This window comes from Aulonocara sp. 'chitande type north' Nkhata Bay, linkage group LG18, assembly GCF_057382095.1.
Source record: "Aulonocara sp. 'chitande type north' Nkhata Bay isolate Kocher_YH1m ecotype deep benthic linkage group LG18, A_spYH_male_GT1.1, whole genome shotgun sequence".
Taxonomy (NCBI): Eukaryota; Metazoa; Chordata; class Actinopteri; order Cichliformes; family Cichlidae; genus Aulonocara; species Aulonocara sp. 'chitande type north' Nkhata Bay.
In genome coordinates this window covers 23179573-23320836 of record NC_141361.1, presented here as the reverse complement: position 1 = coordinate 23320836, position 141264 = coordinate 23179573, and the positions used below count along the sequence as shown (strand labels likewise).

Sequence of the window (141264 nt, the reverse complement as noted above, 5' to 3'; positions counted from 1 at the left end):
CTTTCTCACTGGTTGTTTGCAGATATCCCAGAGGATGAAGCACGGTACTGGGCCAAAAAACTGGAGCAGCTCAATGCCATGAGGGACCAAGATGTAAGCTGTTACCCAGTTTGATTTAATATCCCTACGGCACATCCGTACTTTTTAGGAACAAGCCAACATGATTAATTGGGGGAATATTTTTCAGTTTACGAGATGAAATCCAACATTTTCTCCACTTCTGTTTCATTATTTTTCAATTATCCTCACGGTCTCGGCTCCAGTATTCATACCAGGAGGAACAGGAACGCCCTCTGCGTGTGCCAGGAACCCAGTGCTGTAAGTAACCCGTCGCTGTTTTTACAAATCAGTTTGTGCTTAACAGGAGAATTATGTGTCTAGCTTCAGAGATGTAATTAGTTTAAGATCAGCATGTGCATGGTGCATATAACCACACGAGGGTTGTTGAGCATAAGATGGGGAAAAGGGCCCGGATATCTGCACTGTAAAGAGATCGATAGCGTTAGATATCCAGAGGCGAGCTCCTCCAGAATCCTCTGTGTTTCGACCATTAACTCCGTCTGCAAGGCTTGCTGAGCCAGCTGTCTGGAAAGGCTTTCCATTCACCACCTCCATCTTGGAAATTTGAAGTGTTTAATGGCACGGAATCATGTTTACGTTTTAACACCGGTATAATTCATAATCAATACTGACATCCTCCTGTTTCCCTGCAGGTAACTGGAGTCTGTGGGGAGACCAACAAAGTAAGTGTACATACACTCACACTTTCTAAATTGCTTTGACTCTGCAATCCATCATTAGATTTGAAATCAAGCAATATGATCAATGGAGCGCTGACTTTGAGCTTCAATTTGAGGTCGTTTTCGTGTAGTTGTATATCGGGTGAACTGTGTTGGAGTGATTGTGATTTCAGCCACCTCTGAAAGCTGTGAGGCTATATTAAATTCCATATGTGGTAGTCACAGCAGTACAAACAAATATCTACTTCCAGTAGCAGTGTTACTTGTTACTGCAGGTAATAAACAGACCTTTGTTTACTGCCATGCTGGTAAACAAAAATGACTTCAATGACAAAGTTTACATATTATTTCAAGTAATTTCGATGAACTAAACTTTTAACATTAGTTACTGTTTTATTTATTTATTTTATACAGTGATTGAAAGAAAAAAAAATCAGCATCTCATTGTCCGGACATTCAAATCTACACAAAAAGTCTCCTTTGTCTCGCTTCCTTCCTGACTATCGCTTTCTCTCTCACTGTGATTAGCAGATGGTGTTATATAAGTGCCTTTCAGACTCACCCACACAACTGCAGCGATTCATCTCTCTTCACTCAGATTTTAAAAAAAGGAAAAAGCAGGGAGTGGGGTGTGATGATGGATGCTGAGCTGATGGAGAGGGGAGAAACAGGCAAAGAGAGAGAGAGACGGGGGGCACACGTGGGGGACATGAAGTTTGATGCCTTTAATTAGTGTTTTTACATGCCCAGGCGGATGAAGATGAAGGTGCGAGCGGTGCAGCGGCTGCCTCCATCAGTGGCTTTCAGAGTGCAAAAGATGATGGATAATGATGAATGATTAATAGATAGCTGGTTTCTCTTTCGACTGCTTCAGCACTGTTCAAGTCGGTCATCACTTCCCTCTGGGATTTTTAATCTAATCCAATCTATGGACACCACAGAAAAGTAAAGCGTCCCCTCAGCAAGCGGCATAGATTTACATTCGGCTATGACGGGAGGGTGAGAGGGAACATGCTGATATTCGTCGTGTGCTTCATGTTTCACTTCACTTTGAATGGCCTGCAGTTTATGGGTGTAGCTGGGGTTCAGCGGCTCATCTTTATTATCTGTAATTACCATAGTGTAAAAAATTGGTTTAGTGCCAGTGTCATTATTTTCATGGTAAATTATTCTGAATTTCTTCTTCCGGCTATAGCAAATTGTGAAGTTTTTTTTTTCTTGCTATGAATGTGTGTGCTCCTCTGTAGATGAAGACCCAGATAGTGCTGTGGACGACAGAGACAGCGACTACCGCAGTGAAACCAGTAACAGCATCCCCCCTCCCTACTACAGCACATCCCAACCCAACGCCTCTGTCCACCAGTATCCTATCAGCCACCAGCACCGCAACTCCAGAAGCTTCTCTTACCCTCGCTCTGGCAACAGCCATGACCTCGACTACCACCATCAGAGGACTGTCAGGTGTGTTTCTGCTTTGGTGTAGGCGTGTCTGTCCCAACAGTACCATGGCTGGCAGATTAGATGTGATGTTTAGTTCAGCTATAACCAATTTTGTCGCAGACGTTTTGATCTTCTATAGTAAGAAAAGACACAGGGGATATTAAAAAAAAAAGTATTTTTCCAGGTGCCTCAATAAGCCACGACAATATGATAATGGCCTGCATGAACAATACCTGGCACCTAAGTGGAAATCAGCCATGAATCATTCATGAATCATTCATTAATTCATGTCCGCCTGTGTTTTTCCTGCTGTGACAAGTCAGAAAGTCCTGTTAATGACTCAGTACAGTTAATGAAAATGTTCAGTGTCTTTGGTGCACATGCAAGCCTTTCATTGGTTTTTTCAGACAAAAAGCTGCATCTGTTTCAGAGTTGTTTACAACACTGTTAGACCTCTCAACATTTACATATCTTCCACAGAGTTAGAATGAAAATATACATTCATCCACACTCTGCTTTATGAATTATTCAGGTGGCAATCTCATGGTCAATACTGCACATAAGATTAGCTGTCTCTGTGAGTGTATTGGACAGGGCAACCTCCTCACATCCCCGCACATCCTTCTTCATCTCTTCCTCTCAGCTCTCTGCACTCGCTCCCTCTCTGCACTTTTGTTTTGTCACCGTGCTCACCATCCCTCCTCTCTTCACCGTCTGCCTCTCCCTCATTCATCCTTTTTCTTCTCTGTGCCTCTATTTTGTTTTTAATAACCCCATTCATCAAATAGCATGAATAAGTTTTCCCCATTTGTTGCATTTCTTGATGCTTTTTTCATTTTTCCTTGGTCAGCTTTCTCGGGGCCTCATACCTTTCTGTTCTGCTCTATTTCTTGCTACTTGTCTGGTACTCTTGTATCCCTGGTGCTTTTCATTGATTAGCCATCAGCATTATTTCAGGCGGCCTCAAGACATGTAGAAAAGGTATTTTGTTGAGCTGTCTAGCAGTGTATCAGCCATAAAGGGCTCTAATATAGTGCTCTATAAGCATTTTTAAGATAATAGTTCATAGAGGGATGGTAAACCATTTATTCTACATATGCCTAGATACTCACTAATATACATGTAATAATAGCATAAATTATAGTGTATGTATGTTTATTATAAAACTGTCAACCTTTTCTTAGTACCTTGGGTACTCTCCAGGCAATGCTGTCTTGCATTTTTATATTTTTCTCTTCTCTTCTCTTCTCTTCTCTTCTCTTCTCTTCTCTTCTCTTCTCTTCTCTTCTCTTCTCTTCTCTTCTCTTCTCTTCTCTTCTCTTCTCTTCTCTTCTCTTCTCCTCCCTCCAGTCCCACTGGGAGCTATGCATCATCTGCAGAGCTCAGCCGGTGCAGCAGTCAGCTGAGCGAGGAAGACTACGGTGGTGAGTACGGGGAGAGGGACCTTTACGATGAGAATGACTCCTACCATTCCTGTCACTCCTCCGTTAGCTATAGTAAAGGCTCTCCAGACTGGGACCCTGATGAGACTCAGGGGGCGTACAGCGATGAAGGTGGCTACAGCAAAGATGGAGGAGAAGAGGCTGCTCTGTATGAGGAGGATGACGGAGGACTGTTATATGAAGGAGAAGAGGAAGGCCTCTATGAGGATGAGGAGATGATGTATGATGATGAGGATTTGTACAATTTGGATGGGACCCTCAGTGAGGACATGGAACCTCCCTTCACTCCCACTCCAACCTCAACTGCCCCTCCAGCACTTGATGTACCCAACTCCAGGCCCCCTCTAGAGAAGCAAAACTCCCTGCACCAACAGCAGCCTCCTGCTCAACCCTCTAACCAGTCCAACCAGGCTCATTCTGCTGGTATGGCACCAACAACACAGTCCCCTTCTGGTCAACAAACAGCCCAACCGCCCAAACAACCCCAGACCCAAACACAACCCCAGCCGCAGCCAGCTCCTTCTGCCACGTCCTTCTTCTCCATGGCCAAACCTCTAACAGCTGCTGTCACAGGATTGGCTTCCAGTTTCCTGTCTTCTGTCCCCACAGCCCAGCCAGCTCAGTCTCACCCTTCACCTTCAGCTGTATCTCAGCAAAACCATTCTGCTGCAGCTAACTCTGTCCCTCCATCTCACCCAGCCACTTTGGCTAACTCAGCCCCTGCTGCATCCCAGCCCCCTTCCAAAGCAATGGGCCCTTCATCTGAGCAAACCCCATCTAATCTCAATGATCTGGCGACCCAGTCAATGTCATTTGAAGACCAGGCTCCCATGGTTGAGGAGGAACCATGGCTAGAGCAGGAAACAATGCTGGAGAAGGAGGCCAGAACCCCTCCCGCACAGAATGAAGAGATGATTCCCATTGAGCAGAAAGAGGAGAATTTTGAAGAAAGCAGACCCGTGACCCCAGATGAGGAAAAAGAGATGCCACCTGAGAGGTAGGATTGAAGGTTGAATGGAAATAAGATCAATTCACTGAATCAACAAAAAAAAATCAGAGCTGAAAAGTTGTTTTCACAAAGATCTTTTCAGCTGAAAACAACTTTTCTTCAGCTGAAAAAAGTCAAAAAATGTTGTTGTTTTTTCTTTTAGTCCTCCAGTAACAGAGGAGCCCAAAGAGCCAGTTGATCCAGCAGTTAGAGCCAAAGAGAACTGGCACAGACTCTACAACAAGGTCTTAGAACAACTCCGGGAGGTAAGTGCACCATTTACTCCCAGTCTCAGCTCTGACCGAGCCACACCCTTCCAGCCTCACTGCAACAGTCCACTCATCTGAGCTGTGTGCCTGATTCAGCTCCACCCAGTGATATCAAAAATACACCTCAGTTCCAGGGACTCTAAAGTGTCTACCAGGTCTCTGAAATATGTATGCGCTATCCATTATTTATGTGCAGAGGCAGGGTACATACACTAACTTCTTGAGTTCTGTTTTGATAGTGTTTTATGCAGACTTAATGTGTTTCATATTCTATAATTGATACCTTTTTGGCTTCCTTAAAAATAAAAATACTTGGCAGGGAGCAAACTTCATATTTTAGCCTGGGTGCAGCTCCACACCACTGCTTGACAAGAACTGCATGGCCTAGCCAGATACATTAAGTTTTGCTTGGTCGGTTTTCACTTGCATATTTTATTTATATATTATGTTGCTGTTCATTGCGTTTGAATTCAGTTGTGCAGAGAAACAATCACTTGCTTCAATGTTTATTTTGATGTGTGTTGCATTATGTTTTTGTACATTTGGCTTCCTTCCCCTCTCTTTATTTTGATTTTTTTTGTTTGTTTGTGCCAACCCGCTTTGTTTTCTTTCCAGTTTCATGTCATTGCCATAGTGACACTCACATGCACTTTGCTCGGCCATCATTGGAGCATGCTGACAGGTAGGTACAGCCTGAACGTGTTGCTTGAAAGACAGAAGGAAATGCGTCCTGCTGCATATCTATATAAACAGACACCTTCGCTTCGTTCATTCATTTTTCACAACAATTTGACCTTTTTTAGTTGTATCTTTCAAGAGCTGAGCAGTTTGCATATGTGACATAAATTAATTGGCTTTCCAGAAACACCTTTGAATTGAACGTTTACATAAATAAGAGTACTTTGCATAGCTCCATAATCCATAGTAATTTACTGACTAAGTGGTTCTTTTGGTTCTAAATTCTGCTGCCTATAGAGTAAATGCCTTTGTAAACGCCATTATCTTTGTTTCACAGCTGTACAAAGAGCACACTAACTCTGTAATTTCTCTGACCCGCCCTCCTTCAAACAGTGATACAATAATTCAAAATGGGATGGGGTTTAAATGTGAAGAGTTTAATTGAGCACTTTCATAATCAGATAACTTTCATTATGGTGATGCAGCTGTATTCATGCAGCATATTAAAGGAAAAGAAAACCCTGTAGGGACAAACTTCAGATGTCTTTTTTCTTCTTTGACATTCCTCCTCTTTCTCTCTCAGGCTCGAGGAGAGACGTCCAACTCGCTGTGGTTTGGTAAAGGAGGGTGAGTCGTTTATGTTCTCTTACATGACATTACATCAGACAGTGTTTCAGTTAGGTCAAATAATATATCAGCAATTTTACAAAGTACATGAGAAATTTGAAATATTATATAACTTTTTACAGGTAATAACTGTTTCCTTTGAAATACCTAGACATTAAAGTGAAGCCACTCCATAACATTAACACTGTCTGAACCCTGAAATGTACAGTACATTGGCAAATATTGTTTATTTTTCCACAAAATTACCAAAAATTTATGCAGTAATAAAAATTACTAACAGAATAATTTATCTCTTTTCCTGTAAATTTTCTTACACACTACTTAAATGTACTCACAATATAATTGTTTCTTTGTTTCCTGATGTGTTAGCCCTGTTATTCTAGTAAATTTACCCTTTAAGTATTTGTAGGTAATTATTTTGTCATTTCAAGTAAAGTACATTAAAATTCCATTTAATTACTTGGGAAGTATGCACCTCAAGTACAATTAAAGTTATCCTCAGTTCATTGGTGAAAGAATCCTTTAGTGTTTTAGCTTGACAATCCTTTTTTTTTAGCCCAGAAATGTTTCGTTCTGTTTTATCGAGGCTCGTTCAGCTTGTGGCATTAAGCCAGTCAGCACTGAACAGCTCTGGGGTGCCCCGACTTGGCTGGCAGGTCGTTTGTAGATGAGGGAGACGTCAGAGCTCAACTGAAGCTTCATGCTGAAGAAATGCTACGTTAGCCAAATAGAAACCCAGCAGTTAATGCTAGGTGTGTGGAGTGTCATGCCCACTATTTTATACAAAGCAGCCGCTGTAATTAAACTCCCCAATCAAGTCCTTGAGAAGTCCTTGACTGAGCATTAAAAAGGACTGAGATAAATCCATCACCCTCTTTGTTCCAAATCTCAAGTTTATAGTAAAGCATTTTGATTATAAAAATATAAATACTGATGAGTATATGCATAAATATTTTACTGTTTATTGTTCAACTTACAGAATGGGAGGTGCACTATACAGTATTGACAGCATGCCCGACCTTCGCAAGAGAAAAGCCATTCCTCTAGTCAGAGATCTGGTGAGAACATTAACACACACACGTGCACAAACACGCGGACACACACATGTAATAAACCCCACACTAAGAATCCTTTTTGTGTAGACACAATTGATTTCTGTCTACGATCTTTCCTCTGTCATTGATTTACTGTCTTTTATTTTGCGTTGTAGTTAGTTTTTCTTCCTCTTACCTTATGCATGATTGAACTTCTACTTTTCTAGTTCACCTGTTTTTATAATCAAAAGTAAATTTACTCCACCTGTAGCCAGTTTGATTGCTGTGCTTTGTTTGCTGATAAATGCTGCATAGCAGTAAATAAGAGTTCAGGAAACATACTTGTACACACACAGATCATTTAGATTCTGATAGCTCACTGTTTTAATATCCCTAACTTTGCTCACATCTGTTTTTGTCTCCTTCCACTCTGCTCCTGTGTTTAATCATTGCCTGATATCTTTAGGCGATGGTAAGTGTATTTTATTCATCAAAGAAATCAAATATTAGGATCTATGCAGTTGCTCCACACTTGAAAACATTTTTTTTGTTTGCCGTCTCCTCCTCAGTCTCTGGTGCAGAATTCACGTAAAGCTGGAATCACCTCAGCCATGGCCTCCACTACTCTCGGCAATGAGGAGCTGGTGGGTTTTCCTCCACATGTTTCTTTGTCAGTTTTTTTTTCAGGACCTTCAGAATTTAATAAATAGCTGGACTTAAACATATGTTTCTTTTCTGTGTGGCACTTGCAGAAGATTCATGTTTATAAAAAGACCCTGCAGGCTCTGATCTACCCCATCTCCTCCACTACACCACACAACTTTGAGGTGTGGACAGCCACCACTCCCACCTATTGCTATGAATGTGAGGGACTACTCTGGGGCATCGCACGTCAAGGCATGCGCTGCTCAGAGTGCGGTGTCAAATGCCACGAAAAGTGCCAGGATCTGCTGAATGCCGACTGTCTGCAGAGTAAGGCCACACAGATTTTGGCACTCGTGCGGACAGGCATAAAACATACACATCTTTCTATTGCGCATCTGCACACACCCAAACTGTTTTAGCTCCTCCTGTGTATCCTTCTGCCCGATTGACATCCCATTATTCTTGTCCTCTGTCCACTCTCACATTCTCCTCCCTCTTCCTTTCCAATTTATCTCCTGAGTAATGTGCTGTCATACCCCTGCCCTTTTTCGCTCTCCCTTCTCCCCATAGGCTTTGCATCCATACTGCTTTGTCTAATTTAGTTTCACAAAGAGTGACTTATCCAGTTCCCATCCTCATCTTAGAGTCAGTCTAGGCGATGCATAATTCATTTCTTCTGAGTCCAAAGATTCTTATAAGATCTTGATCCTGGAAACATTTGTTGATCTTTTTACAGTTACTTGACTATCTTGTTTTTCCCGAGTAGATCAATGGTTAAGTGGAGTCAGTCTCTGTCATTGTTTGAGGGAATTTAGGGGTTTGACTCCTGGCCAAGAAATGTCTTTCTAAATTGATCTGATGCTATCTTAACTTGGTGCCCAGTTTTAAGGAAATATATTGCAGTGACTCAGATATATTCCCTTCCCAACATATTCCCACTATCAGCTATTCGTTGTGCATCCCTTCATTCATTTTTTTTCCTGTCTATTCAGGAGCTGCAGAGAAGAGCTCCAAGCATGGCGCAGAGGACCGGACCCAGAACATCATCATGGTCCTAAAGGATCGCATGAAGATCAGAGAGAGGAATAAGCCAGAGATCTTTGAGCTAATCCAGGAAGTGTTTGCCCTCGACAAAGCAACGCATGGCATGCAAATGAAACAGATCAAGCAAAGTGTGCTTGATGGGACCTCCAAATGGTCAGCTAAAATCAGCATCACAGGTACAATTGAATATACATTTATATATTTACCTGAAATAATTGTTGAAGGATACATGTTTGGAGATGTAAAGCCCATAGATGCAAGTTTGATTTTTATTTTCAGAAGCTGTTTTCTCTTTTTCTTTCTTTTGTAAGAGAGTTGAAAAGATGTTTTTATACATTTACCTTTGTCTCTCGCCTCTTGCTCAGTGGCGTGTGCCCAGGGCCTTCAGGCTAAAGACAAAACAGGCTCCAGCGACCCTTATGTAACTGTTCAAGTTGGAAAAACCAAGAAGAGGACAAAGACCATCTATGGTAACCTCAACCCTGTGTGGGAAGAGAGCTTCCACTTGTGAGTTCACTAGAAAGCCTATCATAAAAGTTTCAAATGCAAATGATATCTTATTAAAAGTTGTTGAAAATTAAATTTTTATGGTTTGTTTTTATGTCTAAGGCCCACGCAGTAGTTGTAGTTTATTTGGACTAATTTCCCCCACCCTTTCTGTATTACAGTTGTCAACTTTTTATGTTTTCCACCCGTTTGTCCCCCTTCTTCATCCAGTGAATGCCACAACTCATCTGACCGCATCAAGGTCCGTGTGTGGGATGAAGACGATGACATCAAGTCTCGTGTGAAACAGAGGTTCAAACGTGAGAGCGATGACTTCCTGGGTCAAACCATCATCGAAGTCCGCACTCTGAGCGGGGAGATGGACGTCTGGTACAACCTAGGTGAGTTTTTGTGGGACAGGAGAAGAGGCTGAAAAGGGGATAGTGTGTTAGAGATGAATGAGAAGATCAACAAGTCAGTAAGAAATAACAGATAATTGAAGTGCTTGTCTGTTGTAGATAGGAGAAATTTTAGCCAACTAAGGGGACATTTCTTGCTTTCTCGTGACAGACAAGAGAACAGATAAGTCTGCTGTGTCTGGAGCAATTCGGATGCACATAAGTGTGGAGATCAAAGGAGAGGAGACGGTGGCTCCTTACCATGTCCAGTACACCTGTCTGCATGAGGTCAGTCTGCACAAACATGTGGTGGAAATCCTTTAACCTCCTAGGACCTGGCGTCCACATATGCAGACATCACATTTTGGGTTATTTAGACCAAAATACTCAATTTTGCTCTACAAGGGCCTGATATCCACTTACGAGGACATTATACTGCTACTGTTCTATCAAAATTTTAAACGAATATCCTCATATGTGGCTCTTATTTTTCTTAAAAACAAAAATAAGGTTAAAAAAAAAATCTGGTAATTCTTTGTTTTTACATTCATTGGGCCCCAATATGACCAAATATCAAAGAGAAATTAAAAATGCATGCCGTGGAAGAGTTCAGGTCTTAGGAGGTCTTTTTGGAATATTTTAATTATTTATTATATCAGATCCAGTCAGTTTACACAGACATAAATGGGCACATTTAGGTCTAATACTATCATTTTATCCTGCTAATTGCTATTTAACTGCCAGTGATAATGTAAACATTTTTATAGCTTAGTACATAAAATCGCCCTTACTTCCTCTTTGTATGTGTTCAGCATTTGTTCCAGTACACAACTGAGGAGCAAAACGGCGGTGTGGTAAAGATTCCTGACGCCAAAGGAGATGATGCCTGGAAGGTGTACTTTGATGAAACGGCTCAGGAGATCGTTGATGAGTTTGCCATGAGATACGGAGTGGAGTCCATCTACCAGGCCATGACGTTAGTATCCCAAACAGATCCACGAGAGCCAAATGTAAATGTTTGAAACGTGAAGTGCTGACGTGCTAATAAATGGTTTCATGAAGCACACAGTGCATCTAAATCTTGACCACACAGTGTATTTTCTTACCGTGCAATGCAGGAATATGAGATGAGAAGTAAATGTACTAAATCTTTGCCTTTTTGCCACATCCACCCCACAGCCACTTTGCCTGCTTGTCATCGAAGTACATGTGCCCAGGAGTGCCAGCCGTGATGAGCACACTACTTGCCAACATCAATGCTTACTACGCCCACACTACCCAGTCCTCCAACAATGTTTCAGCCTCAGACAGATTTGCTGCATCAAACTTTGGAGTGAGTCCCTGAAAGAGTTTGTCCTTTCTTATATGTGACTATACGCACATGGGACAATTTATTAGGTACACCTTGCTAGCACCAGTTTTGATATCGTTCTGCCTTCGGAACTGCTTTAATTTGTCATGGCACAAATTCAGCAGTGTACTGGCAACATTCCTCAGAGATTTTGGTCCATACATAATAATGATGCTATCTGTTGACTGTGGAAGCCATCTGAGTGCAGAGAACTCATTATCATGTTAAGAAACCAGTTTGAGATGATCTGAGCTTTGCGACACGGTGCGCAGTTAGAAAAGGATAGTTATGCTGAGCAACAGTACTTGGATAGGCTGTGGTGTTTAAATGAAATTCAGTTGGCAGGAGGACGCCAGAGTGTACCAAGAGAATGTCACCCACACCATTACACCTCCACCAACAGCCCGAACCGTTGATAAAGGCAGGTTGGATCCATGCTTTCATGTTGTTTACACCAAATTCTGACACTACCATCTGAATGTTGCAGCAGAAATAAGGTCTCATCAGACCAGACAGTGTTTTTTCAGCCTCTGATTGTCCAATTTTGGTGAGTTTGTGTGAACTGTAGTTTCAGTTTCCTGTTCGTAGCTGACAGGAGAGCCACCCGATGTGATCTTCTGCTGCCGCAGCCCATCTGCTTCGAGGCTCAACATGTTGTGTTTTCAGACATGCTTTTCTGTGGAACATTTGTTTATTTGAGTCACTGTGGCCTTCCTATCAACTCAAAGCGGGCTGCTCATTCCCCTCCAACTTCTGGGATCAGTAAGGTGTTTTCATCCGGAAAACTGCTTTTATACCATTCTCTGTACACCCTGGAGATGGTTGTGTGGGAAAATCCCAGTAGTATTGGCTGATTAGATATTTGGGTTAACAGGCAATTGAACAGGTGTACCTAACAAAGTGGCCAGTGAGTGTATAGTGTAAGAGGAATTATATGATAATTTTAAAATCCTATGAGAAATAAGATAGCATCTCGCTTAAACACCCTAAAAAAGGACGTTAAATGTGTCGCTGCCTACTTTGTTAAACTTGTAATGAGCTGAATGTCATCAGATCCATCTTAACTTTGTTTAGTCAAATGGTTGCAAATAATCCTCCAGTCGTGTTACGTTCTTTCATTTTTTTTCTGCATCTTTTCCTTTGTAGAAGGAGAGGTTTGTCAAACTGCTGGATCAGCTGCACAACTCCCTGAGAATTGACTTGTCCATGTATCGGGTAATTACTTCTCTTATTTCTTTTAGAAAATGTGCTAAACAATTTCATTCTTAATTACACGCAGCTTACATAGTATCACAAGTGTCCCTGTTTGTCAGTCTCTTGCTCCTGATTTTCTGAGTGCATGCATCGTTTAAATAAGAAATAGCATGCTTTTAAGCTACTTCGACATAATATTATATATAACATTATATAAGTTATATTTTTTAATTAGTTCTGTTTGCGTTTTCAGAATAACTTCCCTGCCAGCAGTCCCGAAAGACTGCAAGACCTCAAGTCTACTGTTGACCTTTTGACTAGTATCACTTTTTTTAGGATGAAGGTAAGAATTTTCTTTTCTTTTCTTTCTTCTTTTCTCTTTTTTTCCTTCTAAACACATTAGAAAAATGTCAGTACTTTCTAGAAGCAGCCTGTGGCACAAACTGAGAATCAGCTATTAGCATGAAGCACTGTAATATGTGTGCGTGTGATCATTTTTGTGTGGCTGCTACTGTACACGGGTGCCATTTATGCAGCTCAGTGAGTTTACGGTTAAATTCCCAGTGAGAAAACCCTCCTGATGACGCTGTGTGTGCCTGGTAAATGCTTTGAGGTCTTTTCAGTTCAGCAATATGCTCTTTAATATTTGTTTTCAGGTCCAGGAGCTGCAGAGTCCCCCAAGGGCAAGTCAGGTGGTTAAGGATTGTGTAAAAGCCTGTCTCAACTCCACCTACGAATACATTTTCAACAACTGCCATGACCTCTACAACAGGGAATATCAGACAGACCCTGTGAGTGTGCCTCTGTTTTTGTGTACAGATGCTGCTGTTGCAGTTTTAGGGCCTTTACAGTGAAAGAAACCTTTCTCATTTCAGTCAAAAGCTGTCCCTCCAGATGAGCAGGGTCCCAGCGTCAAAAACCTGGACTTCTGGTCGAAACTCATCACCCTTATTGTGTCCATCATAGAGGAGGACAAAAACTCGTACACTCCTTGCCTTAATCAGTGAGTGTGTGCTTATAAGATTTGTCTGACTCTACGTAGTTATTATACACAGGCAATGCTGAAATATCAAGGCTAGTCTATGAAAGGCAGTCTACACGATGCATAATTCTTTTCGTCTGAGTCCAAAGATTCTTGTAAGGACTGACTAGTCTATGAAAGGCTTTATTATTTAATGGGTGGTGGGTGTGATGGAACAAAAAAGGAACAAAAAGGGAAACAGAAGTTGTTATGAGACACAAATAGCATCCTTTCAGCACAAAATCCAAAGAGGGCACAATGTCTAGGAAATCAAACAGTATCAACTGTATTATGTAACTGTGCTTGCAGCAGTCCCTTAGTTTATGTTCATAAAATAACTCCTGCAGCTTTGCTGGTTGTGTATTTTTAATATTTTAGTACAAATTTAAATAAACTCATAGCTTTTTTTGGAGGAAGAAAACTGAGAATAATAGTATCTTGATAATTTCATATTCTCTCTGTGGTGGATTTCTCTCTGCTGGCAGCTGAAAACATGCTGTGAAAGCACTGATGGAGTTACACAAGAAAGAGCCTGGGCTGTCTTGTTAAATAATACAGCACCATTACTGAATATGGAGCTGGATTTAGTCCTGAGCACTGTGATGTCTCCTTCAGGTTTCCCCAGGAACTCAATGTGGGCAAGATCAGCGCTGAAGTCATGTGGAACATGTTTGCACAAGATATGAAGTACGCTATGGAGGGTAAGTGTTCAGGGTGATGAGATGGGAGTGATGGGCTTTTTTTATTTTGGAATTTTTGCGTGTAATTTTCCTCACCTGTTCTTCCACTTTGATATTCAGAGCATGAGAAGCAACGCCTGTGCAAAAGTGCAGATTATATGAATTTGCACTTCAAGGTGAAGTGGCTCTATAATGAGTACTGCAAAGAACTTACCACTTTCCAGAAGCACGTACCTGAATATCCAGCGTGAGTATTTTTCTATAGCACCGCATGCTTTTCCTGAAACATTTACCACCGTGGCATAAAGATTTATGTTGCCCTTTGTCATTCTGTGTTGTGCAGCTGGTTTGAGCCATTTGTCATCATGTGGTTGGACGAGAATGAGGAAGTGTCCAGAGATTTTCTCCACGGGGCCCTCGAGAGGGACAAAAAAGATGGGGTAACTGTTTTCAGACATGATCTTAGGTTATGTATTATCAGATTTTCAGGTGTTGCTGTAGTTAAATCCTCATATGTATCTGTTTTAAATACTGACATATGCATAAAACTTCATAAGATTACACCCACAATGTCAAACATTATGAGATGCAGTTTTATGCTTGCCTTATTTCGCATTTTAAGGAATAGTTAAACTTTTTTGGAACTACAAAATTATGGAGGAAAATGTTGAACAATCACATTCTGTTGAGACAGCAGCTGAAGTGAAAACTTAAATGAGGCCCATCACCTGAAGGCAAATTCCCCCGAAAAATGTATTCATGCAATTTTCATGCAAATTCTGGAATTTCTCATCATCTCTCCGACTCAGTGCATCCCAAACTAAGACGAAAGGGTTGAATGCCTCAAGGGAGTCAATAATGGCTCGATACTGACTCAATACCAAAGTGAAAAAATGCCTCACTGCACCAGTTAGTGCACACACACACACACACACACACACACACACACACACACACACAAGTACCATGAAGCATCTCACACTCTCAGTCTGGCTCACACCAAAAAGTCGATACAAAGCAGCTGAAGAGTCTCCCAGCTCATATGTCGGGGATCTTTTGGGTCCAATTACTGTCACCAGAGGCGGCTTCTGCTTTCCTGTGTCAGCAAAAAAAACGATCCCCAGGCTCCGGCGCTTACCATAACATTATTCACTTCTTGGCTAATGGCCGGGCTGTTAATGAGGGACTTGTTTCCCATCATGGCCCTCTGATCGCCTTGATCACCCTGATCCAAAAGATTTTAGAAGAACTTTTTTAAAATGCTGTCACAGGAAGCTGACCTCAGGGTCAGCTCCATTGTTCCAGATGTGAATTTCTCCCGTTGGTGGCCATCAGGGGATTCGAGCCCTGTCTGTGTTAATGTCAGTGCTCAGGTCAATGTGATGTACCGCTTGCTTCTAATACTTCTCCTGCTCTTTCTTGTTGATCAACAGTTCCAGGTAACGTCAGAGCACGCTCTGTTCTCCTGCTCAGTGGTGGACGTGTTCTCTCAGCTCAATCAGAGCTTTGAAATCATCCGTAAACTGGAGTGTCCTGACCCTCAGATCGTTGGAAACTACATGAAGAGATTTGCCAAGGTGACTTTCACCGACTAAATCTCTCACAGAGTGTTTCCCCGCTGTCATATATGTCTAACTATTACTATTTTATTTTTTAGACGATTGGCAATGTCCTGCTGTCTTATGCTGACATCATAGCAAAGGACTTTCCAAATCATGTCAAGAAAGAGAAAGTGGTAAGCGTGGAAAAACTGTGGAGCTCGAACTGCATTTTATGTTCTACACTGATTGGTGTAAATGGTCAAGTTGATTAATTTGAACATAATAAACTGTTCCTCAGTGTAATAGCTGTGCCCAGGTTGCAGCTCTCAAAGTGAATTAGAACTGTGTAATTAGCTGAATGTGATATAAGGTTGGGGAAACGTGGGCTGCACTCCCAGAGAGACTAGGAGGCCCCAGAGGTGCACTAATTACTGAAAACTCTTGCTTCTGCTACCCTGCATCAAAAGAGTGCTTTCACAGACAAGGCAATAAAAAGGTTGAGGCCTAACCTTGATTGATCACAATAAAAAGCCAGGAGCAGACAGAGGATGGGGATGGAGAGAGGGGGGTGAAAGAGACAAAAGTGTGTGTAATGATTTTTCTCCTTCTCCCGTCAGCCATGTATCATAATCAATAACATCCAGCAGCTCAGAGTTCAGCTGGAGAAGATGTTTGAGGCCATGGGAGGCAAAGATGTGAGTTTCCAAACGGGCTGTTTTCATTTTGGTTGTTCTCATGTGACCCGGCTGTTGCACTCAACACATCTGTCTTCTTCCAGCTCAATGTGGAGGCCAGCGACTTCCTGAAGGAGCTGCAGAACAAACTGAATAGCGTCATGGATGACCTCAGCCGCATCTTTGCTGTCAGGTGTGTGCGTCTGTTTGTCACCCTGAAACCACAGTAGCTTTAACACACACTTAGAAAAATATTTGTGGCCCAAAAAAGCTGATTTTAAGTAATTCAATTACATTTAAATCTTTCATGTAATCTTGTTACATAAGTACAAAATGTTAAATTTTATGGAAAATAGTCAAATCAACTGTACTTGGCTGGTATACACTCGGTTTATACCAAGTATATTTTCCTTAATGATTAATAATCTGAATAAATAATCTTTTGATTTTCTTTTTTTCAGTTAGATTTTATTCAAAATTATTCTATCATGTTCGTGGGGGCAAAGAATAATTTTTTGAGTCCATTTCATTTGAATATTTCCACACGATGATATAGTTTCCAGCCGCAGATCGAGGATAACGTGAGGCAAATGGGGGACATCCTAGCCCAGGTCAAAGGTCAGACTGTCCCAGCAAACGGCAGTGTAGTGCAGGAAGCTGACAATGTCCTGCAACCCATCATGGACTTCCTGGACAGCAAGTAAGTGTCTCTCCATGGACCATCAATAAAGTTTAAAAAAACAACTTAAATTTGTCTCAAGAGTTGGGATCAAATGTTGAGATTTCTTGACCTTACCTAGAAAAACGGGAAAAAAATGCTTTTTATTGATTTTTTTTTTTTTTTTAAATGGCCACATTTTCAGTTGCTGCTTTTGCTATGAAAAATTCCAATATTTTGCACAATAAGCATTTTATAGAAAAAAAAGGATTGCCATGAAACCAAATAAAGTTTTGCTCCCAGTCCAACAATGCCACCGCTAACAAAAAAACCAAATAGATACTTTTATTTTGAAAAGCCCTAGCCAAAAGCCTCAAACAAGGGTCATGTCTATTTTTTCCCTGTGGCTGTATCTGATGATCAAAATGAATAAAAAAAATTACACCCATGACTGAAATCATGTTTTAAGCTGTTATAGTGTGTGTTAAGAGATTCTGTGTTCTTTGTGTTTTAGCTTATCACTGTTTGCTAAGATCTGTGAGAAAACGGTCCTGAAGAGAGTGCTAAAGGAGCTGTGGAAGCTGGTGATGAACACGATGGAAAAAACAATCGTGCTTCCGACCCTTACTGACCAGACGGTACGTGTTTAAAAAACAAGACAGCCGCCCCCCGGATATTTTCACCCTTTTCCTCTTTAGTGTTTTGGTTTGCTGCGTTACCCTGGATTTGTACATTAACACATCTATCCTGCCATTTTTCTTGTTCATCCTTTCATAGGTGATTGTAAGTATATGTGCAGCCTTTTTAAGCATGAAGAAACACTCTTCTTTTTTAAACAGGGATCTTAACTTCACTCTTCATAGCCTTTGTCACTTTTTTCTATGTGGATACAGTGCATCAGTTCAAAAACTCAGTTCAGATGGCAGCACAGTGCACCAGAGGCAGCGTTACGTGACAATGAGTCCCTGCAGTACTGCTGACTGCACACTTAAGCACTTAAACTATAATCCTCCTTGCTGTTGAGAACTTTCCAAAGACGTAACCTTTTTGCTTTGTTTGTTTAGAAGGTAATTTTCACTCAAATCAACGTTACTAAAGTGCATAAACCAGCATAAAACTTGGAGTTTGCTCACCTGTCACCTTGCAAATCTTCCTCACTGGCACATCTCAGAAAACTCCACTTGTTTCTTTTATCCACTCACTCTGCGCCACCTGGTCTTTGTGTCTCTCCTCGACAGGGAACTCAGATGATCTTCAATGCTGCAAAGGAGTTGGGACAGCTTTCAAAGCTGAAGGTGATTAAAAATAGATGAGTGGAACAAGAACATGTCTAAAAAATTGCGTTTATTGAATGTCAGCAGTACAGAATGACTCCTCTCTCCCTGTCCTGCAGGAACACATGGGCCGAGAGGAGGCCAAGGCTCTGACTCCTAAGCAGTGTGCAGTAATAGAGCTAGCGCTGGACACCATTAAGGTATGAGGAGGTGATCACATGTTTTTTAGGCAGCACATATTATAGAATCTCCCTACTTACTATGGACACTGTGATCATACATGAGACTTCTCTTTAAATCAATAGAAAAAAGAAGTATTCTCCATTCTTAATCAACCCACCTTAAATGTGACTCTTAATCACTGTTGCATCTGCCAGGTTTGGCGCACATTTAGAGATCTTTAAATTACTTCTTCATTGCTTGCATACTGACAGCCCTGATGCACGCTACAAGGCAGTTTAGTCGCACTCGCTCACATTACACGCTCTGCTTAGAGCTCGCTGTGTCTGCCGTCTATCTGCCATTCGGTTATCCTCAATAAGCGTGTCATGTCACATCTGTTACACAGCAATACTTCCACGCCGGCGGTGTGGGCCTGAAGAAAACGTTTCTGGAAAAGAGTCCGGATCTGCAGTCTCTGCGCTACGCCCTGTCTCTGTACACGCAGGCCACAGATAAACTCATCAGGAAGTTTGTCCTCTCGCAGAACGCTCAGGGTACGACTTCAATCTGAGTCACACACACACACGGTCACAAGGTAGCTTCAAACAATTTCACACAAATAAGCTTTCAGATGTTCTCAAAGCGCTCAGCTGCTTATTCTTTGTTACTGTGGTTTATGGAATTAAACAGGATTATGGGATTAAAAAGAATGACTTGCTTACAGTACAGAAAATGCTTAATTCACTGGTTGAGTGAGTTATGGTAGGAAAACTGCAAAATACTCTTTGCCTTTGCTTGTTTTAGATACAAAGTATATAAGTTTAAAAGCCTGAAGATGGTTTGTAGGTCAGAGACATGTTTCTGGACACCTTGCTGAGGGATACCTAATCCTTTAGGTGTCAGACACATCAGCCAGAACCACTTCTATAAACTGTTGGGTTGGAAAATGATATTCATGTGCAGATGTACTAGTGTGAGCTTGTTCTTTTAATACTAACTTCCTTTCATTTCCCCTCAGTCCATGGAGGAAAAGGGATCAGGTACACAGCGAACGAAGACACACCACCAGAAAAAGGTACAAGTCTGCAGTGTTATGTAACGTCTGCATGTCCCCCAGGGCAAACCTGCAGCACTCAAGCTTCTGCTCAGATACATTTGTGATCAAACTGTCAGGAACCCAAGATAACCTGACTGCGAGCAGTGTTCGCTTTGGGCACAGCTCAGATCTCACTCTGCTCCCTCTTCTTTTTTTTTGCTCTTTAATTGATTAAAGTACATGCCCAGTTATGAAAGATGTAGCCTGCTACATAACAGTATGCATACCCTGCCTGCTGCATGAGACACAGAAACATGATATTTAAGACAGCAGTGGTAGTTAACTAAAAGCAGTGTTTGTCCAGTCTGTTTTAGTTTCCTTTCATATTAATCTACTTTTTTCTTTTCAGTTCAGAGTTTGTAGTCTCTTTAACAAATTAAGATTTCTCACTGCATTAGAGTTTGCCATTTTCTTTGCATTACAGCTCGCACAAAAGCCGCTTTACCCGGCCACCAGATTATCTCAGAGAACTCCTGCCTGCATGCGCACGTTTGTGTGTAACATCTGCATGTTTAAATATAGTTCACAGTCTGCTGATACATTACAATTCTTGAAGTCATACATCTCAACTGTGCTACATCAGGGTCTGCAGAAAACACAAGTTCACAGCCATGGAAAGATAAAGTAGGGGCACAGTTGCCTGTCATCCACTAACAGAGCGTGTCTTTGCAGCGTCTGGAGTGGATGCAGTCGGTGAGGGGGTCATGAATGTGGACATTTTACCCCAGCCTAATGGAGAACACAAGATCAGTGTGAAAGGTAAAAATAACAGAGCAGCTTTTGCGGTTGTGTCTTCTGTCACCTTCTTTTATTTTTTCACTTAAAGCTGTTCAGTCGGCAGAAATGTGAAGAAGGCCGAAAAACAAACAGCCCCTCCCACCAGACTAGTACAGCCATCTGCATCATGGCAGAATTCAAACCCTGCTCTTTCAGGTGGAAGCTGCTCAAAGAAGGGTGTCAAACATAAGGTCTAGGGGCCAGAATCGGCCAGGCAAAGACTCCAGTGTGACTCACTGGATAGCTTTGGAAAATATGGAGGCCATACATTTGGAACTTTTAACTGTATTTTCACAATTTGTACAGATTTGGGTACTGATCAAGTAAAGTAAATAAGTAATAGATAAACAATTAAATGGCTTAAAAGTACCTGGTTTTTTTTACTACCTGCTACAGACAGTAAGTGTTTGAAAATAAAGGGCAAATCTTTCTGCTTAATTGGGCAGTTTTACACATCTGTTTTTTACAAATTTAGCCTGAAGAGTCATGCTGATAGATGCATGCTTTCATTCATTACAGCAACATTTCTGTGTCATGTAGAAAAAAGAAACACATAGAACTCTTGAAACTGTACTTCTTTTTCTTAAATCAAGATGTCTCAGGGCTGTGTGGTTAAACTTGTTTACACTAACACAAAGGGGAACCGGCCCATTTACCATCAAAGTGGCCTGTATGTGGCCCACAGCGTAAAATGCACTGCTGTATACAAAACAAAGCAAAAGCCAAATGTGATTTTATTCTACTCAGTCTCGCCTCTCATGCTCTCACCACTTCCACAGAATGCACATTACAGTCAACAGTCTGACCCTATGGGACGAATTCTCAGTGCAAAAGCCGATGAGTTAAAAAACAAACAAACAAAGCAAAAAAAAAAAACAAGCATGCTCCTGACGTGTCGCCTTCAGATTTAGACAGAGTGGACTTTGAAGTCTGCTGTTTGGTCCCAGGGTCCTAGCCAGAGAATCGGCTCTCATCACTGTGATGATCATTGACACAGAAGCTGATGTTTCCTCTCACTGAGGTCCACAGCAAACAGAGTGTAAACAGAATTTGTATAATAGCAATATGAGAATAATGGCTGCTCTATAAGCAGTCCAGAGGTGCACGAGGAGAGGTCCTTAGAAAGGACTAAAGTCACTGGACTCTTTGGTTGTATTTTCCACTGCTGATCTGGTCTTCTGTATTTTATAAAGTCTGAAAGCAGACCCACAGGAGCCTTAAATTCCTCTCAGACCAATTTAATCATGCTGAAAGTTTGTTATGGATTTATTACTCATGTTACCTACCCTGGCTTTCTGTGTCCAGTGATCGCTGCTAATGACCTGAAATGGAAAGCACAGGGCTTCAGGCCTTTCGTCGAAGTCTACATCATCGGCCCTCACCTGAGTGACAAGAAGAGGAAATTTGCCACCAAGTCCAAGAACAACAGCTGGTCGCCAAAGTTCAATGAGAGCTTCCAGTAGTGAGTGTCCACTCAGTCTGATTTGCAGCACCAGCTGATCCAGAAGAGACAAGCTGACCTTTATCGTGTGTTTTCTGTCTCATTCCAGCTCACTGGGCACTGAGGTCGGGCCGGAGAGCTACGAGCTGCAAGTGTGCGTGAAGGACTACTGCTTCGCCAGGGAGGACCGCACCGTGGGCATGGCTGTGCTGCAGGTGAAGGACATAGCCAACAAGGGCAGCGTCACCTGCTGGATGCCGCTGGGCAGACGCGTCCACATGGACGAGACGGGCCTGACGGTGTTGCGCATCCTCTCTCAGCGCAACAACGACGACGTGGCGAAAGAATTCGTCAAACTCAAGTCAGACCAGCGTTCGGCCGAAGAGGGCCGCAGCTGAGGGGAGGGAGAGGAGAGCGAGAGAGCACGTGTGCACAGAGACGTACCTGACCGGCAAAGTGTTACGCACACATACTACTCACACCTGCATAGTTAGACAACCACGTGCAATACACAAGCACACACATAAAAATGCTCAGTTGTACATATCTCGCTTACATTATGCAACATTTACATCGCAATGTTATCAATGCAAACAAGCAGGAATATGTTTATATGAATCTCATTAGTCATTTCCCCCAAAAACTCTCCACTGAAGCCTCACATCCCCATCCCTCACTCACTCGTTCCTGCCACACTACGCCTTTTATACGCCGCGCATTTAGATGTGAGATAACGCTCACTGCATCCACAACAAGTCCATGTGAATAGGTTGAGAATGACCACTTTGCACTTTGCTCCTCGCCATAGCTATGCTCCGTCAGCCTGTCCGTCCGTCTGCTTGCCTGCCTGACTGTGTGTCGTTCTTCCAGTCCGTCTCCCCGACCCTCGTTGTTTTGCTCTTTGTAGGCTTCCCACGATGTAACATATTGTGTAATTTGGAGTTCAGACACAGATCTAAGATCAGCCCTCCTTCCCCTCAAAAACAGACAAACAAACAAACAAAAAACACAACACTGACCCTGGATCATCTGACATCCAAGGTCAACATCACTGCTAGTCCTGTAATGTAATCTCCTGCATGTTGACCCCCAGGAACACTGTGATTATACCGTTCCCACTCCCGTGTTAAAGATGGGGGCCTCCGATATGTTGTCTGTGTGAGCATGGTGCATTTAACCCCGGTACAGTAAGGTTTTTATAAAATGTGACATGAAGACACACCACCAGTGGATCCATGACGTGCCGTGACGTGTGACGTGCCGTTAGGGGCAAAAGCCGCGGCCACACACAATGTGCAGTTTTTAAAATGTTTCTTGTTGCTTCACGTCACGACAAAACGGAGCAATGCCCCGACGTCTTACCTTCCCCTCCCCCCTGAAGAGTGCACATTAATTTAAAAAAAAAAGGGCTACAGGATGGGTGGACTGGGATGTCACTTCATGCACTAACTCATGCTGTCCGTGCTTCTGTTGCCCGCCTGCTTGTTCTGCCATTTAAACCTTGAAGTGTCACCGTGGAGGAACTCGAAACAAATAAAAAGGACACGTGGTGCCGAACAACCGCTCGGTGGAACACTTTCCTCCCGATCGCCTGCACACGCATCTGAACACATCTGTTCAAGGCAATAGTGGTTTGTTTCACCAACAAAGCTGGTGAATACGCTTTTTGTTAATGTATGCGTGAAGGGGTGTGTGTTTGTGAGAGTGTGTGTGTGTGTGTGTGTGTGTGTGTGTGTGTGTGTGTGTGCCTGTGTGGGCTGATAGTCACACCTGCAAAATGGGCTGTGAGATTGTGAGCAATACATTGTACCTACACACCCAAAACGTATGCGCTGTCAATAACTAACAGAAGCACCAACTGCACACTCTGCATGAAAGGAATGGGAAAGTTATGATCACGTGGTTTTTGTAACTCACTGAAATATTTTATTTGTGGACTCATAAAGTTCCCATTCCTGTTGGAAGTGTGTAATCTCTTTCTCACACGTTTTGGATAAGAAAGAAGGAACGTGTTTTGCTTTTGAATTACTGCTTTGCCTTCAGTAGGACCAAATTTGCACGAAGCAGAGCTCATGTTTTTCTTTTTTCTTTTTTTTTTATTCAAAGAATGAAGCCATCAGAGTCACCGCCAAGCATTTATGGTGTACAAGTGTCACTTTTAGTCATGTGAAAAGGTGAGCAAGCGTTCGCGGTCGCCATCCGGCTCGTCTTGTAGTCTCTGTGTAAAACTGAGTGATGTCAGTGACGCCGGGTAGGTTTCTGTTTTAACCCGGGCGTCACTGCTGGCCCTGTCACATGTTGTCTTCGCTTAACTGTTCAAAAGCTACCAAAAACTAATCGTCTGAATGTTATTCACTCTCAGCAGAGCCTTCTTTCTCCGATCGTCGGGATAGTTCAACCCTAAAAGCACGTCTTTCTTGGGGAGACCAAATCATGCCTCTGATTTAGGCCATTAAATTGCACTTGATCGTGCTTGATTTTGCTGTTGTTGCCCAACATTAAAAGGGGAACTCCACTGATTTTTACTGTTGCACAGGATTTGAGCGTTTGCTTATTTAAAAAGAGGGAGGGGTGGGAGAGTCAGTCCTGCTTAGTCCTGTCTGCTTGTGGCTTAAAGCTCTGCAGAGGGGGGAGATAACTGAAAAACAAATAACTAACCCAGACTGGATCGTGGGTAATGCAGTCCCCGAGGAAGAAGAATATATGGACAACATCTCCAAGCACTACCTTTTTCCCCTCTCTTTTGTTTGTTTTTACCTGCACACAAATCAGCGGAGTGCTCCTTTAAACACAGTTAAACTTTTTTGGGGGGTTGCCGTTGGTAACCCCAGAGCTCAAGACAAAAACTTGACATGTCAGGTTGTAGCTGAAAAAAAAAGCAACAATAAATAAGTGATGACCCGGCTCGAGGCTCATTGGCTGCCTGGTTCACGTCTGTATGTGTGTACACGTATACAGACACCACCACACATATGCACTGATGACACACACACACACACACAGACCTCTGCTCAAGCACAAAAGGGCACATGTAAGATGACACACATGCATGCATGCACGCTGACACACCTCCGCGGAGACCAACAATGGCGCCCTGTGAATAGAATCAACTCCAGTTGCATGATGGGAAACTTTATTGTGCCAGCACGTGTCTCTTTGATGTTACTTGCTGTTTTGTTTTGGGGGTTTTTTCTCCTCCTTCCCTGTTTTTACTTTCAAAGCTATGTAACGACAGCTCATCTGTGTTATCTGTTGTTTCCAAAAGGCTTGTGAATACGTCATCTGTAACCAATACGAATGTAGTGAACACAGAACTCGCATGAGAGAATTATTTTCTACCGAGGATGTTTCTAATTTGTTTCTTATCATTATCGATTGTTCTTTAATGAGGATGAAGTGGAACTGGAATGCAGCCTGATTGTGATCTGCTTCCTATTAAAAGGACATTTGTGTCACAACCCAACCGTCTCTCTGAGAATCGCATCACTGCCTCTGAGTCGAAGCAGAAACAGTCATTTTTATTCTTACTTTGGGATGCAAGTGAGACCTAATCCAAGTTTCTAGTGTGAGTCTTTGAACACATCAACTGGCTTCTCTGTTCTGTGTGTGACCTCTGACCTCTATATGGAGCAAAAGAGGGGATCAAGTTTCAGCTGCCTCTCCGCTGTGAAGAGTGAGGAAAGACAGGTGATCATTTCAGTCTTAGGCTTTATACATGTTGTACTCTAAGCCCAGAGATTAGTATATTGTGGGCAGCACAGTTGTTAGCACTGTCACCTCATAGCGACAAGGTCCAAGAGTTTGCATGTTCTTCTTGTGTCTGCACGGCTACTCCTCTTCCTCCCACAGTCCAAGGACATGCATGTTTAGAGTGACTGGTGATTTAAGTTGGCCAACCAGAAAATTCAATTCAATTTTATTTTATTTATACAGCGCCAAATCACAACAACAGTTGCCTCAAGGCGCTTTATATTGTAAGGTAGACCCTACAATAATGCATATAGAGGAAAAAACCCAACAATCATATGACCCCCTATGAGCAAACACTTCAGCAACAGTGGGAAGGAAAAACTCCCTTTTCTCCCAGGAAGAAACCTCCGGCAGAACAAGGCTCAGGGAGGGGCGGGGCCATCTGCTGCGACCGGTTGGGGTGAGAGAAGGAAGACAGGATAAAGACATGCTGTGGAAGAGAGAGAGATTAATAACAAGTGTGATTCAGCAGAGAGGTATTCACAGCACTTCATTTGTTCCACATTTCGTTGCATTGCAGCTTTATTCCAGTATGGATTAGGTTTATTTTCACCTCAAAATTCTGCACATAATACTCCACAATGACAAATTTAAAAACAAAACAAAAACAAAGCGCTAGCTTGAAATAATTGCAAATTTATTAAAAATCAAAACAAAAACATAAGGTGCTTCCTGTTTCCACTGATCATCTGTCAGCCCTAAACCAAATAAGTGGTCAGGAAGAAATAACTGTGGTGTTTTATCCCAAAGTTAACAAGGGTTGTAACAGATGAGTATTTTCATTTATGTTATATTTAACAGGGATGATATCAAATAATAAGATATTTGCTCTATAAAATGTGTGCTTTAACAGTCCATTGACCCCAGTGTGAGACAAGTTTCCATATCTGAGAATCTGGAAGGTTTAGTTGTCATACATTAGGATATTTGCAATTTAACCTTCTGTTAAATATAAAAGTGTTCATGTGACTTGATGCCATACTGCTGTTATTGGTTTTCTGAGTCTATAATTCAGATATTTAATGTCCAAGGCTGCCTTTTTGTTAAACAGCCTCAACACTTCCTGTTACAATTTTGCCAAATGTTTAAACAGATTTCCAGAAACAGCGTCTCAGAAATCTAAACACAAACTGAAGGGAATTAAAACCGCACCTTTAAAAACAAACATCTTCTGAAAAATGAAAGCCGGCACTCAAAACCGTGCCCTCTCTTCTGTTTACCTCCACCACAACAACCCCGCACAGCTGTTATCAGCCTGTGTCTTGCAAAGCATCAAATAAACACTTATGTGATCAGTTCAAAACAAAACCATTTGAAGAGTCTGCGCATGTTCAGGCTTCAGATTTAAATGCATGGGTTTCCCTTTCGGTGAAGTGCACGCTTTTTGGTCCTGAAACAGCATTTATATCACATGTCAGCCTACATACATTCAGAGGCCACTCTATTATGTACGCCTGTTCAACTGCTCTTTAATGCAACTATCCACTCAAACAGTCACAGGTCAGTAATTCAAAGCATTGAGGCATGCAGATGTGCACGCTGAAGTTCAAACTGAGCATCAGGAAGAAAGGTGAGTGAAAGCTGCATGGTTGTTGGTCTGAGTATTTCACAAACTGCTGATCTCCTGGGATTTTCCCACACAGCCATCTCCAGGGTTTACAGGGAATGGTCTGAAATGACAAAATTCTCTGGTTCTCTGGGTGAAAATACCTTGATGATGTCAGAGGAGAATGGTCAGACTACTCTGAGCTGATATGACGGCAGCAGTGACTCAAATAACCAAGGTATGCAGAAGAGCATTTCTGAAAGCAGATTATGGCAGCAAAAGACCACAGTGGTGGCCACTCCTGTAAGCTAAAAACAAGTAACTGCAGCTACATTTTGCACAGACTGCACACAGATGTCCTCCACATTCACCAAATCTCAGAGCAGCAGGGCATCCTTGGATGAGCAGTTGTGACACAAGACGGAAAGTATGTACTTCTGTTTTTTGCAAGTAAATCTCTGACAGTGTATTTTTCTATTTGCTCCTTCATACATATTTGAAAAAGGTAATTTGATTGAAAACACTGATGCAGTGCTGGACAGTATTCAGGAAAGTGAGTGATCATCACTCTTCAGTTGTGACTGACAGAAGTAAAAATGGTTTTGATGGAATTCGGGTGAGAGGAGCATTAAAAAACAAGTCCCGAGTCTTCTTTGTCTTATTTTTCATTTCATGTGCCAAATGTTGGTGAACAGTCTGGGCTGGTGCGGGTCAGTTCATCATGTGAACGCTTCTGCTGTGAAGCACGCATGTTAGCATCGTCTCAGTGAAAGATTCAAGAGCCGGAAAGACATCATCTGGACGAAGCATATGCTCTTCTATTACTTATATATACACCGTTCAGCCTTTCCAAATGTGCAACTCCACAGGCACCGATGCACCTTATTACCATCATAGATGCAGACTTGTAAACCAAGTGGATGGTCTCTCTCCTCTTTATCCTGCAGGAACTTTGAATGATCTGACCACAGAGCAGTTTCTCACTTTTTCTCTGGTTATTTTTGGCTCAGAGAAAACAGCAGCGTTTCTGGTGGATGGAAGTGTTCCTGTACCCACCCCCTTGCCCCCCAAGGTGCATTGACGTCCATGACGGAATCACGCCTGTTTTTAATGCAGTGACTAGTGATGGGATTTCCGGCTCTTTTTAGAGATCCGGCTCTTTCGGTTCGACTCACTAAAAAGAGCCGGCTCTTTCGGCTCCGAACCGGCTCTTCAGGTTGTTTTGTTGCTTTAATTAATTTATTATTAACAATAATATAAAATTATGCACAAAAGGAATTACTAACGTAAAAACAAGTGGTTTTATTTATATATGTTTATATATAAATATATGCGGTGGCCCCTAGAGACAAAACACGTACAAACTCCAAAACACATTTCTAGCATGAACTGAACTTCCAAAGCAGAGCTACTAGATCACTTAAATTACACAATTGAAAGCATGTGTGTATTGTTTGTATATTTATACACAGGCACTCATATATATATTCAAATAATTTAAAAAAAAGTTCATTTACCTGTTATTACCACACACCAAATCCGGTCGTTGGTACTTGCTGGCTTGTGTAGTGAAGAAAATATAATCTGATCAAACATTATTCAGCTTTAAATATTGTTCAGCTTTAAAGTTACTGTGCAACTGTGTAATAAAAATGTGCTCACGACTTTGGCCTTGAGAGCGATAAGAAGCGATCGCCTCATCCTGCAGGTGTAAGATATCTGCAAGCGAAGAGACTAGAACACCCAAGGCCGATTTCCTTTTATGGAGTTGTTTTTTCTGCTAATGCAGCACTTTTCTCACAACCCCCTCCTGTAAGTTTTAGAGAATATCTACCCATCCTCACAGCAAATATTAGGAATCTCTTGATGTGAGCTGTGTTGAGAGGTTGTCTCTGTCTCAATAAAAGTTCACTGATTCCCCATCTGCAGCAGGTGTCCAGTTGTCTTCATTCTCCGCCAGCCTGGTTAAGTCAATTCCTCCTTAACATCTAAAAGAACCTATTTAATGAAGGAAGACGGGTTCACTTTGTGTTTAATATTATTCTATTGCTGTTGTTGTTTTTTTTATATCCTTCAATTGGCGTCACGAACAGGATCCGCTCCAGGTCAACTGGACCGGATGGGAGGACATCGGCAGTGGTCTGAGTGAACGGAGTTTGGACAAAAGCTGTGTGCACACAAAAACAAGGTAAGCAGACCTTTTATTTCTGCTATATTGAACACTATAAAAATACTTAGTGTCCAAACTCCTAGTAATTCATAACCAAAATTGTCTGGCTTACTTAAGGCTTGTTGAGAATCAGACAAGTGAATAAGAGATAAGTGAATAAGAAATAAGTGAATAAGTGAATAAAGATAAGAGTGAACTGAGGTCTGACCACGGTTGCAGCCGACGGGTTGCTCTCCGGTGTCGGATAAATACCTCAGTGCAGGTCTGGGACCTTGAAAGGGTTTATTAGTAACGCCTTTCTAAACAAATTAAAAGGTTAAAGGCCTTGAGAATATTTTTTAGTAATATTCTCTAAACTACAGAAGGGTTAGGAAGGCCCAGAGGACTTTATTAGAAAAGATCCTCTAAAACTTAAAAAGGAGAAGTACTGGTTGGAGTCCAAAGGAGGGGTCCCTTTGATCAATAGGAGAAAACGGATCTCTTCTTAAAACCCCGATGATTTTAGTGTTTTAAATGTTTTGATGTTCTGTTTGATATTGGACACACATAAATACACGCTGAATGCTTGCTGTGGAACACTGGGCAGGACAGTTTGGTTCTCCGTTGTTCACAGATTACACAATTAAAGGAACTAGGTTCCTCTTTTGGTTAAAATAATACACCACACATAGAATTTTTTTTTTTTACACATTTATTACATACATAAGGAGGGTAATGAGTGACTGCAGGTAATGTATGAAGTGTGAATGAGACGTGTGAACAAGGTGACAACCAACTAGCACCCCTATCAGGAAGCTCTAGGCAAGGTTACCCGCCAGACTCCGGTTTGGTAGAAGCTTGGTAACACCTGAAGGGATATTTCAGTGCTGACTCACCTTTAAAGCAGCGCCCCAGCTGTTAGTGCCTAACAGAGGCAGAAACCCAGCTGGCCCAAATTCTCCTTTAAAATCAATAAAAGAACACTCCTCCATTGACAGTAAAATGGATGGAGAATTAGATCGACAAACTAATGATGATGGTTGGGGTCCCGGTGTTATTCTTAGCACATTGGGAGAACAATTAACATGTGTTGAGACAGTCATCAACTCCACACACCAGCCTAAAGAAGCAAAAAAGCAGAAAGAGTCATTGAGGAAAACAGCTGAAAGGTTAATGAAAGAAAAGGGAAAGGACGAGGGGAGTAGTGGTAACTGGGGAATAATTTGGCAGAATAAGGCTATGCAGGCAAAAGAGAAAGAGGAAGAAGCCAACTCAGCAGCAGCAGGTGCAGGTGTGATAAGCGGGGTGAGACACAGAAAGGAAGCAGATAAGCACGCAGGCCGCAAAGCTAAATTTAATCACTGGGTGTGTTTATGGGAAACTGCAAAACCACACATGAAGAAAAATAGGTCTCAGCCACCTCCCTATTCTGCCTCAACTCCTCCCTCAGCAGGCATATATCCGGTACTTAATATCTCTGGTGGAATAATGACTATTGGAGAAGAACCGCCCGTAGCTCCAACTCCCATAGATACCAAGCATTTTTGCCCAGGAAGCTCCTCTCTGTCGGCGACATCCTCAGCTAGGAGTAGAGCCCCCTCTTCTATGTCCCATTGTTTTGGAACCGGATCTGAGGGCCTAACTGACCCATTTGCGAGCGCACCATTTGCGGTTCGAATGAACAGACAGGAACCCACTGAACAACAATTAACTGATCTAGAAGCAGCATTACGCAGCTGCTTAAACGAACATAGGTCAGCGGTCCAGGTGAATAATCGTGTTGCGTCAGCCCCTGTTTCTCGGTCCAACCCCTTTGCCAGCACTCCTGTCGCTGTTAAAGGAGATCTGACCACTACTGCAAAAACTGAGCCTGGCACTTCACCAAATGTCACAGTTACCATGTCTTTGGTGGGCCGTCAGGATCCGGAAACACAGATGAGTTTAGCCCACGCTTTTGCTGACACTGCTACCCCACCAGGCGGGGAAGAAACTGAGGATACTGATGATGAACTCAGTGACCTTAACAATACACCCCCCTCTACCCCTCACAGTTTAGGATATCAGACTAGATCTAAGGGCCCTGTGCCTCAGCCTCCAGGCATGTTTCCCCTGGTCCAGACTAAAGCGCAACGTAGACCAGTGTATCAACCTTATTCATTCGGAGATGTCCAGGCCCTAGTGGACAAACTCCCTGACATAATGGAGGGAGGGAATGCCTGGTTGGCTGGTTTGGATAAATACACAGCTGGACAGGACCTCGCACTGGGAGATTTTAGAGCTATTATAACTAGGTGCACATCCCGATCTCAGGCAGCGGACCTGGAACAAAATGCGGGTACTACCACGCATGAGAACGAGGTGCCACTAATGCAGGCCTTGAGGTTTATTGGACCGGCCCTGCGCAAACAATTCCCACCCAAAAATCAAGGCACCTTACAGAAATTTAAATGGGAGGGAAAGCAAAATCCCACCCATTATCTAAATCAGGCTGTTGAAGACTGGGTGAACCATACAGGTCATCACCCCAGTAGGACTTGTTCACAGAGCATGTGGTTTAGAAGGGCGGTGCTGAGGGGCATTCCGGAGTCAGTAAGCCAGAAAATGGAGGATAATCCTGATTTGCAGGACTGTGACTTTGCAATCTGGAAGAAACATTTGATTTTTAATCTTAACAAAGTGCAGATTAAGTCTGATGATAAAGCGGAGAGCGTCGAAGATTTACAGTTGCAACTGTTGAAGGTTCAGCTGCAGAAAGCTAAAAACGACCTGGGTGGAAAAGGTGACAAGCCTAAAAAGCAGCTTGTGGCCGCTGCGGCTCCCCCTCCTGGTCCAGTTGCCCCTGATTTGTATCCGAACCCATGGCCAACTGATCCACAGCCCCCCCAGTATGGTGCTTATCACTCCCCGGCCCCTTATGGGCAGAGAGGTTCCCCATTTGGAGGAAACAGAGGTGGTTTCAGGGGAAGGGGTCAGATGGGAGGTGGTAGGGGAGGCCAGATGTATGTTTGTTTCCGGTGTGGACAACCTGGACACTGGGCTAAAGCGTGCCCTTTGAACCCGGCTGCTGGAAGAGGCAGGGGAGCCCGTGGTGGGCCCTATCAGCATCCTGGCCACAGAGGTGGACCTCGTGGTGCTTTAGTTGAAGTGCCCCCGGCCCCACAGATGCCTGTGATGGGGTGGGAGTACTACGAGGGTGGTCCCCAGCTATAGGACACCCCACAGACTGCCCAGGACGGTGAAGGGACAACGGCAGACCCTATGCTGTCCATAACTGTAGATAGAAGAAGAAGCAGCTTTTTAGTGGACACTGGAGCTACGTACTCCACCATTAAGGAGGTTGCTCGTGAAAGACTTACTGACAGAGTGATTACAGTGGTGGGCATATCTGGGGAACCTAAAACTCTGCCTTACACCGTGCCCCTCCCCACAACGGTTGGAGATCAGACTTTGTTACACAGCTATGTTTGTTCAAAACAGGCGCCTGTGAATTTACTGGGAAGAGACTTGTTGATTAAATTAGGAGCCACAATACTCTGCTCTTCACAAGGCCTAACTGTGACTCTCCCTACTGGCGTTGTAATTCCCTGCTCTGATGGGCCAGAGGGAGGTGGTCAGTTTCTGCTACAACCCTCCTCCTGTTTGGCGGACTCTGCTGACATCTACTGGGCATTATTGGAAGTTGAAACACCTGCTGAACCAGGAGTTTGGACTGCTTTTCAGCAATGGCGGCCGTGGCTCTCACTCCTACATCCTTATGTCCCTCCCCCTGACCCACCTCATGTTACACTGTTTTATGACAGGCATGACACCACCTGGTACCAGCACATGTTCCAAGAGCAGTGTGAGGGGCGGGCTTGGTCTTTGAACATGTCGTGCATTTTTGCGGCACCGGAGGGAGTGGCAGCAGCGGTTACTTTAACAACAGATCAATTACAGTGGTACATGATGTCTGATGAGGCAGCTCCCCATGTGTCACTGGCCTTACATCCTGGACACCAGGCTAAGGAGCTGGGTGGAATGGTTAAACGTTCCCTTGCGGCCACTGACTGGACACCTACAAAACTCCCACAGGTTCTGTTTTCTCCATCTACCAAGACATACCAAATTTTAAATGATTGCTTTAATTCCTCAACACTGCAACATGGAGTGGTCAGCGGGTCACATGGCAGAGAACACACAGACCACTGTGATGCTGCGCCTTTACTCGACTCTCTTCCAGATTGTTTGTGGTCCCTTGGACCCACAGATGTAGGTTTAGTTGATGTGGAGCCAGTCTCTTTTCAACTGTCATCTGCTACCCCTTTGTGGCAGCCTCAGTACCCACACAAACCGGAGGCTGAGGCTGGGATTGCAGAAACAATTTCTGGTTTGGTCACTGCCGGTGTCTTGGAGCCCTCCTGCTCTAACTGGAACACGCCCATCCTACCCATTGAGAAAAAAGGCACGGGGAAGTTCAGAATGGCACATGATTTGAGAAGGATTAATGCCTTACTTGGCACTCCTACTTTGCCTGTGCCTAATCCTTATGTTGCCTTGACCAACCTCCCACCATCTCATGCCTGGTTCACCTGCATTGACTTGGCTAATGCCTTTTTCTGCCTCCCACTTCGTGAGTCACTGCGTGACATTTTCTCATTTACATTTAGAGGCCGACAATGGCGTTACACTCGCTTACCACAGGGATTTGCCCTATCCCCAGGACTGTTTAATCAGTGTTTGAAAGAACTTTTACAAACCAGCCCACTACCATCTGACTGTATGTTAATACAATATGTGGATGACCTTTTGCTGTCTGCCCCCACGGCTGACATCTGTTTGGAGGCCACCAGAGTGGTACTTCAACACCTGGCCAACACAGGTTTTAAAGTGAGCAAAAACAAACTACAGATTGCAAGAAAACAGGTTTCTTTTCTAGGCCGCATGGTCTCACAGTCCGGTATTTCCTTGTCCCCAGAACACAGGAACTCCATTTTGCACCATCCAAAACCTCTAACTGTAAAAGACATGTTGTCATTTTTGGGCCTGACTGGTTACAGCAGGACCTATGTCCCAGACTATGTTGGCCTTACTTCCCCTTTGCGCGTTTTGGTAAATGAACAAGGCATGAGAAACCTCTCTGCTCGCCTCTCATGGACTACAGAAACAGAACAGGCGTTTATAAAGTTAAAACAACAGCTTTCTGTCGCCTCTGACCTTGCTGTGCCAGATTATGCTTTGCCTTTTCATCTTGATGTTTCTGGAACTGGAACCCATATCAATGGTATCCTGTTCCAGAAAAAAGGGGGAGAGAGAAAAGTGTTGACATATGTAAGCGTAATGCTTGACAACACTGAAAAACGCCACCCACCGTGCACACAACACGTTTCTGGACTTGCAAAAATCATTCAGAAAACAGCACACATAGTGATGAACCACCCACTAAAAATTTTGACATCACACAGTGTGGTGGCCTACGTCTCCTCACAGGCCTTCACACTCACTTCACTCAGGCAGAGACGCCTCAGTACCATTTTGGAAGCACCACACATCACCTACTCACATGAAGGCATAAACATGGCTGATCACATGGGATCAGGGGAACCACATATGTGTGAAGAGGTTGTGCAGGTACAGGAGAAAATCAGGCCAGATTTGCAGGCAGAACCTCTAATGGATGCAGAAAAAGATTGGTTCACAGATGGATGTTGTTTCAGAACTGAAAGTGGAATGTTGAAGGCTGCATGGGCAATAGTGGAACAGACAGACATGAGATGGAAAACAGTGAAAGCAGAGCAGTTGACAGGACAACAGTCTGCACAGAGAGCTGAACTGAGAGCGGTGATTGAAGCCTTAAGGATGGGAAAGGGACAGAAAGTGAATATATACAGTGATTCAGCTTATGCTGTGGGAGCAGTGCATGTGGAGCTCAAGCAGTGGCTAAGAGCTGGTTTTTTGACAGCCAGCGGAAAGCCCATTAAACATGAGATAGAAATGAGGGAATTAGCGGAAGCACTGTTGTTACCTGTTAAGGTGGCAGTGGTAAAATGCAAAGGTCACAGTGCCGGATTGGATTTAGTGGCATTAGGTAACAAACAGGCCGACTTAGTAGCGAAGCAGACAGCTGGTTACTTACCCTCCCTGATTATGGTAATGGACCCAGAAGCCACACCCCCTCCAGAAAGACCACCCATACAACTAGGCCTAGCCACAATCAGAGAGTTACAGGACAAAGCCAGCCCCCAGGAAAAATCATTATGGGTAACAAGAGGGGCCACAAACACAGATGTCTGGCGTGGCCCAGATGGAAGGCCCATTCTACCGCCAGGGGTCAGACAGACAGCAATGGAAGAGGCACATGGAGTGGGGCATGTGGGACCTGCACAAATGATGAGGAACTTAGCCGCCTGGTGGCACCCTTATCTAAAAGACATGACAAAATACATGGTTAAAACCTGTAAGGAGTGCAACCAATTTGGAATCAAGCCCGCCTTCAAGCCAATAGCAGGGTACTTCCCCATCCCACTTTGCCCAGGGAAAGAAATAATCATTGATTACACAGACATGGTGGACAGAGTAGGTAGTTACAGGTACCTGCTGGTGGCTGTGGATGCATTTTCAGGTTGGCCAGAAGCCTGGCCGACAGCAAGTGAAAACAGTAGAACTGTGGTGAAGTGTCTGATTAATCATTATATACCACAGCATGGGTTTCCCGAGGTCATAAGGTCGGACAATGGTTCACATTTCAGGAACCACGATCTGCAGAGGGTTGAAGCCGCATTAGGTTTGAAACATAAGTTTGGCTCAGTTTACCACCCCCAATCCCAAGGGAAGGTGGAAAGGATGAATCAAACTCTAAAAACTAAATTGGCTAAAATCTGTGCACAGACCAAATTAGATTGGGTTAAGGCATTGCCTCTTGCATTAATGTCCATAAGATGCTCAGTAAATCAAACCTCTGGTTACACTCCATTTGAGTTGGAGCATGGCAGGCCTTTTCCTGGCCCCTCCTCTCGCCTGTTAATGTCGGATGAAGCTGATTCAGACCTCGATCCGAGGACATATTATAACATGCTCCGCAGTTTTGTTGCCCAGTATTCCTCACAGGTCGCTGAAAGAAACCAGCAAGAGCGGAAAGAGGCGGCTACACCTGGAACGGACTACGTCCTCCTGAAAGTCACAAAGAGAAAGTGGGCTGAGCCTCGCTGGACAGGCCCTTACCGCATAACAGAGCGGACCTCCCACGCTGTCAGGCTCGAAGGGAAAGGTGACACCTGGTTTCATTACACACAGTGCGCTGCTGCCACCGAACCAGGAAGAACCTTGAGAGAGGTGCAGAAGGACCTGTCAGAAGGAGCTGCAACAGCATCACCAACCACTTGAGGGAGCCAAAACTCAACCTACAAGCCGGCTGGTTACAAAAGGGGGTGTTCTTCATACTGAACTAAACATTTTTTTATTTTTAACATCTTTTATGACTTTGCTTTTATATTGGCTTGAGTTTTTAAGATTTACATTTTACATTGCAATAGTTTTAACCGCTGAAAGCTCATTTAAAGTTGTGTCACTGATACTTTTTGTTGCTCTTTAACTCCTAGAACACGCCCTTGGCGAGGTGGGGGGAACTGGACCACCTTTCTCTGCCCCATCATCCTCTATTAGAAGACATTCAAGCTAAGTAAACATGTCTTGGCCCTTTCCCCCTGAAATGACAGGCAGGCAAAGATGTTGCGTCTTTGTTTGCTTCCTGGCCCTGGGTCTCATTCCCATTGGCATAATCCTGATCTGTGAAGGGCCCCCGACACTTCTGACACCTTCAAGTTCAAAAGCTTCGCCCCCTTCTGACAGTCCCAATCTGACGAATGTAGCCCCTAGGGTCTTGCCCACCACTTCCTCTCCAGTTTTGCCCACGCCCGATCCATTTAGAAAGAAACGAGACACGGTTACCTCCTCGCCAACGGATGATGAAAACTCTGATCGTGAGGGTGACGAACATTATCGTCTTTCTCTTGTTTAAATGCTTCTAGAATGGTTATTTCTCTGTGGTGTTTTGTATTAGGCTTGTTATTAATTGTTTCCCTCACCCACTTCCTCTTGAAGGATATATCTGGTTGAACTGTGTCTGGTCGGGTTGTGAGGGTTAAGCGATGTTCTCAGGGTCTCCGGACTTAAGCCTGAGCGAATGTGTACTCCCACCACTGGATATAAATTGTTTTATTCCACACCCCTTCCTCACTTTTTAACATATTCACTTTTGAATGTCCTTAGCAGTTACCGTTCTGGGTTTATTTTACGGTTGATTTATTCTTTCACATTTTCACGTTTATATCTCTCATTATTATAGTATACTCTATACTCTCCACATTTTTATCATTACTTATGCTTTTTGGTTGCTGACTTACAGGAACTGTTAATTTTGTGTCACTACCCTGGTTGCACTAACTCGTTGTATCCTTGGTTGCAGGACAGCTGTTACTGCTTTCGTCGGGAACCGAGACTGCTTGCAGCCGACCCCTGGGCAGGGTGGTGCCTGGACTCTTTTCTCCTCATCTGCAATGACAGATAAAGACAAATGATAAGACCCGAGGAGTTTTTCGAGCCAGGCTTCGACACGTCTCTGTGTTCCTTTGAATGTTACTTATTTTTGTGTGTTGACCCATTTAAGATGGGTCAAAAGGGGGATTTGAAGAAAATATAATCTGATCAAACATTATTCAGCTTTAAATATTGTTCAGCTTTAAAGTTACTGTGCAACTGTGTAATAAAAATGTGCTCACGACTTTGGCCTTGAGAGCGATAAGAAGCGATCGCCTCATCCTGCAGGTGTAAGATATCTGCAAGCGAAGAGACTAGAACACCCAAGGCCGATTTCCTTTTATGGAGTTGTTTTTTCTGCTAATGCAGCACTTTTCTCACAACCCCCTCCTGTAAGTTTTAGAGAATATCTACCCATCCTCACAGCAAATATTAGGAATCTCTTGATGTGAGCTGTGTTGAGAGGTTGTCTCTGTCTCAATAAAAGTTCACTGATTCCCCATCTGCAGCAGGTGTCCAGTTGTCTTCATTCTCCGCCAGCCTGGTTAAGTCAATTCCTCCTTAACATCTAAAAGAACCTATTTAATGAAGGAAGACGGGTTCACTTTGTGTTTAATATTATTCTATTGCTGTTGTTGTTTTTTTTATATCCTTCAGTAGCCACAAGATAACAAAGGCTCAACACTGCGCCCAGCATCCTGGAGCACTTCTGTTGTCTTTTGTACGTGTTTTGAGTTTTTATGTGCTTCTGAGTTTTTATATGCTTCTGAGTTTTTACGTGCTTCGGAGTTTGTACGTGTTTTTACGTGTTTTTGGAGTTTTTACGTGTTTTGGAGTTTGTACGTGTTTTTACGTGTTTTGGAGTTTGTACATGCTTCAGAGTTCGTACGTGATTTGAAGTTTGTATGTGCTTTGTCTCTAGGGGCCACCGTAAATATACTTTTATTTATTCACTCCACATAAAATGTAAGAAATAAATCATATAATACAAAAATCAACTATTCACATTTCAAGTTTTAACTATTTAAATTTTCAGCTTTTTCCTTTCACAAATTTAAAGTGAAAAGAACACAAAACACTGCAAACCACAACACAATTAAATATAAATTATAATATGAAAACTAAAAGAACATGCATATTCTCTGTCATATGGACCTGCATGAATAAACTTTCTCAATCCTTTATCATCTGCAACCGAAAATAGTTGTGGATGATTACTATACCTTTCTAATGTTGTTGTCCCTGCCTCTCTTTCTCTCTCTCTGGCTCTGTTCCTGTGCTACTGAGTGTAACTACCGCCCCTCCCCCCTCTGCCCAGCGTAAAGCACAAGGCTCGCGTGCAGAGTGAAGCGGCAAAAAAAGTGCGAGAGAGGCGCTGAGAGAAAAAAAACAAAAAAAAAAAACACGTGACGGCTCGCGATAAGGAGCCGGCTCGCGTCGTTCACGTCAAAGAGTCGGCTCTAAGAGCCATTTCGTTCGCGAACGACCCATCACTAGCAGTGACGCGTCAGGACCGGAAGATCACGGACATCCAGTATCAATTTTCAGGCGAGCGCACAGATTCTCTGAATCTTTTGTACTGCAGATGATGACAGAAGTATTCACAATTCTACTTTCAAGAACATTACTTTAAAATTATTCCACATTTTTAAAACTCTGCCGCCGTTTTTATACTCAGCCATTTTACCGCCCTGCTGTAATTAAATGTTCATTAAATGTTTCTTCAGCTGTCGCTTTTTAGTTCCCAACTTCTTCTTGAGACGTCTAGCTTCCATCGAATCACGTTTTTCTCAGAGTTGTACATTTTGACATAAAACTGAAGCAGCAAAAAAAAGCAAACTGCCTCCTCTTATCCTACTCACTCCTCCCAACAGCTGTATAAGTCCTTGATATCTCTTAACGCTCAGACTGAGTGACGTTTGAGTGAAAACAGTGGGACTGTATTTAAAGTTGAGCAGTTTGGATTCATACTGTTGACACACAATCTTCAAGTTCACAGTACATGCTGGAAAAACCTGTTCCTAAATGAATAACTTCGTCTTGTTGTCACATTTACAAGCAAACACTCCCGAGCTACACTTTTCACGTCATTATGGTTTACTCCTCTGCAGGTGCACCTCTACTGCCACCATGTGGTCGGAAGATGCGGCTGCTGCAATCTTGTGCACATTTCCACTGACAATAAAGACACAGCACACAGACAAGTTCTTATTTTCCAGTAAAAAAATGAAACAAAAATAAAACAAAAACAAAACAAGACTTTATTAAAGAAGCATAAAAAATAAAACTCTTGATACATTTCTCATAACCGTCAAGTCAGCTCAAATTATACGATTATACAATTTTTCCCGGCTCACGGTTAAAAGGTCCATAAACTTTCAAATAAAATATATTTCAATTTTAAAATTTCTTCAATAATTTTCTCATTTTGTTATAAATCGCCTATATGTAGTACACAGGAAATAAGGAAAATGAAAAAAAAAGAAAACAAAATGGAAAACAAAAATAAATTTGAAGTAATAAAAGGGTCACATTATTGTCTGGGATATTTAGGTAAGCAAATAAATTGTAAAAAATAAAATGTGTAAAAAGTTTTTTGTTTTTTTGTATTTTTGTTTTTTTTGTATCTTAAAAATTATTAGCTAATGCCAGAAGGCTCGAAGACATGCAGATGGTTAACTTACAAATAATAACACATGTTTTTTTAGAAACTACGTTCATCTTCAATTAAGTTGTTTTGCTTTGAAAAACAAGATCCCGATGATTGTATCCAGGGTATATACATACACACAGGTTAGGCCTGAAACCTAGTTTGCTGACGTTTTACATTTTGGTTCTGCATACAAAAAGAATTAAAGCAAAAATAGAGGAGAGCAGAGGTTCGAGGGGAGTCTGGCACCCCGTACTGGCGTGGCTCTCTTTGCATTCCCCCCACCTCTAATCACAAAAAAGGTCAGAGGTCACTGGCTAGCATGCCTCAGGAAACCCTGTTTTCAAACCTTTAGGAAGGAAGTGGGGGAAGGGGGAGACGTCTTGTTAAGAAAAAAAAAAAAAAAGAAAAAAAAAAGTACCTTTTAACAATTAAACTACTGTACATCAACCCTAACATTCTCTCGACGGCCACAAACATCCTGGTGCAACAGCAGGATCTACGCTGAACCCATCTGGAAATCACAACACATTTTATTGTTTAACGCGTCACCTCAGACAGTTGAAAGTAAGAGCTTTAAGTTGGGCCTCAGACTCGCATCAGTCATCACAGAATGGCTCATATAGACGCGCTCGCAGCCCCGTGTTTGCTCTGAGGAACACGCTCCAGCCCCACGGGGCCGGGTGGGCATTTAGAGGGGGAGGGGTGAGGGCGAGAATGAGAACAGGGTCATTGGGTCTACAGTGCATTGGAGAAGTTGATCTGAGAACAAAACGGCCTCCCTTTACCCACTTATTTCTCCTGCGTTTGTGCAGGGAGTTGCACTAGAAGCACCACGAGCTCATCTGCGCACCAATTGGTGCGCTGCTGCTGCTCAACCAGGACAGCCTCGTCACGCGCGTAGGAAACAGACAAAAATAAGTTAAACATCATCATCATCCAGGCTACAGCACCAAAGCACAGCAAAATCAGCCCACATATTTACTCAAGAGTTACCTTTAATTCCTTGACATTTAAACCCTGCAACTCGTCCTGATCTGTGAGACACCCTGATGCAGCGCCATACACACCAACAGGATCTGCATGTGATGACTGTGTAGGGCAATTACACACACACACCCCGACACACAAAAGACCCCCCCCCCTCCCAAAAAAAGAAAGAAAGAAAGAAAAAAGCAACAAACAGAATAACTAAAAAGAAGCACAACATTCTGCAGCTGCTGGGATTTGAACACGACGAGTGTCTGGAAGCCCTGGATGACCTAGCTACTAGCTGCCATAAAGGATAAGTTGATTCTTCCTACCGTGTGAGCCTGAAAATGTGATCGTGTGTCTGTGCGTTCAGAGGAAGCCCTTGTAAATTAGGTACGTCTTTTTCTTTTTCTTCTTTTCTTTAAAATTCAGCTGTCATGGCTTTGTCTCGTTCTACGAGCTGAATCCACACGTGTCAGGGAGAAGAGAGAGGGAAAAACAAAACAAAAAACCTGCAACCGTGTAACGTCACACAGACGTTGGAAAAAAAAAAAAAATCATACACATAGTATAAAGACTACAGGAGGCAGTTACTGCAAACTCAATGAAATCAAAACACTAACAGAAAAAAAAAAACCCAACTTAAAAACAGGATGTACCCGCCTCACTGGAGTTACTCAGTAATGCTATGAAACACATGACAGACCCCAATCAACCAGCCACATAGTGCACTACATTTTGCCAGGAGTACAGCGCTGTATGGGGACAACAGTGACGTCAGAGAGTGCCGTACAGCTTCGCTGTGAGAGACAGGTGGAAGACCTAACAAAAACAGTAAGAGCTGTTTCTTTTTCGCTTTTAGTTTAGAGGGGCCGGGCCTTACAGTGCATGAAGAAAAGGTTCAATGGAGGCCCCTTGTAATTGTTTAGTGTAGGAGGAGCAGCAGGAGGCCTCTCTCCTTAACCTTAACTGGACAACACATTCTTGTGTGACATCAGAAAAGCCCCATCTTATCCTAGTGTTCAAAATATTGTCTGTCAGCCACACACTTGACAGTCAAGAGTCAAAAACTAGTAGAAAACACCAGAAACAGGCGGCTCTGGGCGTAACAGACGTGGGAGGACAACTACAGTAGTGTGGATGGATCACAGCGTCGCTTTCCTTCAAGACCAAGTGTGCAGCAAAGAAGAACGGGACAGGGAGCAGACCTACTCTCGGTGGTGCGACGAACAGCATGAGTGGGCGTTGTTCTCTCGCACACACACTCATACTCGCATATCGCAGAGACAGAGGGGTGTAAAGGGATTGTCAGGCTGCCCAAACACAGAGACCTGACCTCAAACACATTACTTCACGTATGGTACGTTTCTCACCTATTAAAGGAAAATTAATGTGAATCAATGCGACAGCCACATTTGAAATGTGGGGCAGACTCATCCAACATGAATTCACTCAAGAGATGTCTATTAATAACATTCATTTGGCTTACTTACTGATGGCTATTCTTTTGTGGCAAAGAGAAACTGGAATTGATCATTAAGAGGTCCCTTGGGTTTATTGTTCTTCTAGGTGCCTGACAACACAGCGATCTTTAAAATAAAAACAGAGAGAAAAGTCCCAAACTTACAGAAAAAAAAGAGGAACTTTGCCACTTCGTGCCACAACAGCATGAGTGAGAGCAAAGGACAAAGGGATTTGTTGGAAACGGGCGGTGCCCTGTTGAGAACAGTAAAATTAGGGAGTAGAAAAGTGCAGGCCTCGTCGACAGCTTCATTGAAAAATATCTGTTAAGTATAAAAGTGTCAAAAAGAAAGGCTGTGAGACAGATAGAGAGCGAGAGAGAGAGAGCAGGCAGAGATCTGAAGAAGAAGCCAGAATGAAGAAATGTTGAGACAGACCAGCAGGCAGCCGCAAGGGCCGCTCTGGGTCAAAAAGAAGGCCTGAAGAGAGATAAGACACTAGTTTCCTTCCGTTAAGTTCAACACCAAGAGACTGGCTGAGCTCCAACTGTCTACAGACCAGTTTCAATTAACTTCACTCTGAAAATAAGTCACTATTAATTATTATCATCATCATTTATCGACAGTTACCAGCAATAAATCAGCATCCTTATAGTATCGTCATCTCTATTAATGCATTTATTATGGTCCATCATGTGTGTGAAGGTTATTATTGTGACTCCTTCCATTGTCTCTGCCGCAGCTGGTGCCCCACTTGGGACCGTTCCCCTCCCATCCCACATTTTACCCCACCACCCCTCCCTTTGCCCAGGACATTACGAGAAGATGCGGATGCACTGTGTGGTAGGAGTGTGACAGACGGGGCATTCTGGCTCTGTTGATTGGCAGATCTGCCCAGCGCACTCCATGCAGAACAAGTTGTGGCCGCAGGGCACCAGGGCTGCCGTCACCTCGCTCTCGAAACACACGAAGCAGTCCCTGTTGACCCCGGGGCTGACTCCAACCAGAGCCGCAACCCCAGAGCCAGAGCTGCCTTTCAGTCGGCTCAAAATCCCAGAGGTGAGACCCACGCCGCTGCCGCCTCCCTCTGAGTCGGTAGGCGACCCACCGGGGAGGGAGGAGGCCGAGCAGGAGGAGTAACCGGTCGATGAGCCGCCGGAGCTGGAGCTCGATGCTCCGGAGAAGGAGCCGCCGCCTGCGTTGCCAGACTGCAGCCAGGAGAGAGTGCTGAGGGGGTCGCTTTGAGCACGACGGGCAAGTGGGTGATCCAGAGGGGGGACCACGCCTGTGTCCTGAGGCAGAGTCGGGGACAATCGTGGAGTGATGGCGCCGGCGCTGACGCCGCTGCTATTGCGACGCAGAGGCTGCTGCTGAGAGGAGCTGCCCGTCTTATTGCCCGATCCGCTGTTGACGAAAGGCGCCCAGATGTTGGAAGCACTGAACTCGAAGCCCAGCTCGTCTGACGAAGGCAGTCCTGGGGTGGAATCGCCCCCAAAAGTGAATCCCCCAGCGCTGCTGGAGCCTGTGCTAAAAGGGCTAGTGGGACTGCCTCCCTCAGTGGCCTTCCGGGCGGTGCTGAAGCTGTCTGCGCTCATCCCGCCATTGTGCGTGTGATAGGGAACCGATGAGGACATCTTCCTGCCGGACGAGTGGTGTACGGACATGGAAAGAGCAGAAGGTGGGGATGTTGGAGGAGGAGGGGGGGCAGAATGGTGGCTAGTTGCCCTGGACCACAAAGTCGCTCCCAGTCCCCCACTCAGGGAACCAAGGCCTTCAAGACTGACATCAGTGCCATTAGTGTGGAAGTCATTGTCTCCCTGGAGGTCTACAAAGGTTCCAGTTCTCAGGGTGATGTGAGTCTCGATCTCCTCTCTCGCTCTGTCCACGTTCTCTGGCATCCCAGTCACCTCGAACACGGGGTCTTTTTCTCGACTCGGTGTCACGATGTAGGTGTGAGTCTGCTGCTGGATGCGCTTGATTGTTGCCCCTTTTGGTCCAACAACTAAACCGACTACTCTGTACGGCACTCTAACCTGGATCAGGGATAAAATAAAAGGATATTTTAGCTGATTTTCAAGCAAAACAAGACAAAAAGCAAAAACATGACCCCAGCACCACAGCAGGGCTACTGCACCTGTATAGTGGTCTGTCCAGGTAGGTTTGGTGGTCCGGGAAGGGAGCCGCCTCCTCCACCCCCTCCAGCTTTGCAGCGGGACGCCCTGATCATAGAGAAGTGCTCTGCTGCAGACACAATTTCACGCTTGGCCATCTCCACATCCTCCCTGCGTCCCGTCACGATGAACACAGGGTCCTCGCCTCGCACCGGAGTCTTTATGTAGGTGTTTGTTTTGGCACGCAGGGCCTTGATCTTACAACCTGGAAGATTCAGAAGCACACAATCAACTGCAATGTTTTTTTTTGTTTGTTTTATTAGTTGATCTGATTTTGCTGACAATTATGAATGCTTCACTTTGTAAAGTTTCAAAAATTCAGTTGCTCTCACTAATATGAATGGGCTATATTAGGCAGAGCACAAATTTTAGCCTAAATTTCAAAGCCTGACATCAAAAATATTTTTGTAACATACGCCTGGCACTTTGGTGTAGTAATTTACACATTTGCCATAAAATATCCATCTATCCATTCTTTTCCGCTTATCCTTATTGGGTCGTGGAGGGACTGGAGCTTGTCCCAGCTACCACAGGGTGAGAGGCAGGGTACAACCTGGACAGATTGCCAGTCTGTCGCAAGGATAAATAAAGTAATTTCCTCTGTTCGGTCCCAGGAGGAGACACAAATCCTTTTGAAGTTGTGTCAGGAAGGGTAAACTGTGTAAAGGTCTACCACATCAAATATGCATATCTGCCCGCTGTGGTGACCCTTTGTGAAAAAGGAAGGAGCTGAAAGTAGCATTTCTACAACATGATTATATTAGTATAAATTCAGACTTACTCTGGCATCAGAAGCCAAAAAACACACTTCAGTAAAAATGAGAAGCATTTTCCTGACATAATCCACACCCCACAACAGTGGTGTATGCTCCACAGTCAGAGAGCCACCAAACTACACAAAGTGCACCTAATTTACCAACAACTACAGCACAAATGAAAAATAATCAGCCATTCCTTTATCATCAGCTCAAACTGAGGTAGTGCTGATCATTTTATGAAACAGGCAGTAAAGCCAGCAGGTCTTCATGAAGCTCTCCACATTAAATCAGTGCTGCACTGCATGCCTCCTCCCAGCAGCAGCATCCACACTGCGCTCTGTGTCTTTAAATGCGGACGCTTCATTCTCGGCGGCCAATAGGACGCACGGAGCGTGATGTCATTCTGGGAAGCAGAAAGCATGGCTTTTTCAAACAAAGAGAACAATGCTGTAACGTTAGCGCGAGCGCAACGGGAAAAACAAACCCACGGCTTGACTAAATTTAAAGTGTAGGACACATCCGAATAGAAATCATAATTAAAGAAATCATCTCGAGTATAAACGTAGCGGCAAGCAGCAGCAGCGGCAGACTGAGCTGGGTGCAGGGCGTAACACCGCCCAGTCCCGTGTTTGTGCGTCTGCTGCTGCCCCGTTTCAGCCTCACATCTGCTCTGAGGAGCAAATATAACAAACGCATGTATGAGGTGAAGGTGTGAGTTCAGTGCCGCCTGTGATCTGCGGTACGAAGAAAATCTACACATTTCGCGATATTTCCTTTGTTTGGTGCAGGCTGCTAGACATGTCCAGACTCCCGACAATCTGCCGCTTTGTCTGACCCTCTCCCTCCCCTCCCCCTCCCTTCCCACTCAGCCACGCTCACTCCCTCACCCTCTGTCAGAGCATTGTCTAATTGCTGATTTAAAAAAACAAAACAAACAAAAATCACAAATACTACAGCGGCATTTCATTTCAGTGGAGTATCCGCATTATGCTGCCACTGAAGAGCAGGAGAGGGAAGTGCAGCCCGACCACAACATCAAGCTCAGACAGCTGAAGTTCACAGACCCAGCTCACCAGGCAGTCACCCAAACAAAGAACAAGCTGCTCAACGGCACAGCCTTACCTTGTCTGCCCACTATCTCAGCCACATGCTCGGAGCTGGGGACGGGAACACACTCGGTCATGTTGACACTTCTTTTCCTGCTGCAGAGGACGGAGTTTGGTTCCCCGTGGAGCATGGCATGGGAGCCGGCCATGTGGTACCCCCCTGAGCCATAGTACTCCGGGGATGGAGAGCAGGACGTCGGAGAGTCCCGAGACCCGCTGGGATGGTCCAGCATTTGTAGATCCACGAATCCCCCTCCACTCACACCGTTGCAATTCTCGGGTCCCGGACCCTGGGTCCCATCCAGGCTGTCCACAAGCCCGCTGCTTCCGCCGCCCCCACAGTCCACCTTCTCCATGGCCATCAGTGACAGCTGGTCCAGGGCGAAGCGGAGCGCCTCTTGGTGGTCCTCCTCCCGGGACTCCTGATCCGTCTCCCTGGACAGACCGACCCCGTTGTGTTGGCTGCTGATCACCACGTCGTGGTCCATAATCTCGGGGTGAAATAAAGGGCTAGGCATAGTCTCTCCGTGGATCTCACATCAGATCACGGATGCCTGTTTTGTTGGGAGTCCGCTCACCCTCTACTGAAATTCAAAGAAAACAACAATAAAAATAAAAGGTTTTTCCATGTCTTCTATTAAAACACACAAAATACGAGTGTAACAGAGCACCGTGGAGCCTCAGATCACCCAACAATAACAACGCGCATTAACAGTATTGATTTGAGCGCCTTTGCTTTGTCTGTTGTTGCTGTTTGTCTGACAACTGAGCTCATCCAGGAGGTTGACTGTTTTGCCCGTCCTCACAACCACACACAGTATATTCCCGAGCCTTTTCGGTGCCGACTCCAGCCGGTCCGGTGTGTGCTGTCCGAATTTAAACGTAAATTTAAAAACAATAAACAGATAAATGAGCTGTTGTTAGCTCCAAGAATCAAAAGCTAGCAGGCTAGCTCCACACAGTCGGCACTCAGTCACGTTGTCGACCTCTTTGTTTGAGAGCGCCGCGGTTAGCTGCTTTAGCTCTGTTCTGACAGTCGAACTTGTGTTCACATTCACAGACTGCCGTGTTATTTTTTAAAATTAAATACGTGCGGAAACCACGAGAACTTACCTTATCTACGTTTTGTCGATGAAGTCCTCTCTTCACTCGTAGCCCAGTTCTTTAGGGAAAGACGTGGAGCAGACCGAAGGAGGAGACCTGTGCTGTGCAGCGCTAGGAGCTAGCGGTTCGGCTAACTAGCAAACCGAAAGGGGGGCGTTTGAGGAGAAGAAGAAAAAAACGTTTAAAACCGAAAAGAGGGCACTGTTGTTTTTCCTCCTCCAGGAGATTTCCACAGGAGTGTCACTGCCTCTTCATTTCTCCCAGCGTCAGGGAGAGCTCAACTGAAGTCCAAGGTTAGCGGTTATCTTTTAGTTAAAAAAAAAAAAAAAAACAGTGATTCTCGGCTTTCTGTTGCTGCTCTTGCCTGCCTGACCCCGGTCGGTCCGCCGCCTTTGTCTCGCCAGGCGCACGCCGCTCCGTCTCCCGCACACGGCACTGACGTCACCCGCGACACAACAATGAGTTCAAAGGCCACATGAAGCAAGGGGAGAGCATCAACGCACAGCAGTCTGGGCTACTGTCACCCCCGCCGGGTCTGTCAGAGCACTATTTCACTCTCCTCTTCCGTGGAGGTTTTTGTAGCCTAACTATTAAGGCACTGATATACGTTTAGAAAAATGTGACCACGGTTGGGTGTGTTCATCATGGCTACCAATGAGGTGTTTGGGGTGGTCCAACAGCATCACTGAGCGATGCTCATGCACTAGTAGTTACTTTCTAAGATATTTGTTTAAAAAAATAACCAAACTCATAAACGCGCCACAGGGTTGTTCTAGGGGTTTCGATTGAAGTTATTTTTATATAAGCGCATACATGTTTAAAAAAAAACCCACATCGGCATGCTTCCTTGTATACCTTTAGTCAGAGGCACAAAGATGAAATTTATTACTAATGCTGACTGATTTATCTTATTTAAGAATGAAGGGTTACATGGGTGTAGAGATCCCTCCACTGCCAACACAGACAAAAGGAATATACTAATTTATTACCCCCCTCCCTTTCTTCATCGATATAAAGAAACTATTTCCGAATGTTAGGCTGTCTTTTGGTTCATGGTCTATCTGAAAGGTTATACAGGAAGGACAGAGTAGAGCCAGCTGAGGTGGTTAGCATTTGACCAGCATGCCTCCTAGGTGAGGTGGGAGAAGGATATATGCTAGAGGGATTGTATCCCCTGGATGGCTTGCTATCCCCTCTGAAGAGCTGGAGGAGGTGGCTGGGGATGGGTGGTGTGGGTGTCTTTGCTTACACTGCTCTCCTATGACCTGGATGGATACGGTTTAATAAAATTTGTCCTGTGGGGACATTAAAGTTCGTTTTTTGTAGGTATCACTTTAACAGACACTAATTACAAACAAACATACAAAAGGACACATAAGAAAAATGCCTTTATTTGACAGAAAACAGTACATCAGCAGTGTGTTTGTATGATCCGAGGGAACGCACCTTTTACTGAAATGCAATAGTAGTTGTTCAAAGAATAGTGAAAATACAAATACCATGGCTTCATGTTCAAAGCTATGTAAACTCAAATTATTGTGACCAAAAAAAAAAAGAAGTTTGAACCGTGAAACTGTAATCATCACCATCCAGAGGCATGTAAAAATACTGCTGCATTTCTATGATTTCAAACATGACATGCTAACTTACAGTGTCAGTAAAACATAAAAAGCAATAGCAGGAAATAAAAACACTTCTTAAAACCAATTAAAATGTAACACACACACAGATCAGTCGTGTACATAAAGGTTTGCGTTTTCAACACTGAGCTTAAACAGCTGTTAACTAAACATAACACTGCATTGTGTAGAGCACCATAACCAGCTGCCGGACTTTAGTAGAGGTAAAAATGAAAACTCAGAGCACCCTTACAGGATTATAAGGTCATATGTTTAAAAAACAAAAAAATTAAAGACCACAGTCTTTGTTTAGGTTAGGAAAAAAAATCTGCAGAATGTCTGCATATAAAGTCTGCTTCAGTTTAACTGCATACAAACCTTCATGGAGCCGTTAATTCGAGCATTGAAAAGACTTTACCAGCAAATGTCTCAAACAAGTCTGTGGGAGAGATAGAGGAGAGTTACTTGTTTAGGAATATACTGTAGGTCATATTAAATGCAATTAACCATGAGAAATTCAGCCATACTGTAGTGATTACTGCCTTTCTGTGTACCTTGGCTATAACTCCTCCTTCTCCACCTGCTCACCCTTCACCTCTGCTTCTACATCTGCAGCGGTGTCTTTTATATGAGCCAGCATATCAGCCATAAGGGCTTCTTCGAGCCGCCTCCTCACATTCTGCACCAGGTCCTCCTGCTTCCTGAGGGGCACAGACAAGAACACATAATTACATTAATGACATAACGTCTTTCACGACTTGAAAAAAGTTTCAGGGAAGGAAAAGTGCAAATCATTTGATGTCCACCAAAGAGCCGCACACTACACCTCAGCCCACCACGTGACCTTAGAGGGAGGCTGATTTTTATTTATTTATTTTTGCTCACTCCAGAAAATCATTTCATTTTCAGACCCAAAATAAGCAATAAAAAATAAATACATTCAATTCCCAGAGACATGAAGCTTGATAACTGTAGATGATACATCCAACACATGAACACAGAAGAAATGTGCATCTCCTCTGTGGAGATTGAGTCTGTTTTTATGACTTATACATGGAAACGTGTGCTCTAAATTTTAATATGAGCACTTCAGTCTAGAAAACTTGGCACATCATTACAATAACTAAAAATGCTAACATGTTTTGGGAAATTAATGTCACTGGTGAAGGAGGATTGTATGTATGTATGTATGCACACTCAATAACAGGGCAAATCTTTGATACGATCTCAGAAACACATTTATGTCTGAACACAGCAGCTTCAGAGCCGTGCTCTTCAAACCGTATGCGATTGAGGGGCAGCCAATCAGCAGACAGGTGGCATAAAGTGAGGGTGGCCTTCAGGGAAGAAGAGGTAAAACAGCTGACTCATGCACTCAAGTTATGCAAATCTATTTTAGCAGAGTCCAAGAATAAAAGTCAGAATAACAGGTTCCCATTAAATATACAAAGAAATAGCCCTGTTCTCTATTCTTGTTTCTCACCTGAGGTCATACACACATCACTCGAGACCAAGGACAGGGAGCTTTCTGCCTGCTGGCTGAGTAACACACATTTTCTCCTAGTGACAAGTGGTTGCCAGGTGGTCACAGACTGGTCTCAAGGCCTGTGTGACTGGGTCCTTAGTCACTTGATCATACACTGTGACCATGATTGTCACACTTCCAAAATGATAGATAAGTTAACGTCACATGGTTAGTGGTCACGTTTCCAAAAAAAAAGAAAAAGAAAAACCACATATCTGCATTTTATCTTGCTTTTCGCTAAATGGACTGAGGCTGATTTGCTGTTCTCACCAGTGACCCATAAAAAGACACCATAGTTCAATTTGGTATAAGAGTATAAATGCAAAGTATGACTCATTACAAAGCCATAAAAGAGAAGCAGAACACAAAGTAAATCTCAAGATTGAACTTTTGAACACAGTGAATTTAGTTTGCTTTTCTAACATTTATATAATAATGTGCCTGAACTGAAGGTCAAATAGCAAAATAATAATGGTGACTTGTGATACAACTGTCCCAAGTTTTCAGTGTGTAACACTTGTTTCTCAGTATGAAATGTCCTTGGTTCAGAACGCTCCGAGAGTCAAACATCTACTTTCCTGCAATAAAAATAAAGTGCGCTGGTTTTGGCAGTGCACAAGTTTTTTATCATCAGCTATAGCATACTAGCTGGAGCTTCAGTAAATAGGTACAAAGTGCTGATTCACTATATGTTGAGCCTGAATTTAAAGCTGTATTCTTGTGTCACTGGAATAGAAAACGTCTGCGCTCACAGGTCAAGTGACCGGCTACCAGCTTATACTAAATGTGAATACCAAGACCAGTTGCATTTGTCCGTTGACAGCTCTGACAAAGCTTTTTCAGACAAGATATTGATGTCCTCAGTGACATTACTATGCAATTTTAAAGCCTATTTAATGGTTTTACTATTGGAGTCCAGTGTGTGAACCCAGCAAGGGCCCCTTGTATGGAGTTTTTCCCTCCAAGAGCTCAGCTCCCCGGGTTAATGATGCGTTCTTCACAGAAACAAGAGATTCTTAATCTGAAGTTTCACTTCCTGATTAAATAATAATAATGATAATGTTGTCTGAGGCTTTAAGGCCCTTTTTCATTTTATTTCTTACTTTAAACTGGTCACAAGCCTTTGCCTTTTGACAATATACACCTTAAAGCCATCTCCACACAGGAAGTGATTTGTAACGACCACAGAAAGTCTGGGACATTCAGCAAACAACTACAAGCAGTAGTCAAAAAAGATGACAAACAAAAGAAACCCCCTGTAGTGACGCAAACTGGGCGGGTTGCAGGATAAACTTCTCTAAATTTCGAGGTGAGTGATGGATGCAACAACCTATGAGTGTGAAGAGTACTGTGCATTTGTCAATACATGGTGGTCAGTTTTGGTTTCTAGACCGCTCCAAGAATAAATTGATTACATGATTTTACCCTAAACAGAGTGCCTCAGCAACCCCAACATTAGAGGGTTACCTGGGCAACCGGAGCCTTAGCATTAGGAGTTTTTCCTTTAAAAGAAAAATCCAAATGATTCCAAAACTGAAGCTCATCATGTAGAGTTTTGTGAGAACCTGTCACTGTGGTGGCGTACGCTACATGAGAACAGAAAACAGTCACTGACAGTCAAGCCATTGATTGTTGAAAACAGCAGCATGTGCCCAACAAGAAAAAAGAAACACCACCTCACTGCTTGGTAGTGGTGGAACATGTTGAAATGCACTTTTAGAGTGCACTTGATTTACATTTGACACCCTTCACAGAAGAAGCCACCAGCAGCAGACTCAAGCCTTCATCAGTTTCCTATGCATGAATAATATCACTTAGTATTACAGTTAGAAAATCAGAGCTCCTTTGTGTTAAATATGAAAGTATCTCACCTAATATCATCATCAGTCACTACAAAGGCTTTGCAGAGAGGCTGCGCAGTGTTGAGCCAGACTCCTGGATTTTTCTCCACCGCAGCAGTGAGCTGTCCCGTGATGGGCGCCGGGCTGGTGTGCAGGGCGCTGGCGATCGCAGAGAGCAGCGTTTTGTCTGAACATGCAGGCCCCACCCCTAAGAAGAGAAAATCAGGTGGTATGGGTCAACCTGGTAGAATTATTTCTGTTTGAATTATATGTGACGGATAAGTTTTAAAGGTTAACCTCACCCTGCAAGCCTTTGGGGAGATCCATCGTTTTGACCAGCTCTTCTGCTATATCGAATGCATTTAATCCGCTCAACTTCCTCTCCCAGAACAGCTAAAGAGTGAAGCAAAAAGGAAGATACCTTTTGTGTATTTTAGGCACAGTGTTTCCAAAACTGAACATCTCAGTCAGTCAGTCACTCACACACACACACACACACACACACACAAAAAATTAAATTAACATTAGAAAACAAACAAACACTTGACACACCTTTTCTGCTTCTGACTTACTTGTTTTGGTTGTTCCACAGCCTTCTGGGGGTCCGTCTTCACCTTGTTGTTGGGGTGATTTGTTACTTTGGTCACTGGCTGTTTGAAGATGGAAGCTGTCTGTCGAACTGGCAGCGTTGTGTTTAAATCAGGCTTAGCCTTTAAGAGAGAACTGTAAGTTAGTTTTCTACTATATGAACAGATTTGTTTTTTAATGACACTTAAAAAGAGCCACTTTTAAAGCCAACAGTTATCCTACTGCTTTATTTTTACTGCTGTCAGTCTTGTATAGCAGTGGCTGCTGCATCCCGTATTTAATTGTGAAGAGGCTATAAAAACATTACAAGGCAATGGAATGACTACTATGACACAATGTGGCATGAAAACAAAAATGCAGTAAATAGCTACAAGGAAAACACCTATCCTTCAGCTTAACAGCAGACATAAAAGGCTGTAATGATGTTAATTTTACAACATTTACCACTTGTAGGGTCAACGGTCAATCATAAAACCTCATCTCTGGGGGAGGTTTACTGGTGAAGGACACAATGCACTCTATAGCAACTATGAAATAACGACAGGTTTCAAATGTCAAGAGGTAATAATCTACCATCCAAAAATCATGTGCAAATTGGATATTTCAGGTTAGGAATTCACGAGAGAAAAACTTCCTTACGTAGGTTAAAGCGAACAAGTGAGCACGTCAGACTCAAGTCTGTTTTTACTGCAATTCATCTGTGATGGCTTCATGACAGAGAGGTTCCTGTGACGGTCATGAAATTTTAACCACAGTTTGCTAAAAGGCCTCAGGCAGACAGTGTGATCAGTGTACAGCCTGATGAGCTGTGCTTTTGGTTATGATGTTTATGACAAACACTCAAATGAAGTGGCAAAAATCAGACTTGGAGCTAATAATTCAGGACTGAAATTACTCTTATTTTAGCCACAAAGAATAAAAATTCTAGCTTTGATTATAAAAAATTCTCAACACAAATTTGTTACTTCGATACTTCTTTTAATGCATGACTATGTCACTATGGAAACATGAGCGTTTCACCCACATTTGCGACTAAACAGTCCTGCAATAGAAACGTACTCAGCAGCAGCGTATGAATAAAAAGTTTGACAACATTAGACACCGACCCCAGTTTTTAAACGTAAGCACTGATAAAACAACAGCAGCAGTGATGATGATGCTGGCACACTTTAACGAGGAGTCGGAGTCTGTTTAAACAACGTGGAGAGCGAAGAAGCCAAGCTGTTACGGAGACGGTGAGCTCAGGTTGACTGAAAGAAAACATGTTTCCAGCGTTCAAAAGAGGAGCGCTGTTCCTGTAATCACCATTAAACCTTTAGTGGGAAAAAGCTAGCGGGAGTCCTTCATCAAAGAACCTGATCAACAAACTTGATGTGAAGAAAAGCGAAGTTTGTAGCTGCTCCATCCTCCACCGTTATTATATACAGCAAAAAATCTGCAGTAAGCCTCCAGAAGTTTTATTAAAATATGCAGCTGAACTGATACCAAACTGGTTAAACTATACAACTTGCTGATGCCTTACAGCCTCCTATTAACGTCAGAAAGCCTTCAAGGAAGACAGAGTAATAGTAAATTTTTATTTAGTTTAGCTTAATATATTTTTTTCTTATTTATTTATTTAAAAAGGGACAATGCAGTTTAACATGATTCCAACAGCATGAAACTGATGTGCTGCATACGCATCTTATTTTATTTGACTGTACTTGAGATTATTTATATATTTTTGCATTTAAGAAAACTTTTTCTTCCAAAAAATGACATTTTTATATGGCATATGCAAATAGAATCAAAGGGTTTAGTTGTTGTTCTGTTTTTTGGACAGATGTATGCAGTTAAACTAAATATGAAGAAGCACAACTTAAACTTACAGGTATACATTTTTAAGCCTCATAAACACCAGAGACCAAACTGTCTTACCCTTATTTGATGGCTGATGTCATAGAGATGGTTGTGCCTGCTGCGCTGCCCCTTGATCAGGAGTGACTGTTCGCCCCGGGAGTGGCCAGCATTCACATCAGTGTGAGGGCTGCCGCGGAATATCTGCGGCTTGTTGAGAATACGCTTAACAGGTAGACTAGAAAGAAAAACAGAAAAACCATCAAAACAAGCATCCACCAGGGATCAACAGTATTTCAGATACATCAGTTCTGCTTATAGCAGGTACAATTCTTTAAGATAAAACAACAAGTACTTGAATATTTATCCCACAAGCTCAGAAAGTCCTGTGTGAGAGCAGCCCAAACATTAAACCCAACATATAACAAAACAGCTTAAATAAAGTAAAATAGTTAGATAAATAAAACATGTCAAAATTAAAGTCGGTGTAAAAAAATAAAAAAATAAATCCACAAAAGCAGCTCAATTAAATAGGAAATAATATTAATAAGTCAGATAAAAAACACTCAATGAATTCTACTGTATCCATAATACAATAAAGACTTCATTATATACAAGAATAAAAACAGGCGCTTGCCCATTACTAACTGATTCCTGATCAAAGGAAAAAAAGTCTGAATACACAGTTCTTCTGCATCAACACAGCTGTTTTTATAATCACATTTGAACACTGTGTAGAAACAAAGTTAGAACAAAAAATTGCATTTAACTCAGGCGGGTCATTGGGTTCATTCCACTATTTTTAACTGGGATGTCCAAGAGTTTAGTACTCCACAGACACTCTCAGTTACTTTTTTGAATAAACTTTTTGACAGAGCCACGCTTCGAAATGGTATCTGGGGCCACCCCAGTAGATGTGTTTTGTTTTTTTGTTAGCATGAAAATTGTGAAGGTGGGCATAAACGCAGCTGTGCATTTAGCTTCATTTGACTTACTACATTGGCACTGTTAAACTTGCACTTATTTTTCTGAAGACAACTGTGTAATCATGACCGGAGTACAAATGAATGATTTGTTAAATGTGCATTTACACTCCTTTACACTAAAAGAAAGTGAAACGATTTGTCAGATATTAGTGACCATCTGTCAAAAATTGACTACTGATATTTAAACTGTTCTAAATTCCTCATGAAATCTCTCATGAATGACATCGAGCCATTTTGATCCAGAAAGTACTTAAGGGTTTTGTACAACCTTCTCAAGAGGCCTGGCCAAAAGGGAATCAAAAGGGAATCAGAAATTGCAACACATCTAACAAAACAGATGTGTTGCAATTTAAATTAAGTAAACACTGAGTAGGCACAATAACGTAGACTCATATAGCCTATAACTCCAAATACACAATGACATAAAAAGATATTTTCAAAGAAATATTATAAAATAACTTGTCGAGCACGGGACCCCAACAGGTGTGCTGACAACAAGTCGAGAGACGTCATTCAGGCACCTCTGTAGCCCACCCTGTGGTTAAAAGCGGTCTGACCAGCAGTAGCTGATAATATCCACGTGGTTGTTTTTGTTTGACCGTCTCTAACTGAAGCGTGTCTGAAGCGTACTCATGGTGAGCCCCACGTGAAGTTTGGAGCGCTCGTGCTGCTGTAGCTGTGACGGGCCTGCGCACTGCAAGTCAAGCGTGTGTAAACAATGAAACTTAGCTAGCTAATCAAGCTAGCAGCACCGGGACGTCAAAGTCGTAGCAAATAGCGTGTCAATTGTTGCTTGAAGCTGCAGTATTTTAAACCAAACGAACTCCACCCGCTTTAAAGCCAACTTTTAGCTACAAAAGTAATGCTGCAAATAAATTAATTAAACCTCCCCAGATCGATTCATTTACTGATGAGCGTTTCTAAAGTGCCCCACGGATGTATGCAGGCGTGCGTGCATTTCCTCGTTATTACAATAACTCACTCGGTTAAACATGACAAAGTCCTACCTTTTTCTTTCCATGGTCCCGGCTGTCTCAATATTTCTGCCCCTAATTTTTGCTAATAAACGACAAAAACTTCACTACCTTATTAATATTACCACAGGCATGAATTTTGTCTGCTAGCTGTCCGTCTCAGCTCGAGATCTTGCAGATCTCGAGTACAGATCACTCCGCCGTATTAGTAACTTATGCGTCACACGCTGTAAAGTAGTCCGAAAGTAAAGCTCGCGCAGGTCTCACGTGGGCTGTGTCATAGGCGGAAAGTAACTATGACAGAGTTTTGACACTGTAACGTTTTCATCGTGTTCATAATTGTACTCAAAACTGCATTTATGGGAAAATATGTTACTTAATTGTAAAATGATATTTGTTTTTAGTTATTGTGAACTGGATATTTCTGGATAAACGGTCTGTATTTAAAGTCTAATGACACAATACAATAATGCAATTGCACTAGTTTGATGCTGTAACAGGTAGGCCAGCTAGATTAAAATCCAAGTTTAACGGACTTTATTTATTTTGTTTAATTGTTAAACTGTTACCTACACATTAATACATTTTCTATTCACTTTGTATAGAATTGAAAATGTATTAATGTGTAGGACCAGTATTTTCTACTACACCACGTTTTGTAAAAGGAGATGGAAAAAGTTTAAAAAAAAAAAAAAAAGCTTTCTAAAAATTACCCAGCTGTTAATAAAAATATTAAGTGCCTTGATATTTTATAGCTTTTTAACAAAAGAGTGAAACTGTCAGTACTTTTCATTGTGACCAGTTATGAGGATGAGTAAGAGAGGCTGTTTTTAAATTTGCTTCATGCACATTTACCTTCAGCAGGAACACAAGCAAATTAAATAAATCCATAAACAGCCATAATATAGGAGAAATCACAGATACTTTACTTCTCACAAAAATCAAGAATCAAATTTGACCCACAGACCACAGATGATTACAATAAATACACGTCCTTAATCTGAACAGGGAAAGAAACCAAATGCACGTTTAAATCGTTACTGTTTTCCTCTTCGTCTGTTCATATTTTTACTGGCAGAAGAACGCTGAAAAGCCAAACCCAAGGATCATTTCATTGGACGTTGGTAGTCAACAGTTCAATGCTGAATTAGCTGGAGGGTGAGAATGATGGTCTCTGGTGGCCTGCCATGCAGTGGAAGGTCCTGGCTGCAGCAGTGTGTGGTCTCTCTGTAGGTCCTTGTGTAAAAAGAAAAAACAGCGCTGACCTGAGGAGGAGGAAGGTACATGTGTTATAATGTGTTCAAGAAATTATCAAAGCTGGATGCTGAGGGCAAGCGGAAAAGAAAAACTTAATGGAATATTAAAGCATTTTTGTTTATTAACTGTAATTTTTTTCTCGTTTGAAACCATCATTCAAAATTGAATCAACATCAACTGAATGAACCAATTCAAAGTTAATGCCTATGAGTTTTAAATTTCCAGTGGTCACAGTCTTTTCATTAGAAGCTGCCTAATACAGTCTCAAACAGGCCACTTTCCTTAATTCTGGTCTTGTGTCCTCTCTGAACTGTCCAGTTTCATTTAAGTTATTAATTTATTTATCCCAAACATCTGCAGATTACTATGTTAAAGCAACCAAACCTTTAAGGACAACAAGATACAATATGACAAAAACAAAAATCACATACAAAAACAAACTGGAAAGAAAAATAAAATATATCAATGAGTATGTCGCCACAATTGTCAATACTTTCTTTTAGCAAGCTGATGAAATGTGCCCCTGTTTTTCCAGGGCACAATTCATGCTAAAGCCCTTTAATTTGATCAGACCAGAAAGTCTTTTTATGACTAGGGTTTTCCAGTGACTGACCATAATGAGCTCCTGAATTTGTTCATTGCCTTTCTGAATGTCTGCTTTGTAACTGAGAAATAAATGAAACCAAAAGATCGCCTGGCAGCTTTGTGTCAGATGACATCTCACATTTAGTAATCACATTTTCAATCTTCACATTATTACGACAAGCACTTACAGAGCTCATCACGACAAACCGCTTCATTGTTTCCTTCCCATCAGTTGAAGACTTTTCAATCTCAGCTCCGACTCCGGACATTTGTTTCGGAAATCACAGTATGTCTGCTTGTTTGTTTTTGATATTAATGTAGTGTCCCATCCTGTTCGGTTGAGTCATGCGGTTCAGGCAATACTTAATAAAGAATCTATTTGGGAAACGGGGGGCTAATACTCCACCCAGTGATGCTTTTACCTCTGGATTGAGGCATGACTGTTACCATTATATAGACAGCCTGTGTGCTGGGTCAGTAAACAGGAAAAACATATATATCTATGCCCAACAAACATGTAATATTGTAGGTTTTTCTTGGCTCACAATTTGATTTTGGGGAGTGAGTACTCATGATTGGTCTGTATGCATTGGAAGAAATGAGTCTGTGTTTCACTTGACTCAAAATTGTTCGCTTGAAGACCTAAGTATGCTGAAAGACTCGACTTTTGGCCCCAACAAATCCGTGACTGTGGTACTGGGACTTGTTTTCTTTAAAGTCACATACATCCCTCTGTAGACTGGACATCCACAATGTCAAGAAAATTTACTGAAAACCAAAGCTAGACTTGAGCAGTTTGAATTATCCCAAAAGATGTTAAGAATAATTATTAAAAAACAAAATATTTCTGAATGTGTTTGTTTTGAGCATCACGCACGTGTGCTGTTAGAGATAGCTGAAAACATTTAGTGTTACACAATGCCACACATGAGAAATGTGATTCTTGCCTGTTCAAACAAGTTTAAAGTCAACATAAAAGTAAAACTGGTACTGAGTAGCCTGATCAGTTATTTTTGCAACAAGCTGCATATTACGTTGCAGAATTAGACAGAACTTCTCTGAATTTCAGGAGTGGGTCAACCCCCCCCACACACCCACACCCTTTATGTTCTATCACTTTATATGCTTCATGATAAGCTGTTTGTTCTCATTTTCATGCAGCTATGTCAACTTCACATAAAGGACTCCCCGTTGGTTTATGGGCCACTGGTCATCGCTAACAAACCAATTATATATTCACTACAATTTGTAAAGTCTTTGGAACTATCATCACTGACTCGGGGGATGCCTGGTCCTCACTGAAGTCTCAAGCCTAGATCTACCTTTACGCCACCTGTTATTCTGTTAAGCACTGTCAGTCCAACTTAGGATGTGGTTCCTGCTTGTTAAATGATTATTTATTATTCAACGGTGCATGATAATCTCCCGAATGACTGTTTCACGCTGCCATTCTTTGGACTAACCTGACACATGTTAGTCATCGTTCTTGAATTTGCCGTTGATATAGGGGACATAATCCAAAACCAAACGCCAGTCTGTGACGTACACTAGGGCTACACCTCCAGTTGTTCCCCATACTGCCATAGTTGGGAGCCTGTGGAGAGAAGACAGTGAAAATTTGTCCGTTGTGTTTCTATTAATTTCAGCATCGATTGATGAAACTGAAGAGAGAAATACATTTTTATTGGGTAAAACCAAATATTCATTTTAGTGGTTTCGGTTATTAGAAGAAGACAAAAGGGTTGATGCCTTTTTATCTGCTGAAGCTATAAACATGCTGGAAAATGATGTAAGTAACTAACCCCCCCCAAATAAATCTGTTGCACCTGCTTCTGTTTGGTAAAATATGCCAGAGCATTTTACTTTTATCTGTTTAGGAGAGGGGATCCTGTACCTTAATCCAGTTGGGATAAAGTTTAATGCAGCCTTTGCGGCAGATTTATTAAGAACATTAAAAACCTTCGCCCGAGATCACATGGTTTAATTTGTTAGCTCGATGTATTTAAAAAAGCGATTCCCAATCTCCTCTGTGAACAGGCAGAGTTAATAACGAAAAGATAGCTCACACTCGCTTTAATACATAAAAATCATAACATCTTCAACAGACAGTCTAAAGTCAGTATGTCCCTACGACTATGACCTCAGTTGTGTTAACGGCTAATGCTAGCTAAGGACACATCGAGGTTCTTTTAAGCACAGGTCCGATTTCTTTCCGCTTTTTCTCACAGGCGCGACGTAAAAACTTCTTACCATGACTTGGCAATGGCCACATATTTCTGACCGATTACTTTACCGATCATTTTGGCTGAATTTTGTGATCCTTACGCAGGACGTGCGACTTTAAAAGATTGGAAGCACTTCCCAGTTTCTCGGCAGCCTAGTGCGCAAGCGCAAGAGGTACTTCCGCTTACTTAAGAAATAAAAGCCTTTAATAATTAAAGACAGACATTTTTTGACGCGCTTGTAAGCACCTAAAAAAATAGTAACGATTTTATGTGGCAAATCTATAAAACATCGTAATGTTTCATGAAATGAGTCCCGTTTCGATTACAAAATCATTTTTGACTTTTTTATATGGCGCTTGCAGCGAAAAGTGTTGTTTTTTATTTGTTTTGTTTTTTTAAATCGTGCATTGTACCAAGTTGCACAGAAAAAATCAGGGGCAAGGCAGCAATCCAGCATAGCACCTGTATTGTTTTTCTTGACTTCTGTCACAAGTTGCCGTGTAATTTTTGAGAGGACAGTGGCGGATTTTATGGACACAGCTGACAGCGCATGTCTGCACCGTAGTGGACTGAGAAAAAAGTACTGCATCTGGTTTCAGGTGTTACTGTGCTTTTAAATGTTTTCAAATTTTCAAACTCCTTGGCGGCCGCTTATCGGGGCCTGGAGCCTGGGGCTCGCTCGGGCCACTTCGGAGGTGGGGTGCCCCCGGCCTCTCGGCCTGGGGCTCGGTCACTCAGGCACGGCTGGCTGCCGGCGGAGCTCACGGGCGCGTCACTGCAACTCCCCCTGGCTTCTGCTCCGCGGCTGCTGAGTGAGCCCTCATCTGGGACTCTCCTCAGTTCTTTCTAGGACAGTGGCGCGGCTGCCCCTCTGTTGGTCTTCCTTGGTCTCCTGTGTTCTGGGGGCCTCTGGATGTCTGGAGTTTTGATCTCCTCCATACCTGCTTCATGCCCTGGAGGACGGGGGCTGTGACCCCCCCACACCCTCTAGCAGATCATTACATGAAGGAACCAGTGGCGTGTCTAGAAAATTTTTGTTGGGGGGGCCAGGTAGGGGCACAGATTTGGAGAAGGGTGGCAGATGTAATTGGCAGATAATGTTTAAAAAAAATTTCTACCAACCGTTAACCATAATTCAATAACCCTGTAAACCTAATAACTGAATGCGCTTTTAACTCTTATTAGAATGAGATTTTAACCACTATGGTGCAAAGTTTTTAGATACTGCGTTGATAAAGTACAAGAGATACAATCAGTGCTTTGTCAGTGTTTACTCAGCATTCAAGGAGAGCAATATTTGCATAGTATTTTTACTGACATATAGTGCACATATGTTTTGGGCAAAAACATTTTTGAATATTAAAATACGAACATTTGTAACAAACAATTGAAATTTAGCCAATGCCAATGCAAAACTTTGTGCCTATTAAAAAAAGAAGATAATCTTCTCACAAACTGGTGATTTTGAAACAGGAAAAAAGTGGGGAAACAACTGAAAAGACTAACATTTGAATAAAACCTGAAAGCAAGTAAATACTTTCTATGCTGCCTTATGGTAAACTTTGGTAATATTGATCAAGAACAACACTGGCTGATGATGAAATCCAGTCAGCTGGCATGGTGACACTGCCAGTATTAACCTGCAGGGCTGGACTGGGACAGAAAATCGGGCATTTTGACTAGAGACCGGCCCACCAGGTATTAAAGCCATAAAGACTGAATGAAAACAAACCCTGTTGTGACAGTGATGTACAGTCTTGTTGGTATATGTATGATTTCTATACATTTTACATCAGATAAAAACTTTGGTTGTAAGATTTAGATAATTATTTAATAAAAGCTAGATATTTTAAATGAGAGTAAGAAAGAAAAGTATTTCTTTGTGCCCATCTCCTGGTTTCATCTTCATGTTTCCCTCTCACCACATATCCAAACCGACATCATGACCAGCAGCTTTACAGCTGTGGCTCCAGCAAACATCAGCTGATAGTAGAAATTAATATTAAATAAATTCTAAGAACAGCTGATCAAGCTTAAACGTGCTGCTGTTGTTTAGCGCGACATCTGCTGGTTTCCTCTTTCTGGCGCAAAGTGGGCGATAAACAAACGAGAGAAAAGCCGATCAGCTGATCATTGATCAGTTTCATGATTGAAGTAGCAACAGGAGAGGCAGGGGAGAGAATGAGAGAAGAGGCAGCTGTGCAGCGTAACGACAGAATAACTCCAGCTTTGTGTCTTTTTTTCATTATAGCGAAAGTACGGGACAAACTGCGTCTCTTCTCAGCTCAATACGAAACGTGTAATATTTTCTCTGAATGAGGGACCATTCCATTTTTTAAGGAGCCGTTGGCAACTCTACTAACTAACCTTATGAATAAAATAAAGTTCACTATCTGTAACATCAGCACGGTGGCACAGTGGTTAGCACTGTTGCCGCGCAGCAAGAAGGTCCTGAGTTCAATTCCACCATCAGGCCGGGGTCTTTCTGTGTGGAGTTTGCATGTTCTCCCCGTGTTTGCGTGGGTTCTCTCGGGTACTCCGGCTTCCTCCCACCGTCCAAAGACATGCAACTTGTGGGGATAGGTTAATTGAATAATCCAAATTGTCACTAGGTGTAAATGTGAGTGTGAATGGTTGTCTGTCCCTATGTGTTGGCTCTGTGACAGACTGGCGACCTGTCCAGGGTGTACCCCGCCTTTCGCCCTATGACAGCTGGGATAGGCTCCAGCGCCCCCCGCGACCCTGAAAAGGATAAGCGGAAGCGAATGGATGGATCAGTAACATCATAGCACCCACCCAGTATAAAAACTCTGTCAAGCTGGCTAGAACGCAGTACGAGTTATTGCAACTGAGGGTAAAAAGTCAGCACAACGAAAATAAACTGCACCTAAACTTGGTTTATATCTGACCCAGATAGACTGCAGGTCATAACTTCTTACATGAAGTTCAGTTCACCTGACACTCGGACTGGCGGCTGCCTCGGGTCTCTGCTCCTGCCTCCCCTTCCCTCATCCACCTGCTGGCCTCTGTGGAAGCCCCACCATAGCCACCACCAAACAACTGAGTTATTTTTACACATCGACCTGCATCTGGCCAATCCACCACCTCATGCCATTACAAAAAAATAAATAAATAAGTCACCGGGCATATGCCCGATGGCCAGTCCAGCTATGTTAACCTGCAACCAAATCTGCAGCTCCATACAGCAATGTTACGACTTAGATTATATCTTATAACTCATAACTCTTATGTTAGCTGCCCTCAGTAGCATACTGTCTGATATATTCGACGGCTGCAATAATTCTTTAAGTGTTATTTTTTCTTTGGTATTCTAATTTCACCGAAGTTTACTAAACTCAACAAACTTAATATTACTTACCGGGACATTTATTCTGTCCTCATTTTCTTTCACCGAAAAATTGTTTCCTGCAGTGCCATCTTTCGCGCTTGGCTCTCCTACCTTTGCTAACGTGATGCACATAGTGCAGAAGCCGATGCTGCATTCACTTACACTCGGATATCTGAGCTTCACCGTGAAAACATAATCGGATATTTGATTGAATTTTATTGTTTTGCCTTTGGGGTGGCACCTGGGGTGGCCAGTCTGGTTGGGGGGGGGGGGGGGGGGGGCAGGCCACCCTGCTGGACACGCCACTGGAAGGAACCTTTTGAAAAAAACAAGCGCGTCCATGCTCACAGGTGTACACACGGGTGATCACACCCACAAACTACACCCTTTTTGGCTCCTACCTCAAAGCACACTGTGTTCTGTTGATCTTATGTGCTGCACAATAATGTTTAATATTTAGTATTTACTGTCATATTCCCATATATCATTGTGATGTTGTTTATTCTATTACTCTTGTTCTCTTCTGCTTGTTTTCTTTTTTCTTTCTCAGCAGGTGATCCAGGTGATTGATATAGGCCTATGCATTTTTTTCTCTCTGCTCATTCTGTTGGTTTTTGTTTTTTGCCCTTCTCCCCCGTCCCTCTTCTCAGCTGTTTCTCTTTCCCTCTCTCTTTCTCCCCTTCTTTCCCCCAGTCAAGTCTGTCCCGTATTCAGCAAGTGAAAATAAAATAAACAATAAAAGGTGAATCAAATGGACCATTACGGCAAGGCTGGGATGGTCAATTTGGTAAAGTAAATCCGTTGGGCATCTTTCTTCGCCTTTAGACAACAATTCTGATGGCAAAAAGAGCCAAACGGGACAGGCCAAAAAAAAAAAAAAAAAAAAAAAAAAAAAAAAAATGTTTTCAAATTTCACAGATGAGAAGCGTGTGTATATAAGATTTTTTTGAATTCATTAGTTTAAGGTGTAAGGTTTTTAGTGAAGTATGGGGGTATTACTTGCAAATGTGAAGCACATATGGAGACTTACCTGGCTCTGTGTGGGGGCCAAAGAAAACAAAACGTGTGTGCTCAGATCTGGTTCTCAGACTGGTTTGATTTTTCCAGTTCAAAAATAAAATGTACGCTGTATTCAGTTAGGGCCATACTTTGTTGAACAGACAATTTTTTTTGCCACCACAGTATATTTTAAATAAAAAAAAATCAATATAATAATCAATAAATCAATATAAAGTTTAAGAATTACAGCCATTTGTATACAAAGTCCCCATTTACAGAGGTTAAAAAGTAATGGGGAAATTGGCTGATGAGCAGTTTCATGGGTGGGTGAGGCCTGTTCCCTTATTTCACAACAAACGATGCAGATGTGATATCGGAAACCGATTCTAAGTGTTGAATTTGCATAATCTGCATTATTTAAATTTGCATTCAATAGATTTTCACTGTCGTTTTAAACACGAGGGCCACAGACATGTCAGTGGAAGTGAAGGAGGCCATCATTAGACTGAAAGAACAAAATAAATCTAACAGGAGACGTAAAATCAGCAATTAGGTTCTTTAAAAGAAGAAATGCACTGGGTCAGTTCAGCAACACTAAAAAACCCTGCAAGACCACAGAAGACAACTGAAGATGAAACCAAGTTTAACGTGTACCACACGATCTGTCCCAAATGGTGGAGGCACCATCATGGCATCTATGGTTGCCAGTGATACTGGGTCACTGGTGTTTACTGATGATGTGACTGCTGATAGAAGCAGCAGGATGAATTATAAAGTGTACTCACTGTAAAGATTGCTGCAAAACTAATTGGGCAGTGCAAACAGATAATGACCCAAAAGGAAACTACAAAAGCAATGGCCAAGTCAGTCACTTGACCTCAACCCAACAGTGCATCCGTTTCAGTTACTGAGGACTAAACAGAAGTCAGAGTCCAACAAACAAGTACTAACAGTGTCTGGAGGAATGGAGGAAACAGCATTTGGTGAAGCCTATTTGTACTCGACTTCAGGCAGATATTCACTAACTCCAAGCATTAAAAACCTGACAACTTACATTACGAGTTTTGTGTTGTCCAGTTAATATGGAGGCTCTTAAAATTGGGCACTCCAACTCCTAAACAATTAATGCAAATGTTTTATTAAAGCCCTTCAGCCCAGCTGAAAATCAGGACTTGAGCTATCATTGCATTTAAAATTAAATATTATATTAAATATTTTGGTGCACAGAAGCAAAACTGCAAAAAATTTTCTTTATCCAACAAATTCTGGACCCAACTGTACACATACACGCCTGCACTGCAGAGACATTAAGAATGAAGGTTCGTGTGGACGTCTCAGGCAGTCACAGATTCAGGATTTGTAATGACAGAAAATGTGCTGATTTTAAAACTGTGTGAGCAGATAAACTGAATGTTAAAGTGCAGAAATGATAGCTGACATAACAGATTTTTATAAAGATGTATAAAAATGCAGCAGATAATTTTTTTTTTACATCTTTAAACATGGCTGGAAAACATTTGAGTAGATCAAACAGATCCTGATTCACCCAGGTAATGCAGTATATTCAAAAACCAAGACACTAAAAAGGGGAAGGTTTTGTTAATAAAAATGGCACATTTATTGCTACATTACTGTTATATACACAACAGTTCTCAATATCTACTTTATATATAAAAAATAGGAAACTGGAGGCACTTTGAGGACATAGCCTACATAGATGTTGTCCTCAAACATGAGTGAAGACAGATCTATAGCAGGTCAGCTGTTGTGGTGGGCAGAAAGGGTCAGGTGCATGTGTTTGATACAGATTTACTGCATCTTTCATGTAAAGAAATCAAAGTGTTCAGTAGCAATAAACCACATCACAAACACACACACACACACACGTTATTGTGGAGGGAAAAAGACCAGAGTGAGTGGCAAAGAAAATGATATTTGGGGGTTTCTCCACAGGCCAACTTTGTGAAATAATGACAAATACTGTTACAAATCAGTATCAGCTTGCAATGATAAAGCTGATAAGGACATATCATACAGCTGTACATATGTATCAATGCACATGCCAGTTCAGAACAAAATCATAAGTAAAATTCTGAACACAAAAGACAAGAAGTACAGTTTTCAGCATCAAAGTTGTAGACCACATAAGTCATCTTACATCTCATGAGACATACACACACACACACAGAAGCTGGTCACAGAGAGTGACTCTTCATTTAGGTGTTTGAGACACTGACCGGTTTTGCTGAAGTGCATATGCTTTTATACATCTCTATTATTTAAGGGGGGGAAAAAAGGTATAACCTACAAATCCTTAAATGCAACATTATCCACCGTGTAGCAGAGACATATTCAGGCACTGGTGAGAAACCAATATCAAAACTCCCATGGTAAGGAAAATGACCAGGGCCACCCTTTTTTATTTTTTTATGCTTCATATTAATATGAAACAGCAAATTTTGTTGCAGATTGTGCAGACCTCCGCTTCTGCACCTTCCTCAGAAACTAATCAACAGGCTCATCAAAGAGTCTGACATCAGGGGAAGCAGAAGAAGGGGGTAAGCTAAAGAAAAAACCCATTAAATTTCATTTTAAGAGAAACTGTCAAACAGCAGAACAATCAAACTACAAATGGCCTGACAGGTTTTTGTGTTCAAAGAGTTAAAAAAAATAAATAAATAAAAAATTAGAGTCACAACATGTGATGTTGCAGCCATTTCTAATATTTTTTTTACCCCCCACATCTGGCACTAAAGCAAACACCTCACTTTGTTCCTGGAATCTAAACGGGGTCATCTTACACTCAAAACAATTTAAACAAACAAAAACATTTTAAATGATACAAACAAAACTCTTACAACTATCATACAGAGTAAAAAAACAACAATGACAAATCAGTTCTACAAAAGGAAGATCCTTATAACAGGCTCTGCAATTGTTCAGAAGGAGAGGGGGAAAAAACAAAACACCAAACACCGAGCAACCAAAACAAGTCAGTCAGTGGCAATAAATTCTCCAAAAGGTGGCAGTAACACTCATGATCCCTTTAAATACTCAGTTATTTCTGTCTTCTAGCAAAATGTAATATACCACAACACAAACTGTTCTGAGACTTGTGTTAAGTAAGGTTTACGTGCTGTAACAGCATCTTTATATACGATTGGATGCTGGCAGGCTGATGCGGCTGAAACTGAGAAGGATGCTCAAGTCCTCACGGGCGGACAGGGGTTGGCGTGTCGGTGTGCATGTTTGATTCAACAGCACTGTGGGTTCTGCACAGTCATGTGTTTGTCTCTTCTCGTCTTTCCATTCCACTTGCATGGCAGTGACAGTAACAGATGTGTAGGACTTTCAGGTCGGCTCCACACTTAAAGAGCAAACATGAACCCAGTGCGAGTGTGCGACGCCTTCTCAGCCGCTTTAATAAATGTAGGAAATACAGCCCGGATTACCAGCATGGCAAAAAGAGCAGTCAGCTTCCACTGGCAGGTGTAAGCTGCCTCTTCAATTCAGTCAAGAGAATATTTATTATTTTCATCAACACTATGCATAAAGCCCACTTCTGGTGTAATTAAACAGATAAATCCACCCTTTTTTCTTGTGAAGAATGTAAGACCTCCTTTTTTCTGATGGGAATGGCGATAATGATCCATCAATACAAATCCTAACTTTGCTCTCATGAGCAATTGATCCAAACGCTTCATTTGATCCAAACAAGTTTTGCTCCCAAAGCATAAAGAAATTTTTTAAATGTCTTACAAAACTACGATGATCATAAGAATGTCCTTATGTCCAGTTTCCACTCTCTTTAAACCAGTGCCCTCAGTTCAACGCGTTTCTGTGTGGAGATCAATAAATCTTTCTTCTTCGCTTTTTGTATCAGTGTGCTTGTTATTCTTGGATTCATCGTCAGGAATGTGGCCACCTGCTTCGTCAGTAATGAGGTGTGTGCGTGTGTTTTCCAACAGTCGATTAACACGCTGAGATCCATGACTATGAAATATTAAGGCTTCTTGTTCTTAGGGCTGTACAATCGACAGGAACTAGAAGGAAAAAGAAGAAAAAAAAATTGCTTCTTCTACAAATTGAAATAAGCACCGAAAACAAACAACACATAAGACGGAAGAACAAGATGTTCTCACTGTAGGTCAGGGGTGTCAAACATAAGGTTTGGGGGACAAAATGAGCCTGGTAAAGACTCCAAACTGGCCCACTGGATGGCTTTGGATATTTATAAAGAAAGCCATAGATGTTTGGACTTAAAAATGTATTTTTACAAGTTTTACATCTTTTCCTGTGGATAAAGACCTCCACCATGGCCATTCATACCATATCAAAGTAATTAAGTAACAGATACACAACTAAATAACAAAGAAGTTCCTTTTTTCCCCAATTCTGTGAATTTACAAAGATTCTGCTTTATATGTCTTGATGCATTCTCAATCATCCAGGAAAGTAAATCTCCAAAAGTTGAATCTGTTCATCTGGACGTAGCGTTTTCTTCTTCAGTCTCCTGAAGAAGTCACTTGGATGAGCGACCAAACGTTTCTCCCACAAAACGCTACGTCCAGATGAACAGATTCAACTTTTGGAGATTCTGTATTATAATTATAGGACACGTTAAGCAAGTGAGCCACACATTTCTACACATGTCCCTCTTATAATTTATGCCCAAACAGTCATGCTGACAGATTATTCTTATGTTAAGACATCTCAGGGATTGAATGTGTAGTTAAACTTCTTTCCACTAACAGAAAGTGGAGTTTTGTCGGTCCAGTCCACATCAAATAAGTCAGCTGTATGTGGGCCACAGTGTAAAATGAGTTTGACATCCACGTAGTCTGCAAACTCACCTAAGAGTTACATATGGCTCACAGAGTTGTGTCCATCTCCTCCTACAGCTGGGTGACCCCCACTAAGCTGCATCTGGGGGTCCACACAGGACACTTTCTCCTCCTCCCTCCTCTTGAGGCAGGCAGCCTTTGGGTTCAAATTACGCTCTTGAACAAAAATTTAAAAAAGATGTATTCATTAAAAACACACAAAACTGGACTTGTTAAGCTTAGAGAAATCCTTACAGATCATACACAGCAGAGTTATGAACATACAAATGGTTTATTACAGAAGAGGGATATAAAAGAGAAAAGCAAGACGTGAGAATGGAAAGTATGGCAGAAGCTGCAGGTGTCTGGCAGAAAAGCAGGGATTTACTTCCTCAGATGCTCTCCCTTTCTCCCCCCCCACTTTAAAACAAAAACAAAAAACAACACGCATGCGATAAAGGCAAAGAGAAAACTGCAATTTACACTTTCAGCAGGAACAGAAGAGAATGTCTTTTGGGTGACTACCTAGCGACTGATGTCCAGCTATGTTTGAGAGATGGCTGGCTGCCTGTTGGAATCAGATTGTTCTGAATTGGCTGACCTACCTCGCACCTGCTTCTCCAGACCCAGTATGACCTGGACAGCCTGTTGCAGGATGACCAACTTGGTCTGGGCCTTGTCGCTCTGCAGGTGGACCTGACACATCCTGCCCAGCTCTCTGAAGGCTTCGTTTATGTCACGAACACGCACTCTCTCCCTAGCGTTGTTAGCAAGGCGGCGCTCACGCTCCCTCTGGTCCTTCTCCTCAGCAGTCAGGTTCTCATCGGTCACCGAGACAAGGCTGCAGCTGGGAGGACAGGTGGGGGGTTGGAAGGGCTGGTTAACAAACCCAAATCACAACCCTCACTGAACCTAGGCAAGGTGGTCTCACTAAAATTCCAGTTAGACTGCTTTTAAAAAAAATTTAAGCTAATTTCCTGTTACCAGGAAAAAATTGACCTTCGCACTGACTGCAAACTCCCACAAAGAGACCAATTAAACGTCCAATGAAGATCTCAGCGGAGCTGTACTGCAGGAGTGTGTGCGCATGGGCACATAAATCTGCTTGAGTTAAAATCACTTAAGTTTTTAGGTTGAAGACTCAACACTCAGGGGCTTCAAGCCCGAACTGGATCAAAATGCTACAGCTGACCAGCATCATTAGTTTTTAGGGTGTTTTTAGGGTACCTAATCACCAAAAAAAGCTTTCGGTCATTTGGGTCCAGGGTGGAAGTTGAGGGGATTATTGTGACTGTCCAGCAGAATGAGAGAAGTTATGGCAAGTGAGACAGAAAAGGAGAGAGAGGAAGCAACACCCTGTGCCGAAATGCATTACGCAGAAAGACACAGAAGAAACACACAATGAGATACACTGAAGGTGTCATGTTAAATACATCAGCAGCTGGAGATGTATTTATCGGAATGAGAGGAAGAATAGGTCGCGGTTGGCATCTGTAAAGAAAATAAAAGGGGATGGGAGAATGACTGGCGAAACGATTCCTTTTTATTTTAAACAGTAAAGCAAAGCTAGAGACTCAAATGCTTGAAAGAGCAACACACGCACAAAAACAGTGCTACAAAGGCGGGTTAATACACAGCACAGAGCCCTGCTTGCATGCTATAAAGGACACTGTGTGAGATTAAAGACATTAAAATGCTGAAATAACTTAATAGGTGAATAAAAGCATAATGAGACAATAGCAAAAAAACAAAAACAAAAAAAGAGCAGACAAAAGTTGTTAATGTTGTCCAAAAATGAAGCAGACAGACATGTAAGCACTTTCGCTGAAACAAGCAACTAGCTTTGAGGCTTTGCAGAACACACAGCAGTCCTGTGTGTATTACAGGAAAATTAAACTTTTACGATTTATTGGAGAATGGGCTTGTCTTAAAAACAACCAGACAGCTTGACTTACTACTCACATGTCCTTTCTTATTGGCTATTTTAGGAAATGGTGCATAAAGACTAACGTTTAAAACCAGTCGGTATGTTTAAGACTGTGGATGGAGTAACAACCATCCCAACAAGATGGCTTTAATATTAGAATAGTAGGACATGAAGCTGGAAAGTGAAGCCATATGGATGTTTTATTTTGTAAAGATGCCCTTCCCCTCCACTTCCTTCCTCCTTGGACACCCACTGACCTCGAACTTGCTGCTCCAGGTTGAGTATAATGTTAACAGCCTGTTGCAGTATGATCAGTTTGGTTTGTGGTTTCTCATTGTTCAGATGGAGCTGACACATGCGGCCCAGCTCCTTAAAAGCCTCGTTGATGTCCCGCACACGTAGCCGTTCGCGGGCGTTGTTTGCCAACCTCCGCACTTTCTCCCGCTCAGCCTTAATCTCCACTGGTAGATCTTCATCGTCATCCTCCTCATCCAGACTAGTGAGGAGTCATGGTAGAGGAGGAGGTAGGAAACAACAGTATGGGTACAGTTCACTTGTTGTACATCTCATATAAGACACCATCGCTAAAGCTAAAAAGCTTTACCAGTAAGTAACAACTAGACTGAGTCCCTGTCAAATTTACAATACAGACTAAGATTTAACAAACAGGATTACATGCATTAATAAAATAAGGTTTAAGACTCTGTGCACCTTGTTCGAGAGCGGTTCTTCATTTCTTTTTTCTCATCTTCCGACTTGTCTGTCATGGAGCAGTTCTCATCGTCGTCCTTCAGCTCTTGTTTGATACCAGCAGTGGGGCGATTTATGTTACCAGGTAGCCCTACACACAGTCCAGAAACAAAGGTTACTAAGGAACAATATTTTTATAAAACAATGAAAGAAACAATACACAGTCAAAAAGAGGTGTAGTATTAGAAGACATGCTGTACAAAACAGGAAGACACCATGAAAAGAAAGTCGCACCTGTAAAGCCTTCATGCTGAGAGAGTGGTGGCACAGATGCAGAGCCATGGTGCCCATGCAAAAGTCCCCCACTAGATGGCAGACTAGCAGAGTCCTCGTGGTGACCAGACACCTTGAAACAGAAATTAATCTTAATACTGGCATAACAGTAGCAAAAATGGGCATACCACTTTCGCTATGTACTTTGGAATTAAACTAAAATATTAAATTTCTTCAGCTTTTCTTTCACACTATTCATGAATCTCACCATTCCCTGCAGGCGACTGGGAAGTCCAGCTGCACTGCCAGCGGTAACCAACAAGCCTGGCGGTAACCCTAAGCCCGACTGCAGCAGGCCATGAATTTCAGCAAGCCCTGGCCCGCTGGCGTGACGCTGAAGAACATTGATGGCTTCATCCAGGTGGTCCCCCATTTTACTCTGCAACAGAGAAAGAAGAACAGTGGAATGATGAGGCAAGACGAGGCATAAAGGGTTGTACAACTCTAATCTCTAATAAAAATCAAGAGTGAAAAACCTACTCACCATAGACTGAATTCCCCCATCAAAGTTAGGTGAAGGTGTGGCCTGACCAGAAGATCGAGTCCACTGGGATGCAGAGCCTGAGAAACAAAGATCACAAGTTTATTCAGAAAAAAAAGCCCTACAATTTGTAGTTGTCAGCGGGAAGTTTTCTCTCTTATTATTGATGCACCTGGGGTACTTTAAAGTGAGTAACGAGTAACAGCCTCCATACAATGTTTAGCTACATGTTATGCTTGTCTTGCATAAAGGCCTATTAGGTTTACCTTTAGAGATATTCATATGTAGAGAAAACATTTTGCATCACTGTGCAAACAGTCGTGTCGTCATGCTAAAGTTTTATCCTGTCTTAGATGGTTATGTTCTCTTTTCTGTTAACATTAGGAAATATGTTCGTATACTCCTGAAAACAGGACAAAAAAAAAAAAGAAAAGAGAAAAAAGCAGTGACGCATTGAACACATTCCTTGTAGCTTTGGCCTGTCAGTCGAAGGTTAACGCTGATCTTTCCCGAGTTCAATGCGCAACAACGTTGAATGAGAGTAAAAAAATAAAAAATAAAAAAAATAAAAAATACCACCTTCAACTACAAGAACAGGAAGTCCTGATACGCCCCTACACAGCCCCGATTTCAACACCACTGAGCCAGTATGCGACTGAAGACGCAGCTTAAATCTGCAGTATAACTGTGGCAAGTTCGCAAGATGCTTCAACAACCTAGATGCAAAGCATCATATACAGAGATTTTTGCACAATACATACGTTTGATTTTGTTTAGCACGTGTTTAGTGACTCAAAGCTAAATTATCAAAGTCAACTTGTTTAGCATCTTCTTTACCTTCTCCAACTGTGTTTATCATCACGGTGAATGTCGTTAATCAGGCTTTTAAATATTCTAGTATTTGTTCTCCACAACGAGCCTTGACGCAGACATGCAGAAAGGAACAGACCCATAGGTCCAAAATTGAAGTTCTGTTAACGTCACTTTCATGTGACAGTGGCCAAGTGGAAATAACATGCATACTTAAGATTGCATTTCATATGTTAGGTTGTGTGCCACTTAAACTACTTTTGTTGTTAGATTTTTCATTTTTGCCCACTAAAGTTGTTTTGGGTTATTCCCAAGAGGAAATTTTTTACTTGTCTAATGTAAATGCAATTGTAACTCATTTGATGTTTACATTTTATTGCATTATACTCACATCTATACTGTAGAACCAATTTGCAAGTTACATAGTTTAATTTGACAACTAGTCCCAAAAAGCACTATTAGCTAAAACATTGATCCATAACATGAACTGCTACCCACTAGGAATGCAAAAGCCACCATCCCCACCTTTTTCCGCCTCCATAACGTCAGACTGCTGAACAAACAACAAGCACGATCTGAACTCACTGTTCAAACAGTTGTTAATTTTAACAACATGGCTCATGTGTAATATCGTCTCTTAAGTGTAATGGCCATTAACAGATCGCAGTTCACCATGGTTATTATTAGTCATTTAAGTGCAATGTATGTTTAAATGGCCAAAATTCAAAAAGAAATGCAGACATTTCTAGTGAATAAGGTAACACAGACTCACTGCCTTCACTGTAAGTGGACCAATCATGTTCATTGTCATGTGTGGCCAACCATCAACTGCTGAGAAACTGAGAAAAACCGGGCTGTAATTTTCTGAAACTCAACACGTGAAACTGCTGTAATGTGAAAGAGACATCAAGTAAATGTGAAGATATAGATACAATAGATATGGAATGATATTGAGTATAAACTTATTAAAATTTTCAAAGAAATTTCTCTGTCCAATATAATCTAATACGCATCACTTTTATTACTTTGTTTCTTAATTCAACAGAAGTGTTGATGAATTAGGTGGTGATGAGCTCATGCATGGACTGAACGCATATACAAATAAGGAAGCGACCCACCCTCTTTTTATTTTTACGGTATTTTCCCTTCCTCTCTCATAAGCTATATTTGGCTGGTGTATGTGTGTGAGAAAGATCAAGTGAAGGTTAAGCTGTGAATGGGGTAGTTATATCACCCCAGTTACACTACGTCTAGAGAAAATATCCCTGTTTGTGGCAGAAACACCTGCATTTACAGCAAGGGTTTAATAAAATATGAAAAAAGTAGTGTTAAGTGCTTGGTGAATAACTGAACCATTCCTTACTACCAACGTGCAGCCAAATCTGATGACCTAAATGTCAAGATAATCTTGGATGCCAAACTTATCTCAGTTCTATGTTTGTACAGTGCCAATGCAAGAAAAAGGCCTTCATGAACTCAATGACACATGGCAAAAGTTAATGAACTAAGATTACTCCCATCTATGTTTCTAACTTGAACTGGTAATCAACAGTACTCCACATTAAAAAAGTCCAGCAGGTCACAAGATATATCCAAGGTAGCTTTTTAGTTTTCCATGTAATGTAAGAAATGAGAAGTATTGGAATCTATTGATGGCACTGAAACAGTTCATGGCTTAACTTAACATAAGAAAGTTAACATCCCTTTTTACACAAAATTAAAGGCTTGAACAACATGCATTACTTCCATGTTAACCCAACAGATGGAGCTGCACTGTCACTTTAAACTGTTCATGCATCGCCATAGTGAAAACAACAGGTTTTTCAAAGTATGTATCATGGCCTTGCGGAGTAGCACAGGAAAGAACAAATACATGGTTTGAACAAACAAAGCTACAAAACAGCCAGCTGAGGCCCAGCTGACCTTGAGGCCTCAGGATTAAAGGACTACAGTCACTGACTTACCTGATAAAGCCTGAGGAGAGCCAGAGGGGGTTGAAGGGGACGGAGGGAAAGCGTTGCTGTTTGGGTCTGAAGGATAGATCTGGACACAGAATTTTTTTTTTTTTTTTAATTTAATGAAATGCAATATAACAATTTATATGTATTATGAAACAGAGCAATCATGTTTAATATTTAAAACTATGTGATTATAATATATTGTTACTTACAGATGCCAAAGCTTTTCCAATCTCATCACCTGAACTTCCGGGTATCGCACCCCGATTTGCTAAATGGAGGGGGGGGAGGGGGAGGGGGCGGAGTAATAATCATCAATTAGGATAGCAGATAATTTAAATTAGGACAACACCAGCATTTTTCAAAAATAAAATAAAATAAAGGAGCACACATTAAAGGATTTACCCATAATGGTTTCGCTGCCAGTGATGGGGGGGGTGTGGCTGGGGACTCCAAAGCTGCTGGAGCCAGAGTGGAAGCCAGAAGGATGAGCCCCGCTCACTTCACTGGCATGCAGGGGGTAATTTTGAGGAGAGAGGGGCAGTGGCTGCCGTTTCTTGAAAGCAAACACACAAAACCATTTAAAAAGAAAAGCAGACAGAAGCTCCTAATGATGCATTTGTCTTAATGTGTGTTGTTGACCTCATCAACAAACCTAAGTGTGACTGCAGAGCTTACCAGTCTGTCTTGGGGGATGATGGCAGTAAAGGGACCATGCTGGCTCAGATGGGGGGAGTTGCCCAGCATGGCAGAATAACCAGGCTGAACCATCGACCCGGCAGAGCCCCATGGGTCGGAGGGCGGGTGGAGGCCTTCTGTCAGGGGACATCCAGCAGAGTGGGGGGGGGGGGGGGGGGGGGGGGGGGGGGGAAGCAAGAAGGCCGAGAGAAAACCAGCCACAAGAGATAAAAGGACAATGAAGGCTACATATGAGACATGTCACATTACTGTGATCACTTCATTCAACCGTGATGCACCATTCAACACCCCGGCACCACAGCGTGTTTACTGGCATACAGTGACAGCATCTACAGACAACTAATTTCTGCTGTAAAAGCTATGAAGGAAAATAAAGGATATTTGTTTTCTACATAGGTGAGCGATTCACCTCTCAGTTCACAAAAACCTTATGAAAGTGTTTAAGTCAGGCTGAACTTTTCAACTCAACACAAAGAAAAAAAAAGGGGGGGGGGGGGGATTTCAAAACATGTTGTTTCAACTGACCTTGCATGAAGAATGGTGGTGGGTAGACGTTTCCTGTCTTGGAGCCTGTGTAGCAAGCATTGTCTCTGTTAAAATCCTCCCCTGAGGCTGATGTATAAACCTACCAAAAAAAACAAAAACAAAACAAAAACAGCTCAGTCCTTGAATGCTCAGTGTGATAAAGCTAAGTAACTGCTAAATTATATGATGACTTGTTGCAAGCATGGCATGCAGTAACTTAATTTACATTTGTCTTAAAACACTTAAAACACACAAGTGGGTTTGCTCAAACTTCATCTGGAAAATTCTCTGAACATAATTCTGTAGATAAGCAAAACTATGTTCTTAAAAATAACTGCTTCTGGGGTATTTGAAACATCAAAACTAAAATAACATATGCAGTAGGTACCTGATTACAGCCCTTAAAAGTATGGGTTCAATCCAAGGTTAGAATCTATTATTTTCTATCTGGTTTTACTACTTAAATTGAATAAACAGAGGATTACAACATTTTTACAGGCATGAGCACAGAGCGGTAGTGTGTACTGAATGAATCATGCCAGCACTTTTATGGGCCCTGTCCACCATTTTTACATATTAACCTGTTAAACAGAAACATGCTGAGAATAGTTTACAGACAGGATGGGACGATGTGACCATATAATGGAAGCTTTAGCTGGATTTGGTACGTTTATGATGGCACCTAAACTTTCTCAATCAAGGCCATTCTTTGTAAATTCAAGTATCAAACTGTGTCTGAAAGTCTCAAATCCAAATGGACTGAAGTTTTCTTCTATAATTTGATTACACAGAGAAAAGGGAGAGAAAAAAGTGGGGAGAGGAGAAGAGGGAACGGAGAGATGCACTCCTAATTACTGAACCATCTGCCGTATCCTGGATGGCGGCCAACTTCTCTGGCAGCTGGGATAGAGGGAAGGGGGAGGGAGGGAGAAAGAAAGGGGAGGGCTGTTGTTTGCGGGTGATGGCGGTGGAGGGGGAAGGAGAGAGAGAGCTAGCGTGGGGTGGGGTGGAGGGTAGAGAAAATGAGGAAATAGGGTGCCCAGAGAGGGAGAGTGGGAGGGAAAAAAATGAGTAAGAAGCATCAAACCCCAGTATGAATTCTCTTCTGTGATCTAACGAGTATACTTGGCAGCGGGAAAGAAATGTGGTCATAAAGTAAAGGGCCTACAAATACAACACACTATAAATACATACTGCAAATGAGGGACTGGGTGAATGAGTGGCTTTTTCCCGATTCCTTTTTTACTTGGTGGTGCAGATGCGCAGCTGTAAGAGCTGGAAGTCCTGTACTGCAGCTTTTACACTGCTCTGCAAGCCAAGGAGCGGCTTCAGATGCCAAATGGAATGTGAAAAAGGGCGTAAAGCATTAAAACCTGGGCTCGCATGGAGTGAATGCAAGACACAGTATGGGGCTGAAGTATGGATGAAGTACTCACAGAGGAGGGCAGGCCAGGGGGCACCTTCCTGATCTTTTTTGCCTGCGATTCTGTGGGGAGGCAGACAGGAGGGGAAATCATATCAGCCAGCTTACACAAAAAGACCTTATTGTACCAGTAACTATACAATCAAAGATTCTTCCTGCCGAATTGATCCATCAATCTGCATTTGTTACTGCTCATTAATGTCTAATCTAAAGATAATGAAGGTGATGTTATTGACCAATTTTCTTCCCTGGGAGCTCAGGATTTTCATTTTCTCTCACTAAGAAGAAGTGAGATTTTTCAGACACTTTTTAAAAACCTCAACAGGAGAAGTGATTGTACACACAACCTTAAAATAGATCAGAACAAGACGATAAATGTGACAGAAGATTCGGTTTCTAAGTGTTCAACACCCTGCCTGAAATAATAATTTGCACCCTTACCTATGGGGTCCTGTGAGGGTCTCCTGCGAGGGTTGCTCCCTGTATAGGAGGGATAAAACTGAGAGTTTGGCTTTGTGCCAGATGGAGAGAGGGCATCAGGACTGGGTATGGGTATCTCACTGGTCATGAAGCCCGGCTACAGAGTGCAAAATATGAGACGTAAATTAAAAAGAAAGTAAGAAAACTGACCAAGAGTCAAAATTTGTGAAAAGAAGCTTCAGCGAATGGGGATGAAGCACCATTCAAATTTATTTACCTGCATTCCAAGTGACGAGTATGGTCCTTGTTCTGCCTTCCCTGTTGAGGAGAAATTACATGAAATCAGGTTAAGGTTCTAAAAATGTAGAGGGTATTTTTATGTTAAATTACAAACTGTCTATCCCCTTTTCTCTATTTGGGTACCTCCCATTATGTGAGTATATATGAAGACTTGCGGTATTTATGGCCGCGGACAGCAAAAAGAAAAAAGACAAATTGGCCCATTATAAATGCTTCTGGGGCAATTGTGCTCACAAACACCCCCCTCCTTTGCCAGTTAACAGAGGGGAGCTATAGGCCAATGTAATCCCAAGGGACAGCCTTGTTTGTGCATGGGTGCCCTTTACACTCCGCACCCCTCCCACACTGAACACACAAACTGCACACAAACAAACCCTTCCTCCACATCCTCCCCACTACCCTACTCACACTTCATCCATTAAAAACCTTTTGCCTTAAACTGATATGTTAGTGTCCAACCTAAGAATAGCTGCTCTGTCCCCCAAACAACTCCTCGTTCTGATTCAGTCACACTACCCATTCATATAGACTTGTGTTTTTCAGTCAGTGTTCTTCCATAATTAAGTACGATTATAATCTTCATCAACATTTGCCTCACACTTCCCCGACTCTCTTTGGTTTGTAAAATGGACAATGTGAAAGTTGTGGTGTCCACGCTTCAATGCCTTATTCAGTTTAGTTAACAAGTCCTTACCAACGATCCCTGATTCAAATATGGGAGCAGAAGCCATGGCCTCTTGTTCACTGTAAAGGCCTTCTTGTCCATAACCCTGAGGGAAAGAAAACAAAAGGTATTAGGAATAGAAACACAAATAAATAAAGACCAAAGCTACCATGTAAGAAAATAAACTCCTGCAGATAAAAGTAGAGTATTCTGCGAAAGTATTTCAAGCTCCCAGCTCATGGGCCTAAGAAAGACCCCTTGCTGGGCCTAAAGATTTGAGAATTTTTGTTTATTTTTTCAATCTCAGATAAAAGCTGATGCAGCTTATGAGTCTACTGCTACCCTCAAGCTTAACAACTTCAATGCTAGAAACCCTGAATACAGTTCTACAGCACTGTAGAGCACTCCAGTACTGTTGTACTGACCTTTTATAAGGTGTGAAAAAAAGTCATAAAAAGCTTCAGAATTAATATGCAACACCATGCTGGACTTTACAGATCAGTTCTGACATCGTTTAAATTAAATTAATTTAGGCTGTTCACATTATTGAGAATGGCAGGAACCTGGGCTGTAACATTAAGGGTTTATTTTTTTTTCTTAATGCAATAAGTGAAAATGAGCCATACCCTTCCCTGGTTGAAAGATGGACTGTTTTGTTCCCCTGTTCCCCAGGGACTGGACCCATTCCTCTCATCTATACCTGCAAGACAAAGCACTGGGTTAGCCATTAGCCACTAAATTCTTGTCACAGGTTTACAGTGTCACTTTGCAAAGACATGTCTAACTTGGCGAACTTGCTTTGATACAAGTTTTTCAGGCAGCTCGAAGTAACCTCCGCCGAGGAGCTTCACTTCGCAGCTCACACAGAGACAGCATAGTGACAGTGCTGTCACATAGCGTGGATATGAGCTGTAGGAAGTTTGAATAATTAACACCCAGTGTGAGGCTCCCAGAATCATCCTCAACATTCTTCATTCTCCCACTCCACTCTTTTACATTTTCCATGGCAACAGTCATTCATAGCTCATCTATTCTCACACACTTGGCCTACACCTTCGTCTTAACACAGACTCAAGGTCTCAATCTCGCACAAATTGCACAAGTCATCCCTGGCCGGAGCGCCTCAGCGTTCAAAGAGGTGAATGTGTTTGAAAGGGGTGATTTTAAGGATTGGTGAAGCAGAAATTCCTGCCTGTCCCCTTGCTCTCAATCTCCTCTCGTACCGCAACACGGCATCTCTGGGGGGGGAAGCTGAAGCTTAATTGCGTACTGATTTGCATAATTGTGCATATTAATGAAGTACAGGTCTATGAATATTCATATTTTTGTTTTGTTGTCTAATTAAAAAGTGGAGGGGGGGAGAGGGGGGCTAGAATCATGACAGGATCAGCAGTACGGCAGAGTGATGGGTCCACTTTGCCGAGAGCTGCTAGATTGCTGTGACAACTGTGATCTATACAAACAGCAGCAGCAGAATAGGAGATGAAGGAGAAAATGTCTTGTCCCCTCTCTATGGCTGGCTGTCACTCTTCATGTCAATCAAAGATGATAAAGAAAATGTGTAAAAGAATTACTATTGCTGTAAATCATCAGTGCCCACAATAGAGAGAAGAAAAGGCTTCAATTCAGTGTTTTCTATTTTACACTGTTATGGATAACAAGTGCATTTCTGAAAATATTTTTAAAAAATGAAATAAATACACCAACTATTTAAAGAATCAAATTTCCACTTCACGGATTTAGCATATTAGAATGAAATGTGGGTTTACAGAGCAGTGGAGTATTTCAGCTGCTTTATTTGACCGATCGACATGAATACTGCACATTCAGAATCACGCACCATAACACAACTATCTCGCTAATTAGCAGGACATTAATATGTGGCACCTTCTCTTCTTCGACAGGAATAGAAATAGCAACGTAGAAGATAGAGAAACCTGATTTGTAATGGTAAATCTACAATCTTTTCTTTTTTTTTAAAATCGATGGTATTATTTACCAAGTGGTCTGTTTTTCCACACCGCCGCATTGCTTTAACAAAAAACAAAAAAACAAAACTACTTTAATGTGTTGTCCATGCTTTCCTACTCTTACTAATTTAGGCAAAAGAGTGATTGATAGTGACACAATTTAAATAAAATTCACTGGACCCACTGTGTAACTCAGAGGTTCAGCTTATTTTGTTAACCCAAAAACTGCTTGGCAGACAAAGAACAGCTGCGAACGGATTTTGAAAACAGATTTCCTGGACTGTGAATATACTCAGCCACTTATTCAGCTATTTGTGCAAGTTGACATTTTACATTTGCTTTGTCAAATTGTATTTCATCAACTATATATAACTGTGTTTTAATTAAGCTACATGGTTATAAGTTGTGTTTAACTTTTAGCTGCTGTAATGAACTCTCTCATATCGTTATGTTCTTTTTCATTTGTTTACACTTTCATCAAACTTTGATATCCAATTTAACTCGATGTATATTTCATGTTTTTGTTATTGTTAAGGCTCTAATCAACCCCACCGCGTTGTGACGGGTGAGGTTAATTAGTGCTGTGCTTTTGAAAGTATTCATTTACACTGTCACTGTTGCCATGTTTGTCCATAAATGCTGCAACTAAACAGGAGGCAACGCTCATTTCACACTCTCTCTATGTAACGTACATACTAATATTTCTACACATCTCTGCAGCAAAAACAAAACAAAACCCCACAAACATTTAGGATCATGTGACCATATGTTCAACAAAATCCATGTGGAGAACCTGTGATTTAGACTGTGCTAGAAGACCTTCTAGCAAGAAAACTAAAACCTCTCATGGGGTCTGATTTGCAGAAACATCTAGAAATCCTGTCATTTTAGAAGACCTGTATAAGGTAGCTGTCCTTCTTCAAGGCACTTACTGGGATTAACTCATGTTGTAATTGATGGTAAAAGCAAATTTAACAGCAAGAGTCAAAAGTAAAAAAAAAAAAAAAAAATCAATGAAAAAATCAATTAATAAATTAAAACTTATATAAATGCACCTTTTTTATTAGAAAAGAAAAGAAGAAGAAGAAATGTTACCTTTTCAAAACAGCTTGATTTTTGTTCTTGCTACGCTGCTGCTTCCCAATGGTTTTCTCCAACCTCAGCATATTATGCAAAACACACACCTGTCCTGATTTTTGCCACTATATAGTAAGTAAAAGGTTTGTGACCTGATATTTACAGGGCATTACATAATTTAATTATGTAAGTTAATATAACTTACTAAAAACCAGAATCAGTCCCCCAATTAAACATTTTAGAAAAGTTATTTAAAAAGTAATCAAATCTGTTGCACTGCTTTGATGAAGTAATTAAAATAGTGACATTACTTATTAGATCGTTATAACAGAACCTACCCTTTCTGAACTACTACCATTTCAAAAGAATCTTACTATCAATGCAATAAAAATGAATGAAATTAATCTGATTCAGAAAAACTGTGATGTCTGGTCATTTTCTCAAAAGTATATCATCTTGTTTTCATGCAGGATTCTTGTGTCATTTCATATGGACAGATAAATATGTGTACTTACTCTATATTTAAAGGAATTCAACAGTCATAACCCTGTTTAAATCTGTCAAAACCACAGAATGTGACCCTCTCTCTGACAAAAGCACATACTGGATGTATTTCTATTCTCCTCCTCACTACCTCCAACAGGGCCTTCATGTTTCTGACAAATCATTTTTTTGTAATGTGTTACTCATCTACATCCTCCTTTTCGGAAATTATGCTCATCCAGCTCTATAGGAAAATTTAGAGTGCTTTAACAGATAAAAATGATCAAACTGCCAACACTGCAAGAAACCTCATCATACATAAACATCCACAGGATTTTGAGCAATTGTGTGGCTACGAATTAAATAAAAAAAAAAAAAAAAAAAGGACAAAATTATATAGCTCTCTACAGACCACATTTCCGCTAACGCCATTTGAAGTGCTACACTCGTGAGAAAATAATGAGTAGCGCGCTATTCAGACAAATTACCACAACTGGAAAGAGAAAACGAAGAGAAAAGGGTGAGTAACATCAGACAAAGTCTCTGGAGAACCCCAATGCACTTCTCCTCCCAGCATGCAACGCCCCTTTAAGCATGGCTAGTCTATAATTACACAGGAAGAAAGACACTGGAAACAGACAGCCAGCCTGAGTCATAGGCTTCATGAGCAAAACCCAGGCACATACACTGACCAAACTTGCAGACATGTCTTCGTTTTTACAGGAACACTGCCCCAGGCACCTATAACTGAGTGCGCCATTTGTCTACACAACTTCTTCCTTCCCTCTGCAAAGTGAGTCACACAGACACAAAGCATGATGTCAGATAAATCTCAAGAGAGTGAACACTGTTAATGAAATACTGAACAATGTACAATAGCAAAGCTCTGACTGTTTTTAAGCTGTGAGTTACCGACAACCTCTCAAACACAACACAATCCACCCTATCCTACTACCATATAGTGCTTTTACATTAAAACTTTACATTAAACCAGGACCTGAAACCAGGTGATGTTTTGGGGTTTTTTTTAAACAATTTTAACAGCAATATGTGCCAGGGATTAAAATGTTAAAGATCAAATCTGCTTCCCACCCTGTGGCACCTGGAACAGCCTCCAAGTTGGTTAAGTGGGTAAGAAAATGTACTGGCAGATGGATGGATTTAACTTGTGACTTTCAGTATCTGAGAATCACGAACACGTTTGAAAAATGAAACATTTCATGCAAATTTTTTTTACCTCCTTCTCTTCTGCATTTCTCTCCAAAGTTTAAAAATATATTTTAGGATTCTCAGTTTCCAGCAACCAAAAAAATGAAAGTACACTGAGAAAAAAAACGAGTGAAAGGTAAGCTGGGTTGCAAAAGAAATCATATTTAGTTGTACTGTTAGGTTTTAAACAGCACTACTACTAATGATACTGCTTATTGGCCGAGTGTTTTAACAGTACCTTTTTTGTTTTGGAGTTTTATTTTCTTATCTCAACTGTACAAATCATGGATCTTATCACTGAATCTGCTTAAGCTCTAAGTGCTCTGAAAACGAAACCGTGACTATCAGAATGACAAGTGATGACATGATTATATCAGACCGAATTCAGAAACACCCAATCAGCTGCCTGCTGTTAATCATTAAACCATGAAACCAAACACTACATGCATGGGTCACTGAGAGATGAACAAAGAGCCAGGCAGATGAAAACCATGCATTCCTCATGTGATGCATTTAGACCATGTTTCCATAGACTGTTCATGTCCCCCACTGAACGTGGTACTTGCTGAACTTGTGTGTTTGGTACCCAGTGCTGCCACTGCTCTTTGCGCAGAACAGCTTTCTTCTGAATTAGGAATAGCATATGACATGATTTCTCCAGTACAGAAAAGAAAACTGACATTTGTCAGTATTAAGGTCTTAATTGTTTAGCACTGCTGCCTGTTTACTACTAGGTTTCGGTACCCATCCCTAATCCCCAAAAGTCAGAAAACAGTACAATTTAGTACTACATTAAAAAAAAGAAAGAAAACAATGTAGGAAACAAAGCTTTCATTCTAAAAATGAAATGCAAGGATCTTTTAACACACTGAGATACACAAACAACAACAAAGAATGTGTCTCATTTCCTGATTAGAGAAAACAATCAATCTGCGCAACAGTATTTTGGCCTGTTGCAGAAACATGGTCGGTTTAGTATAGGTCTCTGTGGCTAGGCTGATGGTGGCAGACCTCGTAACATCACTGACATGACACGACTTCAGGAAGTCATTTCCTCGTACAAAGAAGAAGAAAAAAAATAATAAAACACGCACGCACGCACACACCTTCTCCAGAAGTCACACTCTTAGACTGACAAGATTTGATCAAATTTTTAAGCTTTCAAAGGTGTACTTTTAAACTTTGGAACAATGTTTCCCTCTTCCTTCTAAATTTGATGCCACACTAAGCTAAGCTACCTAACATTTTCTAATTCAAAGAACAGTATAGATCATACATGATTTAACAGCAGAAAGAACATAACACTGTGCCCCAAATATACATCAGTAACCCTTTGATAGCGTCTCACAAGTTCAACCAGTGTAAGCAAAGGATATTGAGTTAACCCTGTTTGTCATGCCAAGAATCACTATGATCAACTTGAAATCTTGTCTTTAAATTGCTAAAGTTTGTCACCTTGCTGTATCTGCTTTTAAGCCAACACTGATGTGCAACCTTGTAGATACGCTGGTTTTGCTAGGCTTTTAAGAGTGAAGCAAAGCAAAAGTAAAAACAAACTAATGTCAGGGTGTAATGAAAATGAATCCAGTTATATCTCCTCTTTAGTTCTGGCCCACAAGTTAACAACTGCCTTAGCTCCATCTATGACACTGATTGTTTGCCCACTCATACTGAATGACAACTGCTGTTCCTTATCAATCAACTTGATGAAGTATAACCCAGGCAGGCCTACTGTAGGAAATACACATACAGATAAATGTTCAAAGCAATGTCATAGGCATCTCTGAGGCTCTTTTTTTACACTGCAAGCAACACATGCGCCTTAATGTTGACTGCAAGTGTCCGCCTGGTGGGGTTGCTGATTGGGACAGATAATAGATCTAAGTGAAAATGTGGAGAAAAAAAGTAGGGTGCAAGATTGTAGGACAAGGGAATACACTTTTTCACAGAGTAAGCACAGGAGATTAATTGGGCTGCTTCCACCACCCCCACCCTCTGCCTTTGTCCTTACGTGATTGAATGGCAACAGCTGAGAAGGTGAGGATGAGGAAGTGTAAGGAAGATGATGCTTGTTCTGCATAATGTAAAATAAGATGACAATTGTTCCTGAAGTTCTCTCAAAAAGTCTGATCGAAAAACCGTTTATAAGAAGCAAAGGTGAGAAGGAACTGTCTCCTATTCTATTTTAATTCAAAACACAGAGTGTGCGAAGGTCGGATACTGAAACTGGAAAAAGCCCCTCACTGGTTCAGATAATAACAAAAAAAACCCCAATATTTCTCACTACCTTTAGCTGAGAGAAAAGATGAGAAGGGTATCGGTTGTTCAGTATTGGCATTTATATCATTATGTCTTTAAAGGAAATTTGACCTGAAACATAAGGCTCAGAGATAAAACAAATGTCTAAAAGATTTCTTTCTTACCTGAACCTCCAAATTTAGGGCTGTTGAGAGTTGTTGGCCGGTTTTTGCCATTTGAAACTGGAAGCTCAAACATCTGAAAGAGAGGAACGACACTGTAAACAAACCACTGGATTTCAGTGTAAGACTTTCCCTCCTCATTTGTGGGAAGGATAGTTAGGTAATAATTTATACTACCCTATCCTTTATCTTATCCTGTTTAACCAGCAGGTATGACAGGCATAAAGCAATCTCCACAATGCAGCTTTGCCTGACTAACACCACAAATTAAACATACAACAAGAGTCTCATATAAAACCTTCTCATGTACCCGCTGCAGTCCTTCAATTCCTGCTCAAACATGAATGCCATACATACTTCAATCTACTTGACAAGTGTTCAAAATCTGTTATGAAAGTTAAAATCTGCCATCTGTGAGAATATGATGAATTGTATGAGATGCTCACTCAACAAGTTCAAGCAATCTCTGGAGAAATCTTACCGCGGTAAAATCCAGCAAGTCGCTGAGCTCCTTGTCTGTTTCCACTGCAGCCATTCTCTGCTGCTGCTCTTCACTTGGGCTTTTCAGTCTCAGCAAGCGACTACAAGCAAAGGTAAGGAGCGTGTAAGTTTATTTTGCCTCTTTGTTAGATGGTTAACTGTTCTGACAACTGGTGCCTTCTGCAATATATCTAATCCAAAAATGGAGGCGAAATGGTCAAATTATAAAAACGTTACTTATATGAATATAGTAACCAGACAAACATATTTACTGCTTATTACACTCAGCTCAGATTTCCAGGAAATTTGATCATTTAGCTCGTTCACCTGTATAAATACGGTGTCATTTTCACCGTGCCATTCATCACTCCTAATGGTAAGGATGACATGTTATTCCCCAATTAAAAAGCTGAGACATACAGACACAAAAAAAATGTTAGGATTTTAAATAAAATGTAATCTCAATCAGCAGAAATGATGTGTGTGTGTGTGTGTGTGTGTGTGTGTGTGTGTGTGTGTGTGTGTGTGTGTGTGTGTGTGTGTGTGTGTGTGTGTGTAAAAATGGCTGAGGCTGATCAAAACCTCTTTTTCTCTCTCTAAAAAAATAAAGTAACATTACAAAAATTCAGATATATGGATCTGCACTACAATGTCCATATGAAATAGATTTCTCACACTGTAGTAATGCAGGCATCGTAAAAGCACTGAGGGAAGTCAATTAAACAGCATAGTGCAACGGTAGATATACATAAGCTGCAAATTCCTCTGCTCTATATTTTTACCATTCAAATGCCATAAAGCAGGCGAGATACTGACCAAGTTATGAAAATCTTAACTTGGTAGGCCACATCTAACATGAGTGACCATGGTTGGCCACAGGCCACACTGCACTTGTTGTCAGTCAGGCACTAAACTCAAACTCCTCCCTCCAACCTCAAAACCCAACATGTTTTAAGTTTTGTTTTCACTGAAATTTACAAAGTGGTAACACACTATTTTGGAGTCCTAAACAGTACCAGCCTATATCAAAGCAAATGCAGTCTGAGTGGGGAAAACACCTTGAGAAGAATCATTTCTACACACTGTGGACAAAGTCACAAACAAAAAGAAGAAAGAAAAATAGAAGAAGAAGAAATGCCACCTGGAGGAAATCACATCTTGATTTTGCGTCAGAGATGTCGATTAAATTCAGAGTCGACTCAGAGATCATTAGCGGTAAGCAAAAGTAAAGTATGGCTACAACAAACACAAATAACCAGCCTTTAGCAATCTTTAAAAACGATTGGCGGCAATATGACTGACATAAAGACATTTTCAAGTTTTAAAACTTGCCACTTTAAAATATTTTGTACCAACGTACCCATTTGTACCTAAAAGCAACCTGAAGATATTTTGTAAAATTAAAAGAGCAGGTAATTAATTTATTAGACCCAGCAACAGTAGACTTTTGGGTCCTTATTTGCCAACACTAATAACAGGTTATGTGAAAAGTACATACTGCAAACAGAACACTGAAATATCTGCACAGTGTAATACTGAATAAACTTCAGGAATTTTCAAATGACAACCACTGGGAGGCTGTCCTTATGTCTACAATCTACTGGGAGTGTTACATGTCAGGGTTTTTCCTGGTTTAAAATGGGCCGTGGGGGGTGACTAGGCACATAATCGCCAATGGTGTTCATCTAAAGTTGATACCACCTTACTTAACAGAAAGTGCATTTTTCTGTTGTTTTTCCTTCCCCTGGATTATAAAAAATAAACCTAATTTTTTTTAAGTTATTAAAATTAAAAATACATATCTATATTTTAATCACAGTACTGATGATTTTCCTTCAGAGAGATGCCCAGACCTCCTTGGTGTGCCTCAAAATGTTTTTCGTTTCTTTTATTTAGCAATAAACCTGTATGTTTTGGTTATTTTCATAGTGCACTGAGTGAAGACAGCAACAGGATAAGTAAATACTAAAATTAGCAACAAAAAACAACAACAACAACAACAACAACAATAAGGCTAGGGTGGGATGTACACTTGCCGGCCTTTAATATAATTTGTAATATATTTTTCATTATGATTGATCTTTTTTCCAAAAAAAAACCCAACAAAAACATTTCAATGCCACGACTGAAGATTGGCTTTTATTCTAAACACTATACACCAGAAAGGGGGAAAGCCAGTTAATTTTAGTTATGCATGGCAACTACAACTGCACTGCCCAACCCATTAAAATATCAGTAATTTGAATACCACTGTCATATCCATTACAGCAGACTTGGAAATACTGCGAGTTACCCTAGTACTTTGTCAACAATAGATATTAACAATAAAGCCAATAAAACCTACTTTACCCCGAAGTCAAGACGCGCACACTAAATCTAACAATGGTGAAAGGCCGGATAAATACTGACACAACAGCATTATGACTTACCAGTAGGGAGAAACTGTTGGTTCAGGAACAATGCGTTGACAGTATATAATCTAGCATTTTCTCTCAGTGAGCTGAGGTCAAAATGGGGGATAAGTGCTCAGCCCCTCCTAACAAATGGAAGTTGCATACGCTTGTCTTGAGCACCCCCACCTTTGGCCTGCCCATTTAGGTGTCAAGAAAAAAAGTTTTACGGCAGAAATAGCAATGCAAGTGGTGAAACCTGGCTTCACAAGAGAGCCATCGGCGGCTCATCGCTCGGTTAAAAATCCTGCGGGCCGTTTAAAAGGACTTAAAAACCTGTTGCCTGCCCTGACGTCGAGCAGCAGAATGAGACACTGATGCACACAAAGACTCGCCCCCCCCTCTTTCATAAAGTTTCAGATGAATGGTAGAAACTTAAATAAAACAATAAGTAATGTAAAAACGCTATAAAATAATATCGGGGGGTTAAAAAATAAGTGGGGAAGAGAAACTAAAGCGTTTGGCGACCTTATCGCTGCTTCTTTGCTGTGGTTAACGGTTGAGAGGCTGAAGGGGGGATGAATAATACCCAAGTAATACTTTTTTTTTTTTACTGGGGTATTTTTACATACGTAATTTTGTGGTTTATAAACGTGCCCCTGGATAAATTAATAAAACTTAAAATAAATGTATAAAATTCATTTCACTAAGCGCTGGAAATGTTTAGCATTTCCCACAAGTAGAGAAAAGCAGCCAACACCGCCTGTCTGCGTTAACGCTTCACGGCGAATGTTCGCGTCCATAAACACCTCACACTACCAGTACAGACAACAAAATCCCGGAGGAGCTCACTCAGTCTGGTCATATGCTAATGTGCGTTAACGTTATAGCTCGTTGAAGTGAACAAAGAAGTCTTTTTCAGCCCACACAAGCCCCTGGCACTTACTAATAACAGTGCAAGTTCGCTCGGGCCGAAAAAAACAAGGACCCCGCTTTTCCCGGCTGTGGCACTCACAGCACAACTTCAACGATGCGCTAAAAACTTGGTTATTACTCCGCTAACAACGTGAGGAACCACTTCTGTTTGAAATGCATTTGCTTGTTATGAATGTATATTAGCACGCATTTACCTGAATTTAACAATGTGACATCCAACACAGAGAAATTAGCGGCTGGAGTACAAAAAGAGGAGGAAAAAAAAACAAAGTTAGGGATAGGATCCTTTCCCCGTGGTCCGGACTGTGGCTTGATGAAGATGAGGAAAGAGAATATGAAGCGCTCCTCTGTCGCCTCGACTCGCTGTCTTTTTTGTCACGAAGCTGAACACAAGTGTGTCCCACGAACCATAACTCTTGTGTTACTCGGTTTCTTCAGTGTTAAAGAAACTGTAACCATTTCATTTTCCAAGTAGACATTTTAACACCCTCCACATTGTCGGTTCCAATGGAATATCACTCCGCAGCGCAGCCTGCGGGAGGACACTGACGCTATAACATCAGCGGTGTCCGATTTCAGCTAAAAAGGGAAAAAAAAATCGAGCCAAGCACGCTTCAGTAGCGTTGTTGTGTACTGATGCAGCGTTGGTTGTACACACCGCAAAATGTCACCTTTTCGTAGCTGCGAACGAAACAGAAAAGGATCTGAGTACCAATTTGGAGGGGGTCTATGTGTACTGGCGGATGGGGACAGCGGAAAGCCTAACAGACTAGACGAGCAGAAGATGGAACGATAATATCGGGGGGAGGACCAATAGGATGCGAGGAAATTTTGATTGGCATGTGGGCCGTCCAAATATGTTTCAATATCGACTTCAGGGGCTGTCTCATTTTGCCTATGGGCTTCCCTGCATTTTAATTTTGTTCTCAAATAGCGCCCGAGCTACGAAAAATGATCCCAAGTGTCAAACAGTTGAGGGAGTCCATCCTCTCTAAAGGTAAACATGGGTGAGAATATAATAAAGTTTGTCTTAATTGGCCATGCTGTTTGAATTCGTGGCCTAAGACGCTAAACTGCGGGGTGACCTTTCCATTAATTAATTGCACTTATCACATATGTGTGAAAATATAAAATATAAAATAGCATTGTCAACGTCAGTTTGGGTAAAGGTGTTATAGCGCAGGAAGTGAGAAAAAGCACGTGCATATGTACAGTAATCTGTATACAGATTACCTTATGATACCTATGAGAATATTGAAATTTTTTTAAGGTACGATAGTTTTACTTAATTTTCAGTGATATATAAAAAAAACAAACTAACTAAAATGTTCCTGCATGTCGAGTTCAGAAGTTGCAGGGGAAAAGGAATGGCATGGCTACTTCCTTTTGTCAAACAGAAATTACAAGTTGATAGCATGGGCCAGTGTCTAACTCACTAAAATAGCCTGGCTGGTGTTTTTCATCAGTTGTACCTTGGTGGGTATGTAAACACAACTTGTTTTGCGACTTTCTAGAGAAAACCTCAACCGGTTTGAGGGGGAAATTAAAAAAAAAAACCCCAAGAAACATCTGTGCTGGCCTTTACGAGAAAACTCATCCATCCACTTTGTGGTCTCTCTCTCTCTCACTCACACACACACACACACACACACACACACACACACACACACACACACACACACACACACACACACACACACACACCATGCCCTGCACGCATGCAACTCAAGCACACACCTGTATGTGATTATCCATGGGACTGGTTATGTTGCTGTCTTTTAAATACACAGTCAAGGCAACATGAGGTTTTCAGTAGACCTAATATTTCTTTTCAGTGTTGCAAAAAATCCCCCAAAAATTACAACCAAATTGTTTACTTGCCCAAAGGAAATGACCATCCACGCTCAGAACTGCTTTGTTAAAGACACATGCACTTAGATGGGTAAATGCAGAAAGGGCATAAACCCAGTTCTAGCTTTTTTTGCAGCGTGAGCGCTCAGTCAGTGTGAGCACATCAACCTCATTGTGACAAAACCAGTTTTATGTCACAGATTCAGTGCAAAGCTCCTACAATACACCTGGGGAAAGTTGGTGCACGTATTCGCATGGAAGTGATCGTATCGCTGCTCTGTGCCAAACATCAAACGTTCTTTGGTCTGTTGCCTTTTTAGAAGTAGGACAAAGGGAATTGAGGAAATGCGACGTTAAAGTTGTACGGTATGGTGCAAGAAAGAAAAAAAGGGCTATATTTAGAGTGGAACTCCATTTTCCTAACCCCAAAGCGTATACCCTCCTTACCACCTACTCTTTCCTGGGCCCTTTCTTCTTCTTCTAGTCACAGGCTCTAAAGGCTTTGTAAATGGGTTACCCCCATGCAGCCACCCACGCATCAGGTACAGTATCAAAACCTGGGGCATCCTGTTATGACTTCTGGTTTCCTGTTTCCTGTAAAAAATACAGCCCCCCCTCTCCTAACACACACACAAACACAGTCTTTCATGCAGCAAACAGAGCAAAACTCTGATCAGCTGCTAACACACCATTTCAAATAGATTAGTTTGAGCTCTTGTACTTGTAATCCTGTTTCAAGAATTTGGGAAAGTATTTAGTAAGACACACACACAAAAAAACAAAAACAAAAACCGAACATCACACTGCTGATTAGATTCACTGACAGAAGATTCATCCAGATTTTTAGTGGGATTTTTTTGTGTGACACAGCATCATAGCTGTAGCCAACTGAAATATATAAAGTGGTAGTATTTTGATGAAGAATTACACCTTTTGAGCAGCTGTCTTACACTATTATTCTCTTCTAATTTGTTTTTATTTCACGTATACGTCCTCTCATTTCACATGCCACAGAGAGGAAGACGTACAAGTGTCAGGGGACCACTGAAACAGCAATAACAGCAGTGTGTGTGAATGTGTGTGCGCTTGTGTGTGAACTGCAGGTCCCCATTTGCCAAAATAACACTGTTTGTGACACACACCATGCTGGCAGTGCACATCTCCCACCAAGATACCTGAGCATCTCTCAACAGGGGTCAGCCCCATCACTCTTAATGAGCAGAAATCATTCTACCTTCCTGCGGTGGCTCAAGCCTGCCATGCTGACTGCTCACCGACGGCGTGAATGGTTAATTGTCGTTGGCACACGCTCCCCTCCCCATTTTTCTGAGATGTTTGCTCGTGCTGAAACTGATTTTTAGCGCCAGCATTTCTAGTGAGAGGTATCTTTCATGTTTTCAACTGCAACGGCCTTTTTAGTATCTGACGCAAGCTAAAAAAAACACTGCAATGTTTGGTAAGCCTTCATGCTGCACTCGTTTCCTTATTTTTGTAAGAAAGAGAGAGGAGCACAATGTCATCCTGTTCTTTTTCCTAATTTTTAGCTCATCATCCCCTCCCCCTTTCTTGCAGATTGGAATTCATTAGCAATCAAAGAGCCACTGACAAACGCCCAAGCTTAATTACCCTCTCATTTGCATATTTGCATATTAATGACTGCAGACTTTGCTGTTTTTATGCTGCATTAGTCCCCCTCCCGTCAACACTTAGCCACCCCGCATACTGCAACACTGTATCGTTCCCACACCTCAGTGTCTTACATTTTAATCCTGCAAGTTGACACCCAATTAAGAGAAGGCGCTTAATCAACACTAGATAGGTTTTCATTGTCCGTGCAAAATAAGAGGGAAGGAAGGGGGGATTTTTTTCCCTTCTTCACCTGGTAGTGGCTCAGGTCAATATCAAGCTTAAGCTTTATTCAATTATGCAAACGTTAACTTGGTAGCAGAAGTGCCCTCACAATGCATCTCTCAGCCCAGATATATTTAGATATGAAGACTACTATATCTTATACTTTATTTTTTAGTATTTGTTCAGGAGGTCCTCAGTTCTATGCACCCAATATGCTTCCCCCTTCTGGTAAAACAAGTGTAAGACAGATGTGATATTTCAGTAAATGAAGCCATCATGCTTGGAAGTCACAGTGCATACCATTTATTCATCTCCAAAGCATTGTGATTTATCAAGTTTCTGAAGAATTTACCCCAAACTATGTTTTTAAACTGGTGGTGACAGGACACAAAGTCAAAATGCCCTAACGCAGGATGCACATGGCCAATCCACATCCTGTTGTTTACATTAGAGGGTATACAAAAAAAATGATAATTTGTTTAAGCTGACAATGCCCATTGAGCCATGATGGAGTTCATTCAAGGGATAAAAGCAGCCTTCTTAAAAGTAGAATCTGCCCAGGGCTGAATTTCCAGGATTTGCAAAGGAAGTCTTTTACTAAACATACGAAACCTGCAGAAGGAAAATTCAGAGATGTTTAACTTTAAAAACAAAACATAACCCTATAACGGAGAGGCAACAGAGAACAGACTATTTTTAACGTTTGTAAAAACACTTTTTTATTATTTTTGGCTTTGACATGAGGGTCATGCTGTAAAGCATGAAACATTGTGCTTCACCTCAAGACATCTCAAAATTAGTAGAAATCTCCCATGTTAAGAAAAGCAAGAAACTTCAGAAACATCTCAGATGCGCGCAACCTGTTCAGTAAAATAAGCTAATCCTTACATTTCTCAGTGTATTTGCATAACAGACATATAAAGAAACTCATAAGTATATTTTTCTGTAGACACACAAAGCCTAGCCATGATTGTAATAACTGGGATTGGCATACTTGTACTGTAATGCCGTTTTCAAACATGCACTGCAGCCCTTAATTGGACATTACCCAGTGGAGCCGCATGCAAGGGAGACCATACAGAGTAACTGGGTGAGTATCCACACTGGATTCTTTCAACATTTTCCAGTGCATGTGTGAAAACAGCGTAAGCCTCAGAGCACTTCAGAAAATTTCAGACAAGAAAGCTGGAAAACTGCATTGGATTTAGGGGGGCTGGGGATGAAATTACAAATATTGGTTATTTCTTTTGTTCTGTTTTATGAACCTTTTCAAGCAAGTCTTTTACAATTCTATACAGTATATGTACGATCTGCTGTATGTCAAAAAGCTACTGGGGGCAAAAAAATAAATAAAAAAAAATAATAGTGCATCAGTGGCCCAGATATGTGGCTTAATGAGTCAAAATCCTGAACCGAATAAATCTCTAATACTCTATGCTGTCAACACTTCCAACAATCATTTGTGTGTGTTTTTTTTAAATATCTATCCTGGGATGTGAATTATGTGATAAAATATCATAGAGCTGATTTGAAGATGAAGCTTTTACGGATCCACCTGAGGGAGGATGTGTCACACAAGGTGTATACAGTATATCTGAATGTACAGTTTTAGGCAGCAGTGTCTTCATGTTTTTACATAATGTCTGAGTGAATATACATAGCTCAATCTGCAGTGCGTGTGGGAGTGCTGGGTTGGTTCAGTCCCATTGTTTTACAAAGCCACCCAGCGAAATCCACCTCCTCTGCTTCAGACCGCTTGATAAACGTGTGGTTCTGAAAAAGCACAAATATTAACAACACACTAACTCAGCTGACTAAATATATAGTTGCTATCAAGTTAAACAGCACTGCCGGTTTAGTTGAGAAGTTTTTTACTATAAAAATGACAGTGATTTAGGCCTGTCACATATTTCACTTTGTGATAATCTGTTTAAAAAAAATAGGGAACTTAAAGTCAAACTGACACTTACCATTAACATTTTTAAGTCAGCCCTGTCTGCTGGATTTTTGATGAGACTGGACACAAAGAAGATCAAGATAATCCATCAAGTTAGTAAACATGTAATCCAATGTTATGTCACTATTACTTGTCATGCTACTTGACGCTTAACATGTGTAAGTGAGGAAAGGTGAGCAATATGTTGAGTTTTAAAATGTCCTACCACTTGGTCACAAAATCCTGAAAATCAGGGGTGAATACTCCATGGGGTAGTTTAGGCGGTGGCTGAAAGTTAAAAGAAAATGTTGTAGTATAAACAGCAGAAAGTGACTCATTCGTGATTTTACGTGGTTGACAATAAATGCTGCTTTGGATAACTTCTTATAATCTTACCTCATTGACAATGTAGTCTAGTAGTTCAAAGATAGCCATTACCGGACCGTGGCCTGGGGAAGTCAGTTTAACAAAACAAGTGAGAACTCAATCAGAAAAAAACCTTCAATTAAAAACATGGCAAACATTCCTTTGGGGCATCGAGCAATCACGGAGCTGACAGGTTCATAAATCAGAGTGTCTAATTCACTGATATCAGCAAGTTACGTGATTTCTCATGTGGAAACTTGGAGCAGTCTGCATGCAAGGTTTGCCTACTGCACTTTCAGCCAGCCACCTGAAACACACACAGATGATTGTGTAGCTTACCACTAACAGGTCTACCCGGAGGTTTGGGTCTAGGGGATGTGCTGTGGGTCTGTCCCTGTGTATCATCCAAGATCGGTCGTCCAAATATGGCCTCCAGCTCCTTAGCATCTGGAGGGGGGATGGGAAAGCGTCCAACTGACAGCTCTACAAGGGACAAGCCCATACTCCACACATCAGACTGCACAGAGTAATGAGTCCCCTGCAATCTCTCAGGCTAGACATCAAACATAAACAACACACAAAACAATCATCAGTTCTTTATTATAGTAATATGGAACTGTTGAACACTGTTCAAACAGCTGAAGCATTAATCTCAAGTTAAATATGTATCAGTGGATAAATCTCTTCATCAAAATTAGCACAAAAGAATCCTGTTATTCAAGTTACCGACCTAAAATGAGTTAAAAAGATTCTCACATTACATGAACATTGATGCGAAACAAACTTGTCCACAGGTTTCATAAACAGACCCAAACATACCGACATGTAGGATCTTGTTCCAACAAAGGAATTGGCCATTGAGTCTATGAGCTGCCCGCTCACACCAAAGTCACACAGCTTGATCTCCCCGCGTGAGTTTACCAGGATGTTTGAGGGTTTCACATCTGAGATAAAAAGGACATTTTATTACTTATAAAATTACATGAAAATGTTATCCAACTGAATCTCTATACTATGGATGTCAAACAGCCTGAGGCCCAGAATCAGCCCACCAAAGGATGCACTAAGATCCTCTGGATTAGAGCAGGGCGATATGACCGAAAATATTCATCATGATATACATTTGAAAATTTGCGATAACGATATAACTCACGATATATTTGACACTAGACAAAATACTTTACAACTCCACAACTTTATTAGTGCATAAAAAGCTCATCAATGTATTTTCACTTCAACAAGCAGCTGTTTTTTAAGTGCATTAAAGTTATATAAAAATTTTACAGTGCAAATGCAAATTCCTTGCTGACAGTTTAACCAAAAGGCATTTCCAGTGGGAATTGGCCGACATATCCTCAGCATAACCATGTATAATATCCACAAAACTTAAAAAGAAGTTATACACAAACAATACGGTAATATAGAGATTGAAAATGTGACGTCACTCAGGGGTAAAATCGCAAAGAATTCTGGGAACTCGTGGCAAGAGGTACTAGCGCACGCAGGCTTTCAATTGAAATCAGTTATACAGCAATAAAAAGAAACACAAAAAATGGCAAGAAGCTGTTGTGTTATTAACTGCAATAGCCGGTCGCATGACAGCCACGGGAAGCCGACGGGTAAAGAGATCGGTTGTTATCGGATTACGTCGTTGAAGAGAAATTGTTCGAGCCATGTTTCCGAAGTAACAAAGAGGCGACTGGATTGCAGCCATTCAAAGACAAAATATAACGTCCCAGAACCCTCCAGCTCACAGGTTAGTCTGCTCCAAGCATTTCCACAAAGGTCAGTCTGCTGTTGTAGTTAATGCGTCATTTTTCTTAACATAATTGGTGATATAGGTTACAAGCAAGTCTGGCGTTGAACAGAAATTGTCGCGCTATGCTCCTTTATTTATTGTGCATAAATAGTGAATTGTCCTGACACAATATTGCGTTTCGCTTCTGTTATTATGGTACACTGACAAAAACATATACTTTTATTCACAGGGTAAAACAGTTTTGTATCACTAATTGCCCAGTGCGATTACAGCATACAATATTATTGTCACTGCTACATTTCTGTAATGCTGCCAGAAATTATTTCCACTACTAATTAATTACCATTGAGCTCAAAGGTCCTATTAATAAACGGTTAACGAATGTGTATTTATGAAGACGATTTGTGAGACTGGTAAACTTATGATACGTACGATGGTCTTTCGTTCTACACGGTGCATTTCAAGGTCCTGCACCCATCCGTCGGTAAACTGTACCTGGGCTTGTTGCAGTGACCTGAAGTTACTAAACTTCATGAGTGCATGCACTCACTCCAAGAACCGTATGATTATAAATATGAGCGTGGTGAAAGTTGGGCAGCACGCTAACGTATTTTGTCCCTCTGTGTGCTCGTAAGGGTCTGACCCTTTCACTGGTTTGATTTTTTTCCTCGTATCTTTTCTTTGACTTTTCATCAAGTCTGTCTTTGTACGGACCGGCATTGTTCTCCTTCGTTTTGTACATACCTTTTTGGGGGGCAAAGAAAAAGCAAGAATTTATTGGAACCGAAGAATGAACGTTTTGCGGTGCTGCAAATGCTTGCATTTGATGCAGGTACTTGGATTGTTTTGCCACGAGTTCCCGGCATGCAATGCGCGAAAGTCACGTGGTCTGTCAATCTCTATTATGTTGAAGCACAGTACGTATCACTCTGCGAGGCGCCTGCCTACGATAGCCGTAATGGTCCGACAATCCATCAAGCGGTGCGGGTTCGTGGCTTAGCAAAGTCGTACTAAAACATTTGATAGATTTTCGAGCGCCGTGTACCACATAAAATCGTTTCGAGGTCAGTAAAAACAACCAGAATTCATACATAAGGCGCACGGGATTATAAGGGGATCTGTCGATTTTCAGAAAAATCAAAGGATTGATTTTAAGTGTGCCGTATTTTCCAAAAAACACGGTAATAACGACGGAAAGCTAGCATGCTCTACCGAAAATAGTGTTTTGTTCTGTATCTGACGGACGAAAGCCAAACCAGTTCCACCACTGAAGTTGCAGCATTTTTACAAACCAATTCTGGTTCATCCGTTTCATTCAACGATTGGCTTTCGCCCTTCTCATTCTCCATCGCCGCCATGTGCGTATGAAAACAAAGGCACTGCGCATGCGCGTTTTACCCATATTCTATCGCGATATTTCATTTTCTTATCGTTGCCCAACATTACACCGGTATTACCGTGAATGGTATGATATGGTCCAGCCCTTCTCTGGATGGCTTTGCAAAGTGTCAAAGTTGTAGTAAAATCATAAATATCCTCATTTTTTTTCAACAAGCCACACTGCTTTTCTGGGAAAAATGATGAAAGTTTTAATACCCAAATGAATCTGTATGGAAAATATTACTATCCCAACAACTTGTTTCAGTCAAAAAGAGTAAAACCCTATAGTTTAGTTCCAAAAAATGTATATAGCAAGTTTAATTTATTTTAATAATGAACGGGGTCTAGAAGGAGTTGGGAACAAACATACACGCACACAATGATCGTTATAGTAAGATGTTATTATGCAGTTCTTTTACTAATCTGGCCCACTTGAGATCAAACTAGGCTGTAAATAGAAACTGCTCCACATCCTACTTGCAGATGAAACTCATTTATTCAAGATACAATCATAAACTTAATGAAAATGCTGATACCTCTATGCATGATTTGATGTTTTTCTCTTAGGTAGGCAAGGCCTCTCAAAACCTGTTTCAAAGCGGAGAAAAATTAAGGAAGTCAATGACGCTAAACAGGCTTGATGCTACAGAAAACAATATGACAGAACTCATCCTGAACTAAGGCTACGTTCACACTGCAGGTCTTAATGCTCAATTCCGATTTTTTGATCAAATCCAATTTTTTTGTCTGCTCGTTCACGCTACAAATAAAATGCGACAGCAAACGCGCTCTACTGTGAACGCTCAAAGCGGCCCGCATGCGCAAAAGAAGATGTCACACACAACGCGCTCTGTTTAGACCCAGAGCAACAGTATTGTTTGACTGATGGCCCTTAATATAAAGACTTCGGACTTCACGTTTCCCAATTTTTGCTTTAAGTTATTTTGTTATTTACATAATAATGTAAATAACCTAATAATGATCCTTATTGCTGTTTAAGAGAGGAGCGGTGCTTCAAAGGATAGTTGCAGATTTCTGTCAGAATCTGCAGATTATACAGTACAAATAAAATGTTCACGTTGTCTTCCCAACAGTTTCACTGACATCTACACTGGATGGCCAGGAAGCGTTCGCGATGTCTTCTCTGGCGCTGATAATTGGCTTCAGTCTTGTGTCGGTGACGTAAAAGGCGGAGTTAATGCGACTTGACCGTTCAAACAGCAGTCACTTTCTAAAACATCAGATATGTATCGGATTCAGTACCACATACGAAAGTGACCCAGATCGGATTTGAAAATATCGGATTTGCGCCGTTCACACTGTCATACCATGATCGGATATGGGTCGCATAGGGTCAAAAAAAAATCGGATTTGATGCGCTTTCGCCTGCAGTGTGAACGTAGCCTAAGAGTGACAAGTGTTTAGATGCACTTGTGCAAAGCAAGTATGGTTATTTAATCTCAATACAAATCATAACATAACTATGACAGAACGTGATTGTTTGGTTGTTTGTTTGTTTTTAAACACCTCAATTAATTAAATTAAAACACTACATTGTTTCATTAATGTCTACCACTTACTACCACATTAGAACATGACAGCAAAAAATAATATACTTACAGCAATGCTGACTTTGCCCAGAATCTCTTCAGGAATCCGCTTTGCTTCTTTCATCACCTGGTCCAGAGAGCCACCATCCTACACCAGAAAGATTACAGCAACTTATGATACGAGTGCTAAAATAACAGAAGGCAGCCTGAAGACCTTATTCAGAAAGACCCTATTCAGAAAGTAAATGAAAATGCCAACAGATTGATTCTTAAAAACAGTTACGCAAAAGTAATAACAGACCTGCGTCTGTAAGGGGCTGATGATGAAAATGAGGTGGAATTCAATTGAAGATTGAACTGAGATGTACATTGAGACTGGCAAGAATTGGCAGGATTAGGAACAAGTATATCAGATGGAGAGTGTATATCTTGGGACAAGGAAGAAGGCACTGTCAGGTGCAAAGAAGAACTCAAGGCGACTAATGTAGCCAGTGACTGGCTAGATTATTCTATCCTTTTTGTGAATACTGTAAAGAATTAACACAGTTTGTGTACCTCATTAACCCACTTCCAACAAATTACTGCTGCATATGCATACACGCATATACACACACCCACACCCACCAGATTAATTCAATTACAAAGACATTGGGCAAAATGGATAGGGATTTTAGACAACATCATTTGATTGTTTGGGTAAAAAACACTTTTTAATCCAGTTGTCCTCTCTATAAATCTTCAGCAACAGATAAGAGAAAAGATGATATCTTTGTTGGGATCAAAACACTACTGGAATACAATTTTTTTTAATTCTTACCATGTGTTCCATGCAGATGCTGATTTCTCCATCGCTGTAAAAAGCTCCATAGAAACCCACAATGTAGGGAGAATTACACTCGTGTAGTACCTGAAGCTCTCTGATGATCTGGTTTCTTATTGCAGGTTTTATTTCTAAATGTATGAGCTAAACACAGAAGAAAGGTGTTATATTAAATGGGTATCAAAGGGTGAACACTAATACCAGAAAGATCAACTCAAGTATAAAAGACCCAGCAGCTTTTTGTTTTATAATTGCAAAAGCTCACTTTTCTGGCCATGATTATGCCTGAAGGTTTGTGGCACTCCTTGTTGACCACTCCTCCGTTGCCTGCACCCAGCTCACAGATACGATGGAAGTCATCATCTTTCAGCTCGCCAACCTTGGCCTTCTGGGTAAGGAAAGCTTCTAATCTTTTCTTTTGTTGTTCATCCAGGTCCAGCTCCTCCAGTATTTTCTTCAGCGCTTCTAAATTGGCCCTGATAAAATTAAGAGACAGTTTAGAATAACATATTTTCAAACAACTGCAAAATTTTAACTCAGCAGGTCAACTTACTCAGATGTAATCTCTGTATTCATGGAGGTGGATAATCCATCACTAGCAGGAGCAATGTTTAAGGGCACTGGTCTCTTTTTAGGAGCCATGTTTATTTGAGGGTAAAATATGAACTTGGACTGAGTGACACTTTCCTCTACAGCTACAGATGATAAGATCCTGTAATCTATATGATTTAGAAATTGCTGACAAGGTAAGGGGCCTGTGATTAGCACATGCAACTTTGGGAGGTTAGATAATAGACAAACACTGTCTTGTAGACTAGATGCTATCTACTTGACGTTTTCTGTTTAGCTGTTACCAGGTAGGACAGTTAACCTGGCTAAACTTACTTAATTTGTGTCTTCAAATCAACGCCGGCTTAACCTGTGACTCAGCTTAAATCTAATTTACTACAAGAGCGACACATCAAATTATGAATACAAATACGGTAATATAACACCAGTCTTAGCTAGCTAGGTTAGTGTTAGATGAGTAGACGTAGCACGACAACTAGCATAATGGTCACCGCACTTGCACCAAAATGTAAATGTCCAATTAATCGAGGATTAACTAGCTACAACGTAAAGGCAAAAAAAAGATTTTCAAAGCTAAAGCCATAACTATCAGCACATACACGTTAGCTAGCTATCTAACTAACTTCATCTGCTAGCTGTTGCGTGACAGCCGCACATTTCACGCGAGTCGAAAGCAAGCGGATGTTTGTTCACTTTTCTTCCGGTGACTTCCCCCTTTGTTTAAGTTAGAAACATTAGCTTAACTGGCTGTTTTATCCCAATATCTTCTTTCAGCGGGGTAGGTGTGTTATTGCTGTAGACACCGGGGTCTAGTGTCTTCAGCAGGGACGATCACGGGGGCGCGGTGCAGTCAAGACTGAGCCTTAAGTAGTCCAGAGTAGCAATCTCGCGATATTTTAGACAGCTGCGCGAGCAGCAGTATGAACCATCGACGGTATGAACGCTGACTTATATAGATACTTAATGCTTCCAACAGATACCAAAGCATACGTAAACAGATGGCCGAATGAAATGAAACTCTTTAGTAAAAAAGGAAAAATAAAAATAATTAAACAAAACCCGTAAATTAGTATCGTTATTTGATCATTTAAATTTAATTCGATTTTTAAAAAACGTATTTTATTTTATCGCTCTACTTGTGTATTTACATTACATTTTTTAAAACGTGCAACCTTTTGTACAAAGGACTTTAGCGAATACATGCTGTGAGGGCCTTTTGTTTTGTAAAATGGGAAATAACAAAGTTGTAAAAAATATTGTAAAATAATAAAAAAACAAAAGATTTAAAGTTCATTCTATTTGTTAACCTGCCTTCAAAGACATATGGATCTATCTTTGAAGGCACTAATAACACTTATTTCTTTAGAACACTATCCGGAATGCAGGGTTTTCAAATATTTATTTATATAAATAAATAATCGTGAAGCTGATGGTACTGCTTGAAAGTCTTTCGGATCTATAGCCTTCCAAGCTGCCTGTTTGATTGGCTAACAATTCATCCATTCACCTGAAGCACAAAACGGAGGCCTGAGACTTTCTATTGTGACTGCGCTTCTTTCTCGGATTACCAATGTACATTACCGTGCGAAGGTCTCAAGCCAGCCTTCATTTCTTTATTTCATCCTTCCACGCTGCCAGCCTTTCTTGTATTTATTTATTTTTTGTTATTTTTTTAAGTTATCATGGGCAATAATTCTCCAGACTTTCGAAAGACCCTCTGTTTTTTCTTTGGACATTGGTTGATTTTTCACACAGGTTTGGCCAAGTTGTTGTACCTGACCATTTTCAGAAGACTATGTATCTGTTTTATGGTATTAAGCCATTTAACACTGACCTATGAATTATGGAAGCAAAAAAAAGCACTTTGAAACCAGTGTAGTGTCTACACATTGTAAGAGCTATTAGCTCAAACACAGCATGTCAGCATGGTGTGCAGTGTGTTCTTCAGAGAAAAACAATTGAAGAAACAAATGAACACAATCTGAAAATCATGTCTTTAGTGGAACACTGGAAGTGATGGATTTTCCTCATCAGAATCTGGACCACAGCACTGGGAACAGAACAAAATACAGCCAACAAACAAAAAAGAAGAGCTTGAATATTGTTCAAGAACCCTGGAGAACTATTCCTAAGAAAGCTTAAAAGAGTTCAGGACATACTGAAAAATAAGGGTGGTACCACTTTCAGGCTCTTTAGAATTGTGCAAACTATTTTTGTATTCCGAATGTATTTTTACACACGTTTCAATAAATCTGATTTTCCTAGCACAATATAATGAAATGAGGGGTGTTTTTCTAAATCAGCAAAAACTGGACAGACATGAAGACTTATCAAATTAGGAAAATCTATTTCAAAACCATCTACACAATTTATTTTTTGTCTACATCATTGTGAGATGCAGTTTATTTTAATAAATGTTGTAAATACAAGAGTGCATAAAAATACATTCTGAAAAACAAACAGACGAACAATCAAGTAGGCCAAAAACAAAAGCACCATTTAAGACTCTGGATGGAGAAAGTGTAAACCCAGGAATTTAAGTATATCACTAATTCTGCATGACAAGAACAAAGAAGCTCAGTTAACTTTCTTCAGATTAACCTCTCACAGTCCTACAGACACATCTTAAAGCTAACGATACATGTAGTTCATCTTCAAATGCATGTGGTCCTTCCACACTTGCTGTGTGATTTCCTTTCAGTAGATGGCACTCTAGTTCACTTCTTTGAAGCCTTCAGTTGCATCAGGTCGGGTTGAAAGAGCTTCCTTTGAACAGCAGGAGAAGCTTAAAGATATAAAGAGAAACGAAGGCAGAATGAACAGATAAATAAGAATGGCTAAAATACACACACACAAAAAAAATGCTGCGATTCAGTTGGCTCTGAAGAATTTTTGCTCCTTTTAATTAAAATTTTTCTGATGCGAGCCAGTGTGTTTATATATACTGCATAATACAAATACATTAGTAACAGACTTATTATCAAAAGCCGGATCCTTTAATTTCAGGTCATGGTTATAGTGTACTCCCATCCACAAACATTACGCCATTAAAATAAAAGGGAAATCTGAACTCGGTACGTCCATCAACAGCATACCGTCTGATGTGTTTGGTCTGGATGAGAAGGTCAGGGAGTTTGCTGTTTCTGGTGTCTGGCAACAACATGCTAACGGCAGCAGCCATAATACTGGCTGTGCCAAAAATGATGTAGGGAAGGATCTTGCTGTATAGACCTGCAAGAAAAATAAAAGGCATTTAAAATGGAACGATGAGAGATCTTTTCACTGTTAAAAGGATTTCCACATCATGAAGATGTGCACAATACACAAGCATTAAGAATTATATTACAACATTTACAAATACATTTAAAACCAGATCAATAACGCAATATACTGGCAACAAAAAAACAAAACGGAAAAAGGGAAAAATGGTGTTAGCACATTCTCTTGTACACAATAATGGAAGGAGGTCAGGTTACCAAGATGTATTTCAGAAATAAAAAGATATACAGAGTCCAGAGAAGATGAGAAAACCATTGGGGAAATGAATATACAAAATTGTAACCAACTAAAAATAATTTCAAGAGAGGTGGAAAACAGACTTCCTTAATCAAACCACTTAAATCACACATGACAACTCTAGGTCACAGTAGAAATGAGGATGAGGCCTCTGATAATAACTGCATGTATAGTGTTATTTATTAAACCGTCAATCCTAAAGTGGACTTTGTCATTTGAAAGTGGCCTCTGTTGATTTTACACATTAAGGTCAATTCTGTTGTCACGGCTTCCTTCACTCAGGCTCATGAACTGCAAACCTATTACAGAAATCATGATCAAACCAGGATGCAATGTTAGGCTGTCCAATCAAAGTCCATCCATCCAGTTTCTTCTGCTTATCCGTTTTAGGGTTGCTGGGAGACTTAATTATCATAGGGTGAGACAGACAACCATAGATGCTTCACATCTAGTTAGCCTAACCCCACACATGTCTATAGACTGTACGAAGGAGCCAGACTACCCACACATGAGGAAAATGTACCGACTCCACACAGAAATGCCCTAACATGGATATAACTCTTCTCGCTGTGAGCCAGCAATGCTAACCACTGCCCCTGTTATCAAAGTGAAACACTAACTGAAATACTAAAATGCCAGATTAGCCCCGAACATGGATATTGTTGCTTCAGCTTTGATGCCCATGCACCTCCCCTAAGCTCTCTGACCGAAAAACAAAAAGAAAGCACACTTACCCATGTAAAGTAAATAAGGACATATGATAGCTCCTATTCGTGCAGCTGTGGCGCAGATCCCCAAGCCCATGTTTCTGACCACAGTGGGCATCAGCTCAGTGAAAAACACGTAGATAAAGCAGTAAGCAGCAGATACACCAGTCTTTCCCACCAAAGCCAACACCTGGACCATGATGGGCATGTCTGGAAAGAAAAAGGCAGTGATTAGAAAAAGTTTAAACAAAGTGCTAATCTACCGAGTGTTCTAGTTAATTCCTGGCACTGCTAATATTGTACACATACCTTCAGGAACCAGCTTTATAACCAGAAGCATGATACCGCAGAACATCAGCGTGGTGAAGAGTAAAGTGGGCCGTGGAGCCCTATCAATCAGAAGCCAGGTGGCTACATACACAACAATGTCAATGGCTGCAGAAATGAAGCAGTTGAGGTAGATGTTTCCATGCAGGTTGCTGCTATTGAGAGAGAGCCCATAGTAGACCATGGCCACAGAGATCCTGCAAAAAAAGCATAATCAAGACTCAGCAATACAAGTTTGTTTTACATTAGACAGCATAATTATTGCTACTAAAACATGCAACACAATATCTGGCATTACTGTATGTTTCCGGAAAGCCCATTACCATATGAAAACACCTAAAATTGTTATGTTCCTTATGTTATGGGTGCGCATCAAGTCCATGTAAGTGTATGTCTGCTCTTCTTCATCTTTATTTTGCTGAATTAGACACAGAAAGAAACAGAACATTATAGAGCAAAGTCGTCTGTCCACACTGAATATATAATAATTTCAGATTGCATGGTGGAAAAGTATTGTGTGATTTCTACAATTTAAGTTATATTTTATACTGGAGCACAATGGCTTTCATAGCTCAAGGAAATAAAATAAAAAAATGGTACCATGAGCTCCAAGCAATCCCCAGCTCTGAATATGACCTCAGGGGCGGGGACTCTGTTCCACTGGGCAGCCTTACGTATGACAAGCTCAGCCTCCTCCACTCGACCTTTCTGCAAAAGCCAACGAGGCGACTCAGGAATCAAGCTGCACACACAAGAGCAGTGAAAAGCGTGTAGCAAAACATGCACCTCAAAGCAAGATTTTTCCAGATTCAGTGAAAACACGTGTTATCTATCACAACTGTCACCCAAATGTCGTCCAGGCTGACTGACAACAGTGTTATCTTGTCTGAACTGATCGTGAGTGAACTTTGCTTTTGAGAAATTAGTTTCATGCGCTCGTAAAAAGGATAGTGAGGCTGGACTTTGTTTTATGTGTGTGCCATTCTGGTTTCTAAAAGAAAACGAAAGACTTATTGCATCACTCAGCAAAACCCTCAGTGGATTTGACAGCATAACAGTTTTCAGTAACGCCAGTTCAGTAATGTACGGATTTGATATACTGTGTGATACCAGATGTAACTAAATCTACATGTCAGAGTATATATGAGGAACAATTTTGAGGTTCATTAATTAAGTTCATTAATCTGTTTTATTTCATTATTCCTGTTTATTTAGATCCTGTACTGGGTTGGGTCTGTTGTTGTTTTCTCTCTCTCTGTCTGTGTGGTGGACACTCCTCCAGTATATATACACTCCTGTCAAAAAGATATTTTTCACTGGTTTTGACTCTAAGCAGTCCTTTGGAAAACTACGTACAACCTGTGATTCAGTAGCTTATAGAACCACCTTTAGCAGCAATAACTTGAAGTAAAAGTTTTCTGCATGACTTTATGGGTCTCTCATATCGCTGTGAAGGAACTTTGACCCACTCTTTTTTACAATGTTGCTTCAGTTCATTGCAGTTTGTGGGCATTCGTTTATTTGCTCTTTTAAGGTTTTGCCACAGCATTTCAGTCAGGGTGAGATCTGGACTTTGACTGGGCCATGGCAACACCTTGATTCTTTTGTTTTTCAGCCATTCTGTCGCAGATTTGCTGCTGTGGCTTCAATCATTGTCCTGTTACATGACACAATTTGGATGAAGCTTTATTTGTCCGACAGCTGGCCTCACATCTGACTTAACAATACTTTGGTATACAGAGGTGTTCATGGTCGGCCTAGTGATTGCAAGGTGCCCAAATCCTGTGGCTGCAAAACAAACTCAAATCACCACCCTCCACCACCGTGCCTGACAGTTGGCGTGACATGTTTGTGCTGATAGGTTATTTTCAAATTTCCCTAATTTGGCCTTGCCTGCCTAAAGGGCATTATTTCAGAAATCTTCTGGTTTGCTTTGATGCAACTTGCCCTTGAACAGTTTTTTATGTTATATATTAACACAAAGACAAATAAAACCAAAAAAAAATAGATTCGTTTAGCTTGGCTGGTTAGATTGAAGGATAAATAAAAAATATTCTAATTCCTTACGCTGAGTGACAGAATATGTACATGTAATGTATCTGACTAAACAAAAACATTATCTTGCAGGCATTGACTAACTTCTGTTCTAACTCTGCATTCATCAAACGTTCCAGAGTTACTTTCACAGTGAAACCAAATAGTACATGCACAAATTTTGATGTTGCCTGCTGTAACACGTCTGTTGGTCTCCACTCGCTGATCAAATATTTCTATAATGTATGTGAATATGTTTTATACTTTTCATAACAAGAAGCAAAGTTGCTGTTATGAGACATCCACATGCAGCATCACATGGAAATTGAGTTTAACAAGTAACTGTGGACTCAGTTTTCCAGTTTTGTTTAACAGGAACCTATAGCTACTTATTGACAAGGCTGGGCATGTCGTGAACACCACAAATATAAACAGCAGTTATGTGAGTTAGCTATGTCATTGTATCAGCTCCAGCTGCTCTGGTCATTTTCATCAGACCACAATATTATATATGTTTTATTAGAGTTAACCCAAGAGACTCTTATGTTATGTTTTTTTTTGTTTTTTTTTTTTAAAACAGCCAATAGCACTTACAATAATATCATGGTAAAATCTTTCCCCATTCAGATTTTTTACGTAACCTTTAACTGAATGCTAAAACCCGAATACTGACATGTTTCTCTAAAATTGCATTGCTAATATCGGATTAATGCACTGAAATGCAGGGGTGCACAAAGTCCTAATAAATGCACTGGTTACATGAATCATCATCCATTAGATTTACCACCACGTTGGAATAAATAGGAAGCCTGGGAGGGCAGCAGCAACCAGCAGCATCCTCCAGCCACGTATGAAGTAAGCAAAGAGGGGCAATAAGGCATAACCAAAGCCAAACCCAAGACTGTGTCCCAGCAGAATGTAGGTCACCCTGGCAGACTTACTCAGCATTTCAGAACCTGGACAAGACAAAGATGAAGGATTGGGCTTTAATGAAAGGAAACATGAGAGGATTGGTTTTCTGAGACAATGGCTTAAAGGAGTATTTTACTTTAGCCTAGAGCCTTGGAGATGAAAAGTAAGCTACAAAAAGCCAAAACGCCTTTCTTTCAAGGAGCACAGCCTTAGATCAAAAGGATGCTCCTTCAATGCTTGAGGCACTTTATCTGATTTCATGGAGATACCTCTGGAGCTGAAAAATACAGCTTTGTTCAGACAAACAGGAGTCGGCAATCATAGTCAGAAGAAATTAAATAATATAATAAATTATGGTTAGGATCACCACAGATGCTGATTAGACCTCTCGGGGTTAAAGAAACTTTTATGTAGACTTTAATTCTGCTCGTTCACATGAAAGCTTCTATTGGCTGACCTTTTATTTATAAAATGTCACCACAGCGGAAGGATCAACGTGTTTGGCACAATTTTTTTTTTTACGCTGGATGATGTAACCCTACTAGAAACGTGTGTCTCCTCTGTGTTAGGTAAATGTGATATGTTTAACAAAAAGACAAGAAATAGTGATTAATGCTTCTTTAAACTGCCTCAACACAATACAACCAGGTTTTTAAGACCCAAAATGAATTGGTACAGCACAACCTTTCAATGGGTTTTGAACCACCGCCACGCTGAGGAACAGAAGCATGGCTCTGTGCTACACTTTGTTTCAGCCCTGGAGAATACATGCCGAGACTTCTTGAAGTGTGATAGGAGCAAATGGGCTGCCTTACCGAGTACGAGTGATGCAATGAAATTGGAAATTTGGCCAAGTCCTCTTAGACAGTTGAGGATAGTGAACATGACCCAGCTGACGGAGGTGACCTGGATCAAAGCGGTGACTGTTTGTAGGATCATAGTGAAAAAAAATACTGGCTTTCTACCAAATCTGTAAGAAAAGTTATGCAGAAATAGGGAATACAGAGATGTAAAGATGTAATGTCATGAAAACATAACAGTATCATAGTGAGTTTGGGCTGGTTATCAGTTTTACTTCTCTCTATTTTTTTGATTCTCTCAGATGGTATGGGTTTTAATTGTTTTCTGTCAGCACCACTGCTAAAAATTGTTTGGTTTCAGCTCATCAAATAATACATATGTAAATATATATATATATATAAAAATTTAAAATAAAAAAAACAACCCAAATACCAATAACTAAAAGTGAAAGAGACAATCTTTACTTGTAGCTTTGCCTGCTTGTTATGAACTAAGAAAAAGATTCCCTTCTACCACAGTAGTGCGTACACTATGTTGCTCTGTTGCCCACTACCTGGATATTTAGACTGAATATCTGCTTCCAGATCTTTGATCCGTTTACCAAACAACTTGCTGAGACAAGCGGATCATAGAATCCAAACTGGAAACAAACACAAGCCTCAGATGACATGAAAACAGCTCTGCAGGCTTCAACCTCAAACCTGCAGAGTTCTAAATACACTCTTGATAGTTTTCAGCCAGGAAATACATACTCACACAAAAGAACATGCACATTTAATACACAGACCTAAATTTAGGAGCCTCTTTGAGCCACACTCCTCCATCTTTCAGACTGCAGTATTAAATATTTTTACATGACTTATCTGTTCTGAAAACAATTTAACTCTCCTCCTAAAACTTTAAAGCAACTAGTTTTATTTGTAGGTCACTTTAGCAATCATATATCAAAAGCTTTTTATGATTTTTTTTTTCAATTCACCCAGGTAAGAAAAAAAAACTTTTTTAACCTTTCCTCGTGAAAAAAAAGAAGACAAAGGCTACTTGTTAAAGCCACGATATCTTTCAGCCTCCTTATCTTAACGTTTTTTAAACAAAGGCTGATTACATATTTTTATATGACAGACTTACCGGTCTGATAGATGTCCACTAATAAAAGATCCAATAAGTGCCCCCACAAAGAAGAAAGAGGTGGAGAAAGGGACTTTCCATGCATTGTCGCACACAAGATCCCACTTCAGTTAAAAGGAGAGAATATGGTTATTCGGGTTACGTTCAGACAAAAATAATAGAATAAAGTGAGTTTATTTCGAATACATGAAGCAATTTTTACATGTTTTAGCTCTCGAAGTCTTTTAATGTCACAGCCATACGAAACAATTCGTGTACTACAGGCTGACTGTCAGTGATCATTTAGGCAGTACTGAACCTCAGAAACGATGGTGGTGGTGTATTTGTCAGTGCTGAAAACCCAGCCGTCCAAACACTGTTCTGTGTCATTGAAGCCGGCTGCTTTTTCTGTCCAGTTTTCATTGAGCTTGTATCGAGAGCAGCTGCCCGGTCCCATCCAGCTGCCCCGGTCATGGAAACCATTCTCCTGTTCCCACTCTGTGCCGTTGCGCGAGGAGCTGTTTGGGCTTCTGCAATAATGTTCGGGTGTATCCGAAACAAAAACCACAATTACACCCATGTATCCTGCGGGCATTGTACTTACACTGAGCAGAACCATAACGAGAATTTGAAAGAGCCCGTAGTCGCCCAGAAAAGACGTGATTTCGTCAAAGTCTCTGATATTTCCATTTGACATGCTCGCAAAAAACCTGGAGGAGCGCAAGCGAACTGTTTCTAGAGAGTTGCTTTAAGATACCTTATGCAACATGCCAAACCAGACACGCCGTGCATAGACGTGTTAGAAATTAAAAAGAAAGAAAGAAAGAAAAAGAAAAAAGAAAAGCAGACACCTGCAGACTGTAACTGTACTCTTCAGTCATTGAATTGCTTTTGAACCTTTCATCCCACAAAGCACACTTTTCCTTCCTGGTAAAACTGCAAGGGCAGCTTTTAACGCTTGCACAAGCGTATTTGGCTTATGTAAGGATACCATCTGCCACTAGACTACTTCTTTCCCTTACACATACTGATAACTCCCTGCTCGCTGAATGCTCGATGATCAATCGGGATTTCGGACAGCTGTCTTATAAACGAATCTGTTAGTTGTCAATGTTAATACCAAGCCTAGTTAGTCATAACAAGCGTTCACATCAACGTCGGAATAAAATGTATGATTGCCAGGAACTTCTCTTCCCACATGCTGCCGCAGGGTTAGAAACCATAAACACTGACTGTGAACGCAGAGAAACACTCTGTTCTCAGTTTTCCTGCTCCGTGCATCAAACACCAGGGGCCTGTTCTTCGTACCTCGCTAAGTAAGTTAGCTGGATTAGATTGTTGACGATTTCGCGTGATCTTGGATCGTTCGGTTCCCCGAAGCTCATCCGGGACTTGCTGTCATAGCAACAGAGCCGTAAGCGTAAACCTGCTCGGGAGCAGGTTTACTTTATGTAAACAGGATTAGATCGCGGCCACGCAGGTATGTCCGCTTCATTTATACGAAAGCAACAGCGATAAATAAATAACATCAATGTAACTGAAGATAATGCAGCACTTGATCCTTTTATTGATGTCACACAGATACATACAGGTCATTTCCTAAAAAAGGGAAATGTACTATTAACATTCTATTACATGTATGTGATTATTACAGATGTAATTCATATTTCAGAGTAGTAATTGTAAATTACTTCGTGTAATCAAGATGAGAGACCACGGCTATAAAAGCCAAGGTGGATTTGGGAAGCCTGTCGCAGCCGTGTCCTGTCCGTTTACGCGAGCAACCCATTGCGGAAGGTGCAAGATTGATAAGGAGAGTCCTCAGAATTCAGCATATATTGCGGGACAGACAGGATCCTTTAGCTCAGCGCGACAGTGTGCTCATTGAGAGATATCGATTTTCCCGTGAGGATATTATTTACTTAACCAACTTGTTGACGAGGGGGTGCAGGACCACCACCTGTCTTTTTTGCTCTGCCCTTTTCTTGGTTGCTGTTATAAACAAACAAACAGATTATTTCAGGGTCTCTTTCCAAGAGACGAAAAGCAATATAAGTGATAAATATTACCATTCTATAGAATATTCTTATATTTCACTTTTACTTGTTCCCATGTTCTAGTGGGTCCTGTTGTGGCTCTAATGTGAAAGAGGATATAATATAACAATATAATATAATGTAATATAATATTGGATAATATAGTGTGATATGATAAATCTACCCTACCGCCTACTGGTGTTGGCCAGAGGGGCCGATGGCGCGATATGGCAGCCTCGCTTCTGTCAGTCTGCCCCAGGGCAGCTGTGGCTACAACCGTAGCTGCCTCCACCAGTGTGTGAATGTGAGAGTGAATGAATAGTGGCATTGTAAAGCGCTTTGGGTGCCTTGAAAAGCGCTATATAAATCCAATATATTATTATTATTATTATTAAATTACTTACGAGTTTAATTTGTCAGCAACTTTCTGCCAGCCCTCTCTCCTTGCTTTTGCAGCCTTTGCAGTGTTCCCTTGCGTTCTGATTAAACTCTGAAACTCCTGAAATCCCTCACTCAGGAGTTCTTGCTCTGCTGCCGAAAAATACCGAGCCGAGCGCGCTCCTTCGACATTTTCGCCGACCAATCAGAGGGTTGCCGATCAATGTTTCTACTATCGATGCGTAGCCCCTTTTACGACACCCAGTGATGTCACATTACTGCGTCCAGCTGTACTAATCGTCAACGGAAGGTGTGTTCGGAGAACCGGATTAGCGAGCTCACGGTTAGCGCGATGGTTTGATCTTGGATGTGTCATTTGATCTTGGATGTAGTGAGCGACGTACGAAGAACGGGCCCCAGCTCCAGACTAAGCACGTTTTTTTTGTTTGTTTATTTTTGTTTGTCACTGCCTTTTATTTAATTACATAATTACTAATTTTTATAAACAGCGCCATAACTTTTATTAAAAAAAAAATAATCAAATTATTTTATGTTAATTTAACTTTTTTTAAATGTACATTTTATGTTATTGTTGTTGCTCATATGACTATCTGTGGATCAAGCCAGATAACACACACAAGTTAGTTAAACTGCAGGAATGTCTTAAAGACATAAAGACCTAAAAATCTTAGAAATGCGGTTTCTAGACAGATGTCCATTCTGGATGGCATTAATCTGGCCTCCAGAAACACTGATAGGAATCTTGGAGTTATTTTTGACCAGGATATGTCCTTTAATGCACATATTGAACAAATAGGACTACCATTTGCGCAATATCTGTAAAATTAGAAAAATCCTATCTCAGAGTGACGCTAAAAAACTAGTTCATGCATTTAATACCTCTAGGCTGGACTGTAATTCGTTATTATCAAGATGTCCTGAAAACTCCCTGAAAATTGAATTCATCTAAAATGCTGCAGCGAGAATATTGACAGATACTAGAAAAAGAGAGCTTATTTCTTGTATATTAACTTCTCTTTATTGGCCCCTTCTGTGGAACCAGCTTTGGATTCAGGAGACAGACATTATCTCTACTTTCAAGATTAGGTTTAAAACTTTCTTTTTTTCTAAAGCATATAGTTAGGGCTGGATCAGGTGACCCTGAATCCTCCCTTAGTTATGCTGCAATAGGAGTAGGCTGCTTAATTATTTGTTATTATTAATCTCTGGCTCTCTTCCACAGAGGCTCCTTTATCCTACTCACCCCCATCCGGTGGTAGCAGATGGCCGCCCCTCCCTGAGCCTGGTTCTGCTGGAATCAGAATCAGAATGTCATTATTGTCGTTGTCACAGGTACAATGAAATTACAAGTGGCACGTTTCTTTCTGCTAAAACTGACTTTTTCGTTCCCACTGTCGCCTAAGGGCTTGGTCATCGCGTTTTTCTCTGTTTTCTTTGTATTATTGTTGGGTGTGTAGCTTACAGTGTATAGCACCTTGAGGCAACTTTTGTTGTGATTTGGTTCTATATAAATAAAACAGAACTTAATTGAACTGAATATGCATTACCTATGTAGCTGTACACACAGTAATGTATATTCCTACACACACATGGAAAGAAAGAGCAACGTGATGTGCTGTCCTTCTTGACTGTACCTGAATAACCTGAGTGAAGGTTCAAGTAGGGAGATGAGGGATCGGCTGCAGCAGGCCTGTAACTGCTAATAGCATTGCCCAATTTCTCTTTGAAAGTTTTGTAGCTCTTGTGCTCTCAGGGCAAATTCTCATACCAACCTCTCTCTTTTCAATGCCTCTGCGCTACTGGAAACATGCCTGTTAGCAGTAAACAGCAGTTACTTTGACAGCGCTACAGTGTACAATTAGGGACAGGACATTTGAATATCCTTTGTTCACTTTAATTTACTTTCACTTTAGTCCACATGTTACACCTCTACAGAGTTACACAGCCTACAAATAGGCTTACTCAACTGAGTATTGCTGAGCAGGAAAGGTCAATAGAAAAACTTTACCCCTCAGTTTTTCTATTTCATGCTGTTTGTACCATGAGGTGAGGTTGAACCCAGACAAAAACGTGGACTATTGAGTAATGATAAGTTTACCATTTGCTCATTTAATATTACACTGGAACCAGACAAGTACATCTCTATGTTGGCAACCAACTTAAAAGTCCATAAGTGAATTAATGGACTAACACAATTGTACTTGATATACTAGCAGCTAAGTTTAATAGAAGCAGCAATACCACAGGAGCTGTGCGCACAACCACCACAAGATGGTGCAACCCAGCATGGATTCCGGTACAAAAGGTACACCGGCTCTTAAAACAGGTGATTAACAGAAGCAACAGAATGAAATAAACATCCAGAACAGGCTTTATATGAAACACAGAAGTCCAAAAATGCACTTAAAATATATATTGTTGACTTATAGTAATTTAATTACATATAACATTTTCTATGTGATTTTGTTACAGAAGAACAATGTATTTGAATTTAATGGATTTTAGTATAATGAAAATGATGCGATTGGTACACCATGAATATTTCCTTGAATTGTATTAATTTATATATTTCCTTCCCTATTGATTTCTATATAGTCCAGTTACATTTTATTCAAAATTTTTACTTCATGAGGAAAGAATCTTTTTTTGCGTATGTAAATGCTGTGTCCAATACAAAATACCAGTTATGTAAACTGGAATAATTTATTTAAAATATGAAGGATTTAAGCATTGAAAAAACTGACCTCACTTATTACTTAGGGTTTAGTAACAAGGGGCAATTCACTTGTTCTAAAGCTAAAGTTCAGGCTCCTTGTAAAGGGTCGCAACGTTAATCTTACCAGACTTTGGATGACTTAGATGACTTATTGGGGAAGAAAGAAGTTCTTGTGTACACATTTGATTAATTTGTCTATTTACTCCCCTTGAGTTTCAAACACACATTTGAATGAGGGAAATGAGTGAAGCGGTTAAACCGCTGACAAATCAAAGACATGAGAGCCGTGACATCAGAAAAGAACCCAGGTTAACAAATTTCCATAGGTACCAGAGCAGAGGTATAAAATGTATTTTATGTACACAACAATAAAACGGAAAACCCCTCAAATTTAAGTTAGTAACAAATCAGGTACCATCACATCCCCATCTTCCAATCCACATGCTGGCCACACCTTACCATTCTTTAGGCAGTGCTGTTGCCATGACAGTGCCTCTCTGGCCAGTCTATGGCGATGCCCTCTGACCCCTGGAGTGTTGACCTTTGGCCTGAGGGTCATCAAATAGGGTCAGGGGGTCAGCTCTTGCTAGAGGACAGTGAAAGCTCTTCACTGATTGGCTATGATTTGCCCTTTCCTTACCTTCATCTGGGTAACTGGCATATTGACCAAGTGGTCCTCTGCTTATTGTTAGCAGCTTTATCCAGTTTGCACAGAGTAGTGTGCAAGTGTGACACATATTTATGTGCCTGGCTTTTATTTTATACTTTGTGTATGTAAGCCTGAAAAAGTCATTGTTTTACCTCTCGCCTCCACCCATCACGCTTTCTTGAAGACCGAGTATGAGAAACACCTGATTAACTGCTGCACTTCTGCAGCCACCACTTACAGACTTAAGCTGCTGGGTAGCAACAGGGAAAGCCCTCATTTAGTAAGGAGCAGTTCAGCTTGGTCTCGTCTCTCTTTTCCTCTCCCTCCTGATGATCTATACCTTCTAAGCCCATCACTTGTCAATATCTTCACATTAATTTGAGAGAGACACTGTGTGGGGGCAGGGCAGTCTTAGAGGGCAGCGTACACGTTTGTGTGTGTGTGTGTGTGTGTGTGTGTGTGTGGGGGGGGGGGGGGTACACAGAGGAGACAAGGACACAGGAAGGAGAGAGCGAGAGAAAGAGAGGCAGGGGAAGTAAAACGGGAAAAAATAGGGCAAATGAAAGCTGGAAAAAGGATGAGAGAGAGAAGAGTGTGCATGAGAAAGAGGGAACTGGGCAAAGAGGCTATGTATTCCTCATCACTCTTACACGTGGCTTCCCTCAAATATCAACAGCCCCCTCCGTTTGTCCAAATGAGCCCTGCAGTCAGCAGGGTCCGTAATGATAATGGCTGTTTGAGAACTGAGGCCTAGCGCGAGGAGAATCCATCATTGTCTGTCTGCCATCAGAACTCCAAGCCTCTGCAAAGAGAAAGTGTTTTACAACTGAGAGCCATGATGAGAAAAGAGCTGTTGTTTTTTTCTTTCCGTGCACACACGTCATGCACACACACCAAATCCTGACAACAATCTCAGACCCTTTAACCCATCATGAAAGACTTCCGGTGGATAATAAAAAATAATGGCTTATTCAATAACCATTCCGCTGCCGTCCTTTATACTCTGATTTTTCCAAGTACTCAGAGACTCTTCACCTCTGACCCCATCCTGTAGGGCTGGACCACACCAGGGAGCAACAAACCTTGTAACACCGTGACCCCTTTCTTGGTGACACACATACATGATACATGACACATACACGGTGGCTGTAGCTCAGGAGGTAGTTGGTGGTTCGATCCCTGGCTGCTCCAGTCTGCATGCCAAAGTATCCTTGGGCAAGATACTGAACCCCAAGTGATGTGAATGTTAGATCTAATTGAGGGAAGGGAATAAATCATGTTTTGCCTAAAAAGAGTAGAAAATAAGATATAGAAGAACCAGTCCATTTACTTGAGCGTAAAAAACAGGGATGCAGTATCATCCTTCACTGTCAAATGGGTTCATTAGCCCGGTCCTAATAGTTTTTGAAAAATAAATTTCTCTCTGTGTTCATTTTTTAAGACTAATTAACGCTGTTCTTGGCTCAAAGGGGACGCCCAAGAGACCGTTTCTCAGCACCTCTCATTATTTTAACAAGACCTCATTTCATTTATCTCCCCAAAGCTACAAACAAGACACACACCGATAAAACACACATTCATTTTTACATAATTTTGCAACTCAAAACTCACTGCTCACTTTAAAGAAAAATCTGAGCGCAAACAGCCCACTCTGTTTCTGCACTGCTTTCGGTCGCATTCAAATTTGTCACCCATTTCTAACAGACTTATTGCAGAACATTTGAAAAGGTTTTAGGGTGGGTATCGAGTGCTCCGTGCTCCAGTGAATATTTCAGCCTTGAGGAATTCTTTGAAGTAATGGTCTGCTAAGTAACTTTTCTGCACTGAGCTCAATAGTTCCTCCACACTACTTACAGAAATGATTTTTCCTTTCCACGCAGGCTTTGTTGAAAAACGGTCTGTAGCACGCTTATTTGAAACCGAGAAATATTTGCAACATTGGGGCAAAGCAGGTGCACGTGTGTGTGTGTGTGTATGTATGTGTGTGTGTATGTGCAGCAGGGGGGGATTTTCACATTTTCCAGCTCTCCTGCAGTCTAATGGGTTATTTGTCATCAGCGGAGTAAAGGATTTTTAAAAGTCAAGCCAGGGCTGACTCCCTCCCTATCCTTTCTCTCACCCTCCCTCTCTTTCCCACTACCCCCCTGACACTTGCAATGGGCGATCGATAGGTTATTGATCAACTCTCTCTATCGCCAACCCACCAGACTAATCACCTTAACACCAGCCCAACTCCCCCCCCAACCCCCCAACTTCTCTTCGCCGTCTTTCCTGTTGCTCTGTGTTTGTGTTGCCCTGTGTCACACTCACTCTCACATTAAACTGTGCTTTTTCAACGTTTGGAGCTCGACATCGGCTTGATGAGTATGTTCCCATCAGAAGTACGCACACAGAACCTTGAATTTAGCCCAATAATAGAGCTACATCCTCGCATCTCCTTCTCTAGTTGCCAGTAATTGCCAGATATATTCCACCGGGCAGACGAAACAAGAAAATTTACCATCGAGGTAAACGCTCTTCATCTATCTTTCATTTCTTTCACTCTGCTCTCCGCTCACCGCTTCCATCGCTCTCTCTCTTTCTCCCTGTCTGTCTTTGTTCGAGGGGAAAATCGATGGAGTGTATGAAACCAGCATATTTCTTCGCCTCCTGCTGGAGGAGACCTGAGGGAAGCAGGCATGAAGGTGGCTCACAAAAGAGGTTTACATCCTCACTTTCCTGTTGTTTTGGTTATAGCCCAAATTTATAAAACAGGAAGTTCTTGGGTTAATCCTTTTGGTGCCTTTGGCAAAAAAATCGTGTGCATTTTCCATGTCATCTTCCCAGGCACAGACCGCACTCACTAGGTTCTGGCTGCAGAGATTGCAGAACCTTTAAAGTAGTTTCCTTTCTAAGCATCAAGTCCCTTATTTGTTTCACCATGTATTAAAATCAGCACACCTAATCCGTAGAAAGCTCCACAAACACACAATTAAAAAAACACAAACACCTGATTTCCATGTCATGTGTTGCGTCTTGTTCTGTTTCATTGGTTTCAGGACAAACAAAGTCTGCCGAGGTCAGGAATGTTTTATTTATTTCTCTTCTTGGTGGAGCTCTTTGATTTGGGAGAAACAAATGAAGTCCAATCCGCCCCTTTTGGGCGCCACAAGGTTTTTCCAGTGGCACGTTTGCCTAACAAGCTGTTGCTTCACTTCTGTGTGGTGAAGATAAGACTTTTCCCCAAAAGCCTCTAATGGCAGATGAAAAACTGATCAAATCCCTGGAGGAGAGCTGAGGTGACCTTTGACCTCTGGATATAAAGCGGTTGAAGATGTCGCTCTCATTATATTCGTGGATTAAAAATGACAAGTGTGGTCTCTCCTAGCATTTGTGATCCATTAGGAAGATTACATTATTTACAATAAAGAGACATTTCAAATACTTTTGCATCACTTCTGAGCTGTGAAAACACACATTTGTTCTCAGTGTTTTTCTTAAAGGCTGCAACAAACTGCAGCAGCAGGCGTTCTCACACACACACACACACACACACACACACACACACACACACACACACACACACACACACACACACACACACACACACACACACAGCCCTCACAGGAGAATTGATTGACTATTCTATCTCAATCTCAATACATCTCTCCTTCTGTTACTTAGCAACCGGTGCCTGTGAGGATATGGATGCTAGAGAAGTTGTACTCCTGTGCATTTTCACTTGATAAAAAAATGTGATTGATGAAAATGTCGCCATTACTGTGTTGGGAAATTCTGAAAAAAAAAGAGAGTTAGAAATAAAAGAGAAAGTGGGGTCTCAGGATCTCAAGCAGGGAGTTTATCCTTGATTTAAAATATAGAGTTAAAATATGTATTCTGTATTTCAGTATTAAAATTAATTTTCTTTAACCATTAAGATCCTTCACAGTCCTTAACAGCACCAAAACATGCAAAAGCAAACATGCACTTTAAGTCTTATGTTTGTTTGTTTTTTTAATTGTTTTACAAACACTACAGAAGTATGAGGATCTTATATTTAAATGATTCCATTTTTTTCTCTGTCGTATTGCATTTAAAAAAAGGCCAACATATTTCTATAGTGAGGCTACAGAGTTTCAGTCTTTAGGCTTTATTGTTCCCTCACCCAAAGACGAATTAAATTAATTTATCTATAGACAGAAGCAGGCTTTAGAAAATATGCAGACTACAGCAATATAACTGTTACAGGCAAAACCCAGACGCCGCTTAATGAATCTATAAAGTGTTTCATATCAGGTTTAAACCAGAACACTGGAGATTACATTTATTTTCCTCACTCCAAACAAGGTTTTCAACATCATGCTAATTTCACAATGTCTCACATGTTGTAAGAAAAACTGAGAGAGGTTTCTTCTGATAGCAAAGAAAGTTAAAAAAATTTATCAAAGCATTTCTCATTATGTGAATTTTAAAAAGATATACTGTGACACTGACTGACTCAATATTTGAAAATTAAAACGCATTTACTTAAAAAGTAACAAAGAATTAAATGATAAATTTAAATGTTTATATATATCATTTAATCCTTCGTTATATACACTCTTTCATGCACTCTTTTACTTTATTGCTCCCCAACTGTGAGTGTGAAATGTCTGTGCTGGATTTATCCAACAGGATGCTGCACGTTCACCAGTTCCTGACAACACACCAGCTAAAAAACGCTGAAAACCTCGTTTCAAATTTGTATATTTTTTTGTAAACTTTCGTGTTTCTGCCTCACGTGGACGGCTTAGATTTTTGGCTGTGGATTGCATATCTCACAGAAACAAAATTACAATCAATAAGTATAGATTTGCACAGAATGCAGTTAATTTAACATGTTTTGATAACCATACAGCAAAGTTTCTGAAGCCATTATTGTGTTTGCCAATAAATAGGCTGCGGGGTAACCAATGATGCGCCTGAGGACATTTTTGGTTTTGCTAGTCAGTCTTTCTTTGATAAATATCTGCACTGTGTATTATTATAACCATGTATTTTTTTTCTGCTGATGAACTGTAGAAAGCAGATTCTTTTCATCCAGAAGCTACATATGAAACATTTAATTTGGTTCTAATCATTTCCTGTGTTGTGCTACATTTATTACTGCTCTGTTATAATGGGTTCCCTGTATATGTAACAGGAACCGCGACTTTTCTCAGATCCACACTGCGTTTATCAAAACTGCACTGAATACAATATACCTGGCTGAAAAATCCAGGAATATACAGCTACAACATCCTACACACACACACACACACACACACACACACACACACACACACACACACACACACACACACACACACACACACACACACACACTGACAATCATCCAACACTGGCAATCACACACGCGCGCGTAAAAGTGGTGTAATGTGTTGCGATCGTTTAGCTCCGGCTTGGTACCACATACCGACAACGAATGAAACAATAAAAACGGAATAAAAACTCTTGCTTGTGGACCTCGTCAATGCAAGAATCCAAATTAAAGGCCAAGGCGGATATTATTATTAACCGCGCTGAGTTTATGTTTTATTTTTTATTTATTTTTTGCTGTTGTCTTGAACAGAAAACAAACAGCTGACATTTATTTTTCAGCATTTTTCTGTTGTCAAACATTCACACGCTACAGGTCACCGCTGAAACGATCTCAAACAAATGCCTCAGTGTTTAGGAAACAGCACCGATGGAGGCTGAAATGATCGATGATCGATATATAGAGCGATGAGATCAATATCATCTTGGGGGGGGGGGCCTTAACCACGGAGCTTTATGGAATCCAGAAAGACTCGTTGGAATGGAAGATTTAATTTTAATTTAAAAAAAGTCCTTCTATATTATAGTTATATCTAAAAAAGTATTATTTGCCAATAGCAATCAGTATTATTGATTGATAAAAATACATCTGCAAATATAAATAAAAACAAAACAAAAAAACAAAACAAAACAAAACAAAACAAAAAAACAGCTTAGCCACAGAGGGCAAAGCACACCTCTGCTAATAAAACAAGTGTGTGTGTGTGTGTGTGTGTGTGTGTGTGTGTGTCCGCTTTTCTTATCACATATAAGTATTTTACTTTCGAACAGTTCCAAGGTGTGAAATATTTACAATATAGCCCACAATTCCTATTTTTAGGCCTGTAAATAAAGCTCCACGTTGAATAAAAAATAATCGAAAAACAAGCAAAGTTCAGCATGCAGTCACAAAAAATATAAATTTTCATCATAAATGTCTTCAGAAATGGTTATAAGGTAAAATAATAATAATAATAATAATATTTATTTATTTTTAAAATTCTGTATCTTGCCTAATTTGGTACTTTGGCTGACTTCATTCACACTGCCTTTAAAAAAAAATCTATTTTATGTTCTGTAATAAATTAACCGCAGTACAGATGGATGAGGCCTAAAACTGCTGATGTCTTTCTCACGTCTTTCTTTCGTGGGTTTGTGGTTTCTTCACTTCTCTCTGTCTAAAATAAAACAAAACAAATACATAAAATATTATAATACAAACACGTTGGCCTCGAAAAACTATAAATGAATAAATAAATAAATAAACACAAATCTGGCACAAGATTAAAACTGAGATGTCTAAGGAAACCGTTTACAAGTCACACACACACACACACACACACACACACACACACACACACACACACACACACACACACACACACACACACACACACACACACACACACACAGACAGACGGGCAGCATCTGCATATCGGTCGGAGCTGAATGAAGCGGATGGTATAAACATCAGTCACCGGCACCGAGAAACTGTCCGAGTGTCCAATTAGGGACAAATAATAATAAATATATGTCTGCAAAGATGAGTGTACAATTCTTCTTCTCCTTCTCCTTCTTGTTCTTGTTCTTGTTCTTATTCTTATTATTATGTTCAATAAAGACATTACAGCTTCACTTTCAATTGCTTCAAATCACTAATTTCATATAAAATTAAGACGCGATCAAAAGTCAAGAAGCTGTGCTCTGATCGTTTCTGTAAATTTATTTACCTGTTAAAATGTTCCCGTCATTTACCTAAACTGTCATTTATTTATTTATTTAATTTTTAATTTGTAAAATCTTGACGAACGATTTGGGAATAAAAATAATCTCGTCATTTTGCGCATCCGTCACTGAGGTGAAAATCCCAATTTGCTGAACTTTGGTGAACAAACGAGCAAGCTCTTCTCTTATTGGTCTGCAACGTTGCGATCCTAACTTTGTGACCTCCTTCACTCGCCCCCTCCACCACCCTAACCGGCCTGTGCCACGTCATTAATCTCTGTCAATCAATACTTCGATCAGGTTTATCACTAAGCGCATAAATGCAAAACCATACAGTCCGTGGGAAAACAAAGTTTATCTGTTAGGAACTCCCGCGTCCATAAACAGATACCAACTGTATTTTACACAAATTTCGTGTCACTGGACCTCACCTGTCCTGACTGTCTGCCACGCGCACACAGGTGAAGGCGCACATGCACGCGCTATCAAATGACAAAGGTTGTTCTGCTCTATGGGGGATTTTTAAATCTTCTGCAAACTATAATCATGCAGACTCAGATAAAACTCGGATATTTTGTTTTTTTGTTTTCAAATTTTTTTGTATTTAGACTCGTTGTGTTTTAAACTCGGACAGGTAGACCGCGAGGAGGACTCTGCTCGTGTCCGCCCAATATTTGAAATACACAGATGCGCGCTCCCAGCTCTCTGGTACGAGGCTCAGCCTGCTCTTAGTGGAAGCGCTGTTGGACCAGAGATGAGATACAGCCCTGGAGAGCTCCTAGCCACATGAACGCCACGACGCCGCTGAGGCGCTCGGTCCCGTGTCTGCTTCAGACAGAACAGAACTCGTCCTCGCCTCACCGGACTGGTCGGATAATTGTTATCAATGGATTGGCATTCTAACGGGTTGGTATTTTTATTGCTCCGGTAGGGCTAGAGGGTAAGAAAGCGTGCGTGTGTTTGAGTGAGAGTGAGAGAGCGGTGAGAGGGAGAGACAGGGGGAGACGGTGGGAGGGTGGGACAAGGGAACATATATGCTTTCAGCCATGGAGCTCACCATGGAGAACCTTCACAGCGTCTCGTCACACTCCCAGGCGGGAGACCTCATGAACTCTCCGCATGCTCGGCCATCGCCGTCCCCCAGCTCTACTCCCCGGAATCTGGTCTCGCACGCGCGGTCGGCCATGGTCTCCGGCATGCCCTCGCTTCTGGAGGGGTCTGGGGGAGACTACCGGACAGACCCGTCCGCGTTGTCCGGACACCTGCACCCGTCCATCAGCATGTGCGAAACCGGGATGAGCCTTAGCAACACATACACAACTCTAACCCCCCTGCAGCATCTACCTCCGATATCCACAGTGGCGGACAAGTTTCACCACCCGCATTCACACCACCATGCTGCCGCCCACCAACGACTCTCGGCCGGGAACGTGAGTGGGAGCTTCACACTGATGCGGGACGACCACCGTGGTCTTACCTCCATGGGCAATCTGTACAGTCACTACTCTAAAGAAATGTCCGTGTCCGGTATGGGCCACGGCTCGCTGTCCCCGCTTTCCAGCGGGCTGGGCTCTCTGCACAACTCCCAGCAGCCGCTCTCAGCCTACGGGCCCAGCGCGCACCTCCCCGCCGACCCCAAGATGCTTTCTCCGGTGTCAGGCTTCGAGACCCACGCATCCATGCTGTCCCGAAGTGACCAAGAGCATCTGGCCAGGAGTTTAGGGGGACATGGCCACGGCATGATCTCCAACATCAGCGGCATGCATCATCACCCGCACGGTCACCTTCACTCGCAAGCAAACGGTGCAGTAATGCTGGGGGACCGGGAGAGACACGGCCATGGACCCAGCCAAGGAGTATCAGGGTCAGGCATTCAGGCCGAGGAGATCAACACTAAGGAGGTGGCACAGAGAATAACAGCAGAGTTGAAGCGCTACTCCATCCCGCAGGCCATATTCGCCCAGAGGATCTTAAGCCGGTCGCAGGGCACCCTCTCAGACCTGCTACGGAACCCCAAACCTTGGAGTAAGCTCAAGTCAGGACGGGAGACCTTCAGAAGGATGTGGAAGTGGCTGCAGGAGCCCGAGTTTCAGCGGATGTCTGCTCTCAGGCTAGCAGGTAATATACAATCCCTTCAGCATTATTGCTTCACATAAAAAGCGTTCAGTCTTCCACCGTCGCCTCTCAAATAAAATAGAAGGATTCAGCACCACGGACAGTTCAGCCAGCAAAGGTGCGCAGAGGCACAGCAGCTTCATCAACGTAATTAGCCATACCCGCAATTCCTTCAACCGGAAGCGAATATGATTTGTGTAAAGACAGCGAACAAATCTATTTGTGTTTCCCTCGGATCTCTAGGAATAGTTACAGTGGGATGCAAAAGTTTGGGCAACCTTGTTAATCGCCGTTATTTTCCTGTATAAATCGTTGGTTGTTACAATAAAAAATGTCAGTTAAAAATATCATATAGGAGACACACACAGTGTTATTTGAGAAGTGAAATGAAGTTTATTGGATTTACAGAAAGTGTGCAATAATTGTTTAAATAAAATCAGGCAAGTGCATAAATTTCGGCACCACAAAAAAAGAAATGAAATCAATATTTAGTAGATCCGCCTTTTGCAGAAATTACAGCCTCTAAACGCTTCCTGTAGGTTCCAATGAGAGTCTGGATTGTGGTTGAAGGTATTTTGGACCATTCCTCTTTACAAAACATCTCTAGTTCATTCAGGTTTGATGGCTTCCGAGCATGGACAGCTCTCTTTAACTCACACCACAGATTTCAATAATATTCAGGTCTGGGGACTGAGATGGTCATTCCAGAACGTTGTACTTGTTCCTCTGCATGAATGCCTTAGTGGATTTTGAGCAGTGTTTCGGGCCGTTGTCTTGTTGAAAGATCCAGCACGGCGCAGCTTCAGCTTTGTCACTGATTCCTGGACATTGAGTGGAATCCATGTGTCCCTCAACTTTGACAAGATTCCCAGTCCCTGCACTGGCCACACAGCCCCACAGCATGATGGAACCACCATATTTTACTGTAGGTAGCAGGTGTTTTTCTTGGAATGCTGTGTTCTTTTTCCTCCATGCATAACGCCCCTTGTTATGCCCAAATAACTCAATTTTAGTTTCATCAGTCCACAGCACCTTATTCCAGAATGAAGCTGGCTTGTCCAAATGTGTTTTAGCAAACCTCAAGCAGCTCTGTTTGTGCTGTGGGCGGAGAAAAGGCTTCCTCTGCATCACTCTCGCATACAGCATCTCCTTGTGTAAAGTGCACCGAATGGTTGAACAGTGACTCCATCTGCTGCAAGATGATGTTGTAGGTCTTTGGTGCTGGTCTGTGGGTTGACTCTGACTCTTCTCACCATTCGTCGCTTCTGTCTGTCTGAGATTTTTGTTCGTCTGCCACTTCGAGCCTTAACTTGAACTGAGCCTGTGGTCTTCCATTTTCTCAATATGTTCCTAACTGTGGAAACAGACAGCTTAAATCTCTGAGACAGCTTTCTGTATCCTTCCCCTAAACAATGATGGTGAACAATCTTTGACTTCAGGTCATTTGAGAGTTGTTTTGAGACCCCCATGTTGCTACTCTTCAGAGAAATTTAAAAGAGGAGGGAAACTTACAATTGACCCCCTTAAATACTCTTTCTCATTATTGGATTCACCTGTGTATGTAGGTCAGGGGTCACTGAGCTTACCGAGCCAATTTGAGTTCCAATAATTAGTTCTAAAGGTTTTGGAATCAATAAAATGACAACAGTGCCCAAATTTATGCACCTGCCTGATTTTGTTTAAACAATTATTGCACACTTTCTGTAAATCCAATAAACTTCATTTCACTTCTCAAATATCACTGTGTGTGTCTCCTATATGATATTTTTAACTGACATTTTTTATTGTAACAACCAACGATTTATACAGGAAAATAATGACTATTAACAAGGTTACCCAAACCTTTGCATCCCACTATATCGCCTGATAGCGACTACTTGGAGCACATTTGCGTCCACCACACTTGCTGTTGTAAACTAAATTTGCAGGCCTGTAGTTTTTGATCTACACACAGCAAATCGCAATTGATTCACAATAAAACCTCGAAATAGTTGTCCTCCCAAGACGCCTGTTTTACGAGCTTGTGTTTGTGCGTGCGCACGCGCGCGCGCTTCGGTGGGGCCAACCAGTTGCGCGCGAGAATAGCGGGGTGACCCCAGGCTGCCTGATCAATACGCCAGTTCCCACTCTCCCTTTTAAATGTGGCACACCGATCGATGCCCGTATCGGAGCTGAAAGACGCAATGACCGCAAGATCTCTCCCGCTTTTCATTTAGTGCCATGTAGCACGAGCTTTACATTTAGAACAGGGGCAGGTATGATACAGGGTTCGCTTTTAAAAAAAAATTAACTCAGGACAGCAAAATGAAACTGTGATTTTCAGTGTTTTAAAACTTCAAACTTTGAATCACTAACACTCCAACCCGGTGTCCATTCAGAAAATTAAACATGTAGACCTAAATATTTATTTTAAAAAATGAAATATGTGAAAAATACTACTGCAGCCCACAGATGTGATCACCAGATCTATTTCAAAGCAACCTTGAGCTGCACAAACTGTTCTGATGAAATATTGATTGTAAACTGGGGCGGGGATTGATAACGTGGACAAGTACAAACAAGAAAATGTAGAGAATATAGAGTTTGTGAAGCTGAAAGCCACAAAAACTAACAAAACAAATAGGAAATGTTTCCCTTTCCCCCCTTTAAAATGACATATTTGTTATGAGATGGTGCTACTGAAAGGAATAGCTGTCCAAACCAATAAGATTTCACTGTATCAGTGAAATGCCAAGATAATGCAATCCAATAAGGAAAAATGGGCACAATAGATAGATAGATAGATAGATAGATAGATAGATAGATAGATAGATAGATAGATAGATAGATAGATAGATAGATAGATGAGGATTAGAAGCTGAGGCTTTGAGTGTCATTAATAGTGTTGCTCTGTCCTTTCAGTGTTTGCCTGGCTTTGCACATAGGAGATCAATAAGGCCGTTTCCCCTTCCCAACCCCCTTCTCTCCCACTCCCTGGTGCTCTCCTTCTGTGTTTCTCTCTCTCCTCTCTTCTTCTCTGCAGCACATGACAATAATATCACTAATCTTTCAGTGGTTAACCTGGCAACAGGCAGACGGGCAGGTTGTTTGGCTCGAGGAGCTCGGCGCCACAGAACAAAACAAAACAAAAAACAAAACGCTCAGTGGAGGAAAGGATAAATGAGAGCTAGTCAAACAATGCACTGAGCCATTTTCTATCATCTTACCTCTTACCAGAGCCATCTCTTAATGCCCATCAAACTTACTCGTGCCATGAGAGATTAATGTCGGTATTCTGTTTCTCATATTTTCTGAGGAATCCAAATGGGAAAAACTGGAATGGACAAAACTTCAGTCAACTTGGTTTAAGTGCAGAAGCAAGAAAAGCAAAACTGACATGTGGAAAAAAGGGCTGCAGGAGCTGGGAGATGCCATTGATTGAGTAAGGGCAGGCAGGTTTGGGCTTTGTGTGAACAGCCAGATAGAGGCAGGGTAGTGAAAGGATCAATACCGACCTTAATAATTGATAAGTTTAAGAGAGACGGAGGCGAGATGGGGAAGAAAGAGAGAGGCAGACAGCGGTTGTGTTAGCACTTGTAACAGCATCTTCTAGGTAAGCAAAGTCAAATCTGTGGTTAACAGCTGAGGACCACACAGCAGTCTTCCTGCCTAAACCCCACAGCACAGGGTGTGTAAGTGGTTTTCAAAAATGCTGTTTACACCCTAAACATCCTGTGAAACATCAATAGCACAGTTCTGACACCAACAAGGATGCTGTAGACTCCCACTGCTGAGAACTCGAATCAGATATTTATGAAGCTAGAAAAGAAACACGACTGTAGATTTGTAACAAGTGAAATCAGGGCTTGAAGGCTGATATCTAAAGACAAACACAAAGAGATCACAGCCTAGGAGGGTCTTACAGTAGACAAAGGGCACCAGAGCATCCAGCTGCCTGCCGAGACAGAGTAAGTGCTTTCTGTTTAAGTCAGCGAATCCTCAAAGCAATCCAAGGTTGTGATGTCATTTGATTTTAAAGGTTGCTATGCTTTATGGGGTTTGTAATGCATCTTTATGGAAGGCCTGCAAGCACATTTCATTGAGTGCGTGTGCACACATGCATGCGCGTATGTCTGTGCAAATGCTTCCACATGCACACGTGTGTGTGTGTAAGACTGGGTTATAGAGTGCGTCTGCACTATACATTGTTCAGGTTTATCTGACTCGCTCTGAATCGGTATTGATTTCCTCTCTTCTGCTCTCTTCGGCTCTCTCATATTCTCTCTCTCTCTCTCTCCTTCCCTCTATGCCTCCCCCCTTCCTTCTCTTCTGGCTCTGTACCAGCAGAGCAGAGCAGAGTCTTTGCCTCCCAGCCTTAATTCATCCCTGCTCTCTCTGTAACAGACAGAACTCATTTTGAATAGCCATTCCTGGCACAGTGGTGTCAAATATTTTGACACACTGTATGACTGCAGCTTAATGTGCTGCGACTTAGATTGGCAATACAGTACAACACAAAAAGAAGCTCTATATAGCTTCATAAACATTTAAAACAACCTCTAGCCAAATATTTTAATTCGCATACAAGTAATAAAAATGAGCTGGTTGCAGAATACATAGAAAAAAGATGTGTGGTAATAAGAAGGTGATGCATTTTGTTTAAGAACTGATGCCCATAAGGAGGATATGTGGTTGAAATATATCAAATTTACCTTCTTTAGAGTAGAAATCAGGACTTGTGTTAAATAATAAACACATAAATAAACATCTGTTAGTAGTTTCTTAATTATCCATTTGCAGCACCTTGTTTTGTTAAACCTTATGTTGCTCATGGCAGTTTGTAAAAGGCCTGGTGGTGCTGAAAGGACAGCTCCTTCTAATCCCTCACAGCAGCATTTCGGTGTTAAAGGTGCAAACACCCAACCAATAAAACTGCATTAGTCAGGACTGAATTACAGCTTTTCAGCTCCGACCTTTTAATCTTTTTAAGCTCTTTCTTAAAAGTTATCACAAATTAAACTGACTTGACTTTAGAGTCCCTGCAGATGTTCTGTGTGTCAGAGAGCGTTTGTCTCGGAGATATGTGTAAGCCAGAACTCATTTTATCGTTATCTAGAATTTCCCTTTAATTTGAGCAGAAAATTTGTTCATTAAGCCAAACGGCCGGGAAGAGAAATAGTCCTTGTTTATAGGGACCAGATAATAATATCATTCATAAGTTACAGTACACGAGGTATTTTTAAGTGCTTGAAAAATATTTTTTGGTTAGTTTGTGTTTGTGTGTTTGTGTTCGATATTATTGCATGTTTGTTACAGACGGGACACTGCTTACTAAATCAGAGGCACGTTGTGCAGTTTTTTTTCTTTGTTTTTATTACATCAAAGGCTGAGATTATATTAAACTTTCGCGATAATAACTTAAAAAAAAAACACACAGGAAAAAAGAAACAGAGAGATCACTTTGAAGGCCCAATATTTAAAGCTTGAATATAAAGTTTACAAATGAATCAGTCATCATCGAAGAAATAAAGTTCTACTAGATTAAACAACGGCTTGATTGTAAGTCTTTCTAAGTGTTTCGGGAACATTTCCCAGCGGCTTCTTTGTAGCTTAGTTTACAAAGATTTATTCGTTTTGTTCTCCTTTATTCGCCGTGTTCAGGGTCTCAAAAAACTGTCGAAATATTTGATTGAGGCTTGTGCTCCGTGGAGAGAATGCTGCGTTTAGTTTTTACGTTTTTAAAATAAAAACACAAATCTTAGAAAAACGAAGAGGCGCAAAACTTGGTTTACAGGGCTTACATGACTTTTATGGACTACGAGACAGGATCTAATACTCTGTAAAGCTGCCGATCACTAGTCTCAACAGGACAACACGGGCTTTAGTTGAGAAATAAACGACAGCTTTCAAATAAGCCAATCCTAATCAATCGAGGGTAGCCCGTTTTAAAGGACGAAGAGGCGGTTTGGTTTCAGCCTTGCGCAGTGTTGTGGTGGGAGCAGGGGTCATTCGGGCGCTTTACTTCCCTGCAATGCAATGAATAGGCCTATAGGTTGATCAATATAATCAATAACCGTACATCTGAGGAGGTGTGACAGAGAGTGATTGACACCAAACTGTTTCTCGCCTGCAGTAGTCCGTCCAGGGCGGGAGAGGGCCCGTCTCACCGCACACAAAGCCCGATCTCATCCGTCCGTCCAGGCGTCGACTAGCAGCAGCACGGTGCGGTTAGTTCACCGTCTGCCCCTCACGCCCCACCTGCACACACACACACACACACACACACACACACACACACACACACACACACACACACACACACACACACACACACACACACACACACAGAGGTAAGACACATAATACTCTCCTGTAACATTAAACGAGTTGCCTTGTGCATTTTCATTTTCCCAAATCAAAGGAAACACAGGCCAGAGATGATCTTTTAATTGTAACTCACGTCCACTTATTGGCTTTCATCTCTCGAGGCTTGAGGACATAAAGCTGATGAGATCGAAGGATCTCATGTTTCCTCCTGTACACTAAACATTTCAATGCACACCAGCTAGAGAGTCTTCACACGAAAACTCTATTCGTTTCCTGGTATAAACAAACAAACAAACAAACAAACAAAACAAAACAACACCAAATATCTCTAATCGACTGCTTTCACACACGACTACCTAAAATGTGTTTTACCTCTTGTTGTTTCCAATTGACCTTTACTGTGCAGAGTTTTTGGCAAAAAAAGTTTCCAGATGCATGCCTTAAATCTCATTTTAACACAGGATCAGGAACTACGGGAGCCAGTCACGAGTGGTGTGCGTGACAGGTGTGGGACCTCTAAAGTCAAGCAGTTAAAGTTTAGAAACAAAACAGAATGAGTGTATATCAGTCCAATCAATTTTAATCGGATAATTGGCGATTTATTTATGTTATTCTAAGCAGAGTGTTGAAACGTGTAGGTTCGCGCATGTGTGCACACTTACTGCCCACTTGCGCACATTCACACACACTGAAAGGGAAAGCAGAGACAGCAGCCACCGGCAGCCACAGTCATAAAGCCGAGGTGCTCTTAAACGAGGCACAAGTGCAGCTTAACACACCGAACGGCCAGCGAGTTCATCTCTGGATCAGTAAGCGGTTGAGATTAAACAAAGTGGCGGTTGCCCTGATACCTTTGGCACCGCTGACACCAGGGACATATGAAAGAGATGACATGCGCAACTGCCACTTGAGACTGCTTGTCTCTTCAGAAAAGCCCATTTAGTAATGAGACACACTAAAGATAACCAATAACAGTTTGGTTCTTGTCTCAAGAGAGGTCGCTTTAATGAGTAGCCCCCACTTTTCCTTCCCTGTGGTCCTGTGTTTCTTACCGCGGCGAGGGACGTTCAAGGAGTCTCATTTGAAATTGATTGATTATCTGAGATATGCACTGACCATTGCGGGCCCAGGCCTAGTGCTAACTCCTCGGCAGATGTGTTTTGCAGGCACTGCACACAGGCCTCTGTGCTGCAGAGCAGCATCTGAGCTGATGGAGGAGACCCAGAGTGGTGTTGGCATTGTAAAATGGCCGGTAGCACAAGTTGTTCGAAAACAGGCATTACATATTAAATTATCACTATATTAGCACTAGCATTCAGTCATTACATTAGGGAGTATTGAGTTTGGTTTGAGACAGCACTTAGAGAGCCTTCAGGAGATTCTGGCATGGCTGGGCCTGAACCAATTGAATAAACGTTCCATGAAATGGTTCTGAAGCGCGGATCAATCAATATGGGGGCTATCAATCCGGGGGCAAATTAAAACAATTGAGAAAAACAACAAGAGGAAAAGAGTTGAGGAAGTCGAGAGGAGGGATGGAGGATACAATGCAGGGACGAGCACATAACCTACATTCAGCTGAGGAAAAATATCTTGGTAATTGTGCTTTGCTTGCAGTAACAAAGCGTGAACAATGACCATTCGCACACGTGCACGCGCGCATGCATGCATACACATGTGCACATTTATATTGATCCCCACCTCACAGTCAAATCTGTTTACTGCTGTTGTCTAAACCTGCTGTAAAGTCATCAATCATTTGCATACACCACCACCTCCACACTGCAGCCAGTCTTATTTATCTTCTGCCCCCACCCCCACCTTTCCTTCTTCTCATTCTTTCCCTGCACACACACACACACACACACACACACACACACACACACACACACACACACACACACACACACACACACACACACACACACTGACAATCATCCAGCACTGGCACTGGTGTAGATATCAGTGATCATTCCTTGGCGCTTTTTAAGGTACATCCCCAAACTCAATCTCGTGCACGCGCACACACTTTATATGGCCTAAAAACTATGTAATCAGTGACCTATCTGAGACCCCCCCCAATTCAAAAGCACCCAGACTGGATGACTGCCACATTTTCTTTGTTCTTCCAAAGATTAACAATTTCTTCTCATCTGTCTGTCACAAGGCGCGTTCGCGAGCTACAATCCCCAGCCCGAGCGCGCGTCCCCCCAATACACACACACACACGCGCGTGCGCACATACACACCACCGAGTTCTCGCGGATCGATAGGGATCGATCGGGTGGGGAAGGGAGCCCTGATTACTGGACCACGTGTTCGGGAGAAAACCGCGGAAAATCGATCATTGCAGCTTTTTAGGGCAGCAGAACAGAACAGACTCCCTCCAGTCTCCACAGCCAGAGCCGAGCCTACTGACGGTGCATCCAGGCACGGCAGACCGCTTCTTTGTCAGCATTTCACATCTCCACCAGTTTCAGCAAGGCACACACACATCCACGATCACACTACTCTATTCACCATAACCGCGTTATTTCTCGATTAGTCACAAATCAAGCCAAATTGTTTACATACATAAATACTTCAAATCCGCATGCAGGTGAGTTATAACTCAGGCCTGCACAGGTTTTAGACATATTTCCTCTCCTCCTCTCCTCGGAGCCTGACGGTTTATCTCATGTCACCACACATTTGAAATAAACGTCTAGAGATACTTCAATGAGCAAGATGTTTACTCCTCTGAGTCTTACTGTTCATGTTATGTTCTGCTGCAGCAGCAGGTAGTAACCAACGAGAATATGTAGTGTAGCATTCAGGAACAGTAAGAGATCTGAGTGCTCATTTTCAGTCCTGTTATTAATATAAATGGTGCAAGAAAAACCCCGCTTAATTAACCAAGTCTCAAATTTGACTTGAACAGGGAAAAACACGGCACAGCTTAAAGATAAGGCCGCTGTTAACAAGTTTCACCCTGGCTAAATTTGTGATTTAAATGGACAAAACTAGACCTGTTCGGAAATCAATCTCAACACTTAGAGCGTGTTTGGCAACCTAAATAGCAATAATATTGGATTTTAAATGCGGAACATTAGTTTGGAAATCTACAAAAACTCTGTCATTGATATCAGGATAACCCCACCTGAAACAGAAACATGTGAGGTTTAGATATTATTTTAATATAGTTTAATATCTTCTCACTCAGAAGGCAGCCCGTAGTATAGACTCAATCACATTTTAAATATTTAAATTCGATCTGCTCCTCTCCTTATGTCTTCCTGCTTCTCATTCTTTCTTTTGTAGCTTGCGCATGCTCCTGTTTCACACACACAGAGTAATCTGTTCCCATAATGTGCCCTTTTCAAATAGCCAATTAGGGATCGTGATACAGGCCTAAACACATTCCGCTTAAGCATCAGGACTTCATCATCACACTGAAACATGATCATAAATAACCACTTTTAAACTTTTTGGTTCTACACTCTGCTTTTTGTTGCTATTTTTTTTGGAAATTTTTGTTCCCTGAGTATTATGTTAAATGTATAAATTATCTGTATCATATGTATTTTGTGCTCCACTATATGTGACACATATATAACATGTTATTCTTCTCTCCCTTCCTCCCTTTATCCGTCTCCTTCTTCTCTCCAGCATGTAAACGCAAGGAGGAGGACCGAGGACGGGAGCGGAACCAGGTGCCAAAGAAGCAGCGACTGGTCTTCACCGACCTGCAGCGTCGCACCTTGGTAGCCATCTTCAGAGAGAACCGCCGGCCCTCCAAGGAGATGCAGCTCACCATCTCCCAGCAGCTGGGCCTGGAGCTCTCCACCGTCTCCAACTTCTTCATGAACTCACGCCGCCGATGTCCAGAGCGCTGGGACGCAGAGGATCACAGTCTCGGGGCGCACGGCCACGTGCACACATCCCACGGAAACAGCAGCAGCAACAACAACAACAACAACAACAACAATAACGGCGCCTCACCAATCCAACCCGGTACCTCCTCTGCTGTTTCCTTCTCCAAGGCCTGACGTCTGCAGGACGGATGTAGAGAGAATGGAGGGTTCCTTTCCGCTAAGACTCTCCGTCACTGCAGAGCTACCGAGCGCTGTGGCTTCAGACCACTCAACTGATCCATTTGTTCAGAGTACCGAGGACTCTGTGCAGATGGATCAGACCTTCTCGGTGTTATCTTTTGACCCGAATGCCACTCTTAGGGGCTAACATGCATTTTCAAAATGTGACTCTTGAAACCAAAGATCCAACAACCACATGTAGCCGTCAGGAAAAAAAAATCATCCTGAAAAACCAAAGAGCATCCATTTATACTAACCGCGCTGTGGGTGTGCGTGGAAACATGGAAAAGAGAGAAAGAGAGAGAGGGTTTTGCGTCAGGAAACAAGTAGCTTTAAAGACAGCCGGCCTGGAGAGGTCTTCACAAATAATCATGCAGCAGGTGTATCTGTAGGCCTGCGATCAGCTACACCCGCGTTTCAGTGCCACGCTGAGACTGATTGAGAGATGCGTTTATGTGTGACGTATATGTGAAACGATCTCCGCAGGTCGTCCGCTACCTGTGCGTAACGTTCACATCGCCCACAGTGGGGGTGTATTATTATTATTATGATTATTATTATGACTATTCCTCTGCAGCCACTCAGCCCGCTGCACGTCGGAGTAACAGCGCCATCTGCTGCCCAGTCTAACCACACGCCAACCTGTTCTCAGCGCGCTGGCGTTGCTCCTCACACAGCTGCAGATTGAACACCCAGAGAACCAAACAGGAGGAGAAATGGTTCAAACACACTCATCCAAACATCCAATGACACACATGCTGAATGTTTGCTTCTTTATATACACTGAGTGGCTGCACGGCCACAGACTGCATAGTCACTTGAAAGGTTATTTTCAGGTTACAAAAAGAAGAACAATCAAACAGGGATGACATGCCACACATAAAAAAAAGCTGTTGTCCTCGAGTGAAGGGAGTGAGGGAAGGTGGGTGCATTCTGTTCTAGCGGCCAAACACAGAGGTCAAATGTCACAATATAGGATCCTGAGTGCCAATGATGTTTGCCTCTTTATGATAATCAGAGAACAGACGCAGCCCACTTAGTCCCCCCTCCCCCACCCCCAGTGTGCCCTGCAGTGTCTGGTCTGTGTCATTACACACCTACAAATTGTGAGCACTATACGGCATGTTTGCCTATTTCATACCTCAGAAAAAAAAATTAAAAAAAGACAAGAAAAGAAAAACATTGATGTGATCCACATGAAACACAATGGAAATGTCTGTAAATAATCTTTAATTTCATCTCTCGTTCTCTCTGTCTTATCTATTCTCAATTGATCTACTCTCTTGATATGTGTCTTTCTTTCATTTTCTTTTCCCCCTCCCCAACTAATTGATGCGGGTAATAATAGTACCATAGACACATGGTTTCTTTCTCGTGACTATTGTGCTATGTCGTGCTGAAACAATATATAAAGAAGCACCTTGTTGACAAAATGTAAGAACTTAAAAAAAAAAAATGAAACAGAATCAAAACAGACAAATCATCATGTCATGGACTGATCCTATGCACAGACGAGGAAGGGATACCAAACAGAGACAAACTGTGCATATTTGTGAATACCTGTTTGATGGAACAAACGGACTGCGTGGATGTGAAGGACCTCTTCCTTGATCTTTAAACTTTGACCTCTTTGAAATGGACAGTCACGGCATTCCTCTGCTGATTGTTTTCTTTTGTCACCATATGAATTGCCAGATTTTTTTGTGTCTTTTTATAACATTTTTTTCTGTGTGTGTATGTGTGTGTGTGTGGGCAAAGCCACTTGTTGTGTAGCATCTTCTAGCGGGAGATAATCATATAAGGGAGGAGACACAGACAGGAGGAGGAAGGGTGAAGCAGGGGAGGCGGGAGCATCAGAGGCCCGTCATGAGACTGGAAGGTAGCAAGGGACATTCCTCCATAAACCCATAAACTGGGAGGTGTAGTGCACGGAAACAGGTTGTTGTTATTTGGGAATGACTTTGGAGTCTAGACGGAGGAAAACTGCATTTTTTAAAAAAAAAAGTTAAAACCCAAAGCAGAGTGTTAGTGAGGGAAATATGTGTGTGTGTGGCTACCTCACAGAAAATAACCAGACAGTGACCCAGCCGTAAATACCAAAGATAATCCACACCTGCTGTGTTCACACTGGACCTGGGATGCACACACACACACACACACACACACACACACACACACACACACACACACACACACACACACACACACACACACACACACACACACACATGCAGAGTTGCAGACAGATGCAGATTTGGATGCACGCACTTCCACGGAGCAGTCGTGCTGCATAGCAAACACAGCCTGTTTGTTATGTGGGAAGAGTTGAGTGCCTTTTTCCTTCAACCAGGGGATGGACTGCTCTGATCACACACAAATATGCACACACATGTTTAAATGAGGGGGAGTAGGGGGGACACACTGGGTGAAGGGGGTGCAGCACTGGAGGGGTCCTTGTGATCTTAAAGGGCCACTTTTTCGGACTCTCGGCACTTCTTTTCACACGGTGAGGGGAAACCATCGCTTGCCATTCCGTTTTTTTTTTACACACCGACGAGATCGTATCATCTCACCAAGTCCTCTTTTCACGATACACACACGCACACACACTCCTCCCAGAGATATTTTTGTGTCATTTGTAATCCGAGAGTCGGCGTGTGTGTGTGTGTGTGTGTGTGTATTTAGCTGTTTACAAAGCCCTTCACTCCTGCTCTTTCCTGTCTCTCGATGGCCACCATTTCAATTTAACTGGTCTGAAAACAGAAAAAAAAAAACAGAAACCAAAAAAATATATATAAAAGAA

The 141264-nt window shown here is 41.6% G+C and overlaps 9 protein-coding genes across 17 annotated transcripts in view; 3 read left to right on the top strand and 6 right to left on the bottom strand.

Moving 5' to 3' along the window:
• LOC147308570 (protein unc-13 homolog A-like) overlaps nucleotides 1–25123 on the top strand; it is a 33162-nt gene extending 8039 nt beyond the window's left edge. Inside the window, exons 6-42 of the mRNA XM_086272383.1 lie at nucleotides 23–93; nucleotides 264–318; nucleotides 714–743; nucleotides 1988–2201; nucleotides 3531–4619; nucleotides 4774–4876; nucleotides 6141–6184; nucleotides 7164–7242; nucleotides 7685–7690; nucleotides 7788–7862; nucleotides 7971–8190; nucleotides 8856–9083; nucleotides 9273–9414; nucleotides 9625–9794; nucleotides 9964–10079; nucleotides 10604–10767; nucleotides 10971–11124; nucleotides 12289–12357; nucleotides 12590–12679; nucleotides 12993–13127; nucleotides 13212–13339; nucleotides 13973–14058; nucleotides 14158–14284; nucleotides 14381–14477; nucleotides 15471–15614; nucleotides 15695–15772; nucleotides 16196–16273; nucleotides 16357–16445; nucleotides 16809–16952; nucleotides 17425–17548; nucleotides 18149–18205; nucleotides 18304–18384; nucleotides 18753–18900; nucleotides 19365–19421; nucleotides 20115–20201; nucleotides 21525–21681; nucleotides 21770–25123. Of these exons, the coding sequence (XP_086128509.1) occupies nucleotides 23–93; nucleotides 264–318; nucleotides 714–743; nucleotides 1988–2201; nucleotides 3531–4619; nucleotides 4774–4876; nucleotides 6141–6184; nucleotides 7164–7242; nucleotides 7685–7690; nucleotides 7788–7862; nucleotides 7971–8190; nucleotides 8856–9083; nucleotides 9273–9414; nucleotides 9625–9794; nucleotides 9964–10079; nucleotides 10604–10767; nucleotides 10971–11124; nucleotides 12289–12357; nucleotides 12590–12679; nucleotides 12993–13127; nucleotides 13212–13339; nucleotides 13973–14058; nucleotides 14158–14284; nucleotides 14381–14477; nucleotides 15471–15614; nucleotides 15695–15772; nucleotides 16196–16273; nucleotides 16357–16445; nucleotides 16809–16952; nucleotides 17425–17548; nucleotides 18149–18205; nucleotides 18304–18384; nucleotides 18753–18900; nucleotides 19365–19421; nucleotides 20115–20201; nucleotides 21525–21681; nucleotides 21770–22058 (5225 nt within the window). The 3' untranslated portion in view covers nucleotides 22059–25123. The remainder of the gene's footprint in view (nucleotides 1–22; nucleotides 94–263; nucleotides 319–713; nucleotides 744–1987; nucleotides 2202–3530; nucleotides 4620–4773; nucleotides 4877–6140; nucleotides 6185–7163; nucleotides 7243–7684; nucleotides 7691–7787; nucleotides 7863–7970; nucleotides 8191–8855; nucleotides 9084–9272; nucleotides 9415–9624; nucleotides 9795–9963; nucleotides 10080–10603; nucleotides 10768–10970; nucleotides 11125–12288; nucleotides 12358–12589; nucleotides 12680–12992; nucleotides 13128–13211; nucleotides 13340–13972; nucleotides 14059–14157; nucleotides 14285–14380; nucleotides 14478–15470; nucleotides 15615–15694; nucleotides 15773–16195; nucleotides 16274–16356; nucleotides 16446–16808; nucleotides 16953–17424; nucleotides 17549–18148; nucleotides 18206–18303; nucleotides 18385–18752; nucleotides 18901–19364; nucleotides 19422–20114; nucleotides 20202–21524; nucleotides 21682–21769) is intronic.
• Nucleotides 25124–28545: 3422 nt separating this feature from the next.
• Nucleotides 28546–32367, top strand: LOC147308569 (uncharacterized). The gene has a single exon (XM_086271103.1). It carries the CDS (start codon nucleotides 30108–30110, stop codon nucleotides 32313–32315), a length of 2208 nt encoding a protein of 735 aa, XP_086127229.1. The 5' UTR covers nucleotides 28546–30107; the 3' UTR covers nucleotides 32316–32367.
• A 7414-nt stretch (nucleotides 32368–39781) lies between these two features.
• Nucleotides 39782–48411, bottom strand: LOC147308568 (RNA-binding protein MEX3B). Of its 2 annotated transcripts, none has more exons than XM_086273631.1 (4): nucleotides 47847–48411; nucleotides 46750–47314; nucleotides 44833–45074; nucleotides 39782–44731 (listed from the first exon to the last, which is right to left on the bottom strand). In XM_086273631.1, the coding sequence occupies exons 2-4, from the start codon at nucleotides 47249–47251 to the stop codon at nucleotides 43514–43516; spliced, it is 1962 nt and encodes a 653-aa protein (XP_086129757.1). In that variant the 5' UTR covers nucleotides 47252–47314; nucleotides 47847–48411; the 3' UTR covers nucleotides 39782–43513. The 2 variants fall into 2 exon arrangements, with proteins under 2 accessions (XP_086129757.1, XP_086129756.1); XM_086273630.1 differs by having other exon boundaries at nucleotides 39783–44731; nucleotides 46750–47317; nucleotides 47847–48410.
• A 797-nt stretch (nucleotides 48412–49208) lies between these two features.
• LOC147308567 (methyl-CpG-binding domain protein 3-like) lies at nucleotides 49209–57971 on the bottom strand. Its single transcript, XM_086273632.1, has 7 exons — nucleotides 57240–57971; nucleotides 55328–55484; nucleotides 53395–53532; nucleotides 53125–53215; nucleotides 52853–53030; nucleotides 50011–50157; nucleotides 49209–49895 (listed from the first exon to the last, which is right to left on the bottom strand). Exons 1-6 carry the CDS (start codon nucleotides 57251–57253, stop codon nucleotides 50016–50018), a joined length of 720 nt encoding a protein of 239 aa, XP_086129758.1. The 5' UTR covers nucleotides 57254–57971; the 3' UTR covers nucleotides 49209–49895; nucleotides 50011–50015.
• A 140-nt stretch (nucleotides 57972–58111) lies between these two features.
• LOC147308566 (cytochrome b-c1 complex subunit 10-like) lies at nucleotides 58112–61444 on the bottom strand. Its single transcript, XM_086273633.1, has 3 exons — nucleotides 61299–61444; nucleotides 60512–60642; nucleotides 58112–58471 (listed from the first exon to the last, which is right to left on the bottom strand). The coding sequence occupies exons 1-2, from the start codon at nucleotides 61346–61348 to the stop codon at nucleotides 60522–60524; spliced, it is 171 nt and encodes a 56-aa protein (XP_086129759.1). The 5' UTR covers nucleotides 61349–61444; the 3' UTR covers nucleotides 58112–58471; nucleotides 60512–60521.
• A 5671-nt stretch (nucleotides 61445–67115) lies between these two features.
• Nucleotides 67116–92385, bottom strand: LOC147308565 (transcription factor E2-alpha-like). 5 transcript variants are annotated; one of them, XM_086271397.1, is made up of 21 exons: nucleotides 91834–91867; nucleotides 88315–88414; nucleotides 87837–87909; nucleotides 81301–81374; nucleotides 80705–80780; nucleotides 79988–80028; nucleotides 79732–79867; nucleotides 79304–79353; nucleotides 77868–77967; nucleotides 77322–77458; nucleotides 77049–77199; nucleotides 76856–76914; nucleotides 76650–76728; nucleotides 73879–73955; nucleotides 73603–73773; nucleotides 73356–73467; nucleotides 73083–73212; nucleotides 72799–72867; nucleotides 71050–71291; nucleotides 70475–70621; nucleotides 67116–69664 (listed from the first exon to the last, which is right to left on the bottom strand). In XM_086271397.1, exons 2-20 carry the CDS (start codon nucleotides 88366–88368, stop codon nucleotides 70482–70484), a joined length of 1971 nt encoding a protein of 656 aa, XP_086127523.1. In that variant the 5' UTR covers nucleotides 88369–88414; nucleotides 91834–91867; the 3' UTR covers nucleotides 67116–69664; nucleotides 70475–70481. The 5 variants fall into 5 exon arrangements, with proteins under 5 accessions (XP_086127523.1, XP_086127519.1, XP_086127520.1 ...); XM_086271393.1 differs by lacking the exon at nucleotides 91834–91867 and adding an exon at nucleotides 90743–91069; XM_086271394.1 differs by lacking the exon at nucleotides 72799–72867 and having other exon boundaries at nucleotides 67117–69664; nucleotides 91834–92384.
• A 3649-nt stretch (nucleotides 92386–96034) lies between these two features.
• map2k2b (mitogen-activated protein kinase kinase 2b) lies at nucleotides 96035–104595 on the bottom strand. Its single transcript, XM_086271621.1, has 11 exons — nucleotides 103706–104595; nucleotides 103418–103628; nucleotides 103150–103296; nucleotides 102403–102480; nucleotides 101319–101370; nucleotides 98463–98587; nucleotides 97983–98196; nucleotides 97674–97726; nucleotides 97504–97565; nucleotides 97312–97357; nucleotides 96035–97114 (listed from the first exon to the last, which is right to left on the bottom strand). Exons 1-11 carry the CDS (start codon nucleotides 103792–103794, stop codon nucleotides 97004–97006), a joined length of 1188 nt encoding a protein of 395 aa, XP_086127747.1. The 5' UTR covers nucleotides 103795–104595; the 3' UTR covers nucleotides 96035–97003.
• A 1495-nt stretch (nucleotides 104596–106090) lies between these two features.
• Nucleotides 106091–115950, bottom strand: LOC147308563 (organic cation/carnitine transporter 2-like). Of its 3 annotated transcripts, XM_086272455.1 has the most exons (11): nucleotides 115567–115948; nucleotides 113446–113656; nucleotides 113148–113251; nucleotides 112034–112188; nucleotides 111091–111262; nucleotides 108873–109014; nucleotides 108596–108690; nucleotides 108255–108469; nucleotides 107973–108155; nucleotides 106818–106953; nucleotides 106091–106507 (listed from the first exon to the last, which is right to left on the bottom strand). In XM_086272455.1, the coding sequence occupies exons 2-11, from the start codon at nucleotides 113581–113583 to the stop codon at nucleotides 106435–106437; spliced, it is 1413 nt and encodes a 470-aa protein (XP_086128581.1). In that variant the 5' UTR covers nucleotides 113584–113656; nucleotides 115567–115948; the 3' UTR covers nucleotides 106091–106434. The 3 variants fall into 3 exon arrangements, with proteins under 3 accessions (XP_086128581.1, XP_086128580.1, XP_086128582.1); XM_086272454.1 differs by having other exon boundaries at nucleotides 113446–115950; XM_086272456.1 differs by lacking the exons at nucleotides 111091–111262; nucleotides 112034–112188 and having other exon boundaries at nucleotides 113446–115950.
• Nucleotides 115951–127001: 11051 nt separating this feature from the next.
• onecut3b (one cut homeobox 3b) lies at nucleotides 127002–140870 on the top strand. 2 transcript variants are annotated; one of them, XM_086271229.1, is made up of 3 exons: nucleotides 127002–128085; nucleotides 134195–134288; nucleotides 138037–138135. In XM_086271229.1, exons 1-3 carry the CDS (start codon nucleotides 127002–127004, stop codon nucleotides 138041–138043), a joined length of 1185 nt encoding a protein of 394 aa, XP_086127355.1. In that variant the 3' UTR covers nucleotides 138044–138135. The 2 variants fall into 2 exon arrangements, with proteins under 2 accessions (XP_086127355.1, XP_086127356.1); XM_086271230.1 differs by lacking the exon at nucleotides 134195–134288 and having other exon boundaries at nucleotides 138037–140870.
• The last annotated feature ends 394 nt before the right edge of the window (nucleotides 140871–141264 follow it).

Bases quoted from the DNA above. Each gene is read 5' to 3' on its own strand.
- onecut3b (XM_086271230.1), top strand. From the start codon at position 127,002: ATGCTTTCAGCCATGGAGCTCACCATGGAGAACCTTCACAGCGTCTCG. The intron at 128,086-138,036 runs GTAATATACAAT...TCTTCTCTCCAG, and splicing joins GTCTGCTCTCAGGCTAGCAG to CATGTAAACGCAAGGAGGAG.
- map2k2b (XM_086271621.1), bottom strand. From the start codon at position 103,794: ATGGCTCCTAAAAAGAGACCAGTGCCCTTAAACATTGCTCCTGCTAGT. The intron at 103,629-103,705 runs GTAAGTTGACCT...TAATTTTATCAG, and splicing joins AATACAGAGATTACATCTGA to GGCCAATTTAGAAGCGCTGA. The intron at 101,371-102,402 runs GTAAGTATATTA...GCTTTGAAACAG, and splicing joins TGGGCAAAGTCAGCATTGCT to GTTTTGAGAGGCCTTGCCTA.
- LOC147308565 (XM_086271397.1), bottom strand. From the start codon at position 88,368: ATGGCTGCAGTGGAAACAGACAAGGAGCTCAGCGACTTGCTGGATTTT. The intron at 87,910-88,314 runs GTAAGATTTCTC...CCTCTCTTTCAG, and splicing joins ACTTGCTGGATTTTACCGCG to ATGTTTGAGCTTCCAGTTTC. The intron at 77,459-77,867 runs GTCAGTTGAAAC...GTCCCCTGACAG, and splicing joins ACCACCATTCTTCATGCAAG to AAGGCCTCCACCCGCCCTCC.
- LOC147308568 (XM_086273631.1), bottom strand. From the start codon at position 47,251: ATGCCTAGCCCTTTATTTCACCCCGAGATTATGGACCACGACGTGGTG. The intron at 45,075-46,749 runs GTAAGGCTGTGC...TGAATCTTCCAG, and splicing joins TGAGATAGTGGGCAGACAAG to GTTGTAAGATCAAGGCCCTG. The intron at 44,732-44,832 runs GTGCAGTAGCCC...TCCCTGATCCAG, and splicing joins CTGGACAGACCACTATACAG to GTTAGAGTGCCGTACAGAGT.
- LOC147308569 (XM_086271103.1), top strand. From the start codon at position 30,108: ATGGATGGAGAATTAGATCGACAAACTAATGATGATGGTTGGGGTCCC.
- LOC147308566 (XM_086273633.1), bottom strand. From the start codon at position 61,348: ATGATCGGTAAAGTAATCGGTCAGAAATATGTGGCCATTGCCAAGTCA. The intron at 60,643-61,298 runs GTAAGAAGTTTT...TTCTCTCCACAG, and splicing joins GTGGCCATTGCCAAGTCATG to GCTCCCAACTATGGCAGTAT.
- LOC147308563 (XM_086272454.1), bottom strand. From the start codon at position 113,823: ATGTCAAATGGAAATATCAGAGACTTTGACGAAATCACGTCTTTTCTG. The intron at 112,189-113,147 runs GTAAGTCTGTCA...CTTTTCTTACAG, and splicing joins AGTGGACATCTATCAGACCG to ATTTGGTAGAAAGCCAGTAT. The intron at 109,015-111,090 runs GTAAATCTAATG...TTGTGTGTGCAG, and splicing joins CTATTTATTCCAACGTGGTG to CTTGATTCCTGAGTCGCCTC.
- LOC147308567 (XM_086273632.1), bottom strand. The intron at 53,216-53,394 runs GTAAGTCAGAAG...TTCACTCTTTAG, and splicing joins CTGTGGAACAACCAAAACAA to CTGTTCTGGGAGAGGAAGTT. The intron at 53,031-53,124 runs GTGAGGTTAACC...TTCTCTTCTTAG, and splicing joins TCTCCCCAAAGGCTTGCAGG to GGGTGGGGCCTGCATGTTCA.